Below are 121,655 nucleotides of genomic sequence, written 5' to 3' on the forward strand. Positions count from 1 at the left end.
AAAATAAAAAGGGAGCTATAACTCATAGAACTCATATCATTAAGAACCAGGTTTAAAACAGTAATGGTTTTTACTGAGTTGAGCGCCACCTGTTGCCAACACATGGAATTATCATATTTTACTTGCAAAGAAAAACACAATTTATTTGTAATCTAAAAGTAAACACGAAGGATGACAAAGATTGATTCTTTCATTATTAACTGAATACAAATGACTCGACAGCAAACATGTAAAAGATCAAACATAGGCCATTCCTACCTGTTCCTCTGATCATGACACTGCATAAAATGATCAATTGTGCAAACTCAATGTAGACAATTCAAAGTTTGCAAAAACATGTAGCTCAGTCTGCAAAGACAGTTGAGTTAGCGTTTGATTTGTCATTGCTGAGTTAGCATTTGATTTGTCAGGTGTCTCATCCCAGTGATTTAGGAGTGAACAGGATAGAGCTGTGTTGACTAAATACAAGTGGCATTTTGACACAAAGATCCTGATCAAATGTGGCCTGAATCATTTCTCAGTAATTGGGGGTCTCACTCAGTAAGCGTGGGAAGCAACCAAGCAAATGTGTCAGTTTTGGAGATGTAAAATACACTACATGGCCAAAAGTATGTGGAAACCCCTTTCAAATGAGTGGATTCGGCTATTTTAGCCACACCCGTTGCTGACAGGTGTTTAAAATCGAGCACACAGACATGCAATCTCCATAGACAATCATTGGCAGTAGAATGGCCCTTACTGAAGAGCTCAGTGACTTTCAACGTGGCACCATCATAGGATGTCCTGATAGAGCTTCCCCGGTCAACTGTAAGTGATTTTATTGCGAAGTGGAAATGTCTAGAAGCAACAACGGCTCAGACGCGAAGTGGTAGGCCGCACAAGCTCATAGAACTGGACCGCCGAGTGCTGAAGAGCATACAAATCGTCTGTCCTCGGTTGCAACACTCACTAAAAAATCTAATCAAATGTTAATTGATCACATACACGTTTAGTAGATGTTATTGCGGGTGTAGCGAAATGCTTGTGTTCCTAGCTCCAACAGTGCAGTAGTATCTATCTAACAATTCAAAACGATACACAAATCTAAAACCGAGTTCCAAACTGCCTCTGGAAGCAACGTCAGCACAAGAACTGTTCATCAGGAGCTTCATGAAATGGGTTTCTATGACCAAGCAGCTGCACACAAGCCTAAGATCACCATGCACAATGCTAAGTATTGGCTGGAGTGGTGTAAAGCGCACCGCCATTGGACTCTGGAGCAGTGAAAACATGTTCTCTGAAGTAATGAATCATACTTCACCATCTGGCAGTCCGACGGACGAATCTGGGTATCATCATCACAGATGCCAGGAGAATGCTATCTGCCCAAATGCATAGTGACAACTGTAAAGTTTGGTGGAGGAATAATGGTCAGGGGCTGTTTTTCATGGTTCGGGCTAGGCCCCTTAGTTCCAGTGAAGGGAAATCTTAACGATACAGCATACAATGACATTCTAGAAGATTCTGTGCTTCCGACTTTGTGGCAAAAGTTTGGGGAAGGCCCTCTCCTGTTTCAGCATTACAATGCCCCTGTGCACAAAGTGAGGTCCATAAAGAAATGGTTGGTCGAGATCGGTGTGGAAGAACTTGACTGGTCTGCACAGAGCCCTGATCTCAACCCCATTGAACACCTTTGGGATGAATTGGAACGTCGACTGCGAGCCAGGCCTAATTGCCAAACATCAGTGCACAACCTCACTAATGCTCTTGTGGCTGAATGAAAACAAGTTCCCCCAGCAATGTTCTGACATCTAGTGGAAAGCCTTCGCAGAAGAGTGGAGGCTGTTATAGCAGCAAAGTGGTGGACCAACTCCATATTAATGCCCATGATTTTGGAATGAGATGTTCGACGAGCAGGTGTCCACATACAAAGCTTAATGTAGAAAGTGTGTTTGAGACAAACGCTTGCAGCCCACATTATAGATCACTCATGTGGCATTGTGGTAGGAGTGAAATATGGATTGCCTGAAGGAATTAATATGACCATGAACTGTGGGGAAGTTAGTCCAACAGCAGTTTCTGGCTATCTTCAGGACTGGCTTACTTATCCCCTGTTTATCACAGACAAAGCTGGGCTTATATAAGAGCTAAAACATACTCTCTCCTCTATATTGTCTGACTGTTACCCATGTGTGTAATGAAGACACAGTGCAGAAGAATAACGTATGAAGATAATGATGTGCTTGTTCAATGCTTCACTACTAGCCAATGATGAGCTATTCAAACTTACATGAAAAGCTCAAAATGATGGTGAACCTCTGTGATAACAATCACGTCCTCTCACCTCGCTCTTGTTCCATTTAAAAGTAAAATGTTTGTGATCTGTAAATACACATTTACAACACAGGAGTAGTCCACCTATTAATAAATGCAAACAATGTCCCACACATTTTTGAAACATCTTGCCAGGCCAAAAAGCTTTATATAATTCCTCCCATGAGAGAGGTCAAATTATGAATTAATTGACCCAACTGGAGCCAAACAAAGTTACTGAACAAAGCATATAGAAAATAATTGTTAGGGCTTTCCTTTTCAACGATGCTGAGGATTACAACATGTGACAAAATACCTTCAATAATGTAAGCCCTCAACTCTCAACATATGGCAGTTGGGTTGATGGAGAGTGGCTGTAGCAGAATGGAGACTCATCCACTACACAGCTAGTCATCTCAAACCATGGGGAATGAATCCTTTACGTAATGCAGTGTTCCTCTGCTGCATTGGGGTGGGAGTAGACGTAAGGGCAGGGGGTACATAAACTAACTCATATCTACATATCTGAATAGTCAGATCATAGCCCCGTTCAGGATGATGGCATCACATTTGGCATCTGGCATGATTCAGTCATCACGATCATCATTAGGTCATCACTGAAAAAGAGGATATACAGTGTACAAAACACTAAGAACACCTGCTCTTTTCGTGACAGACTAACCAAGTGGATCCAGGTGAAAATTATGATCCTTCTATGATGTCACTTGTTAAATCCACTTCCATCTGTGTATGAAGGGGAGGAGACACGTTAAAGAAGGATTTTTAAGCCTTGAGACATGGATTGTGTATGTGCCATTCACAGGGTGATGGGCAAGACAAAATATTTAAGTGCCTTTGAACAGTAGTAGGTACCATGGTAGTAGGTACCAGCTGCACCGTTTTGAGTGTGTCAAGAATCAAATCAAAGTTTATTTGTCACGTGCACCTGAATACAACAGGTGTAGACCTTACAGTGAAATGCTTACTTACAGGCTCTAACCAATGGGTGCGAAAAAAAAGGTTTGTGTAGGTAAGTAAAGAAATAAAACATTTGAAAAAAAGGGTAGCAAGGCTATATACAGACACCTGTTAGTCAGGCTTATTGAGGAAGTATGTACATGTATGTATCGTTAAAGTGACTATGCATATATGATGAACAGAGATTGGCATAAGCGTAAAAAGAGGGGTTGGCGGGTGGTGGGACCCAATGCAGATAGCCCGAACAGCCAATGTGCGGAGCACTGGTTGGTCAGGCCAATTTAGGTAGTATGAACATGAATGTATAGTTAAAGTGACTATGCATATAAGATAAACAGAGAGTAGCAGCAGCATGGTAAAATAGGGGTGGGACGTCGACTGCGAGCCAGGAGGCACACAATGCAAATAGTCCGGGTAACCATTTGGTTACCTGTTCAGGAGACCTATGGCTTGGGGGTAAAAACTGTCGAGAAGCCTTTTTGTCTTAGACTTGGCACTCCGGTACCGCTTGCCATGTGGTAGTAGAGAGAACAGTCTATGACTGGGGTGGCTGGGGTCTTTGACATTTTTAGGGCCTTCCTCTGACACCGCCAGGTGTAGAGGTCCTGGATGGCAGGCAGCTTAGCCCCAGTGATGTACTGGGCCGTACGCACTACCCTCTGAAGTGCCTTGCGGTCGGAGGCTGAGCAATTGCCGTACAAGGCAGTGATACAACCGGTCAGGATGCTCTCGATGTTGCAGCTATAGAACCTTTTGAGGATCTCAGGACCCATGCCAAATCTTTTTAGTTTCCTGAGGGGGAATAGGCTTTGTCGTGCCCTCTTCACGGCTGTCTTGGTGTGTTTGGACCAATCTAGTTTGTTGTTGATGTGGACACCAAGGAATTTGAAGCTCTCAACCTGCTCCACTACAGCCCCGTCGATGAGAATGGGGACGTGCTCGGTGCTCCTTTTCCTGTAGTCCACAATCATCTCCTTAGTCTTGGTTACGTTGAGGGATAGGTTGTTATTCTGGCACCACCCTATCAGGTCTCTGACCTCCTCCCTAGAGGCTGTCTCGTTGTTGTCGGTGATCAGGCTGTTGTGTAGTCAGCAAACTTAATGATGGTGTTGGAGTCGTGCCTGGCCATGCAGTCATGGGTGAACAGAGAGTACAGGAGGGCATTGAGCACGAACCCCTGGGGAGCTCCAGTGTTGAGGATCAGCATGGCAGATGTGTTGCTACCTACCCTCACCACCTGGGGGTGGCCTGTCAGGAAGTCCAGGATCCAGTTACAAAGGGAGGTGTTTTGTCCCAGGTTCCTTAGCTTGGTGATGAGCTTTGAGGGTACTATGATGTTGAACGCTGAGCTGTAGTCAATGAACAGCATTCTCATATAGGTGTTCCTTTTGTCCAGGTGGGAAAGGGCAGTGTGGAGTGCAATAGAGTTTTCATCATCTGATTTGTTTGGGCGGTATGCAAATTGGAGTGGGTCTAGGGTTTCTAGGATAATGGTGTTGATGTGAGCCATTACCAGCCTTTCAAAGCACTTCATGGCTACGGACGTGAGTGCTACGGGTCTGTAGTCATTTAGGCAGGTTGCCTTTGTGTTCTTGGGCACAGGGACTATGGTGGTCTGCTTGAAGCATGTTGGTATTACACTCAATCAGGGACATGTTGAAAATGTCAGTGAAGACACCTGCCAATTGGTCAGCACATGCCCGGAGCACACTTCCTGGTAATCCGCCTGGCCCCGCAGCCTTGTGTGTGTTGACCTGTTTTAAGGTCTTACTCACGTCGGCTACAGAGAGCGTGATCACACAGTCGTCTGGAACAGCTGATGCGCTCATGCATGCCTCAGTGTTGCTTGCCTAGAAGCGAGCATAAGAGTGATTTAGCTCATCTAGTAGGCTCGTGTCACTGGACAGCTCGCGGCTGTGCTTCCTTTGTAGTCTGTAATAGTTTGCAAGCCCTGCCACATCCGACAAGCGTCGGAGCCGGTGTAGTATGATTCAATCTTAGCCCTGTATTGACGCTTTGCCTGTTTTACGGTTCGTCGCAGGGCATAGTGGGATTTCTTGTAAGCTTCCGGGTTAGAGTCCCGCACCTTGAAAGCGGCAGCTCTACCCTTTAGCTCAGTGCGAATGTTGCCTGTAATCCATGGCTTCTGGTTGGGGTATGTACGTACAGTCACTGTGGGGACGACGTCCTCAATGCACTTATTGATAAAGCCAGTGACTGATGTGGTGTATTCTTCAATGTCAACGGAAGAATCTCGGAACATATTCCAGTCTGTGATAGCAAAGTAGTCCTGTAGTTTAGCATCTGCTTCATCTGACCATTTTTTAATAGGCCGAGTCACTGGTGCTTCCTGCTTTAATTTTTGCTTGTAAGCAGGAATCAGGAGGATAGAGTTGTGATCGGATTTACCAAATGGAGGGCGAGGGAAAGCTTTGTACGCATCTCTGTGTGTAGATTATTTTCCCTCTGGTTGCACATTTAACATGTTGATAGAGATTTGGTAGAACTGATTTAAGTTTCCCTGCATTAAAGTCTCCGGCCACCAGGAGCGCCGCCTCTGGGTGAGTGGTTTCCTGTTTGCTTATTTCCTTATACAGCTGACTGAGTGCGGTCTTAGTGCCAGCAACTGTCTGTGGTGGTAAATAAACAGCCACGAAAAGTATAGCTGAGAACTCTCTAGGCAAGTAGTGTGACCTGCAATTTATCACAATATACTCTAGAGACCTCCTTAGATTTCGTGCACCAGCTGTTGTTTACAAATATGCACAGACCGCCCACCCCCACTGGAGTGTGCTGTTCTATCCTGCCGGTGCAGCGTGTATCCCGCTAGCTGAATATCCATGTCGTCATTCAGCCACGATTGAAGCATAGGATATTACAGTTTTTGATGTCCCGTTGGTAGGATATTCGTGATCGTACCTCGTCTAGTTTATTGTCCAATGATTGCACGTTGGCGAGTAATAGACGGTAACGGCAGCTTTCCTAGTTGCCTTCTGCGGGTCCGGATGAGGCATCCGGCTCTTCGTCCTCTGCGTGGCTTCCTTTTGCGAATAATTGGGATGTCTGCCCTTTGGGGTGTTTGGAGAATATCGTGTGAGTCCTGCTTGTTGTTGTTGAAGAAGAAATCTTCGTCTAATCCGAGGTGAGTGATCGCTGGCCTGATATCCAGAAGCTCTTTTCTTCCGTAAGATACGGTTGCAGAAACATTATGTATAAAATAATTTACAAATATCACGAAAAGAAAGACATAATAGCACAATTGGTTAGGAGACCGTAAAACGGCAGCCATCTCCTCCGGCGCCATCTCCTTGGCAATGCCAAGTGTGTATCCTGTGTGTATCAAGAACAGTCCACAACCCAAAGGACATCCAGTCAACTTGACAACTGTGGGAAGCATTGGAGTCACCATGGGCCAGCATCCCTGTGGAACTCTTGACACCTTGTAGAGTCCATGCCCTGACAATTTGAGGCTGTTGTGAGGGCAAAAGGGGGTACAACTCAATATTAGGATATGTTTCTAATGTTTGTTCTAATATGTTCCTAACATTTTGTACACTCAGGATATTTGGTAACAAAACATTGTTTTAGAAAATGTGATAACACAAGTTAACATGTTTGCTGTTTGTGAGGAGACAGACTTTCATATCAGGATGTGTCACGGTCGTCATAAGGAGGAGACTCCGGCTGTGCAGACTCACCGGAGAAACAGTACACAGAGCCGGCGCAGGATATCCTGGTCCAAAGAGGTCTACTGGAGACCAGGAGTGCTGAGCCGGCACCCTCCTTCCTGGCTTGATGCCCAGTATGCTCAGGTCTCCGATCTGACTCATGCAATCTTCTCGTGTGCCCCCAAAATTGTTTGTATTGGGGCTGCCTCTCGGGCTTCCGTGCTAGCCGTGTACCTTCATATCGTCTCTGTTCCTTTATTCTCCGTTCCTTTATTCTCCGGTATTTCTCCTCGCAGTATCACCGTTCCACTTTCGCTGCCTCTAACTCCTCCTTAGGACGGCGATACTCCCCCGGCTGTGTCCAGGGTCCTGCTCAATCTAATATCTCCTCCCAGGTCCATTTCCCCATTAAGAGCTGTTCCTCCATTTCACACTGCTTGGTCCTGGTTTGTAGGGTTATTCTGTCACGGTAGTCATAAGGAGACCAAGTCGCAGTGTGAAAGGCGTACATTCTAATTTATTAAACGAATGCAACACTGAACAAAACTATACAAAATAACAAAACGAACCGTGAAGCAATATGACTAGTGCGAACAGGCATCTAAACATAGAATAATAACCCACAAAACCAAAATGGCAACCTAAATAGGATCCCCAATCAGAGACAACAATAAACAGCTGTCTCTGATTGGGAACCAATTCAGGCCACCATAGACCTACATACCAAAACCCCATAGATATACAAAAAAAACTAGACAAGACAAAAACACACATACCACCCTCTGACCTAACCAAAATAATAAAGAAAACAAAGATAACTAAGGTCAGGGAGTGACGGGATGTTTGCCACCCACAGCCTAGCCCAGTGCAGTCATTCTGCTGGGCTGTCCTCGCAGTGTCACAATTATATTTTTGGGGGCTCTGCAGCCCTGCTGCCAACACACAGAGATGGCATGGGTTACACATCTACTCTGATCTTTTAACTTGATCTGGGTGTCAAGCCTAGTTCAGACAGAATTTTCCCCCAGACACAGCAAAGCAGGCAACTTTCCAACTGACATTCCTGAACAGCGAGTATCCAGCAGTGTTAATCCGATGGGGGAAAAATATTTAAATCAGATCAAATATTTCTTCAAATAAAACTAAGTACCCAAGGGCGTATTTGGTGTTTGGCTGTATTTTCATGTCTGACTTGCTTTTCTCAATGACGGGAACAGTCCATGTCAGGAGACACAGTGAGGAAAGATCTCAATTGCATACACCCTCGCATCCTCTCTCCTTCTCAAATCCCATTGGATGAGAAAGCCAGAGGTCCCTGTCCTCAAATGGGTTTTGTGTAGAGGACGCGAGGTGTATGCAATTGAGATCTTCCCGTATATACAGGATTTCTACTGGAGTATGTAAGGATAAAAATAACTTGTTTTAGTCTTAGCGTAAATGATTCATCCAGGTTCGAACTTTACACAGAATTACAAAAATAAGCCTCCAAAGACAACAGCAATCCTGGGGAAGGAGTGGAAGACTTGGATATCTTAACAGCAACATCCATTTCTCAATCAAAAAATATGAAAACATGTGTTATTTTCCAGTCTTTATTGCAATGATAGAAACAGAAACATATGCCGGATGTGAATATTACTGTCTTCAACTCTTCTACTCTGAATATTACTGTCTTCAACTCTTCTACTCTGAATATTACTGTCTTCAACTCTTCTACTCTGAATATTACTGTCTTCAACTCTTCTACTCCCTCCAAAGTGAGTCTGTGGGTCCTTGTGCGCATCTGGAAGTACGGCTGCTGCTTGCAGGTGATTTAATAATGTAACATGAAGACCATCTTTACCGAGTGGACGTATGTGGTGAAGAAATTCATTCTGAACAGGGCCATTGACATATTCTGTAGTCATGTGACATTTAGTCAATATTAAAATGCACTCATTTTTGGCCCTCCTGATTCACAATTCTTGCGACATCAATTTTGTATCAAGAGTTCCATGTAATTCAAAGCAACATTGCCGGATTCTCATGTCAGCATTTTGAACATTTACATTTGACATATCCGCAGACTTCCATTGATTCAGAAACAATAACTATTAAACTTGACTTCATCAAACTTCTAATTCCAATGTCACATCCCCCCAGATCACGGTACTCATTGATGTTTTCCTTATGGCTCTTTCAAACATGAAAATTAGTACAAAACCACATCCCGTACGATACAAATCTATTTCTCGATGTTACACGGCTGCAAGTCTGGCTTTTCAAATACTGACAACACCTAGGATCTTCATAGATGACTATCTGCATACACATTACTGATCATGCTGTCCACTATCTGTGTCACCCATCTGTAGTGTGGCCAAAGTGAACTGGCGATAGGGCCCGTCCTGCTATTCTAGCTTTCCCGAAACAAGGGGTTAAGGAGTTAACCCTGGGCATTCAGCGTGGCCGCCTTGGTTTGGCAGTTCGAGACATACCGGCACTCTGGGTGGAGATGTGTGGCAGGCCGGGGAGGCCACTCGCCGGCTTGGCCAGCACACCGTTGTTGAGTAGCTGGTGGATGGCAGTTGTCTTGGTCAGCCCTCCAGTGGAGACCACAGGCACTGTCCGGAGCAGAGTGCTGCTGCCAGTATCTATGGAGTTAAGAACCTGACCCTGGGGCTTCCCACCGAGGGCCTAGGGAGAGAGGAGAGGTAGAGCCAGTCAGTAACAATGAGTCAGCACACACAGACACAAGGATACTTTTAGCAGGTTTTTGAGGCTGGGTGTACCTGAATGCTGCCCATGCTAGCTGTTGTGCTGGACAGGCTAGGGGATTTGGTCACCATCTCCTGTAGACTGAAACTTAGGCCGTGGAGGAGGCTGCTGGCGGAAGGTGCTGCACACAAACACAGCGAGAATGATTCAGCACAGTTCACATTTAGACACAGTCAATACAGGAAGCTCAACAACACAATTAATGGTGACGACAGTTGAGAACCACCCCCTATTTGTCTATTCAAAATAACGACCTTGAAAAAACAACCAGAGACATTGCAGGGGTAACGCAAAAAGTAATCAATAACATTGTTTGCTCAGATCGGTTCTCGTGAAGTGCTCAAAGTCATGACATAAAACTCCATTTTAGTCCCATTCTTTTTACATTGATTCTCTGTTCCTCTGCATTGCAACTAACAAATCTGTGAAAATATACTGTACAACATATTTGGTTGTAGTTCACAGTGTTCTGTGAGATAGATCTGCTGCAGTGCCGAGTTAGGACAGTTGTGCAGGCAGGTAGGAGATACCTTGGGCAGTAGCAGGAGCTTGCGCCTGGACTTGTGAGGAGGACCCTGACACCATGCAACTCTGCAGATTGTGGAAAGAGCTGGAACCCGAGCTCTGGGAACTAGACACCCCTGTCAGACTACCAGACCTGCATTAACACACACAATCAATCTACTCACAGTTGCTCTGATAAACAGAGCTGCTGTGATAGCTACCCTCCCCATAGTTTATTTTCTATACAATAACTTCCAACCAGTCCAGAACTCAATCCGTTTGCAGCACACACCGCTGCCCAACGGGATAGAGTTTGGAAAGTTGGAGATCATGGTGTGTCAGGCCTACCGCTGGGCTGTGAGTAGTCTGGAGACTTCCTTGGCTCCAGATACAGTCTGTCCCACAGTCACATTCAGGGGCTTCCCAGAGGGTCCCACTGCATTGGAAAACAGACCATGAAGAGAAATCCCAAATCTGATTGGACAATGCCACAATATGACATTGACAATGGTTTCTAATGAGTTTGGTGGAAATGAATATGATCCATATAAGCCCTACAAATATTTAAATTAACTTGGAAACTATTTCTAATTTTTCTTTACTGAATCATTCATTTAGAGGAGCAGAAAACTGCCCACACTTAAATCTGAGCCAGTTACCTTCCTGTACTGCAGAGCTGACAGCACCCCCTGCTGACTCTCCATGCAGGATGGTCACCTTGATCTTGGCTCTCTTTGAGGCCTTGGTGGGAGTGGGGCTGGGCGTCTGCCTTCTCTTCAGATGGGCCATCAGCTCATCTCTCTCCAGGCTCTCAGTCTGCTCACTGGATACAGGCACTGAGACACAGACAAACATCACTGACTGGGATATACAAACCAGACCACTTCAACCCTGATAAAAATTCTCAAAATTGTTATATGACCCTGTAAAAAATGTACATAAATTATCTGGTAACCTAACGTAGAAGGCGTAAAATAAACATCTAAAACTAGTTCCCCTACATACTGGTCTTGATGAGAAAAAATCTAAGTAAAAATGGAAGGTTCTCTTCTGCATTGTTCAACAAGTCCAGTAAATGTGGAGGAGTTCAGATGTCGCCTTGTTAACGTCCAAAAGTAGAAGCTGCGTCATAACCGGAAAAAACCCCGGAACATCCGGTAGTTGGGAACTCGGCAGAAGCTAATGATCTGGCAGTAAGAGGGAGATGGCAGACAGAAGAGAAAAGAGGAGATACTTACCAAAGACACAGGAGGGAGCGCCAGGGGGCAGATTTTTCCTCACAAGCATGTTTTGTTTCATAAAAGCAGCAAACTGGGCTGGAATGAATTAAAAGGGATGAAAAAAAAGAAGGGATGAAAAGATATCAGTTACGTTCCATTGTGCCCTTCTGTTGTCGTGACTGCTCTAACAAGATTCATGTCTAAGAAAACTATTTTCACCATTCAATATTTCACTCACATTTTCCAAAGCCCACGTTGGCAATGGAGGGGACTGACTCATTAGAACAAACGCACACAAACAAATGTGTCAAATGTGAGAGCTGTGTGTGTGTGTGTTCATACACGCAAGTAAGCCCACAAACCTTGTGCCTGCTTGTGTGTGAGCACCGTCCCAGACCGCTGCATATGGGTCTTGAGGAGTTGTGTGGCGGTGATCAGGCTGGACTTCTGTGCCGGGGACAGTCCTGAGGTCTTTGGCTTGGGGCTGGAGGTGGGACTGCTGCAAACACTGGACATGTCCTGAGGACACAACCAGAAAACACGGTTAATCAAATGATCAGCAATGTACACTGAGTGTACAAAACATTAGGAACACCTGCTCTTTCAATGACAGTCTGATCAGATGAAAGATATTATACATTTTTGATGTCACTTGTTAACCCCCTAAGGTCAATGTCTGCACCCTGTGGAAATCTAATTAGCATAATAATATTTGGATGCCGTCTCAAGCCATCCAACACAATCTCACTCAATTCATGCAAATATGTATAAAAAGTATTTCAGCAAATTTTGTGCGTTTGTGTGTGAAAAGACCCCCAAAAATTAGCGACTTCATTCGTAGGAAAATAATTTTGTGGGCAAACTTTGGAAAAATCTTTTGAAAGTTAGAGCAATGCATGATGGGCAATGATGTTCTACACTGACTTTTCTTTGACCGACAGTTATTTATATAATAAAACAATTAAGTGATAACGACCCTTCGGTAAGTATTCAGACCCTTTGGCTTTTTTCATATTTTGTTTTGTTACAGCTTTGTTCTAAAATGTATTACATTGTTTTCCCGCCCCTCAATCTACACACAATACCCCATAATGACAAAGCAAAAACAGGTTAAGACATTTTTGCTAATTTATAAAGAATAAAACAGAAATATCACATTTACATAAGTATTCAGACCCTTTACTCAGTACTTTGTTAAAGCACAATCTTTGCACACCTGTATTTGGGGAGTTTATCCCATTCTCTGCAGATCCTCAAGCTCTATCAGGTTGGATGGGGAGGCATTCAGGCCAAAGAGTTCAATCTTGTTTTCATCAAACCAGAGAATCCTGCTTCTTTAGCTGTCTTTTGGCAAACTCCAAGCGGGCTGTCATGTCTTTTACTGAAGAGTGGCTTCTGTCTGGCCATTCTACCACAAAGACCTGATTGGTGGAGTGCTGCAGAGATGGTTGTACTTCTGGATCGTTCTCCCATCTCCACAGAGGAACTCTGGAGCTCTGTCAAAGTGACCATCCCTGACCAAGGCCCTTCTCCCCCGATTGCTCAGTTTGGCCAGGTGGCCAGCTCTAGGAAGAGTCTTTGTGGTTCCAAACTTATTCCATTGTGTTCTTGGAGACCTTCAATGCTACAGACATTTTTTGGTACCCTTCCCCAGATCTGTGGCTCGACACAATCCTGTCTCGGAGCTCTATGGAAAATTTCTTCTACCTCATGGCTTGGTTTTTCTCTGGCATGCACTGTCAACTGTGGGACCTTATATACACAGGTGTGTGCCTTTCCAAATCACGTCCAATCAAGTCTCATAGCAAAGGGTCTGAATACTAATGTAAATAAGGTATCTGTTGTTGTTTTTTAATACATTTGCAAAAAAATGTAAAACCTGTTTTTTCTTTGTCATTATTTATTGTGTGTAGATTTATGAGTTTTTATTTTAATTTTATACATTTTAGAATAAAGCTGTAACATAACAAAATATGGAAAAAGTCATGGTGTCTGAATACTTTCGAAAGGCACTGTATGTGCCATCCAGAGGATGAATGGGCAAGACAATATATTTAAGTGCCTTTGAACAGGGAATGGTAGTAGGTGCCAGGCACACCAGTTGGAGTGTGTCAAGAATGGCAATGGTGCAGAGTTTCACGCCCAACAGTTTCCCGTGTGTATCAAGAATGGCCCACCACCCAAAGGACATCCAGCTAACTTAACACAGCTGTGGGAAGCTTTGGAGTCAAGATGGGCTAGCATCCCTGTGGAACGCTTGACACCTTCTAGAGTCCATGCCCCGGCGGACTTAGGCTGTTCTGAGAGCAAAAGGTGTTCCTAATGTTTTGTACAGTCAGTGTATATAATTCCTAGCATTTCCTTGTTATTTTTCCTAAGCGTGACTGAGTGATGCAGGATGTACTTCGGAGCCTGAGGGGGAGATAGGTACTCTGAGGGCAGGGGAAGAGGGGCGGGCCCTCTCCAGGTCAAAGGGTAACTCCCGCCAGGGCTGCTTCTTCTTCTCTGTGTCCAGGTCCCTCAGCTCTCCGGAGCTGTGGCCGTGGCTCTCCGCCCGCTCCAGCACCCCCGACAGGAAGTCTGCTATCTCATCCTACACACGAGAGACAACAGGCATATATCTGCATCAAAAGCATTTCACTGACACTATATGTGAAGAGTTTGATGGCCATGGTTTTAATTCTCAAAATTCTTTGGAGTTTTCGTAGAAACTCCTGCACTTAGCCAACCATTGTCTGGATAAAACAAACATGGTTCCTTTCCAAGACAAGGACAAGAAAAATGGACCAACCTGAATGCAGCGATCCACCATGGTCTGTGTCAATCCTTCTGATTTGATCTTTGTGGAGTTGATTCTGAGGAAAGACACATTTAATCATGACTGAGAAATAAACTGAAATGTCCTCAAGTTCTTCAATTGAATAGCCATGCAGAAAATGACTGTGAGCAATCAACAAGTTTAAAATTGCTTTTTTAAAATCCAATCTTCATATATATTTCAATAGCGTGTGAAGACCACTAACCCTCCTCAGAGTAAACTCAGGGTAGGCTTAACCCACCTGAGGTTGTCTTCAGCTCCCCCCACCACCACCATGCTGTTGTCGACTCTAAGTTTCTCTCGGAACTCCTCCATGGCCTCTGTGCCACACTGCAGAGCGTTCTGACCAACCACAAACAGCACTGGGGTCTTCATGTCCAGTAAGGGGTCGTCCACATCCTGCCAGTCAACAATATAAATACAGTCAATACAAGTCTATGACTCACATCCCTGACCCGTGAAAGAATGTTGAAACTGTAAGACAAGTAGAAGCATCATATCCTAATGTCTCCACAAGGCAGAAAACTTTTGATCATATTTCCTTACCCCTCTTGCCCCATTGATTGTTAGCAGAGGAAAGCCAAGACACACCACAGCGGTCAGGTACTCCATGAGGGAGACCTGGGAGAGGACAACCAAGTCAATATGTGCGCCAATGTCACATCCACCCATCACACACGTCAAACCATGGATTGGTTTTCAATAACCAACAGATGTATATCTTTCTGAGCATCACAGAGAATTCTCTTAGAAAATGTGGACACCATATATACTGAACAAAAATATAAACTGAACATGTAAAGTGTTTGTCCCATGTCTATGCCCTCCCAGGCCCACCCATGGCTGCGACCCTGCACAAACATGTGAAATTCATAGATTAGGGTCTCATTTCTTATTGACTGATTTCCTGATATGAACTATAACTCCTTGAAATAGTTGCATGTTGCGTTTATATGTGTTCAGTATAGACAGAGACAGCATTCATAAAGCAGCCTTACGTGACAGGCGATGAGAGCTCCCACATTCCAGCCAACCAAGATAATGGGTTTGTGAGGGAAGTGACTGTGGACCTGGTGCATAAATGCATTGAAAAGCAAATGAATAGAAGCAAATGAAGATAGATCAGTCTGGTACATAGTATTCAAACAACAATCTCAATTAGCAGCAATGGTCAAATCCATTAGGAACATTAATCTGGATACACAACTTCAGATTCATAGAACAGCCTTACCTCCATGACTTTGGCCCTGACTGTGGCCAACATGTGCTCCAGACACTGAGCGATACCCACATTGGCTCCACTGTTTACATGGGTACTTACTGGGATGACCTGGGATAGACACATTATACAGTAAGTAATTCAATTACTTTCCCAAAAGCCTATTGGGTGTGAATAAAACACAGAGACGCAGTCACACTTGAGTATGAATAGAATAGATACAAACCTTTCCCAAGCAGGAGAGTTGTGACTGCCAAAATCTAAATCGGCGCGGGGTAGAAAGAGCAGGATTGGTGGGACCTGATGGTACAATTAAGATGAGCGGGGAGCCAGGAAGCTTGCTCTGCAATACAAACAAGCACAAAGATAGGCATCTGGTTATCATCACATCATTTGGGAAATGTAATCAAAGTAGTGCCAGTCAAAAGTGGTCAAAGTAAGACAGTTAGCTGTGTAAAACAGTATAAAGATGAAACTACTAAGAGCTTTCTCTTACTGCCACAACTATCACTTTCATCCCTATTATAATTTGGAATGTGTGTTTGTTTCCATTGTCCTATTCATTCTTTGACTGCAGTGAATTCTGATTGCTCCCAACACCACTGACAGGGATATCAGCATTAGCGACCTACCGGTTTGTTGTGAGACAGAATGCCCACGGCTGGATCCCAGGGCCTCTTCAGGAGCAGAGAGAGGGCTTCTGCACCAGCCGCTCCAGTCTTTACTGACGACGTCAGCAGCATTCTGTCAATCAGCAAGGGCAACTGCACAGACAGAGAAGAATGGTGAATCACCCTGATAGAATGTATCCCTCTATATAATAATGCATGTGTCATAACATCAAAGTGTAATCACATTTTGAGAGAGAGAGATAATGAGTACCTTGCTCTTGAGTGTCTGCAGTACGTCCAGGTAAGCAGCCAGCATGGCCAGACTGAGAGACTCTATCAGGGTGCTGTGTAGCCACTGGGTCAGTTTGGTGTCCCAGTTGACACTGGCCAGTGCATGGCGCACCTTCCGGGCACATTTGTCCACAGCAATCCTGCGCAATACTGGCTCATTGGAGGCCTACGAGTCAGAAGGGTGGTGAGATGGTGAGACAACAGGGACAGGAACTTTGATAGTCATTCAAACTGAAACATGTCAATGCAATATTTTCGTGTTGAATCACATTTGAAACAAAATACGCACCACATACAAAAGCATTTAGCTGGTGTTTATGAACTCACATTTTCATTGGCAAGCCGGGCCAGTCGTTCAGCTTGCAGAGCTTTCAGCAGCTTATTAAATAATTTGTTTTGAGTGACCGACCATCCAGCCCTGTAATACAAGCAGTGTGTACCAGTATTGAAGTCTGAAGATGATCACTATTTGAAATGGAGATTGAGAGACATTAATAATTTAGGAAAAAAGTGTATACAAGAGCTGAGCAAACAAGGTAACTGCACCACAGAAGTCCGAAATAATGTATATTTTGAAAAACTCTATAGGGTTATTCAAAGGGATGTTGGGTAGAGGCCACTCACTTGTTGATGCGTTCGTCCCAGTCATCAGGGGGTGGGGGACCATCGGCAACTGTGCGAGCAAATAAAACATGTCGCTCACACTCCTTCATAACACTGCGTGCTTTCTGGTTGTCATAGAGTCGGATAGGTGTAGGCGTGACAGATTCCACATCTATTGACAGATCTGACTCCCTGCAAAAGACACAAACATACTACAGTCAATGATGTTATCCAGTTTTAGCAGTCACTTAATTATTGCCCTTGATAAAGTTACAAAATTAAATTTGTTCTGAGGCAGAAAGACAGACATGTCTTCAGTGTTGTCATATGTGTGCATAAAATAATTTGGGCATTGAGTCATTAGTGAGGATTATGAGGGTTGACACTCACGGAGTGGCATCAGGTTGGCGACGTGGTGTGACGAACAGCATGCGCGTGGGCCGGGCACTGCTGGCGTCCGGGTGGGCATTCCATGGCTTGGCATAGCTGTGGTCCAATAACACCAAGTCCTGCTCACGCTCATGAACAGACAACTGGAACAGCAAGGATGTACCCATCCTCTGCGCTGAAGTCTGGAAGTCCGAACTACGGTACATCCTCTACTGAGACCCCAAGGCTCTACAGCTCTGAGAGTGTTCCTTTCAACCCAAGCCTGAAGGGGGAGGAACCATGATCAATATCATATACGTCTAAACATAATGGGACATCACGTCATGTGAGTTGGACCACTCATCTTTAACCCACAGCGGGTTCGTTACAAGCACCCTTCTTATGCATTGGCTTAATAACCAACTTTGTAACGCTAGCTAGCTGGCTAACGGCATTATTTTAGCTAGCTAGATTCTTTAGAGATGTTCTCATAATGTTGATAGCAAGCAACATGCGTTTGCTTCATGCATGGCGGAGAGCGATCTGTGCGTTGTTGACATTACTTTATTATGTAGCTTGCTAACTTGCTAACGTAAGCTAGCTACATGCCTAGACAGATGCGCTAACGCTAACTAGCTACCTAACACGAAATATGCATTACACTAACGTTAGCGCGTAGCTTACAGAAGGTGTGACTAACAATCATACCGGGCATTACAACGTGGCTAGGTCGCTAGCTAACTTGGCGTGCATAGTAGCATTAAAGCTAGCACGCGCTAGTCGTATTGGCTACTCACCTTTTCATACTACTACCATTGATCGCATTATGTGATTGCAATCTAAATCTAATTAAGTCCAAATTCAGTAAAATATAAACGTCAAAATCTAAATTCCGTGTAAATTGTCACATTTAAGAAGGACTACTCCGCCTCGGGTTTATATAAATCATTGATTATAGCCGACTTCGTTTTGTTTTGAGTGGGCGCGTGCCACTGTCAGTATACGGATGTAAAACACCGCCTGGGTAGCTATTTCCTACGGGCGGTGCATGTACTGGGGCCTTGGCCAGCCCCTGCTCTGAACCCTGAAAAGCAGTGGCTCTATGTAAGCCAGATGGTAAAGAATGTATTAAAAATCTACTCAGTACACAATTGTCAGCAAATAAAATAAAAACTGCATGGTGGATTTCCGTACGACGTTTACCAGTGCGTTCCGTAGTAAAGTGAGTTTAGAACACATTTTATGGAACTGCTACTATACACTGTAAACCATGTTATGTAATAATGAATCCATGTATTGATGTGAAAGCTGATTTGTATTTATATTAACTATTATGATTGTAAAATGTGAAAACAGTCAATAAATATGATTTTTAAACCAATAACCCCTTACCCTAATTCAAACCCTGGGGTTTTAGGTCCCCACAAGGATAGAAGAAGCCACCACCACACACACACATACACAACAAAAATAGTCTGAATGATCTGAATGATATTTTTTATTGATATTTTACTGGCAGTAAATGACAGACAACACCAATAATTTCCCCACGCCACCAAAGTACGGGCATGGCACAGCTCGATCATTCTTCTTAAATACATCATATTTACACCTCTTCATATCAAGATCCGTCGTGCAGTCATTTGGAACATTGCAGGGAAATACAGCCCTACACCAAACAAATCAAATTAGCAAATTATATTGTACAGTTCTTTATTTTCATTAGAGCCAAAAGTGAACTACTTTTATTCCAACAAACTGAAATGGTAAAGACAACGTGCCATGATTATGACCATTTATAACAACATGTTTGTATCATGTTTCTTATGCATGGCAGCACATCTCATCCACTGTTCCTCCACCTAGAGCATAGAGAATGCCATGTACCATCCAAATGGTCCTGGCAATGGATCATGCCTAAAAAGACACTATGTGATTCATCAGAGTAGGCTTCCTAACACAGCATCAGTTTCTGAAATGTAAAACATAGTTGACATTCTTTTCATTAATTTGTGCTCTACAGGCTAATGTAGGCCTATATGTTTTGTCTTGGTTGTTGAGGGGTTGTTGTCTTGTCCTTTGCCTGGTTTCATATTTTGAAAGATGACACGCAGCATGGGACAGTGGAGGCAGAGCAAACAGGATTACAGCTAGAGCTGTACCTATAGGAAATGAGAGAACAATCAATAAACCCCACAGATAGATTTTCAGTTACATTTTTGTTCCACATTGTGTTAGCAGTTTAGTTTCTCACTCACTATATGACTTTGCCTCAATGCCCTTTACTTCTCAGCTTATTATCTGACATACCTAAAATGTAACTTCTCTTTTTGAATTGCAATTGCTCCAAAATTGGAAGAAATCCCCAGAGATTTTGGGGAGCATTGGAATGATCAGTTTTGTGCAGGAGCTGTCAATGCCGGGAAAAATATTTGGATCTGAGCTCCGGAAAACTCGGGCAGCGAGTACTACAACTACAAGGGCTTTTAAGCAATGGTTCTGAAGGCAGGCTGCGATCCAAGGTACCGCTTCACCATGATCGACGTGGGCGCATATGGTCTGGAGGGAGATGTGGGAATCTTCTCATGACGCAAGTTTGGCTCCCAACTCATTGCAGGCCAGATGCCGCTATCAAGGCCGGAGTGCTTGCAGGGACCCCAAACACAGAGCCCATATGTCTTCGTGGGATACCAGGCATTCCCTCTGAGGGTAAAGCTGGTGTGACCATATCCAGATAAGATATGCTAACTAACCTCAGCAAAAAAAGAAACGTCCTCTCACTGTCAACTGCGTTTATTTTCAGCAAACTTAACATGTGTAAATATTTGTCTGAACATAACAAGATTCAACAACTGAGAGATAAACTGAACAAGTTCCACATACATGTGACTAACAGAAATTGAATAATGTGTCCCTGAACAAAGGGGGGATCAAAATCAAAAGTAACAGTCAGTATCTGGTGTGGCCACCAGCTGCATTAAGTACTGCAGTGCATCACCTCCTCATGGACTGCACCATATTTGCCAGTTCTTGCTGTGAGATGTTACCCCACTCTTCCACCAAGGCACCTGCAAGTTCCCGGACGTTTCTGGGGGGAATGGCCCTAGCCCTCACCCTCCGATCCAATGGGATTGAGATCCGGGCACTTCGCTGGCCATGGCAGAACACTGACATTCCTGTCTTGCATGAAATCCCGCACAGAATGAGCAGTATGGCTGGTAGCATTGTCATGCTGGATGGTCATGTCAGGATGTGCCTACAGGAAGGGTACCATATGAGGGAGGAGGATGTCTTCCCTGTAATGTACAGTGTTGAGATTGCCTGCAATGACAACAAGCTCAGTCCGATGATGCTGTGACACACCGTCCCAGACCATGTTGGACCCTCCACCTCCAAATGATCCCGCTCCAGAGTACAGGCCTCAGTGTAATGCTCATTCCTTCGACGATAAACGCAAATCCGACCATCACCCCTGGTGAAACAAAACCGTGACTTGTCAGTGAAGAGCACTTTTTGCCAGTCCTGTCTGGTCCAGCGACGGTGGGTTTGTGCCCATAGGCAACGTTGTTGCCGGTGATATCTGGTGAGGACCTGCCTTACAACAGGCCTACAAGCCCTCAGTCCAGCCTCTCTCAGCCTATTACGGACAGTCTGAGCATTGATGGAGGGATTGTGCGTTCCTGGTGTAACTCGGGCAGTTGTTGTTGCCATCCTGTACCTGTCCCGCATGTACCGATCCTGTGCAGGTGTTGTTACACATAATCTGCCACTGCAAGGGCGATCAGCTGTCCATCCTGTCTCCCTGTAACGCTGTCGTAGGCGTCTCACAGTACGGACATTGCAATTTATTGCCCTGGTCACATCTGCTGTCCTCATGCCTCCTTGCAGCATGCCCAAGGCACGTTCACGCAGATGAGCAGGGACCCTGGACATCTTTCTTTTGGTGTTTTTCATAGTCAGTAGAAAGGCGTCTTTAGAGTCCTAAGTTTTCATAACTGTGACCTTAATTGCCTACCGTCTGTATGCTGTTAGTGTCTTAACGACCGTTCCACAGGTGCATGATCATTAATTGTTTATGGTTCATTGAACAAGCATGGGAAACAGTGTTTAAACCCTTTACAATGAAGATCTGTGAAGTTATTTGGATTTTTACGAATTATCTTTGAAAGACAGGGTCCAGAAAAAAGGAAGTTTCTTTTTTTGCTGAGTTTACATGTGACTATATACATATGATGTAAAAATTATTGTAATGATATGCATAAAAGTGATCAGGCATCTTTGTAAGAGAATAGGGGCTTATGTCTAAAGCACATGCTACACAGTTGTTACACCACACATTTGATAGCCGTCATGTTCATTCCTCTTCAATACAAATGAAAACACTTATTTTATTCAATGATTCTTCTGGACTTGATAATGCGAAGAAGATCTGCAATTACCACCGCTCAAGTGCCAGAAGAATTTCAAAGAACTGCTTTGGGATCCTTGCAGCAAGATGGAGGATCCTGGGACGAGCCCTTGAGGTTGCCCCAGAGAAAGCTGAGACCATTGTGAAGGCCCATGATTACCTTTGCACCAAGACATTGACAACACAGTCATCAACACGGTACATCCACCCCACGTTTGTTGCCCACTCCAGAAACACTGGGGACCTACCTGCGTCCAGGAGAGTGGAGACAGCTTCCGTGACCCAAGTAACATGTAAATGTTGGAGTGTGGCTTGGAAAACATGCGCACATACAGCGAGGGAAAAAAGTATTTGATCCCCTGCTGATTTTGTACGTTTGCCCACTGACAAAGAAATTATCAGTCTATAATTTTAATGGTAGGTTTATTTGAACAATGAGAGACAGAATAACAACAAAAAATCCAGAACAACACATGTCAAAAATGTTATAAATTGATTTGCATTTTAATGAGGGAAATAAGTATTTGACCCCTCTGCAAAACATGACTTAGTACTTGGTGGCAGAACCCTTGTTGGCAATCACAGAGGTCAGACATTTTTTGCTGTTGGCCACCAGGTTTGCACACATCTCAGGAGGGATTTTGTCCCACTCCTCTTTGCAGCTCTTTTCCAAGTAATTAAGGTTTCAAGGCTGATGTTTGGCAACTGGAACCTTCAGCTCCCTCCACAGATTTTCTATGGGATTAAGGTCTGGAGACTGGCTAGGCCACTCCAGGACCTTAATGTGCTTCTTCTTGAGCCACTTCTTTGTTGCCTTGGCCGTGTGTTTAGGGTCATTGTCATGCTGGAATACCCATCCATGACCCATTTTCAATGTCCTGGCTGAGGGAAGGAGGTTCTCATCCAAGATTTGACGGTACATGGCCCCGTCCATCATCCCTTTGATGCAGTGAAGTTGTCCTGTCCCCTTAGCAGATAAACACCCCCAAAGCATAATGTTTCAACCTCCATGTTTGACGGTGGGGATGGTGTTCTTGCGGTCACAGGCAGCATTCCTCCTCCTCCAAACACGGCGAGTTGAGTTGATGCCAAAGAGCTCCATTTTGGTCTCATCTGACCACAACACTTTCACCCAGTTGTCCTCTGAATCATTCAGATGTTAATTGGCAAACTTCAGACGGGCATGTATATGTGCTTTCTTGAGCAGGGGGGACCTTGCGGGCGCTCCAGGATTTCAGTCCTTCACGGCGTTGTGTGTGACCAATTGTTTTCTTGGTGACTATGGTCCCAGCTGCCTTGAGATCATTGACAAGATCCTCCCGTGTAGTTCTGGGCTGATTCCTCACCGTTCTCATGATCATTGCAACTCCACGAGGTGAGATCTTGCATGGAGCCCCAGGCCGAGGGAGATTGACAGTTCTTATGTGTTTCTTCCATTTGCGAATAATCGCACCAACTGTTGTCACCTTCTCACCAAGCTGCTTGGCGATGGTCTTGTAGCCCATTCCAGCCTTTTGTAAGTCTACAATCTTGTCCCTGACATCCTTGGAGAGCTCTTTGGTCTTGGCCATGGTGGAGAGTTTAGAATCTGATTGATTGATTGATTTATTGCTTCTGTGGACAGGTGTCTTTTATACAGGTAACAAGCTTACATTAGGAGCACTCCCTTTAAGAGTGTGCTCCTAATCTAAACTCGTTGCCTGTATAAAAGACACCTGGGAGCCAGAAATCTTTCTGATTGAGAGGGGGTCAAATACTTATTCCCCTCATTAAAATGTAAATCAATTTATAACATTTTTGACATGCGTTTTTCTGGATTTTTGTTGTTGTTATTCTGTCGCTCAAATAAACCTACCATTGAAATTATAGACTTATCATATCTTTGTCAGTGGGCAAAGGTATAAAATCAGCAGGGGATCAAATACTTTTCCCCTCACTGTACGCACTCTTCTTCTGGTTGATGTCTGTTTATATGTCATGTTGTGAGCTACACATTTGGTTTTGCTGTTTGGATTTTTATGTATTTCTTATTCACATTTTACAAATCACAATAAAGACTACTATAACGAAAGTCACTTCATCAATGTTGTTTAAGTTTTTCATCTTTTTTGGAGGCTAGACCCTCAAGACATATACCTAACCTTGTGTAATTTGTGGTGGCCTTTCAATGAGGACTTTCCTGCTATGGTGAATGGCTGTCCAGCTGTAGACAATAAAGGCTAGACCATCGAGACATTAACCTGATCTACATAACACAGGGTTGTACATGGTCATGTGTAGTGAGTGGCCTTTCAATATAGACCTTCCTGCTATGGTACATGGGTGAGTATCCAGGTGTATAAGGGCAGACCCCTGAGACATTAACCTCATCTGCTTATCTCATGTACAAAGCAGTACAAATTTACTGAGTGACTAATTCAAAACAGTAATGTTTTCTGTCACAAGTACAAATAACCAGACAAATGCATTTGCAGACATTTTAGATATGTATTTACTTTCACAAGAGGAAAATAGTGATATGTAAAACAATGTAATACACAGGTAAAAAGTGTGATGAAAGTAACATGTGAATGAGGAAATACAGTAAGTTTAAATATATATACTAATATATATACTGTATATATACATTTGAAGTCGGACGTTTACATACACCTTAGCCAAATATATTTAAACTCAGTTTTTCACAATTCCTGACATTTAATCCTAGTAGAAATTCTACAATTGGGGTCTTGGCTGATTTCTTTAGATTTTCCCATGATGTCAAGCAAAGAGGCACTGAGTTTGAAGGTAGGCCTTGAAATACATCCACAGGTACACCTCCAATTGACTGAAATTATGTCAGAAGCTTCTAAAGCCTTGACATTATTTTCTGGAATTTTCCAAGATGTTTAAAAGCACAGTAATCTGTCTTTAAGCAATTGTTGGAAAAATGACTTGTGTCGTGCACAAAGTAGATGCCCTAACCATCTTGCCAAAACTATAGTTTGTTGTGGAGTGGTTGAAAAACTAGTTTTAATGACTCCACCTTGGCCAAATACATTTAAACTCAGTTTTTCACCATTCCGTTTAATCCTAGTAAATATTCCCTGTTTTAGGTCAGTATGGATCAGCACTTTATTTGACTTCAACTGTATGATAATGACTTGAACTGTAGACTTTAACTGTAGAGAATGACTTCAACTGTATATAAACTGTATATAAAAAAGGAGAAAACTGTATATAAAAAAGGAGGAAAAAGGAGAAAAAAAACACAGTAGATTACCCACCACCCTAACATGTGAATAAGAAAAACACGTTTTTGGGGTGAGACAGAAGGCTTTGTCTCACTCAGAGGGCTCTGTCTCACTCGAGAGCGGACGGAGCGGACACACAGTACTGATCGATGTTCCTGTGAAAGTACATTGTCATGTCCCTGAGAAACGAGAGAGATTGATCAGCAGGAGTCATCCATCTGCTGCATAATGTTAGTGTCCAAAGGACCACAGCTGTCTTCCTCTTCCGGCCATTGGAGCTGGGTCAGGGAGATGGGGCGGAGGTTAATGGAGTTGAAGGGCAGAGATCAAGGGTGCGCCTGGACGGTACTTTGGGTGTTGGTGAGAAGGGCCTGGGCGTTGGGAAAGGGACCGGGGAGGAGATGAACCAGGCTGGGGAGATGATTCATCAAGGGGCAATGAACCACCTGTAGATGGGCCCTCAGGGCTCTGCTCTGTCTCTGGGCTGTCCAAGACACCAACACCCTCCAACACCTACAAGCAGATGGCGAGTACATTAGAATACAATGCAAATAATCTTAAAACATCTCCATGGGCTCCTTTGAGTTAAAATGTTTAACCAAAAGAACTGACTTTATAAACATCTCAATCTAATTATGTTTGAACTAGCCCCTGCTAATCATTATGATTTGACAACACAGGCACTGAATATTTCCCAATTCCAATTTCTCCTATCCAGAAAAGAGCTGATTTCACATGTTCTAACTAGGTCTGCTAAACATAAGATCACAAACACATACACACACACTGTACAAAAGATCTCGGCTTCATGACGAGTACGTTAACAGTGATCTGGCCTACCACCGTTGTGACGTCAGCAAACTCAATGATGGTGTTGGAGTCGTGCTTGGCCACGCAATCGTGGGTGAACAGGGAGTACAGGAGGGGACTAAGCACACACTCCTGAGGGGTCCCCGTGTTGAGGAACAGCGTGTTTGTTGTTGCCTACCCTTACCACTTGGGGGTGGCCCATCAGGAAGTCCAGGATCCAGTTACAGAGGGAGGTGTTTAGTCCCAGGGTCCTTAGCTTAGTGATGAGCTTTGTGGGAACTATGGTGTTGAACGCTGAACTGTAGTCAATGAACAGCATTCTCACATAGGTGTTCCATATGTCCAGGTGTGAAAGGGCCGCGTGGAGTGAGATTGAGATTGCGTCATCTGTCGAGCTGTTGGGGTGGTATGCGAATTGGAATGGATCTAGGGTTTGATGGATTTGATGTGAGCCATGATCAGCCTTTCAAAGCACTTCATAGCTATTGTGGTAGTCATTTAGGCAGGTTACCTCCGCTTTTCTTGGGCACAGGGACTATGGTGGTCTGCTTGAAACATGTAGGTATTACAGACTCGGTCAGGGAGCGGTTCAAAATGTCAGTGAAGACACTTGCCAGTTGGTCCGTGCATGCTCTGAGTACACCTCCTGGTAATCCATCTGTGAATGTTGACCTGTTTAAAGGTCTTGTTCACATTGGCTATGGAGAGCGTGATCACACAGTCATCCAGAACAGCTGGTGCTCGCATGCATGCTTCAGTGTTGCTTCCCTCGAAGCGAGCATAAAAGGCATTTAGCCCGTCTGGTAGGCTCCCGTCACTGGGCAGCTCACGGCTGGGCTTCCCTTTGTAATCTTTAATAGTTTGCATGCCCTGCCACATCCGATGAGCATCGGAGCCGATGTAGTAGGAGTCAATCTTAGTCCTGTAATGGCGCTTTGCCTGTTTGATGGTTCATCTGATGGCATAGCAGGATTTCTTATAAGTGTCCTAGAAGTGGCAGCTCTAGCCTTTAGCTCGGTGCGGATGTTGCCTGTAATTCATGGCTTCTGGTTGGGATATGTACGTACGGTCACTGTTGGGGCGACATTGTCGATGCACTTATTGATGAAGTTGGTGACTGAGGTGGTATACTTCTCAATGCCATTGAATGAATCCCGGAACATATTCCAGTCTGTGTGAGCAAAACAGTTCTATAGCGTAGCATTCGCGTAATTGACCACTTCACTTCCGTATTAAGCGAGTCACTGGTACTTCCTGCTTTAGTTTTAGCTTTTAAGCAGGAATCAGGAGGATAGAATCAGATTTGCCAAATGGAGGGCGAGGGAGAGCTTTGTACGCATCTCTGTGTGTGGAGTAAAGGTGGTCTAGAGTTTTTATTTTCATCTTCATTAAAGAGCCCATGCCACTAGGAGCACCGCTCCTGGATAAGCATTTTCTTGTTCGCTTATGGCCTTATACAGCTCATTGAGTGCGTTCTTATTGCCAGCGTCGGTTTGTGGTGGTAAATAGGAAGCTACGAAATATATAGATAAAAACTATTTTGGTAGATAGCTCGGTCTACAGCTTATCATGAGGTACTCAGGCAAGCCATACCTCGAGACTCCCTTAATATTAGACATCGCGCACCAGCTGTTATTGAGAAATAGACACACACACCCCCACCCCTCGTCTAATCGGACGTAGCTTTTCTGTCCTGCCGATGCACGGAAAACCAGCCAATTGTATATTATCCGTGTCGTCCTTCAGCCACAACTCGATGAAACCTATGATATTACAGTTTTTAATGTCCCGTTGGTAGGATAGTCTCGAACGGAGCTCATCCAGTTTATTCTCCAGTGATTGCACATTGGCCAATAGAACGGATGGTAGAGGTGGGTTTCCCACTCGCTGACGAATTCTCAGAAGGCACCCTGATCTGCTCCCACTTTATCTCCTTCTTTTCTTGTTGCGAATGACGGGGATTTGGGCCTTGTCTGGGAGCAACATTAAAGACAAATCTTTGTCCAGTTAGAGGTGAGTAATCGCTGTTCTGATATCCAAAAGCTATTTTTGGTCATAACAGACGGTAGCATCAACATTATGTACAAAATAAGTTACAAACAATGCTGAAAACCCCCCACAAAATAGCACAAATAGTTAGGAGCCCGTAAAACAGCAGCTATCCTCTCCGGCGCCATTTTGAACATTCAAATTGTTTTTTTCTCCACTTGTTTTCCAAGGTGGTGTTATTCTTCCTCACACATGAAATGGCTCCTCCAAACTAGAATAATGTCTTTGTATGGGTGCAGAGGCTCCTGGTTGTGCCCAGTGTTACCAGCTGTCAGCACCACCAGCACACTTACAGCACCAAGCAGGACTGTTGACCAGGAGCCTCTGCACTTCCTTATTTCTGTATCTTCATCCAGTGTTCTTCAGCATTGAATAGAAGTTACCCGAAAGGGTGCAGTGGCTGCAGTGGAAGGCAGAGAATGCTCTGTTGCTATGAATCCAGTCTGTCTCAATTGAGTCAGGAGGCTCTCATTACTGGGTCGGAGACAAGCACAGGCTGCACACACATGCACTGAGCCTCACAGCAGCGCACTTCTCTTATCTTGTTCTTTTCTTTTGCTCTTGAAGTGTATTCCAGGCAGCTCCAGAGAAACATATGGAATTGTGTCTAACTTAAAGTGTCCATCCACAACTCTGACTTTATTTTCCTTTTTTCACATGGTTGAAGAGGTAATGAAGACGGAGGTGAAAGAAAGGCAAACCATTCCCTTCTACTGCCATCTATTGGTGACAATCAGTGTGACAAGGTTCTATAACAGGAGCTCATAAGATCAAGTCAAATCACATTTTATTTGTCACGTGCGCCGAATAAAACAGGTTTAGACTGTACCTGATATGCTTACTGTAAAGTCTACACTTGTTATATTCGGTGCATGTGAAAAATACAATTTTATTTTATTTGATATGATGAGCTCTTGGTATGGAACCTTGTCACACTGATTGTCACCACTAGATGGATAGTTTGTCTTTCTGAAAGTTTCAGTCAGTTTACCTGAGGAGAATACTATAAAGCAGCATAAAGGTGTTAGCCAGCTAACTTGCGTAAATATACTGAATTAATTTTTATTGTGTAGAAAGATAGGCTTGTAATGGTCTAACTGATTTAACAAACGAAAAGACATGTACCTTTAGCTTTTTTAATCAATTAAATCAATAGTCATTTCTGGTTGCTTATCCAAGTTAGCTGGCTAACTCATTGATTATGCTTTGTAGTAAACCCCTCTGGACTTCAAACCTGTTACGTTCAGTTTCTTCTAAATTGGGAATAGATTAACTAAACATTTCATAACCACAAAACAAATAAGTCAATGACCTGAAACAAACACTGTCAGTAAATGGTGTGTGTGGACTTAAGGGGGACATCTGAATTTAAGGTCCATTATGCAACACTGCAACCTGCAAATAGCCATTTTAAGTCGTTTATTTACTGGCTTAAACTAGACCTTACAAAAACACTCTCACATCTTTGTGTATTGATATTTTTCCGGCAGGAAATGACAGTTAACATCTATCATGACGTTCTTGAAGTAAATAAAGTATGGACACCCTAAGGTGAGGTGCTGAGTAACAGAGGAGGATCTTTACAAATGAAACAGAAAGATGCACACTAACACGTATCTTTATTTTTCATTTGTATCATGATGTTTTTACCATTTCATTTCAACCAATCCAATTCGTCAGACACCAGAACATTCACATTTGACACAAAGTAAGCTGACAACATATTTTATTCATTGTATACTGAGAACACAGCGAAGTAAACAATTCACTTCCCCACAGAGCCGAAGACAGGGCATGAAATGGAGGGATCACTCTTCTTAACCACCTTGAATTCACATGCCTTTTGGTCCCACTCCTTCATGCAATCATCAGGAAAATCTACGGGAGTCATATACCTGCAATCAAACAATCAACATCAGCAAATAAGTTTGTTGTGTAAATCAATAGAATTTCACTCGCCCAGTCTATTAATAATCCCCTGAGAAACCGTGTGTGGATATTTTGAGAAGATAACAATGGGTTGTATATTCCTTTAGTGTGATAGATACAGACTGGGAAGGCTGAGGGCTACATAGACCATGCATTTGGTGGGTGCTAGAATACGGCTGTGTTTACTGTACTTACCCCTGGCAGCATTCTAAACAATCACAGTCCATGCAATCACTGTTCCTCCAGCGGGAACCAGCAGGATGCCATGTCTTGTCCTTGTCGTCACGACAATGGGTTTTGCCTGAACAAGAAAACAATTGAACATATTGTGTAGGTTTGTTGTCTTTTTCAATGTACTAGCGTAATTAAAAAATGTTTGTGTTTATGAAGGTGGTTAGCTGGTTAGCTTAGTCTTTTACTTTACCCGGGTCAGAAGTCATAGCTTTCCTGTAGCAATAAGCATGGAACAGTGGAAGTAGTGCACACAGAATTAAAGCTAGGGCCAAGGACCTCTTCACAGGGAGAAGGGAGGGAAAACGTATGTTATTGAGGGGAATAAACAAGCAATTGGTCTACCGTTGAACCTTCAAAACATTGAAAATAAAGAACTAGAAAATGGAACTGACACATTTAAACATGTTAAAATAATAGTTAATTGACCCTACTCTAGAAAATAAATACCGGTAACTTTATTTTTCCGATGTCTTTTCTCTACTGTGTCGTTTAAATCCAACATCCATTCAGACTCAAACAAAGGTGATTTTGCAGTATTTATTTTTATGTCCACATTATCATATCAAAATGAAACCCCATTAGGCTACTTGCAGTGCATTCGGAAAGTATTCAGACCCTTTGACGTTTACACATTTGGTTACGTTACCAGCTTTTTCTAAAATTGATCAAATATTTTTTTTCCATCATCAATCTACACACAATACCCCATAATTCCTCTTTGGAGATGGGAGAACCTTCCAGAAAAACAACCATCTCTGCAGAACTCCACCAATCAGGCCTTTATGGTAGAGTGGCCAGATGGAAGCCACTCCTCAGTAAAAGGCACATGACAGCCCACTTGGAGTTTGTCAAAAGGCTGCTAAAGGACTCTCAGACCATGAGAAACAAGATTCTCTGGTCTGATGAAACCAAGATTGACCTATTTGTCCTGCATGTCAAGCGTCACGTCTGGAGGAAACCTGGCAACATCCCTAAGGTGAAGCATGGTGGAGGCAGCATCATGCTGCGGGGATGTTTTTCAGCGGCAGGAATTGGGAGATCGAACATATCTGAAGAGACCTGAAAATAGCTGTGCATCAACGCTCGCCATCCAACCTAAGAGAGCTTGAGAGGATCTGCAGAGAATGGGATGAACCCCAAATACAGTGCCAAGATTGTACCGTCTGAATACTTCCCGAATGCACTGTATGTTACTGGAGTTATAGTAAATTACAGTAAATTAGCAGGAACACAGCTTCTAGTGTTGTTACATATCATGGAAAATCAACCAAATATAAGGCCTTCAACTTCAATATCCTGAAAACGTAACATGCAAAATTACCTACCATGATTCACACCAATGATTCACACCAATGATTCACACCAATGTAGACTGGATTGTAATGTAATTCTACTGGAGTTATTGTAGGGAAGTACATGCTTTTAAATAATGGGTATTTTGGAAGTAGCCCACCTTTAGAATTCAATAAAGGGGTGGGGATGGGGAAAGAGTAAACAAAAGTGACAAACATGCTTACTTTGTTAGGTTCAGGGCTAGGGTTAGGAGTTAGGTTTAGGGTTAGGGGTTAAGATTAGGGTAAGGGTTAGGTTTAGGATTAATAGGAGTAGGAGTTTGAATGGAAATACATTTTAGGTCCCCATGAGGATAGAAGAACAAAACGTTTGTGTGTGTTTGTAACGTCTGGGTTGAGCCAGTAAACAAGGAACTTCATAGCTTCAAAATATGTCCAATAAATTATATCTTTTTATATATCTTTTTTCTCTGAATTAATTTTACAACTAAATATCATACACACTAAGGGCTACTTACACGTTGCTTTGTTGCGTAGAGGACCTTAAATTCTGATTTACCGAAAGTCACGTGCACCATTTACTGACAGTGTTTGACCCCAGCCCTTGTTGAATTCCAAAGGTAAGCTACTTCCAAAAGACCCACAAGCCTGTGAAGTTCTCTACCCTGAAAGATCCCTAGAATTACCTTAATATCCAGTCTACATTCTTGTGAAGCATGGTAAGTTTCTTAAAATTTGGCATGATATGTACAAGTTAGCAGGAATTTGGAGGAGCTGGAACCGTCCTTGAATTTGGTTGATGAAGCTGTGTTCTTGTTCTAACTCCTAATGACAAATAGGTGATGGGGTTTCAGTTGCACATTTTATAATTTTATCACAATGTGGACATAATAAATAATGCTGGCAAAATGAATCTTTTGAACACCCCCACATATGTGTTTTAAGTCGGAATGGATGGTGGATTTAAATTACATAGTAGAGGAGGGCATTGTACAAATATTACGTTATTTTATAACCTAGGGTAGGGTCAATGATAAACTCAAAATGTAGAAATGTGTCCGTTTGGTTTTGATAGTTGTTTATCTAGAATTGTTTTGAAGGTTCAACGCTAGGCCAATGGCTGTTTATTCCCCTCAATAACATATGTTTCCCTCTCTTCTCCCTGTGAAGAAGTCCTTGGCTCTAGCCTTAATCCTGTGTGTGCTGCTTCCACTGTTCCATGCTTTTTGCTACATGAAGCCTATGACCTTGAAGCCAGGTAAAGAAAAATACTATTACCCCCCCTCCCCCTCTCTCTCACTCACATACACATGCACACACACAATATATATATAGTCTGGTTACCAGTCTTTTTAGCTAACATTCCACTCCTGTTATTTGCCAAAGAGACTGGCCTTTCGGCAATCTCAACATTCAATATGCAGCTGGATTTCCGAAAGAGTTGCTATTTGGTTGTTGGAAATAACATTCATATATTCCATGACAACATGTGGAGCCTCAAAAATAGAATTAGAATTATAACAAATAAAATAAAATAAACATTTAGCGGTTAGCTAAGCAAGTTGTTGTATTTTGAGGCTTTTGTGGTTTTTAAAGCTAATTTCCTGCAACTCTACAAATTTTGCCATGGGGAATAAAGTACGTTTTCTGCAATTCTACACATTTTACCATGTGTGGGAGAAAAAAACGTAGCAATTTTATAACAATGCAATTATACTAATTTTGCAATTGGGCAGAGAGACATTTTTTTTCAGTTTTACAACACATTTTCTGGGGGTTGAGAGCATTTTTAGCAGTTTCAAAGATAATTTCCTGCTATTCTATACATTTTGTATCCATGTTAATATGATATCTGAGTGAAAATGACTAACAAAATCAATACGTCCCCAGTCGGGATTTGGCCATGATTACTACAAGTTAAGATGGCTGATTAGACTAACTACCAATCTAAAAATTGTTAGCTGACATGGCTAATTGAGTGACTGTCTGTGACTGAAATAACAAGACAAAAGGTGCTGATACACAACTAAATTTCGAAATTACACCTGGTGTATTCTACTATTCTTACTTTCAATAGTAAGTTTAGTAAGTTCCTAAAATATACAGTACAAGTCAAAGTTTGGACATACCTACTCATTCAAGGGTTTTTCTTAATTTTTTATTATTTTCTACATTGTAGAATAATACTGAAGCCATCAAAACTATGAAATAACACATATGGAATCATGTTGTAACCAAAAATGTGTATTCTTAAAAGTAGCCACCCTTTGCCTTGATGACAGCTTTGCACACTCTTGGCATTCTCTCAACCAGCTTCACCTGGAATGCTTTTCCAACAGTCTTGAAGGAGTTCCCACATATGCTGAGCACTTGTTGGCTGCTTTTCCTTCCCTTTGTGGTCCAACTCATCCCAAACCATCTCAATTGGGTTGAGGTTGTGTGATTGTGGAGGCCAGGTCATCTGATGCAGCATACGACCTGGTAGAGAAATGAACCTTCAATTATCTGGCAACAGCTCTGTAGGACATTACTGCAGTCAGAACTGCACCTTGTAGAGGGGCCTTTTATTGTCCCCAGCACAATATGCACCTGTGTAATGATCATGCTGTTTAATCAGCTTCTTGACATGCTACACCTGTCAGGTGATGGATTATTTTGGCAAATGAGAAATGCTCATTAACAGGGATGTAAACAGATTTGTGCACAAAATTGTAGAGAAATGAGATTTTGTGCTTATAGAAAATTCCTGGGATCTTTTACTTCAGCTCAGGAAACATGGGACCAACACTTCACATGTTGCGTTTATATTTGTGTTCAGTATATTCCGTTTGAGAATTTAGACTTGAGCTAGCAATTTTTGATAGACTGATTTTTGTCTGGACAACAAAAATGGTTGCTTAGCAACCATACACCAACACTGGAACATCCATCTGTGGAGAAAAATAGAGATATAGTTCCAATTTGCATAACTTTATGATTGATGATAGCTATGGGGGTTACCAAATCAGAATCAAATCCCCTGATCTCCTCGAGCTCATTAATGACAGAATGGTGATATTTGAAGATTAAAGAAAGGCCAGTCTCTTTGCAAATAACAGGATTGCTAAGGAGTGGAATGTTGGCTAAAAAGAATGATGCGCAGGCTACATCAAATACACATGTACATTGAAAAAGGCAATAAACATATACAGTATGCTATACTATTTTCTTGTTTAGGCATCACCCATTGTCGTGATGACAAAGATGAGACATGGCATCCTATTGGTTCCAGCTGGAGGAACAGTGATTGCATGGACTGTACTTGTAATTCATGCTGCTCGGGGTACAACTTTATACTATCACCTACCAAATGCATGGTCTATGTAGCCCTCAGCCATCCCAGTCTGTATCTATCACACTAAAAGAATATACAACCCATTGTTATCTTCTCAAAATATCCACACACGGTTTCTCAGGGGATTATTAATAGACTGGATGAGTGAAATTCTATTGATTTACACAACAAACTTATTTGTTGATTGTTTGATTGCAGGTATGCAACTCCTGTAGATTTTCCTGATGATTGCATGAAGGAGTGGGACCAAAAGGCATGTGAATTCAAGGTGGTTAAGAAGAGGGATCCCTCCATTTCATGCCCTATCTTCGGCTCTGTGGGGAAGTGAATTGTTTACTTCGCTGTGTTCTCAGTATACAATGAATAAAATATGTTGTCAGCTTACTTTGTGTCAAATGTGAATGTTCTGGTGTCTGACGAATTGGATTGGTTGAAATGAAATGGTAAAAACATCATGATACAAATGAAAAATAAAGATACGTGTTAGTGTGCATCTTTCTGTTTCATTTGTAAAGATCCTCCTCTGTTACTCAGCACCTCACCTTAGGGTGTCCGTACTTTATTTACTTCAAGAACGTCATGATAGATGTTAACTGTCATTTACTGCCGGAAAAATATCAATACACAAAGATGTGAGAGTGTTTTTGTAAGGTCTAGTTTAAGCCAGTAAATAAACAACTTAAAATGGCTATTTGCAGGTTGCAGTGTTGCATAATGGACCTTTCATTCAAATTTCCCCAAAAGTTTATACAACCTTTACTGACAGTGTTTGTTTCAGGTCATGGACATATTTGTTTTGTGGTTATGATATTTTTAGTTAATCTATTCCCAATGCAGAAGAAACGGAATGTAACAGGTTTGAAGTTTAGAGGGGTTTACTACATAGCAACCAGAAATAACAATTGATTTTATGATTTATTAAATGTCTTTTCGTTTGCTAAATCAATTAGACCATGCCCATTTCAAGGTTATCTTTCTACACATTAAAAAGTTAAAATCAGTATATTTATGCTGGTTTATAGTATACTCACTCCTCAGGTAAACAGACTGAAACTCTCAGAAAGACAAACACCCCATCTAGTGGTGACAGTCAGTATGACACGGTTCCATACCAGGAGAATATCAAATAAAACTGTATTTGTCACATGCACCGAATACAACAGTTGTAGACTTAACACTAAACATTTAATGGTAAAGTCTACACCTGTTGTATTTAGTGCATGTGTCAAATACAATTAGATTTGATTTGATCTTATGAGCTCCTGGTAGTGATTGACACCACTAGGTGGCAGTAGAAGGCGATAGTTTGTCTTTCTCTCACCTCTGTCTTCATTATTGCCTCAACCATGAGAAAAAAGGAAAAGAAAGTCAGGGAGTCGTGGAAGGAGGCTTTAAGTTAGACACAATTACATAGGTTTCTCTGGAGCTGCCTGGAATACACTTCCACTGTCCTACTTCCCAACAGTAAGAAAAGAGCAAAAGAAAAAGGCGAGATAAGAGGAGTATGCTGCTGTGAGGCTCAGTGCATGTGTGTGTAGCCTGTGCTTGTCCCCGAGCCAGTGATGAGAGCCTCCTGACTCAATTGAGACAGACTGGATTCATAGCATCAGTGCATTCTCTGCCTTCCACTTCACCCTTTTGGATTAGTTATGTTCAATGCTGAAGAATATTGGATGAAGATACAGAAATAAGCAATCCTTTTTTCTCCGCTTGTTAATCTTCCTCTCACGTGAAATAGCTCCTCCAAACTGGAATAATGTCTTTATATGGGTGCAGAGGCTCCTGGTTACCAGTGCTGCTTGGTGCTGTAAGTGCGCTGGTGGTGCTGACAGCTGGTAACGCTTGGCACAACCAGGACAGAGGTCAGGGTGAACCATCCTGCTTCGGGGGCTTTGACCTCTACTTCGTTCTGGACAAGTGAGTTTGTCATTCAACCTTCTATTTCCAACTCACCTTTGCTGCTTGTCATGTCTATTGGGGGCAGAGTTCAGTTGGGGAACTGTTGGTTGTTGAGTGCACCTTGTAAAATCTGTGAACTTCGACTTTAAGGGTAGGTACATAGTGACCATCTTATTTCATATTTTACCAAAGCACAATTAATGTTTAATTTGCAGAAACATCTCGTTGTCACATCTGTAGTTGCCAGTCTCAGTGTTTTCAAATTCTGTCATGATGTCATACTTAGACACGTTCAGGAATGTTATTGTTATTATCAATCCCCCTGGGGCCATATGCAGCCATTTACATTTTATTTAGCCATATGCTGGTAATAATGCCCATGAAAATATCACAATCGTTTTCTCAATGGTTATTACACTGATATTACATAATTGCTATATTTATGTATACTTTATACAATGTTGAATGCAGTCTGACTAGAAATGTAATATAACCTAATGGGGAAAACATATATTTTTGGTTCCTGTTGTCACGACTTCTGCTGAAGTCAGCCCCTCTCCTTGTTCGGGTGACGTTCGGCGATCGACATCACCGGCTTTCTAGCCATCGCCGCTCCATTTTTCGTATATCCATTTGTCTTGTCTTGTTTCCATACACACCTGGTTTACATTTCCCCAATCAATCTACTTGTATTTAACCCTCTGTGTCCCATCATGTTTTGTGTGTAATTGTTTTCATTTTAGGAGGTGTTAATTTACGTGCACTACTTTTATGGTCCGTTTGTTTCATGTAGTGCTCTTGTTTTTGGAACTATAATAAAAGTGTGCCTGTTCATAATATTTGCTCTCCTGCACTTGACTTCACCTCCAATACACTATCCTGACACCTGTATCTTTGACAACCAGTATCTTATACAAGGTGAGTATGATGGTGGGACAATGATCGAGCATTTGGTCCAACTATCTGTATTTGTTTCTTGTGAATTCTTGGTAAGCATGGGTAAAAGGCCAGTGGAATTCCCCTTTGGGCCGGGATGAATGACGTGAGCAGATGCTTTCCTGTAAAGTTCTCAGGCCACCCTTTATGGTCCATGATAGATCTGGATAGCTGGTGAACAGTGGCACATTTGATACTCCCATCAGTCACATACAGTAAACATGTATAAGTTGTGCAGGCTGAGCTCTAGTTGAATTACAACAGTCAAATCAACAACAAAAAATTCTCCATGCTTTACTACAGTTGGGCAAAGAGGCTGAATTTAGCTAATCCAACTACAATCATTGGATTGTATCAATCATTTATGCTACTCTGAGGTTCTCAAATTCAGTGGAGTTTCCCTGTCACTTCTACAGTAGTGTTAGTTCAACCAAATTACATATTGGTTTCCTTAACCCCCACTAAAAAGGCCTGATTATTGTGAGCAAAGACGAGACTGACCTAATGATTGGGTAAACAAATGGAGCGTCATCTGGTTCTAATAGATGTTGCTACCTTCTGGACTTCAATACTTTAAAACTATAACTTATTGTTTGGATGATTATCTGTCTAATGTGGAAGAGCAGGCTTCAGCTTCTTCCTCTTTCATTTGGGCCTGCCTTTCCCTCTTCAATTGTTTAAAAAGTCTCTTACTCTTGGATGATTGATTTTCAATTTTCCCCTTAAATCAGAATGCCAACTCTAGGCAGACATTTCTGTGGTGGCACAACATTTAGCTAGTCATTCCTCTGCTGCGCTCTTCTACCTGCTCTTCCTTTGTTTGAATTGATATCCCTCCCCTTTTTTCCAACTGTCCTTCATTCTCTGTCTGTTCATCACTCCTCTGTGTCTGCAGAACCCTTTTTCCATTAGGTCCAGATGTTTCAATGTTTCAGCCTTTTGGCTGCGCTGTCTGTGCTGAGACTTGTATCCTGTTAACAATGGAAAAAGAGATAATAGGGCAGTGAAATAAGAAGAGAGGAGTAAAGACAGGAATTAAAACAATGACAAACACACAGACAGAATGAAAGAGTATCTAACCTACCGTCTGGCAATTTGATGGTGAGAAATGTTTCGTGAGTTTTCTTCTCTATGATCATTTGCAGTCAAAAATGTGATTTTCATGTTTTTATATACATTTACACACTATGAGTTTGGAATAATACTACTGTGAAATTATGATAATTCCTTTTAAGTGTAAGCGGCTTGAAAAGACTGCCTGAAATTTTAGCCTGTTTTGGTGGGATGGAGTTTTGGCCTGCCTGGTGACATTATCAGGCGGTAAATTACACTAAGAGACCAAAAAGAAAGAGTTCCAAACCTGTCTGCCAATAACAGCTAGTTTTCAGTTTTCCCCTCCCACCCCAGACAGTCCTAGCAAAATTCTTGCTTGAGAAATGTATCTTTGCTAAGAACCCAGCTAGCACATTTAGTTCCTTGGACGTTGTGTGAACACACGTTTTTGGTTTTGGGAACGGAAGTGAAAATATAGCCTTTTCTGAGAACTTTTTTTTTTAGGTTGTAGGGAGGTTCTGAGAACGTTATACTCTGGTTCCTTGACCGTTTTCCTGGGAGGTTTTATGAACAATCTGAGAACAGAAATGCTAGATTATTTGGACGTTTTTTTTTAAATAACTTCCTTAAAAATTTTCTGTGAATGTTTCAATAAGACTTTTAATAAAACTGCTAGCTTATTTTGGGTTAACCCTTTTAAATTCCAAGCACAGATAAAACACACGCATACACATTTTTTTTATTTATTGTGATACGGCATCAGTGAGATTCAAACCGATAATCTCTTTTCTCTATCCATGGACTTAGTACACTGTGCCAACAGGATGGAAACAAGCACTAATTAAGATCAGGTGTGGCCAATTAATGTGGGAGGCCAACACACCTGAACACACTTAACAAAATAGAGGATAGAGAGTTTTGTTGATGCCGAGAATGGAATGTATACGTTTTTAAATATTATTTTTAAATAACATACTTAGAATGTTACTAAAGTGGTCTTAATATCCTCTGAACAATTTGAGAACATGACTTTAAATACAGTCATGTGAAAAAGCAAGGACACTCCCTGGAAAGTGGTATTTTTTTGTACATATTTGGACAGGTGGCTATGTAATCTTCACTTCAACACTATTGACAGATAAAGGAAAACTAATGACACTGAAAGATTATACCTTGCAATCATTCATTCATCAAATCTACAGAAATGCAATTCCATAGTGCGGAAAAAACAAGTGCACCCTTAGCTTCAATAGCTTGTAGCCCCCTTTGGTTGAAATAACTCAATGTAGCCGTTTCTTGGAACTGTATCAGTCTCTTACATCGACTCAGAGAAATTTTGCCTATTCTTTACAGTACTGCTTCAACTGTCATATTTAAGGGCTTTCTTGCATGCAAGTCTCCCCATAGAATTTTGACAGGATTGAGATCTGAGCTTTGACTCGGCCATTCCATAACCCTCCATTTATTATTTTTGAACAATTCTGTTGAAGCTTTGCTTTTGTGTTTTGGATCATTGTCCTGTTGCAATATCCATGTTCGGTTCAGCTTCATCTATTTGACAGATGGCCTCACCTTTTCCTCAAGAATTCTCTGGTACAATGTTGACATCATGGTTGACTCAATGATGGCAAGTTGGCCAGGCCCTGAGGCAGCAAAGCAGCCCCAAACCATAATGCCACCGCCTCCATTCTTTACGGTTGGTATGAGGTTCTTCTGTTCGAAGGCAGTATTTTGTTTTCGCCAAACATGGCATCTGGCATTGTGGCTAAACAACTACCCTTTTGACTCATCTGTGCCGAGCACATTGCTCCAGTAGTTTCAGTCTTTACCCAGGTGTTGTCTGGCAAACGTCAGTCGTATCTTGGTATTATTTTTTGAGAGCAGAGGCTTCTTCCTTCCTGACCTCCCATGTAGGCCAAGTCCCTTTCTGACAGTTGACTCATGCACGTGATTGTGGTAAGGGAGGCATGTTGATCCCTTCATGTTACCCTGTGTTTTTAAAGACTTCTATGACATCTTTTGGTCAGCTCTTGGGCTGAATTTGGTGGGATGTCCTGTCCTAGGTAGATTGCCAGTGGCCTGAAATTTTCTCCATTTGTAGATGACCGTTGGACAGTGGAATGATGCACTTCGAATTGCTTGGAAATGGATTTGTAACCCCCTCCCAGACTCCTGATTATCAATTATCTTTATTTTGAGGGCCTTAGGTATTTTGTTCTTGGAATGATGTGTAACCACATCCATATGGTTAAGACTAAACCAGACCAAGTTTCTAATCTTAATGGAAGGCTGGACCCTCCCAAACCTGTAGGAAACTTTATGCTGAGGTACTGAAATTCCAACAGAAGAACATTGTTAAGAAACATTCTTGGAACAATTTGAGGACAGTATTTGAAAAAGAACCATGAGGAAACCTGGAGGAAACATTATGCTGAAGTATTGAAATTCCCACAGACCGTTGTTTCCCAATGTCAGACAAGTTGGAGAATGTTCCAAGAACATTATCAAAATTGAAATGAAATGCAAACATATTTGCATTTATGAAACTTTCTTTTAAAGTAATAATACCACCCCCAAAAATGTTTTAAGTTCCTTAAAAGTGCTCAAAATGTTCCAAAGTGCTCAATTATCCTGCACCATTCCCAGAAAGTTGTGGGAAGGTTGAGTCATGGAAATACTTACACAGGGACTCTGGAAGTTGATCTAAAATGAATCATGTTTATTGTCAGCGTGCTGGAGAGGTTCCAACCAACTCAATGCACCATTGCTTTTCCCAGTCTACGAGACAAGGTCAGTAAATCTTTATTCGCAAATTATGGGGAATTGACGCTCAGGCTACATTCATAAATATATTATTGTTTTTGTGTAGTTTAGGTGTTGATTTTAAAAATTCCCATAGGGCATTCTTACCTGGTGACCTATTTTTAGAATTTTGTGTAGAGAACCCTGAAATACTGTACATGTATTGGTTTGAATTATTCTTGTACACCATTTGTTTCTACATAGTATTTGAGGTATCAGTGTGTATAATTTAGTCATTAAGGGTGGATTGTTGATGGAATTTCTGTTTAAATGAATGATTAGAATATTCCACCCTGAAATCATATGGTATGAAATTGATTAGAATCATACAATTATTATTAATGATGGGTGTAGTTTTAGTCAGTGAAATTATAATAAATGTGTAGTTTTAATCAGAATTAGGGTAAAGCAGTAGATCTGTACAATATGTCTTTATAGTAACTTAAACACATGCTGTCTAAGCAGAATTCGGTGCCGACCTGGCTAGGAGCCTCTGAGAGATAGGGAGACTGTGGGAAGTACTTCCTGTCATTTCCCCAATCTTGTGGGAGGACGGGGAGGGATTCTCATGGCCACCCCTAATCTTTGTCGGCTGGGTAGTGGAACAGTGTGCGTAGGATACCTTCTGTTTGTGTGCGTAAGGAGTCTGTGTGTAAGGAGCTAGTATAAAATTAATGGTTTTGTACAACGAACCAGCGCTCTCGTGAATAAACATTTTGACTATCGTAGCTGGGCCTCCGTCTGTTTCATTTCAACCAGTATCTTACAAATTCTGGGTTGCACACTGCATAGTTTAATTGAATTGGGTTGTGAACATTGAGAATTCCCGTAACAAGTACACATGTCAACCAGAGTTGGCAGCTCATTAGTTTCACAATCCTCTGGAATAGCAGAAAACATGATAGCTGCTGAAAACTTACCAGTCAGGGAGGCACAGGTTACAGCATTTTAAGAACAATTCACAGGGAAGAGAGCGAGAACACATGTTATAATTGTTTTATACCAACTTTACTAAGAAAGACCCTCACTTTCCTCGTCACTTGTGGTAATGACAGATTGGTATTTTAATGCATTCTTAGTCTAAATTAGTATACGTTTCGCAGTCTGCAGACTTCCACAATCAACCTGATATCCCAAATAAACAATTTTGAATAAGCCTAAATCAATTAGGTATTTTATTAGGATCCCCATTAGCTATTGCAAAAGCAGCCGCTACTCTTCCTGGGGTCCACACAAAACATGAAACATGATAATACTGAACATCAATAGACAAGAACAGCTCATAGACAGAACTACAATTACGGGCACGGTTGACCAACCCCCTCCGTCCCCGGCACTCATCCTTCCTTTCCTGGCATTTTTTCATGTTCTTCAGATAGTGTTTCAGTTTGTCCTTTTAATGGCACATGTTCAAAGTGGATGACCCTTGATAATGGACCTTGCAGTATATGTCTTTGTCCATTTTCCTACCAGTACACCAGCAGCATGTGAGACGTTTGAACTGGACCTCTTTCCATGCTCACTCCACATAGACCCATGTTGCATTCCTGAGAGAAAAAACATGAGAGAAAAGGCAGTTGATAGCTTCTGGATGCTGGGTACAGGTTGCTGGCTCGGACTCTCACGGTAAAAAAAAAAATCACAAAAATGGCATACAGTATGGTCTTTCACCACGAAAGATGCCTGTATGCCATTTTTGTGATTTTTCAGACAATTAGAGGGGGTATTGAGGTTCACACTGTTCTCGGCCAAATTATTTTCCATGCATCTAGATACCATCTGTGGTCACCTTCGCCATAACCTCGAGAGGACAGACCAGAACGAACAACAGTTTAGTTTAGAATAACAACACACAGTTGAAACCCCCCCCCCCCCCCCCCCCGCCGAATGGGCTTATACTCCCCTATCATTTTGGCAATATCACTGCAGAGTTACAGGTCAGAGGGCTAATCCTTAGGGAGAAATCCCGACCATCCAGCAGACCCAATCTGGTGAGATTTGTTATTACACTTCCTCCAGGCTGCAGGAGTGCTCCAGGAAGAAATAAAATAAACATGCACTTAGTTTTCACTATGCTACATTTTTTATTTTTTATTTTACCCCTTTTTCTCCCCAATTTCATGGTATCCAATTGTTGTAGTAGCTACTATATTGTCTCATCGCTACTGTATCATGATCACCTTCACAGTCTGCATATTCTATCATTACAGAATCACTAGTTGGTGAAGTCTATGGTGATCAAATCATGTACAAGTTGGATTATTTGAGATGTGGAATAAAAGCCACTGTTGGCTGGCTGCTGTCTGGTTGATCGCTGCTAGTTATCATCTTCATCTCAACTAATTTGCGTCTTAACGCGCTGCTGCAGGCTACCTCCTTTTTCTCCACTACCACTACCAGTGAATGTTTTCATTCATTCACTGCTTTTCTCGCATTGATAAACTGAGATCGCCTATTTTTGTTCACATACTGTAGGTATATTCTTTGAGATTTTCTAATTTTGTCTCGCTTTACGTTGATTCTTCGCTGGAGATATTTTCAAACAAGGAAGTGCTACGAGGTATTTTAACCAATCAGGTTTCCAGAAAGGGCCTGTAAATTACTAATCTTTCAGCACGAAGCACTACGTCTACAAAGAATATAGACTTGTATGGACTAGCTAACAATATGCTCCGGGAAAACAAGCTTTTGAAAGATGTACAGATGAAGTCGGAAGTTTACATACACCTTAGCCAAATACATTTAAACTCAGTTTTTCACAATTCCTGACATTTAATCCTAGTAAAAATTCCCGCTCTTGGGTCAGTTAGGATCACCACTTTATTTCATGAATGTGAAATGTCAGAATAATAGTAGAGAGAATTATTTATTTAATCACATTCCTTGTGGGTCAGAAGTTTACATACACTCAATTAGTATTTGGTAGCATTGCCTTTAAATTGTTGAACTTGGGTCAAATGTTTCAGGTAGCCTTCCACAAGCTTCCCACAATAACTTGGGTGAATTTTGGCCCATTCCTCCTGACAGAGCTGGTGTAACTGAGTCAGGTTTGTAAGCCTCCTTGCTCGCACAGGCCTTTTCAGTTCTGCCCACAAATTTGCTATAGGGTTGAGGTCAAGTCTTTGTGATGGCCACTCCAATACCTTGAACTTGTTGTCCTTTTTGCCACAACTTTGGAAGTATGCTTGGGGTCATTGTCAATTTGGAAGACTCATTTGCGACCAAGCTTTACCTTCCTGACTGATGTCTTGAGACATTGCTTCAATATATCCACGTAATTTTCCATCCACATAATTTTCCAGCCTCATGATGCCATCTATTTTGTGAAGTGCACTAGTCCCTCCTACAGCAAAGCACCCCCACAACATGATGCTGCCACCCCTGTGCTTCACGGTTGGGATGGTATTCTTCAGCTTGCAAGCCTCCCCCTTTTTCCTCCAAACATAATGATGATCATTATGGCCAAACAGTTCTATTTTTGTTTCATCAGACCAGAGAATATTTCTCCAAAATGTACGATCTTTGTCCCCATGTGCAGTTGCAAACCGTAGGTTGGCTTTCTTATGGTAGTTTTGGAGCAGTGGCTTCTTCCTTGCTGAGCGGCCTTTCAGGTTATGTCGATATAGGACTAGTTTTTCCTGTGGATACTTTGGTACCTGTTTCCTCCACCATCTTCATAAGGTCCTTTGTACTTTTCGCACCAAAGTATGTTCATCTCTAGGAGTCAGAACGCGTGAGGCTTCTTCTCTCTAAGCTAAGACCTTGAAACTGAGATCTTTTGTTCTCGTTCTCAAAACAAGGTCTGGGCGTACTGCCAAATTGCAGCGACTGATAGTGGGGATTCGTTCAGTCAGCCACTAGCATGAACACAGAAATTGGTTTATATAACAGCACATAAATAGAACACATAAATTAGTTACAAGAAAAACACAAACATTAAAATTCCATTACAGTTGTTTGCAAAATAACGACAGGACAACCACGTTCTCACCAAGTTCTAAGAAACATATGGTTCTCAGAACATTATGTGCTAGCTGGGAAGCTATTTTCATTTATTTTTGACCATTTGAATTTAAACTTCTTGCTCCTACTTGAGACGCAGATGTCTCAAGTAAGCACCTGGAAATGCAAATGCACTACGCTAAATGCTAAATGTACTCGTTAAAACTCAAACGTTCATCAAAATACACATGCAGGGTATTGAATTAAAGCTACACTCGTTGTGAATCTAGACAACAAGTCAGATTTTTAAAATGCTTTTCGGCGAAAGCATGAGAAGCTATTATCTGATAGCATGCAACACCCCAAAATGCGTGAATGCGACGTAAACAAAGATTTAGCGTAGCCGGCGCTACACAAAACGCAGAAATAAAATATAAAACATTCATTACCTTTGACGAGCTTCTTTCTTGGCACTCCTATATGCCCCATAAACATCACTATTGGGTCTTTTTTTCAATTAAATCGGTCCATATATACCCAAAATAGCTTACTATGGAAGCTGTGTAATTCAGAAAAAAACATTGTTTTAAAACGCAGCGTCATTTTTTAAAATTAAAAAAGTCGACGATAAACTTTCACAAAACACTTCGAAATACTTTTGTAATCCAACTTTAGGTATTAGTAAACGTTTATAATCTATCAAAATGATTACAGGGCGATGTGTATTCAATAGCTCCTCGTCTTCAAATCAATGGCTGAAAATGTGCACTTCACAACATCCTGGCGGAGACCGGAAGAAATTGAATCCAGTTAGTTGGATTTACCAACAAAAAACTCCCCGGAAAATGACGACAATGGCGACATCGTGGAATCTGTAGGAATTGCATGCAGGTCCATAATTAATTTTGTGCCCTTTTAACAACCCATGAAAGTGACGCATGGAAATTATTTTTAGCTTTCAGAGAGCAGTTTTTCTTGCGCTTTTCGATGAAACACACGATCTGTTATAGTCACAGCCGTGATTTAACCAGTTTTAGAAACTTCAGAGTGTTTTCTATCCACACATACTAATCATATGCATATACTATATTCCTGGCATGAGTAGCAGGACGCTGAAAAGTTACACGATTTTTAACAGAATGTTCGAAAAAGGAGGGGGTCGGATGAAGAGGTTAAAACAATCACACTAAGGTACCCTGACATGATTTGATCTTGAGATAAAAACGGCTGCATTGGACCTTTAAGTTAATAACTGTGTGTAACTGTAATGAATCGAGAAAAATCCATGCACTGTAATGACGTGAAAAGAAACAGTATGCGTCTCATTTTGTCAGCCATGCATACATAGTGACGTAGAGCAACCGTACATTGCTACAGCCCCGTCAGACTGGCCTAATTTAAAATACACAGTCACTCGGGCATGTAGGCATAATGACTTGACATCATTTACCTGAGCGTTGGTTTACGATCCATGTTTATTAATAATACGAAACACGAATCTCCAATACAATACTACAAAACAAAACGTAACTAAACAGCCTATCTGGTGAAAAAACACATAGACACCCACAAACACACAGTGAAACCCCAGAGACAATGACGAACACCTGCCTCTGACTGAGAACCATATCAGGCTGAACATAGAAATAGACAAACAAGACATGACTGACCGATCATTTACCTGACTCCAAAAACACTGACGATCATTACTGGGACTGTATTATAAACACACTTAGTACATGGCTGGCTGGCGGTTTCAGCAGATCCTGGTCGGCTGGCGGTTTCAGCAGATCCTGGTCGACTAGCAGATCTGGGAGAATCTGGTCGACTGGCGGATCTGGGAGAATCTGGTCGACTGGCGGATCTGGGAGAATCTGGTCGACTGGCGGATCTGGGAGAATCTGGTCGACTGGCGGATCTGGGAGAATCTGGTCGACTGGCGGATCTGTAGGCATGCTCCATGCTGACTGGCGGCCCTGGCTGCTCCATGCTACTGGCGGCCCTGGCTGCTCCATGACTTTGGCGGCATCCTGCAGACAGGCAGCTCTGGCGGCTCCTTGCAGACTGGCAGCTCCATGCAGACTGGCAGCTCTATGCAGACTGGCAGCTCCATGATGCAGACTGGCAGCTCCTTGCATTTATGCGTGGTGCTGGCACTGGTGGTGGTGGTACTGGGCCTGACTCCAATAAGTTCATTACCCGCACTGGACTATGCAGGCGAACTGGAGACACCGAGCGCAAGGCTGGTGCCATGTATGGCTGCGTAGAGCCGGCTTCATGGCATTAGGCTCGACGCTGCTGCGCACCACTATTACAAAGACATTGACATGTCCTCTCCCGTCGACCTGTAACGAGTTTCGTCTTCATACGAAGGAGAGTCGGAGAAACACGAATCTCCAATACAATACTACAAAACAAAACGTAACGAAAACCTAAACAGCCTATCTGGTGAAAAAACACATAGACAGGAACAAACCCACAAACACACAGTTTTATTTCTACTATTTTCGACATTGTAGAATAATAGTGACAACATCAAAACTATGAAATAACACATGGAATCATGTCGTAATCAAAAAAGTGTTAAGCAAATAAAAATATATTTTATATTTGAGATTCTTCAAAGTAGCCACCCTTTGCCTTGATGACAGCTTAGCACACTCTTGCAATTCTCTCATCCAACTTCACATGGAATGCTTTTCCAACAGTCTTGAAGGAGATCCCACATATGCTGAGCACTTGTTGGCTGCTTTTCCTTCACTCTGTGGTCCAACTCATCTCAATTGGGTTAGGTCGGGTGATTGTGGAGGTCAGGTCATCTGATGCAGCACTCCATCACCCTCCTTCTTGGTCAAATAGCCCTTACACAGCCTGGAGGTCTGTTGGGTCATTGTTTTGTTGAAAACAGATGATAGTACCACTAAGTACAAACCAGATGGGACGGCGTATCGCCGCAGAATGCTGTGGTAGCAATGCTGGCAAGTGTGCCTTGAATATTAAATAAATCACAGACGGTGTCACCAGCAAAGCACCCCACACCATCACACCTCCTCCTCCATGCTTCATGGTAGGAACTACACATGGGGCGATAATCCGTTCACCTACTCTGCATTTCACAAAGACACGGCGGTTGGAACCAAAAATCTCAAATTTGGACTCTGACCAAAGGACAGATTTCCACCGGTCTAATGTCCATTGCTTGTGTTTCTTGGCCCAAGCCAGTCTCTTCTTCTTATTGGTGTCCTTTAGTGGTGGTTTCTTTGCAGCAATTTGACCATGAATCAAATCAGAGAGAGAGAGAGAGAGAGAGAGAGAGAGAGAGAGAGAGAGAGAGAGAGAGACCAGATTTAACAGACTGACCCTAGCCCCCCGACACATAAACTACTACAGCATAAATACTGGAGGCTGTGTCTGTTACTTGAACTCTGTGAAACATTTATTTGGGCTGCAATTTCTGAGGCTGGTAACTCTAATGAACTTATCCTCTGCAGCAAAGGTAACTCTGGGTCTTCTTTCAAGTGACGGTCCTCATGAGAGTCAGTTTCATCATAGCGCTTGATGGTTTTTGTGACTGCAATTGAAGAAACTTTCAAAGTTCTTGAAATGTTCCAGATTGACTGACCTTCATGTCTTAAAGTAATGATGGACTGTCATTTCTCTTTGCTTATTTGAGCTGTTCATACCATAATATGGACTTGGTATTTCACCAAATAGGGCTATCTTCTGTATACCACCCTACCTTGTCACAACACAACTGATTGGCTCAAACGCATTAAGAAGGAAAGAAATTCCACAAATTAACTTTTAACAAGGCACACCTGTTAATTCACATGCATTCCAGGTGACAACCTCATGAAGCTGGTTGAGAGAATGCCAAGAGTGTGGAAAGCTGTCATCAGGGCAACTTTGAAGAATCTCAAATATAAGATTCTTCAGATTCTTCCAAAACACTTTATTTGGTGACTACATGATTCTATATGTGTTATTTCATAGTTTTGATGTCTTCTTTATTATTCTACAATGTAAAAAATAAAGAAACTGTTGACCGGTACTGCAGGTATTATGACTGATCATTTTCCTGACTCAAATAACACTAAGATCATTACTGGGGCTGCATTATAAAAACATTGAAAGTAATCTGAGAAGAATGATGTCACTGCTCTGCATCAGTATGATATCATTGGTTGCAGTCCAAAGATGGCAACTATCTAATAAATCAATCAGAGTTATACACTACTGTACACTGTTGCTCTTCAACCAAGGTTACGTGTTCAAATGGAATGTGTGCTTCCGAAGCTATTTTCTGGTAGGAAGAGCATACAGGCCGCTGTGTTGCTACAGTAGTGAAGCCAGACAGCTTGAGGAACTGTATAACAATTACACACAGGCAGGGAAAGACTGCATGCAGCCAAGATAAACATCATCCCAAACTGTAATGGTTGGATAGGATGAAGTGTGTACACTAGGTGGGGATACAGCATGATGTGCAGAAGAAGTAGCACAAAGTTAAGTAGAAATATGCTTTCTGTTAGTTGATTACAGAAAATATCGTATGAAGTGCAAAAGCTTGGTGTGCATATTTGATGCACATTCAAGCCATTGCGTCAAACACTCTGACTGTAGAGAAGGTTCCACATAATAGTGAAAATGTTTAACGGCAGATGCTGCCTTTCTACAGATAAAGTACAGTGCCTTGCGAAAGTATTCGGCCCCCTTGAACTTTGCGACCTTTTGCCACATTTCAGGCTTCAAACATAAAGATATAAAACTGTATTTTTTTGTGAAGAATCAACAACAAGTGGGACACAATCATGAAGTGGAACGACATTTATTGGATATTTCAAACTTTTTTAACAAATCAAAAACTGAAAAATTGGGCGTGCAAAATTATTCAGCCCCCTTAAGTTAATACTTTGTAGTGCCACCTTTTGCTGCGATTACAGCTGTAAGTCGCTTGGGGTATGTCTCTATCAGTTTTGCACATCGAGAGACTGCATTTTTTTCCCATTCCTCCTTGCCAAACAGCTCGAGCTCAGTGAGGTTGGATGGAGAGCATTTGTGAACAGCAGTTTTCAGTTCTTTCCACAAATTCTCGATTGGATTCAGGTCTGGACTTTGACTTGGCCATTCTAACACCTGGATATGTTTATTTTTGAACCATTCCATTGTAGATTTTGCTTTATGTTTTGGATCATTGTCTTATTGGAAGACAAATCTCCGTCCCAGTCTCAGGTCTTTTGCAGACTCCATCAGGTTTTCTTCCAGAATGGTCCTGTATTTGGCTCCATCCATCTTCCCATCAATTTTAACCATCTTCCCTGTCCCTGCTGAAGAAAAGCAGGCCCAAACCATGATGCTGCCACCACCATGTTTGACAGTGGGGATGGTGTGTTCAGCTGTGTTGCTTTTACGCCAAACATAACGTTTTGCATTGTTGCCAAAAAGTTCAATTTTGGTTTCATCTGACCAGAGCACCTTCTTCCACATGTTTGGTGTGTCTCCCAGGTGGCTTGTGGCAAACTTTAAACGACACTTTTTATGGATATCTTTAAGAAATGGCTTTCTTCTTGCCACTCTTCCATAAAGGCCAGATTTGTGCAATATACGACTGATTGTTGTCCTATGGACAGAGTCTCCCACCTCAGCTGTAGATCTCTGCAGTTCATCCAGAGTGATCATGGGCCTCTTGGCTGCATCTCTGATCAGTCTTCTCCTTGTATGAGCTGAAAGTTTAGAGGGACGGCCAGGTCTTGGTAGATTTGCAGTGGTCTGATACTCCTTCCATTTCAATATTATCGCTTGCACAGTGCTCCTTGGGATGTTTAAAGCTTGGGAAATCTTTTTGTATCCAAATCCGGCTTTAAACTTCTTCACAACAGTATCTCGGACCTGCCTGGTGTGTTCCTTGTTCTTCATGATTCTCTCTGCGCTTTTAACGGACCTCTGAGACTATCACAGTGCAGGTGCATTTATACGGGGACTTGATTACACACAGGTGGATTGTATTTATCATCATTAGTCATTTAGGTCAACATTGGATCATTCAGAGATCCTCACTGAACTTCTGGAGAGAGTTTGCTGCACTGAAAGTAAATGGGCTGAATAATTTTGCACACCCAATTTTTCAGTTTTTGATTTGTTAAAAAAGTTTGAAATATCCAATAAATGTCGTTCCACTTCATGATTGTGTCCCACTTGTTGTTGATTCTTCACAAAAGAATACAGTTTTATATCTTTATGTTTGAAGCCTGAGATGTGGCAAAAGGTCGCAAAGTTCAAGGGGGCCGAATACTTTCGCAAGGCACTGTACAATTCGACCCCCATGACTCCCTTTCACAATCCGGTACCTTAACCTCTCAATTTCCTCCAGACTCTGTTATGCAAACTCCTCATCAACATGTCATCTCACTTCGCAGATCTGGGAGTGTGCAGCACCACTGGGTTGAAATCTATCACTTTGTGGAACATCTGGCTCACAAGTTCATAAGGTGAGAATACTTATCCCACATTGTTGAAATACCCTGTAATGGATATAAACTTTAGATAAATTCAATATAAACACAAATATTAACCATTAACCACACATGGTGTGGGTATGATGTATTTCATTGCTTGTTGTGATTGTTAGTGAAATGACAACAGAGAGAACATTAATATAAATGGTCTGGGTATTGTTCATTTCTCTCCAGTCCACAGCTGCGCATGTCCTTCATTGTGTTCTCTACTGAGGGACGGATTTTGATGCGGCTTACAGAGGACAGGTAAGGGAACAATCTTTTTTTTCTTAGGATTTGGGTATTACGTCTGCACAAGATGTCAGCTATTTTCTGATTCTGAACTGAGTTGATTATCAAGAACACAGACAACCAGATAAACATGCAGGATTTGTTAAATTGAATTAGAGAAAAAATCACAATACCCTCACATTGAGCTCAACTGACAATGCTGTCAATCCTTTGGCAAACTGTATGCTTCAGCATGTGGCTTATAATATATCATGTGTTGCATATGTGTCTAATCTTTCTTCAGGCAGTTTCCACACAGGCACTGAAACTTTTTCAATGTTTATGGTCTTCCTGCTATCTCATTTTACACAAGACTCATTTCCTTACTCTCTGCTGGACAGTGTCCTGTGGCTATAGATCCCTAAATCTAAGCTTGATCTCTTAAAACCTGAAGCACACACATTACTACTCTCTGAAATGGAATGCCACTTCAATAAATAGATTGTTTCTGTGCTTATTAAAAACAATTGCCTTTGTCATTTCATATCTGTCTGTGTCTGCTTTTAGTTTACAAAGAAGACTGAATTTCACAAGAAAACAGTACAAAATAAAATCTGTTAAATATTAATTCACAGTTCTATTTTTTGGGCTTAAAGCGACTCACTTGTTATTCAAAATTATGTGCATGCATGCACACAGTTTAATGCTGTACCCAATGTTTTAGTTTGACAGTATGATTTAATAGTAGCATATCAACCACATGTATCACTATGATGACTCTATTTACATCAATACCTATAGCTACTTCTTCTTTAAGGTCTTGCAATTTACGATTTTCATAGCTTTATAGCTGCAGTTATATCAATGAGATAGGGACTTCTGCAGGGTGAGGGATGATACATGATGAGTGTGAACTGCCCTCTCATCTGTCTTTTGGTCTGCTTGCTCAGGGAGCAGATTCGAAAAGGTCTGGAGGAGCTCCAGAGGGTACTTCCAGGTGGAGACACCTTTATGCACGAAGGCATACAGAGGGTGAGCTGTCTGCTTTTAGCTGAGCTCTGAGCTGGAATCTATCTCCACACTGGCTCAAGAACAAAGACCATGGCTCAGAGAAAAAATGGCTCCTGTATCAGTATGAATAGTTGCTTTATTCACAGGACAGATTTAGCCAGTGTCCGTTTTCAATCCAATTCCTCTTCTTTTACAGGCCAGTGAGCAGATATACTATGGAAACTCTGAAGGTGTGTAGTTCAATAAAAATATTTAAATGTATTCCTGTTGTACGTCTTGCATCATATATTAATTTCTCAAGTATATCTGTTTGTCTATCATTATTATTATTATTTGAATAGCTCTGTGGAAGCATTTAGATCTGAATCAAAGGTTTTGTGTCTGTTTATAGGATACCGTACCGCAAGTGTCATTATCGCTCTCACAGATGGGGAGCTGCATGAGGACCTCTTCTACTATGCTGAGAGGGAGGTAAGCACAACCTGTCTATTCCATTTGCTTTGGCAATGGAAACATATGTTTCCCCTGCCAATAAAGCTCTTTGAATTTAATTGTATTTAGTTGTGTGAAGAGAAAGAGAGCGAAAGAGAGAGGTCTGAAGGCATCTGCCTTTGGCCTAAAGAGCAGGAACCCAGACTTCATCAAATAAATTGAAAATACAGACATTGTAATCCTACAGGAAACATGGTATATACGAGACTGACCCACGGGTTGCCCTCTAGGTTACAGAGAGTTGGTAGTCAAATCCACCAAACTACCGGGTGTGAAACGGAAGAGACTCAAGGGGTATGCTAATTTGGTGTAGAGCAAACCTAACCCACTCTATTAAATTAGTCAAAACAGGAACATTTTACATCGGGCTAGAAAGTTCATATGGAAATGACACAGAGAAAAATGGCCTCATGAGTGCTACCCACACTACCGTTCAAAAGTTTGGGGTCACTTAGAAATGTCCTTGTTTTCCATGACAACATACATGAAATTAGTTTTTTAGTATATAAATTTCCGACTTCAGCTGTATATATTTAATCCATTAAAAACCAACCGTTTCCAGCTACAATAGTCATTTACAACATTAACAATGTCTACACTGTATTTCTGATCAATTTGATGTTATTTTAATGGACAAAAAGTGGGCTTCTCTTTCAAAAACAAGGACATTTCTAAGTGACCCCAAACTTTTGAACGGAAGTGTATATCCCCCCAATAGAATCCCATACTTTAACATATTCTCCAACCTAGAGGGGGAGATCAACCATTTCCAGGCCCAGGGACATGTACGGGTCTGTGACGACCTAAATGCCAGAACTGGACAAGAACCTGACACTCTCAGCACACAGGGGGACAAACACCTACAGTTGAAGTCAGAAGTTTACATACACCTTAGCCAAATACATTTAAACTCAGTTTTTCACAATTCCTGACATTTACTCCTTGTAAAAATTCCCTGTTTTAGATCAGTTAGAACCACCACTTTATTTTAAGAATGTAAAATGTCAGAATAATAGTAGAGAGAATGATTTATTTCAGCTTTTATTTCTTTCATCACATTCCCAGTGGGTCAGAAGTTTACATACACTAAATTATTATTTGGTAGCATTGCCTCTAAATTGTTTAACTTGGGTCAAACGTGTTGGGTAGCCTTCCACAAGCTTCCCACAATAAGTTGGGTGAATTTTAGCCCATTCCTCCTGACAGATCTGGTGTAACTGAGTCCGGTTTGTAGGCCTCCTTGCTCGCACATGCTTTTTTAGTTCTGCCAACAAATTTTCGATAGGATTGAGGTCAGGGCTTTGTGATGGCCACTCCAATACCTTGACTGTTATCATTAAGCCATTTTGCCACAACTTTGGAAGTATGCTTGGTGTCATTGTCCATTTGGAAGACCCATTTGCGACCAAGCTTTAACTTCCTGACTGATGTCTTGAGATGTTGCTTCAATATATCCACACAATTGGCCATCCTCATGATGCCATCTATTTTGTGAAGTGCACCAGTCCCTCCTAGAGCAAAGCACCCCCACAACAAGATGCTGCCACCCCATGCTTCACGGTTGGGATGGAGTTCTTTGACTTGCAAGCCTCCCCCTTTTTCCTCCAAACATAACGATGGTCATTATGGCCAAACAGTTATTTCATCAGACCAGAGGACAGTTCTCCAAAAAGTACTATCTTTGTCCCCATGTGCGGTTGCAAACCGTAGTCTGTCTATGTTATGGCAGTTTTGGAGCAGTGGCTTCTTCCTTGCTGAGCGGCCTTTCAAGTTATGTTGATATAGGACTTGTTTTACTGTGGATAAAGATACTTTGTACCTGTTTCCTCCAGCATCTTCACAAGGTCCTTTGTTCTGGGATTGATTTGCACCTTTCGCACCGAAGTACGTTCATCTCTAGGAGACAGAATGCATCTTCTTCCTGAGCGGCATGACGGCTGCGAGGTCCCATGGTGTTTATATTGCGTACTATTGTTTGTACAGATGAATGTGGTATCTTCAGGTGTATGGAAATTGCTCCCAAGGATGAACGAGACTTGTGGAGGTCTACAATTTTTTTTCTGAGGTCTTGGCTGATTTCTTTTGATTTGCCCATGATGTCAAGCAAAGAGGCACTGAGTTTGAAGGTAGGCCTTGAAATACATCTACAGGTACACCTCCAATTGACTCAAATTATGTCAATTAGCCTATCAGAAGCTTCTAAATCTATGGCATCATTCTCTGGAATTTTCCAAGCGGTTTAAAGGCACAGTCAACTTAGTGTATGTAATCTTCTGACCCACTGGAATTGTGATACAATGAATTATAAGTGAAATAATCTGTCTGTAAACAATTGTTGGAAAAATTCCTTGTGTCATGCACAAACCGACTTGCCAAAACTATAGTTTGTTATTAACAAGAAAATTATGGAGTGGTTGAAAAACAAGTTTTAATAACTCTAACCTAAGTGTATGTAAACTTCCGACTTCAACTGTACATGGAGGTGACAGCATTCCCGCCGAAATATGCCCCCTAGACACAATTATGACAAGACAACCAACACAACTCCTGAAGCTCTTTCACACATTGGGTCTGTACATAGTCAATGGTAGGCTTTGTGTGGACTCTTACAGTAGGTACACCTACAGCTCATCCATTGGCAGTAGTACTGTAGATTACATCGTCACTGACCTCAACCCAGATTCTCTCAGAGCGATCACAGTTAGCCCACTGACACACCCATCAGATCATAGCAAAATCACAGTTTACTTGAACAGAGCAACACTCAATCATGAGGCATCAAAGCCATCTGCATAATATTAAGAAATGCTATGGATGGAAGGAAATTGTTATATAAACCTACTAAAAAACAATTAGGCAACAGCAAATTCAATCCCTTTTAGACACATTCCTGGAAAAAACGTTTCACTGTAATAGTGAAGGTGTAAACTTGGCATTAGAATGCCTAAAGAGTATACAGTATTTGACCTCTCAGCTTCCCTATCAAATTTAAAAATGTCAAGCAGACAACCTAAGAACATTAACAGCAATGACAAATGATTTGATGAAAAATGTAAAAAGCTAAGAAATAAATTGAGAAACCTATCCAACCGAAAACATAGAGACCCAGAAAACCTAAGCCTACACCTTCACTATGGTTAATCACTAAAACAATACAGAAATACACTACGGAAAAATAAGGTACAGCATATCAGAAATCAGCTCAATGTAATTGAAGAATCACTAGAATTGTCACGGATTCCCCCGGTACTGCTGCTCATTCCATGTCACCGGCCTCAAGGCATCACTGCACTGTTTCATTACGCACACCTGGTTCCCATTCCCCCTGAATACTAATTGTATATATGTGCCCTCTGTTCACCATTGTTTTGTCGGTTAGTGTTCCCATGTCTGTTGGTCTGTGAGTACCTATTCTTGTTATTTCGTGTTTTGTACACTTGTTATTACGGTTCTCATCCTGTGTATTGTTGTACATTTGCTATCGCGGGTCTCGCCCCGTGTAGTGTATTGCGGGTCTCATCACGTGTGTTTTTAACTCTTTTGTTCAGGTTACATCCCTGTGTTTTTGTATGTGTTTGTTTTGGGCTTTGTCCCCATGCCTTTTCATGGCATGTTGTATATTTTGGGTGGAGAATTAAACCTCCTTATCACAAATTCCTGTGCCTGTCTCCAATCATTTATACAACGTGACAAGAATCTAACCACTTCTGGGGAAATTGGAACACTCTAAACAAACAACACAAAGAGTTATCCATCCAAAACAGAGATGTATGGATAAACCACTTCTCCAATCTTTTTGGAAAAACATATAAATATAAATGATACATGATCAAATGCAAATCTTAGAATCAACAATTAAAGACTTCCAGAACCCACTGGATTCTTCAATTACATTGAATGAACTACAGGACAAAATATATACCCTCCAACCCCAAAATGCCTGTGGTGTTGATGGTATCCTAATGAAATGATAAAATATACAGACCACAAATTTCAATTGGTTATACTTAATAAATTGGTTATACTTAAACGTCATCCTCATCTCTGGCATCTTCCCCAACATTTGGAAGGACTGGTCACCCCAATACACAAAAGTGGAGACAAATTTGACCCCAATAAATACTGTTGGATATGCATCAACAGCAAGCTTGGGAAAATCCTCTGCGTTATCATTATCATACATTCCCTCAGTGAAAACAATGTACTGAGCAAATGTCAAATGGGCTTTTTACCTAATTATGGTACAACAGACCACGTATTCACCTTGCACACCCTAATTGACAAACAAAGAGACCAAAACAAAGGCAAAGTCCTCTCATGCTTTATTGATTTCAAAAAAGCTTTTGACTCAATTTGGAATGAGGGTTTGCTATGCAAATTGATGGAAAGCAGTGTTGGGGGAAAAACATACAAAATTACATAATTTATGTGCACAAACAAGTGTGTGGTTAAAATGGGAAAAAAACACATTTCTTTCCACAGGGCCGTGGGGTGAGACAGGGATGCAGCTTGAGCCCCAACAAATTGGCGAGAGCACTAGAACAGTCTGCAGCACCTGGCCTCACCCTACTAGTATCTGAAGTAAAATGTCTACTGTTTGCTGATGATCTGGTGTCACGCCCTGGCCGTAGAGATATTTTTATTCCCTATGTTTGGTTGGTTAGGGTGTGACTCGGGTGGGAAACTCTATGTTCTGTGTTTCTATGTGTTGGCCGGGTATGGTTCTCAATCAGGGACAGCTGTCTATCGTTGTCTCTGATTGGGAATCATACTTAGGCAGCCTTTTTACTTTTGTATTTTGTGGGTGGTTGCCTTTGTTAGTGGCCTGTACAGCCCTAGTAAGCTTCACGTTCGTTTTTTGTTGTTTCTTGTTTTATTGGCGACATTTATAATAAAGAAAAATGTACGCTCACCACGCTGCACCTTGGTGCTTCTGTCCCCAACCAAGGAAGGATATTCTGCACAGATTCTGTCAGACCTGGGCCCTGACAGTGAATCTCAGTAAGACAAAAATAATGCTGTTCCAAAAAATTCCATCTAGACTCCGTTGCCCTAGAGCACACAAAAAACTGTACATGCCACAGCCTAAGCATCTGCGCCACAGGTTCCACAAAGCTGTGAAAGATCTGATAGACAAGGCAAGAAGGGCCTTCTACACCATCGAAAATAACAAAAAATTCTACATACGAATTAGGATCTGGCTAAAAATACTTTAATCAATTATAGAACCCATTGCCCTTTATGGTTGTGAGGTCTGGGGTTTGCTCACCAACCAATAATTCACAAAATGGGACTCTGCATGCATAATTCTGGAAAAACATACTCAGTGTACAACGTAAAACATAAAATAATGTATGCAGAGCAGAATTAAGCCGATACCTGCTTATTATCAAAATCCAGAAAAGAGCCGTTAAATTCTACAACCACCTAAAAGGAAGTGATTCCCAAACCTTCATAACAAAGTCATCACCTACAGAGAGATGAACCTGGAGAAGAGTTCCCTAAGCAAGCTGGTACCTAGGGCTCTGTTCATAAACACAAACAGAGCCGCAGGACAGCAACACAATTAGACCAAATCAAATCATGAGAAAACAAAAAGATAATCACTTGACACATTGGAAAGAATTAACAAAAAAAATGGAGAAAACCAGAATGCTATTTGGCACTAAACAGAGAGTACACAGTGACTGACACAAAATTAAGGAAATTGTTGTCTATGTACAGACTCAGTGAGCATAGCCTTGCTATTGAGATAGGCTGCCATAGGCAGACCTGGCTCTCAAGAGAAGACAGTCTATGTCACGTTCTGACCTCTATTTCCTTTGTTTTTGTATTTATTTAGTATGGTCAGGGCGTGAGTTGGGTGGGCAGTCTATGTTTGTTTTTCTATGTTTTGGGGCAGTTCTATGTTTTCGGCCTAGTATGGTTCTCAATCAGAGGCAGGTGTCATTAGTTGTCTCTGATTGAGAATCATACTTAGGTAGCCTGGGTTTCACTGTTTGTTTGTGGGTGATTGTTCCTGTTTTTGTGTTTGCACCAGACAGGGCTGTTTTGAGTTCTCACGTTTCTTGTTTTGTTTTCGTTAGTTTGTTCATGTATAGTGTCGTCAATAAATACAATGAACAACCACCACGCTGCGCTTTGGTCCGCCTTTACTTCACAAGAAGAGAACCGTTACAGAATCACCCACCACAACAGGACCAAGCGGTGTGGTAATGGGCAAAGGAGAGAGCAGCAGCAGGAGCAGCGCGAGGAGGTATGGACATGGGAGGACGAATTAGACGGTAAAGGACCTTGGGCTCAGCCAGGAGAATATCGCCGCCCCAAGGAAGAACGGGAGGCGGCGAAAGCGGAGAGGCGCTGGTATGAGGAGGCAGCGCGGCGTCGTGGATGGAAGCCCGGGAGTCAGCCCCAAAAATTTCTTGGGGGGGGGCTAACAGGGAGTATGGCTACGCCAGGTAGGAGACCTGAGCCAACTTCCTGTGGTTACCGGGGGGCTAGAGAGACCGGGCAGGCACCGTGTTATGCTGTGGAGCGCACGGTGTCCCCAGTGCGGGTGCACAGCCCGGTGCGGTACATTCCAGCTCCGCGTATCGGCCGGGCTAGAGTGGGCATCGAGCCAAGTGCCATGAAGCCGGCTCTACGCATCTGGTCTCCAGTGCGTCTCCTTGGGCCGGCTTACATGGCACCAGCCTTGCGCACGGTGTCCCCGGTTCGCCTGCATAGCCCAGTGCGGGCTATTCCACCTCGCCGCACTGGCAGGGCGACCGGGACCATTCAACCGGGTAAGGTTGGGCAGGCTCGGTGCTCAAGAGCTCCAGTGCGCCTGCACGGCCCGGTCTATCCGTCACCACCTCCACACCCCAGCCCTCCGGTGGCAGCTCCCCGTACCAGGCTGTCTCTCCGGCCCATCCGTCCAGAGCCTTCCTCCTCTCCAGCGCTGCCGGAGTCTCCCGCCTGTCCGGCGCCTCTGCCGGAGCCTCCCGCCTGTCCGGCGCCTCTGCCGGAGCCTCCCGCCTGTCCGGCGCCTCTGCCGGAGCCTCCCGCCTGTCCGGAGCCTCCCGCCTGTCCGGCGCCTCTGCCGGAGCCTCCCGCCTCTCCGGCGCTACCAGAGCCTTCCTCCTCTCCAGCGCTGCTGGAGTCTCCCGCCTGTTCGGCGCTAGGAGAGCTACTCAGCCCAGCGTTGCCGGAGCTTCCCGTCTGCCCAGCGCCATCTGAGCTTCCCGTCTGCCCAGCGCCAGCGCCGCCCGTCTGCCCAACGCCGCCAGCGCCGCCCGTCTGCCCAGCGCCGCCAGCGCCGCCCGTCTGCCCAGCGCCGCCAGCGCCGCCCGTCTGCCCAGCGCCGCCAGCGCCGCCCGTCTGCCCAGCGCCGCCAGTGCCGCCCGTCTGCCCAGCGCCGCCAGTGCCGCCCGTCTGCCCAGCGCCGCCAGTGCCGCCCGTCTGCCCAGCGCCGCCAGTGCCGCCCGTCTGCCAGGAGCCGCCAGTGCCGCCCGTCAGCCAGGGGCCGCCAGTGCCGCCCGTCAGCCAGGGGCCGCCAGTGCCGCCAGTCAGCCAGGGGCCGCCAGTGCCGCCAGTCAGCCAGGGGCCGCCAGTGCCGCCAGTCAGCCAGGGGCCGCCAGTGCCGCCAGTCAGCCAGGGGCCGCCAGTGCCGCCAGTCAGCCAGGGGCCGCCAGTCAACCAGGGGCCGCCAGTGCCGCCAGTCAGCCAGGGGCCGCCAGTCAGCCAGGGGCCGCCAGTGCCGCCAGTCAGCCAGGGGCCGCTAGAGCCCCTCCGCCCGGAGCAGCTGCCCCTCTGTCCCGAGCAGCTGCCCCTCTGTCCCGAGCTGCTGCCGCCCCTCTGTCCCGAGCTGCTGCCGCCCCTCTGTCCCGAGCTGCTGCCGCCCCTCGGTCCTGAGCGGCTGCCGCCCCTCTGTCCCGAGCAGCTGCTTTACCTCTGTCCCGAGCTGCCCCTCTGTCCCAAGCAGCCCCTCTGTCCAGTGGGGTCATTGAGAGGGGTGGGCATGGTGAGTAAGCCACGGAGGCGGACAATAAGGCGGACTGAGACAATGGCGAAGTGGGGTCCGCGTCCCGCGCCAGAGCCGCCACCGCGGACAGACGCCCACCCAGACCCTCCCCTATAGGTCAAGGTTTTGCGGCCGGAGTCCGCACCTTTGGGGGGGGGGTACTGTCACGTTCTGACCTCTATTTCCTTTGTTTTTGTATTTATTTAGTATGGTCAGGGCGTGAGTTGGGTGGGCAGTCTATGTTTGTTTTTCTATGTTTTGGGGCAGTTCTATGTTTTCGGCCTAGTATGGTTCTCAATCAGAGGCAGGTGTCATTAGTTGTCTCTGATTGAGAATCATACTTAGGTAGCCTGGGTTTCACTGTTTGTTTGTGGGTGATTGTTCCTGTTTTTGTGTTTGCACCAGACAGGGCTGTTTTGAGTTCTCACGTTTCTTGTTTTGCTTTCGTTAGTTTGTTCATGTATAGTGTCGTCAATAAATACAATGAACAACCACCACGCTGCGCTTTGGTCCGCCTCTACTTCACAAGAAGAGAACCGTTACAGTCTATGTGAACACTGCCCACAAAAGGAGTTGGAAACTGAGCTGCTCTTCCTAACCTCCTGCCAAATGTATGACCATATTAGAGACACATATTTCCCTCAGATTACAGACCCACAAAGAACTCGAAAAACAAATCCAATTTTGATAAACTCCCATATCTATTGGGTGAAATACCACAGTGTGCCATCACAGCAGCAAGATTTTTGACTTGTTGCCACGAGAAAAGGGCAACCAGTGAAGAACAAACACCATTGTAAATAAAACCCATATTTATGTTTATTTATTTTCCCTTTTGTACTTGAACTATTTGTTCATCGTTACAACACTGTATATAGCCATAATATGATATATGTCTCTATTCCTTTGGAACTTTGTAAGTGTAATGTTAACTGTTTATTTCACCTTTGTTTATTATCTATCTCACTTGCTTTGGCAATGTAAACATGTTTCTCATGCCAATAAATCCCTTTGAATTTAATTTAATTGAGAGAGAGAGAGCGAGCGAGAGGGAGACAAGACCACAAATTGTAAACAGAACTTGCACTACTGTGGGCACAGATCAAACACCAGCACCATATACTGTACATCACCTCGGTAACACTTCGATCCCCTCTTTCCAGAGAAGGGAAAGGAGGTCAAAGCGTCTGTCAGATTTATATCTCCCATCTGCCCGGTGAATTAAAAAGGCCCAGTCATTCGTCACACATCTGCAAAAGGAACCAATGAACTAACCCCCCGACTGGGCTGGGATTGGAAGTGCAGGTGCAGCAGGGGGGCAAAGCTGGGGCTTTTTAATCACTTACCCCTGGACACATGCAGACAGCAAGGCCAGCCACTCAGACATTGATGAAGTGAGGCTGATATCTCTCTCAGTAGCTTTCAAAATGTGTGGGGAAAGTGTCACTTAACAGGGAGCCTTGCAACAATAGTTTGAAACTTCCTGTCACTCATATTGTCAGCGTAGCTCCTTCTTTCAGATGTTCATGAAATGTAACATTTGGCTCATGGGCTCTGTTGGCTCTAGTCTACCGGCTTTTGCCAAAAAATGGTTTCCTTCAACGTCTAATTATTTTTATTGAATATCAGTCAGCCAGAGGTCAATGCTCTTAGCTATTTGTCAAATCTACACATCGGTGTCCAGAGTACACTCTTAGAAAAAAGGGTTCCAAAAGGGTTCTTCGACTGGAACAAAAAAATAGTTCTTCAAAGGGTTATCCTATAGGGACAGACAAATAACCCTTTTAGGTTCTTGATAGCACTTTTTTTTTCGAAGACTGTAGCTATCTGGAGTGTTGTCAGTGTATGTGTTTTGATTGATGTAGTGCGATTCCAGGTGTCGACAGTCTTTCCTGTTTTTGCTCCTCTGTGAATACCTGACAGGCCAACCGATCGCGGAGTCTGGGTGCCTCAGTATACTGCGTGGGGGTGAAGGACTTCAATGAGACACAGGTGTGTTGACGCATCTTGCTTCATTGTGCTCTGATTTGACTTGGTCTCAAACTGTATCCCAAACGTCATTTGGAAAAGAGGCTGGTGGCTGTGTAGAACTGTATGACACTTTTTTTTCTTCCTCAGCTGGCAATGATTGCTGATAGCAAGGATCATGTCTTCCCAGTGAATGATGGCTTTGAAGCACTGCAGGGGGTCATTGATTCGGTAAGAGGTTCAGACTTGACGACTAACACAAGGATCCCACTGGGCAAACACTCAATGTTGTTTCCACGTCATTTCAACAACAAAAAATTATACGTGATAAGGTTGAATCAATGTAAAAACTGATTGGATTTGCAAAAAGTCATTAAGGTAAGGGAATTTCATATTTTTTTCATCCAACTTTTAACATAAATCAAATGTTATTGTGACATTTTTGGAAGATAACTTAACGAAAAATAGACGTTGAACTGACGTCTGTGCCCAGTGGGAAGGCTAGAATAACAGCATCTTTAAGGTACACTGCACCATCCATCCAGAGATTGTGTTCAATAATTCTCACTGCAGTACATATCTAAATCCATTAACACATTAATCAAATAGGAAACAAGGGAGAATAGGATTAAAGAAAACAATAAACAGAAATATTCCATCCATCAAAACTCACCAGAAACAGAATTTCAGGAAAACCTGCTGTGACTCTGACCTCCCAGCTTTTGATCCAAGCTAGTGGAGTCTACCCAAACAGGATCAAAGTGTATGCATTCATTCATTATAGCTTCCACCTCAAAGGTATTGACTTATATTTTTGTATCCGCTCAAACTATTTCAATAGCGGAGGAAGGAAAGAAAAGGAGAGTCGTGGAGAGGCCATTGTCGCCCGGGCACTGAGTTCCTCTAACAGAGCTAGAGGTCAGTCAGACAAGTTGACTGGCATCTGGAGCCCATTAACAGCATGCTGAAAGCTGCTGGCTCAGACTCAATAAAGAAGGACAGCATGCAGTAAATCAAACTGATCTTCAGGCTTACAACACATACTTTCTCTGAACAGTGGGGGTATAGAGAGAGATGTACACCCAGAACACAAGAACAGAGAGGAGCACAGAGAGGAGAACAGGAGACATTAAGCAGACCCTATAAATGAGGTGCACAGGTACACACTGATACTGTAATTGCCAGTAAAAGGAGTATAGGGATTATATTATTAAACCAATGCCCTCAATAAAGCAACACACAATGCTCTGTAACAAGCCAGACCTTGGCCCAAAGCCCACATGTCTCTCTTACTCCCACAGATCTTAAAGAAGTCCTGTATTGAGATCCTGGCAGTGGAACCCTCCAGTATCTGTGCAGGAGGTAAGTGTACAGACCTCTGGCCTGTATTTATCCTCTCTGGCCTCAGATCATTAAATCATACATTTAAAGGCCCCCTCATATTGGAGCGCACAACAGGACGAGACTTGGCAGGGCCAGCAGACTGGTGTGCAGTAAATATCTCCTACACACAGTAGCAGCAACTTCTTTTGTCATGAAGGATTCAACCTGGACCTAGTCCCAACAAAACTACTGTACTAAGGACACAAATAATTGCTTTCTCTCTTTTATCTGATGTGCAATGCTGCCGTCATTGTCCATTCTACAGTTTTACAACACACCACTTTCCTCACTGTAAAAATAAGTATTTACGCTTCAGGTTTTCTGCGTTATGTGATATTGGCTCCAGAGAGCCACTAAATCTCCAAATGTCTGGACAACTGCAGTTGAAGTCTCATTGACAGCAAAATCTAAATTCTTAAGGCATTCAGAAAAAATATTTTATCTTCAACAACCACTATGGTCAGGGCATGGTGGTTTAGAGTTTGTTGGCTGAATGTGACCAGAGTGTGAGATGCTGAGATGATAGACTCAGATGTTAGCTTGAACACATGGTGTGACAAATTCAGTTCAGTTTTACACTCTAACTGGCTGTATGCCTCCTCAGTCATTGTGTTTCTCTATTCCCTCTCTAGAAACGTTCCAGGTGGTGGTGAGAGGAAATGGCTTCCTTCATGCTCGGAATGTCCATAAGGTCCTTTGCAGTTTCCGAATCAACGACACACTCACCAAGAGTAAGTGGAGCACCAACTCAAAATGAATAAACAGTGGTCCTGTAGTCTGTTTGTTTTAAAGACATGTTAATAATGCGTAAAGAATTTGCTAATCGTGCAATAGGACACACAAAGTTGTATTTACTGCAGTTGTAAGAGTAAAACTGCTCAGGAAATGGATGACAGACGTGGTGTTATGAGTTAGACACAGTAAAAGTAAATGTTTTCTTATTGATGTCTCTTAATACTTCCCAAAAGTTACGTTCAGGAGATCAGTAGGGGTTCTCTATGCCCAAACAAGTGCCTATGCCATTTGTTTCTGGTATTACTGGTTTTTGATTTTAAAGGGTACATTTGTACTTTAACGGCCTGGGACTGCACCAGAGCTAGAAGATCAAGGGAAACAGTGTCACACACAAGGCAGTCTGGGGAAAAGCCCTGGGGGCACATCCAAGTTCCCCCTGTGGTCTTGAAGTGGCTTAATGGATGTGTGAGACCAGCCCCCTCCGATGCATGCCAACATATAGCTGTGGGAGGGCATGCTCTAATTACAAACAAAGAGAAAATATAGTCTGGGCCTGAGAGGAAGAGGATGAGGGGATGTTTAGGTCATGAAGAATTGAATCTATGGAATTTGATAGCAGATCAAAGTACAGTCTTCAGCTGCATTCAATATTACGGTTTTATACCTTTTACAGTATGGTGCTACTTAGCAGGAATGACCTGAGGACTGCTAACAAATGTCTTCTACTCTGAATTAGTGTTGAAGAGAACGGTTTACGGTGACCCAGAATGTAAATTGTTTGTATGTAATTAAACATCCGAACTCCCCAAGCGGAAGACATGGAAAAAAATTAGGGAAAAAAGGATACACCACCTCTTTGTTTACTTCCCTCCTCCATCCCTTCTTTCAGATGTAAACCCAAGGATATGTGTACCAACTGTCCAGTGGAACATTTACCCCTAAACAGCTCAGTCATTTCAGAAACAGCAGGCGCCATGTCTAATTGGCCACTGTTGGCTCATTGTTTCTTGTGGTTGAGTGTCAATGGCCTCATATGATTGATTCCAATCGTCCTACAGTGCGCTCTTCTGTAATCTGCAGAACTCCCAATGCGCCCCTTGACCATCACCACAGACACCACCACTCCTCTACCGCCTCTCCACATTCTCCAAAGGCTCCAGCCCTCGAAGGAAAGGAGCAATGTGTAGCTACATGTGTTCAGCAACTGAATGTCTGAGTCCATGTTTCCAGGAAAAGCAGTAGCAGCAAATACAGGCCTTCTGAACTTTGGCAGTGAAGAGACGCCGGGAGCATTCCTTCCTCCCTGTGACAGATGCTGCCCTGATGGCTCCAGTGAGCATCATCATGGAGATACAGTGCCTTCGGAGAGTATTCAGACCCCTTGACCTCCACATTTTGTTGCGTTAGAGCCTTATTCTAAAATTGATGAAATTGTTTATTTTCCTTATCAATCTACACACAATACCCCATAATGACAAATAAAAACAGGTTTTTAGAAAATGTTGCTAATTTCTAATAAGTATTCAGACCCTTTACTCAGTACTTTGTTGAAGCACCTTTTGCAGCGATTACAGCATCAAGTCTTCTTGGGTATGATGCTACATGCTTGGCACACCTATATTTGGGGAGTTTCTTGCATTCTTCTCTGCAGATCCTCTCAAGCTCTGTCAGGTTGGATGGGGAGATTCACAGCTATTTTCAGGTCTCTCCAGAGATGTTTGATCGGGTTCAAGTCCGGGCTCTGGCTGGGCCACTCAAGGACATTCAGAGACTTGTCCCGAAGCCACTCCTGCATTGTCTTGGCTGTGTGGTTAGGGTCATAGTCCTCTAGGAAGGTGAACCATCTCCTCAGTCTGAGGTCTGAGCGCTCTGGAGCAGGTTTTCATCAAGGATCTCTCTGTACTTTGCTCCATTCATCTTTCCCTCGATAGTCTCCCAGTACATGCCACTGAAAAACATCCCCACAGCATGATGCTGCCACCACCATGTTTCACCGTAAGGATGGTACCAGGTTTCTTCCAGACGTAACGCTTGGCATTCAGGCCAAAGAGTTTAATCTTGGTTTTGTCAGACCAGAGAATCTTGTTTCTCATGGTCTGAGAGTTTTCAAGTGCCTTTTGGCAAACTTCAAGCGGGCTGTCATGTGCCTTTTACTGAGGAGTGGGTTCAGTCTGGCCACTCTACCGTAAAGGACCATCGGGTTCTTGGTCACCTACCTGACAAAGGCCCTTCTCCCCCGTCTTGGTGGTTCCAAATATCTTCCATTTAAGAATGATGGAGGCCACTGTGTTCTTGGGGGCCTTCAATGTTGCAGAAATGTTTTGGTACCCTTACCCAGATCTGTGCCTCAACACAATCCTGTCTCGGAGCTCTACGGACAATTCCTTCGATCTCATGGCTTGATTTTTGCTCTGACATGCACTGTCAAATGTGGGACCTTATATAGACAGGTGTGTGTCTTTCCAAATCATGTCCAATCAATTGAATTTACCACAGGTGGACTCCAAACAAGTTGTAGAAACATCTCAAGGATGATCAATGGAAACAGGATGCACCTGAGCTCAATTTCAAGTCTCATAGCGAAGGGTCTGAATACTTACAGTTGAAGTCTGAGGTTTACATACACTTAGGTTGGAGTCATTAAAAATCGTTTGTCAACCACTCCACAAACTTCTTGTTAACAAACTATAGTTTTGGCAATTCGGTTAGGACATCTACCAACAATTGTTTACAGATAGATTATTTCACTTATAATTCACTGTGTCACAATTCCAGTGGGTCAGAAGTTTACATACACTAAGTTGACTGTGCCTTTAAACAGCTTGGAAAATTACGGAAAATTACAGAAAATTATGTCATGGCTTGAGGATGAGGATGGACAATTATGTGGCTATATTGATGCAACATCTCAAGACATCAGTCAGAAAGTTAAAGCTTGGTCGCAAATGGGTCTTCCAAATTGACAATGACCCCAAGCATACTTCCAAAGTTGTGGCAAAATGGCTTAAGGACAACAAAATCAAGGTATTTGAGTGGCCTATAGAAAATTTGTGGGCAGAACTGAAAAGGTGTGTGCGAGCAAGGAGGCCTACACACCTGACTCAGTTACACCAGCTCTGTCAGGAGGAATGGGCTAAAATTCACCCAACTTATTGTGGGAAGCTTGTGGAAGGCTACCCAACACGTTTGACCCAAGTTAAACAATTTAAAGGCAATGCTATCTAATACTAATTGAGTATATGTACTTCTGACCCACTGGGAATGTGATGAAAGAAATAAAAGCTGAAATAAATCATTCTCTCTACTATTATTCTGACATTTCACAAAATAAAGTGGTGATCCTAACTGATCTAAAACAGGGAAGTTTTACTAGGATTAAATGTCTGGATTTGTGAAAAACTGAGTTTAAATGTATTTGGCTAAGGTGCATGTAAACTTCCGACTTCAACTTTATGTAAGTAAGGTATTTCTGTTTTTATTTTTAATACATATGCAAACATTTCTAAAAACCTGTTTCCACTTTGTCATTATGCCATATAGTATTGGAGTATTTGTTTTTATTCAATCAATTTTAGAATAAGGCAGTAACATAACAAAATGTGGAAAAAGTCAAGGGGCCTGAATACTTTCCGAAGGAACTGTGTTAAAGATGAGAATCCACCACTTGTGAAGTGATAAGACTTTATTCTTTAGAAATGCCCAGGAACCGGAGTAATCATAATTTTATTGGGATTGTATAGTTCTCCACAAATCTTACTTGACAGACAGCAGTGCAGCCATGTTATTGTATTCTCAGAAGCAATGTCATGTTAAATTGTCTCAGTATTGGTTAAATAGGCTGGTCTGCACTGTTGGAGCTAGGAACACAAGATTTTTGCTACACCTGCAATAACATCTACTAAATATGTGTATGTGACCAATAACATTTGGCTGTGATTTATTGAGTAAGCTTTAACAGTGGGCACATGTCTGCACTCAGTAGTAAAACCTTACATGACCTTTTATCATGCGCACAGCGTAAACTGTGTAACAAAGTGTTGTGACATGAAGCAAAGCTGTTGGCGGCAGCATCTAGATCCCTATGGTATTAAATGGTAGAACCCTTCACCTGAGAGAGGGACCAGAGAGCCCTTTATAGTCAGCCAGTCAACCAGTCTGCCTGTCTTCAAAGAGGCCCTCAGCTCTCTCAGTCCCCTTTGATAGCTTAGTATAAGGTGGGTGACCGCTGAGTTGAACTCTGAATGGGATATCTGGCTGAGTTTGTGTTGGCTCTGAGCTCAGCTTGGCAGGCTGCAGTATTGATCTGCCCCTGGTCCCAATTCCTCCCCTCAGTCCTGCAGGGTGTTACTGGAGAGGAGAGGAGCGGTCATCCGTTTGCTGTGGAGCGCTCATGTTGATTTCCTCAGTGCAGGGGTATGTTGACCCTGAGCCAGGATAAACAGGCAGTCTTGGGCGATGACCATGCTCACTGGATCTGATTCCAACATTTCACAAGTTGAACACAGAAAGACTAGAGGTTCTCTTTAAAAATGAAGGCTATGCTTTTAATCATTGTCTTTGTCTCTGCTCTTGGTGTCAGGACTAGAGTATTTAAGTATGGTCCTTAAGCATCTCTGTATTATATTAGATTGGTATGTTAAATGAGTTACCATCAAGAGAAATTACAACTGCTCTCTGTTGTGAACACTAATTATGTCACAGTACAATACAAAAAATCCAATAAGATGATGTCATTTCATGATCATTAGTCAATGAACTCCAGACATCAGTTGAAGAGAGATGATATACAGTGCCTTCAGAAAGTATTCATACCCCTTGACTTATTCGACATTTTGCTCCACTATCATGACTTCCGCCGAAGTCGGACCCTCTCCTTGTTCGGGCGGCGTTCGGCGGTTGACGTCACCGGCCTTCTAGCCATCACCGATCCACTTTTCATTTTCCATTTGTTTTGTCTTTGTTTACTACACACCTGGTATAATTTCCCCTCGTTACATGTTCATTATTTAACACTCTGGTTTCCCCCATGTTTGTGTGCGTGTTTGTTTTATTGTTAGGCTGTATCTTACGGCTGGTATTATTGTTGCCGGGTTATGTTGTTACGCCCGTTTATTTGTGGTACCGGTATTTTTTCCTGCACCATAGTATTGTGTTTTGTACTGTTTTTTTCTTGTATTAAATACCTTGTCCATGCATCTCGGCTCTCCTGCGCCTGACTCCTTTCACCAGTGATCCACAGCCTTGACAGAAACACGCACCTCATAAATGGAGTCAGCAGGAGCAGACAACCCCCCTTTGGCGGTCGAGGAGCGCTTCCAACAGCATGCGACCATGTTGCAACGTCTCGGCACCGCTATGGATTGCGTGCTGCAGATGATGGAACGATGGGAGAGAGGAGAAGTACTTCCAGCGCCTCCACCAGCACCACTACAACAGGCACCACGGTTCACCCCTCCTTCACCCGATCCCAGTGGGATTCGACTCCTGAGGGAATATGATGGGACGGCTGCTGGATGCCAGGGGTTCCTACTCAAGCTGGAACTCTACCTGGCGACCATCCACCCGGCTCCTTCAGGACGTGAGAGCATGTCTGCCCTCCTCTCCGGTCTCTCAGGGAAAGCCCTGGAGTGGGCCAACGCCGTATGGGGGGAAGGAGAAGCAGTGTTGGACCTTTACGCAGAGCTCACCAGCCGCTTTCGGGCAGTTTTCGACCACCCGCCTGAGGGTAGAGCAGCGGGTGAAAGTCTGTTCCACTTGAGGCAGGGGACGAGGAGCGCACAGGAGTTCGCCTTGGACTTCCGGACCCTGGCCGCAAGCGCGTGATGGAGCGGCAGGGCCCTGATCGATCACTACCGGTGCAGTCTGCGCAAGGACGTCCATCGGGAGTTGGCCAGCAGGGACACCACTCTCAAGTTTAATCAGCTGGATAACCTGATGTCGGGATCGGGGCCTGTCAGTTCCATCCCCCAGCACCACCGCTCCGACGCCCATGCTGCTCCTAGGGCGACCGGAGGAGGGACAGTTCCCTGCAGCATCTGTGGCCGCAGAGGACACACTGCTGGTCGGTGCTGGAGAGGTTCCTCTGGGAGTCGAAGCAGCAGGCAGGGCACTCTCGTGTCACCCCAGGTGAGTCGGCACCAGGCTCACCCAGATCCCCCTGTTGCTCACATGTTTTTGGTTATACATTTTCCTGAGTTTTCCCTGCATTCCCTGCAAAAGGCACTCGTAGATTCAGGTGCAGCTGGGAATTGTATTGACTGATCATTTGCCCATATTTTAGGGATCCCCATTGTTTCTGTGGATATGCCTTTCACTGTGCACGTCCTAGATAGTCAACCATTAGGGTCGGGGCTAATTAGAGAGGCCTCCACTCCACTGGGCATGGTTACGCAGGAGGGTCACAAAGAGAGAAAGTTTCTTTCTTATTGATTCTCCTGCGTTTTCCGTGGTGCTGGGCCTACCCTGGTTGGTATGTCATAACCTCACTATTTCATGGCAACGGAGGGCTCTCACAGGGTGGTCAGGAGAGTGCTCGGGGAGATGTTTATGGGTTTCCGTCGGTGCTATTACTGTGGAAAGTCCAGATCAGGTCTCCACCATGCGCATCCCCTCTGAATATGCCGATTTGGCTCTCATCTTCTGTAAAAAAAAGGCGACTCAATTACCACCCCATCGACGGGGGGATTGTGCGATAGATCTCCTGGTAGACACAGCACTTCCCAGGAGTCACGTGTATCCCCTGTCGCAAGAGACGACAGAGGCTATGGAAACAAATGTCTCCGAATCTCTGGGGTAGGGGTACATTCGGCCCCTCCACTTCACCTGCCTCCTCGAGTTTATTTTTTGTGAAGAAAAGGGATGGAGGTCTGTGCACATGTATTGACTATGGAGGCATCAACCAAATGTCTGTGAGGTACAATTACCCGCTGCCTCTCATCGCCATTGCGATCGAGTCAATGCACTGGTCACGCTTCTACACAAAATTGGATCTCAGGAGCAATTACAACCGGGTGCGTATCCGGGAGGGGGACGAGTGGAAGATGGCATTTCGTACGACCTCAGGGTACTATGAGTACCTCGTCATACCGTACGGGTTGATGAATGCTCCATCAGTCTTCCAGGCCTTTGTAGACAAGATTTTCCTGGGCCTGCACGGGCAGGGTGTAGTGGTGTATATCGACGACATTCTGATATACTCCGCTACACGCGCCGAGCATGTGTACCTGGTGCACAAGGTGCTTGGTCGACTGTTGGAGCATGACCTGTACGTCAAGGCTGAGAAATGCCTGTTTTCCAACAGTCTGTCTCCTTCCTAGGGTACCGCATTTCCACTTCAGGGGTGGAGATGGAGAGTGACCGCATTTCAGCGGTGCGTAATTGGCCGACTCCCACCGTGGTTATGGAAGTGCAGTGGTTTTTAGGGTTTGACAACTACTGCCGGAGGTTTATCAGGGGTTTTGGTCAGGTAGCGGCTCCCATCATCTCACTGCTGAAGGGGGGACCGGTGCGTTTGCAGTGGTCGGCTGAGGCGGATAGGGCTTTAGGTCGCCTGAAGGCTCTGTTTACCTCGGCTCCGGTGCTGGCTCATCCGGATCCTTCTTTGGCATTCATAGTGGAGGTGGATGCGTCCGAGGCTGGGATAGGAGCCGTGCTCTCTCAGCGCTCGGGTACGCCACCAAAGCTCCACCCCTGTGCCTTCTTTTCGAAGAAGCTCAGCCCGGCAGAAAGAAACTATGACGTGGGGGACCGGGAGCTGTTGGCTGTTGTCAAGGCCTTGAAGGCATGGAGACATTAGCTTGAGGGGGCTAAACACCCTATTCTCATCTGGACTGACCACCGCAATCTGGAGTACATCCGGGCTGCGAGGAGACTGAACCCTCGCCAGGCAAGGTGGGCCCTGTTCTTTACCCGTTTTGTCTTCACCCTGTCCTACAGACCAGGTTCCCAGACCACTAAGGCAGACGCACTGTCCCGGCTGTTTTACACAGTGGAGCGGCCCATGGATCCCACTCCCATACTTCCGGCCTCTTGTCTGGTGGCACCGGTGGTGTGGGAGCGTTCCATTTGCTGTTAGCGACCTGGTCCACACGTCACCCTCCTCTGGTCATTCGGGCATCGGTCGGACAGTGCGCTGTCTTAGTGGGAAGTACTGGTGGACCACCTTGGCTAAGGACATGAGGGTTTATGTTTCCTCCTGCTCGGTGTGCGCCCAGTGCAAGGCCCCTAGGCACCTGCCCAGAGGGAAGTTACAACCCTTGCCCATTCCACAACAGCCGTGGTCGCACCTGTTTGTGGATTTCCTGACGGATCTGCCTCCCTCACAGGGTAACACCACAATCCTGGTCATTGTGGATCAGTTTTCTAAGTCCTGCCTTCTCCTCCCTTTGCCCGGTCTCCCTACGGCCCTACAGACTGCGGAGGCCCTGTTCACACACGTCTTCCGGCACTACGGGGTGCCTGAGGACATTGTATCTGATCGAGGTCCCCAGTTCATGTCAAGGGTCTGGAGGGCGTTCATGGAATGTCTGGGGGTCTCGGTCAGCCTTTCCTCAGGTTTTCACCCCGAGAGTAACGGGCAGGTGGAGAGAGTAAACCAGGATGTCGGTTTGTTTCTGCGGTCTTATTGCCAGGACCGTCTGGGGGAGTGGGCGGGGTTCATACCCTGGGCAGAGATGGCCCAGAACTCGCTCCGCCACTCCTTTACCAACCTTTCCCCTTTCCAGTGAGTACTGGGGACCCAGCCGGTTTTGGCGTCGTGGCATCAGAGCCAGATCGAGGCTCCTGCGATGGATGACTGGTTTAGGCACGCTGAGGAGACCTGGGACGCCACTCATGTGCACCTTCAGTGGGCAGTGAGGTGTCAGAAAACCAGAACAGACCGTCACCGCAGTGAGGTCTGGCTCTCAACCCGAAACCTGCCCCTCCGCCTGCCCTGCCGGAAGCTGGGTCCGCAGTTTGTGGGGCCATTCAAAGTCCTGAGGAGAGTGAATGAGGTTTGTTACAGTTTACAGCTTCCCCCAGATTACCGTATTAACTCCTCGTTCGATGTGCCTCTCCTCATGCCGGTGGTAGCTGGTCCACTCCAGGAGTCTGAGGTGCAGGAGGTTCCTCCGCCCCCTCTGGATTTCGAGGTGGCCCCGGCGTATGCAGTCCGATCCATACTGGACTTGAAGCGTCGGGCGAGGGGCCTTCAGCACCTCATGGAGTGGGAGGGCTACGGTCTGCAGGAGAGATGCTGGGTGCCGGTGGAGGACATATTGGACCCTTCGATGCTGCAGGATTTCCACCGTCTCCATCTGGATCGCCCTGCGCCTCGTTCTCCGGGGCAACCCAGAGGCCGGGTTCGGCACGCTGCTGGAGCCGCACGTCAAGGGGGGGTACTATCACGACTTACTATCACTATCACGCCAAAGTCGGTCCCTCTCCTTGTTCGGGCGGCGTTCGGCGGTCGACGTCACCGGCCTTCTAGCCATCACGATCCACTTTTCATTTTCCATTTGTTTTGTCTTTGTTTTCTACACTCCTGGTTTCAATTCCCCTCAATTCCCCTCATTACATGTTCATTATTTAACCCTCTGGTTTCCCCCATGTTTGTGTGCGTGTTTGTTTTATTGTTAGGCTGTATCTTACGGCTGTTATTATTGTTGCCGGGTTTTGTTGTTTTGTACTGGTGTTTTCTTGTATTAAATACCTTGTCCATGCATCTCAGCTCTCCTGCGCCTGACTCCTTTCACCAGTTACCCACAGCCTTGAAATCCACATTTACTGCCTGAATTCAAAATTGGTTAACTATATTTTTTCCTTACCCATCTACACACAATACCACATACGACTAAGTGAAAACATGTTTTTTTAATTGGCTAATTTATTGAAAATAAAATACAGAAATATATAATTTACATAAGTATTCACACCCCTGAGTCAATAGTTTGTAGAAGCACCTTTGGCGCCGGTGATTATAGCTGTGAGTCTTTTTAGGTAAGTCTCTAAGAGCTTTGCACACCTGGATTGTACAATATTTGCCCGTTATTCTATTAAAATTCTTCAAGCTCTGTCAAGTTGATTGTTGATCATTGCTAGACAGCCATTTTGCTAAAACTGAATCATTCAATGTCGTCTTGGTAAGCAACTCCAGTGTAGATTTAGCCTTGTGTTTTAGGTTATTGTCCTGCTGAAAGGTGAATTTGTTTCCCACCATGGCCTCTTGGTGAAATCCCTGAGCATTGTCCTTCCTCTCCGACAACTGAGTTAGGAAGGACGCCTGTATCTTTATAGTGACTGGGTGTATTGATACACCACCCAAAGCCTAGTTAATAAATCACCAAAGGGATATTCAGCGTCTGCCTTTATCTCTTTTTACACATATACCAATCGGTGCTCTTTTGTGCGAGTCAGTAAAAAAACTCCATTGTCTTTGGGGTTTAATCTGTGTTTGAAATTCCCTACTCGATTGAGGGACTATGGATATTTGTATGTGTACGGTACAGAGATGGGGTAGTCATTCATAAATCATGTTAACCACTATTGTTGAACACGGAATGAGTCCATGCAATTTATTATGCGATTTGTTAAGCACATTTTTACTCCAGAATGTATTTAGGCTTGCCATAACAAAGGGGTTGAATGCTTATTGACCCAAGACATTTCACCGTTACATTTTGCATTCATTTCTAAAATTCCCTACAAACAAAATTCCACTTTGACAATATTTGATATTTTGTGTAGATCAGTGACACAAAATCTCAATTGAATCCATTTTAAATTCGGCCTGTAACACAATTTGTTTTTGAAAAAGTAAATAGATGTAAATACTTTTTGAAGCCACTGTACATCTAAGCTCCTGATACATGTCTGCATCTGCGCCACTTCACGAAAGATCAATGGATTCGGATGATTGAGATGGAAGTTTGATCTGTGCAGTCTGAATTACACTCTGACTACAGCAGAACCATTATGGTTTGTGTATGGGTGACCCTTCGTTCTCCTCTACTCCTCTAGGTGTGAAGCCATTAATAGTGGAAGATACATATCTCCTCTGTCCTGCCCCTATTCTACAGGAAGAGGGAATGTAAGTACTACCATAACTGAATGAATATCAGGTTCTATCTTTATCTGCCGATATTTCTGTCACCCATCCTCACCACACTCTATCTCTTTACACTCCATCTGTGTTCCAGGGTAGCAAACCTCTATGTCAGCATGAATGAAGGTCTTAGTTTCATCTCCAGTTCAGTCACCATTACAACTGTGAGCTGTGTAAGAACAAAATGCACCACACCACTGTGCAACACAACTATGTGCTATGCAGTACCCCATCAAAGATTCACGGGAACCAATAACTGTCTCAAACTATGCCTTATTATGTTATTCCCCTGTAGTTACACAATAACAGGCACTTGAACTTTCTGATGGTTCTCAGCCTTTGCACTGTTGTGCAGCTCAGTAGAGACTGAGTTTGACCGGTGTCCCTCACTCTCTGTCTGTCCCAGTCTGATGGAACCATCCTGGCCATCGCCCTGCTCATCCTCATGATGCTCTTAGTCTTCATGCTGCTCTGGTGGTTCTGGCCTCTCTGCTGCACTGTGGTGAGTCACATACACTATCTGTCACATTCACACTCATGGACAGTGTCTTACAAGCTGTAACCTTTTTAAATTAAACACAAATTGCCCTATACGGTAGGTAAACTTATGTGTAGCTTACAAGATTTCCACTAAGTATTTTCTGAGACAACTTTTTATACTGTTTATACACTGTGATCATGGATTTATTTTCCAGAGTTATTTTGTATGACCTTGGCACACTCCGAGCACCTTACATACCTGAACAACATTCCCATGGTGAGATGGTTATGAGTTAGTGAAGGATGAGACTCCTTGGCCTTTTTGGCCTCCAATTTATTTTGTTAGTCCATTATGCCCAGAGGTCACCAGAGGTCAAAGCCCAGTGGTAAATGTGTGCTGAAGTAATTAGTCCCTCTGAAGTCATTTGTTCAACTGGAGGTCACAGAACCGCTGCCCCCTCAGCTCATGGAGGTCAAGGGCAATGTAGCTTCTCAGTATTGTTCTAGTATTTAGACAAAAACATTGAGAGGAGAGAGGAAACTTACGCCATCATCAAGATATGGGAAGTAGGTTACACAATCACACAGTGTTCATGTTTGCCAAAGCTCCTAAAACAAATTCCATGAGGTCACATCTTTTTCCCAGAATACATAGGTTAGTCATTCTCAGAATAACTCCATGCCAACTCCAATCTACTGCCTCTCCCTCCCAACCATGTCTAACAAAATGCAACACTGGTCTATGGTGTGTATTGCCCTTTCAATATCTGTTTTACCAGCCTGGAAACAGAAAAGTTGGAAAGACACAGAAAAATATGCCAGTTTTTACTATGTTACTCTCTCTCTCCTTACCTTTATAGTTCTTGTCAGTTATTTTCGGTGGAAATCCTTGCCCAGCACTGTTTGGGAAAGTGATGCTAGGTTACCATGGGAAATCAGCTAGTATTCCAGGCTTTGGGAAGCACAGAGGAAAATAAGTATCATTTCAAGTCATGTATATTAATTGTCTTGGCCAGGTTATTTTCTAAGTGCTTACAGTTATAGTTGCTCAACATTTTGTTGGCCATAGACACACCACAAACATGTATCTTGCTATAGATTGAGAAGAGAATCTGAGGAAAATACAGTTTTATCTATATTTACTAAACATTGAAATGATTCTAATATTCTACTACATCATCACAGGGCTCTGCCTAAATCCAACAGGAGGAGCTGATAGTCAAAAGCTGTCTGTAAAATGTTTTAAGATGTCCTTTTCCTGCAATACGCTTTACACAGGTTTCCTTGAATTTCACCACAGTTGAAATCAGAAAAACAAGTGCGCATGGAGCATACACTCGCATGCCCTTTACTCTCCCCCACCCCTCTTCCGCTCCCCACCCAACCAACATCCCACGTTTAGGAATCTGGATGGCAGATTTCTAGGTCAGTCGCTTGTAAATAGTTGAACAAGGGAGAGAAAAAAAACGATTCCTGAGCCATGTGATTTCATGTAACCCTGTTTTTAAATGTGTATTTTGAAGTACATGTTTGTTTTCTTTCATGCTCATGTAAACTCTGTCTCTTCACCCCCCCCCCCCCCCCCCCCCCCCCCCCCAACAACAGATGATCCATGAGCCACCACCAGTACTGGAAGACAGTTCGGTAAGAAAAAACACATGAAAAAAAGAAACCCTTTACTTAATTACTGTTGGAGTGTGGGTTAGATTTTCCACAGTATGTCTGACGTTATAGTTAGGGTTTGTCTCTGGGAGGGTAGAGAAGTCTCTGTTCACTCACCGTAGCACAATGATATGGCTCTAAATGTAATGGTCATTAAGCAGAAGAGAAATACACTTTCAGCCATTTGTTTTATAGGTAAAGTAATAATACTTTTGGTGGATAGTTTTAGTGAAATAGAGAGATACACTACTGTAGGCTACCAGGTTATAGTTGACTGACTGACATGTAGCAAAACCATTTAGAATGTTAATAGGTGTTGGAAACCATTGCTTTTGGTCCATTTTCTTCAATTATCACAAACCTCACTGACCATTTGGAATATTCCCCTATGATTTTATCGACTGACATATGACCAAGATATTTATCCCGCCCAATTGCTGTGGTTTTGTCTTTGAAGTAGTGTCATGATAGATATGTAGTACTGTATCCATCAACCAGAGCATGGTCAGGACAACACCCTCCCACTATGAAGACCTGTCTTTTTCCACACCTCATGTAGTCCTGAACCACCCGTTACTCCCAGCAAATACATTCTGATAAAAAAGGCAGAAGATCTTCTTTGAACAGCCCCTTTCTCTGGTCACTGTACAAATTGATAATCAATTTCTATACCCCCCATGTACAGTATGATAAAAAAGAAAGTTGAGAATAATTATCCCTTTACTTCACTGTATGGGATTTTCTTCAAGTTTAAGGTTTCAACTAAGGCCTTATTTAAGAGCCATCTGTTTGGAATCCTTTCCTTGAAATCCCTCCAGACCTCTGGAAATTCACTGACTAATCAGATGAAACTATCAATACTTCACAACAATAAATACTTTCACAGTGAACAACAAACAGCACCGCAAATGACTCTACTTACAAACGTTTTCAACTGTCAACAGAATTCTATTAAATGTGACTCAGTTAAACGTCATAAAGCTTTTTTACAGCACACATCTTTTCATAAATGTTGCAATTAATTCATTTTTATTATAGACCCATTTTGTGTGTGTGTGTGTGTGTGTGTGGGGGGGGGGGGGGGGTACGTGTCTATGGTTGTCATCAGGAAAGAATAGAGAGGCAGGTGTATACCGTAGTGACACAATCCAAGTACTTGTTTTCTCAACTGATATCATTATGATTAGATGTTGATTTTGTAAGATATCAATTGTCGTAAAATCACCTCATTAACCCGGCCCATGGAATGTCCACACAAAATTGGTGAAGTTAGCATCTCCCCTACTCCAATTCAATTAGATCATATAGGAGGTATCTATCCTCTGTGAAGCTCTTTGCCCATTGTCTGTGTCTCTCTGAGGGTCAGTGAGGGTGATGGCGTCAGCCTATTGTTATTGCCACCTCCTCCCTGGCCGGCCCTGATCATAGTCCTGATGGATTCAATTAGTCTGAATCTGGGCCTGTGAAAGAGCTGAAACATGAAGAGGTGGGCTGTGGACTCTGTCATTTCCTCTGATCTGACGCACGCCACTGACGGGACTGGAGGTAATGTGGCGAGGGGGAGAGTGAGTAGATGGAGACTGACTTAGAAAATAAAGGAAATCATACCCAGGACCTGAAATATTAGACAGAGCAGTGTATATGAAAGATGGAGAAACAGGGGGCTTGGTGTTTAAACTGTATCTCAGAACCAACAGTGTGTGTGAAATTATCAATCATCTCAGACCTACATTTTTATTAACCCTGTCTTAGATACTGTGAACCAAATGTGAGATATTAACACCTGTCTTTAACACTCTCTCTATTTCCCCCCACTTCAGGATGAGGAAGAAGATGGGATGCCCAAGAAGAAGTGGCCCACGGTTGATGCTTCCTACTATGGGGGCAGAGGTGTGGGTGGAATCAAAAGGATGGAGGTGAGCTTCCCTGGAGCCCTGCTGTGTTTAAGTTCTGACAACCAGCTTTCATTCCCACTGCTGTACTTCATACTACTGTAATGTACCTGCCCTCCCTCACAATCTACAGCTGTCCTCTCCATGCTATTTGACATAGGAAGACTCTGTTTGAAAGAACAGCAATGGCAAACAACCAAGCACACACTAAGTGGTTGATCCGACTGCTTGAATGTGGTTGAAATGAAGCTAGACCGGTCTGAAAACCTCTTGTTATTTGTCAGGTGCGTTGGGGTGAGAAAGGCTCTACTGAGGAGGGAGCCAAGCTGGAGAAGGCCAAGAACGCCAGGGTGAAGATGCCCGAGCAGGAGTTTATACAGACCCCGACTCGCATCCTCAACAATGGCACGCGCAAGCCTCCTGGCCCTCATAAGTGGTACTCACCAATTAAGGTATTGACCTGGACAATACATTGCACACACAGTTGTCAAGTTCAATCACATACTCAACACAGGTTCCTTTATATATGGCCATGTATTTGACTGATAGGATGGGTTGAAGCTGGAGTTTATTATGTAGGCATTTCATATTTTAGTGTTGGGGTCCCAGTCCTTACGTGACCACTGGTATGGAGCCTCTACACACAGGGCCAGGCACGAGTTAAAGGCATGGTTCTATATGTCCTGACAGTCAGCAGGGGATGGCTAATTGAAACCAGATACACACTGGACTAACCTCGAGGGGACAAGGGCTGCAGAACCAGTAGTTTTGTGTAGAAAAACTGATTATTTTTGTTCTGCCCCCTTCCCCAACCTCTTAGCAATGGCTGGGTCTATGCAGAATTCACAATGAGCAAATATCATTTGTTCAGGTTCTGGCTTTGATAATAATTTGGGTCAGCTGTTTTATAATTAAATTGAATTTCAATCTACAAAGTGAACACACTAATTGGTAACAGATAGACATGCATTGAGAAAATGATGAAGTTATGGGTTGAGTTCAAAGATAATCCCTGGAAATTCATGTGAAGTATTAGTATAGTGTGTATGTCGCATAGCAACTTATAGTCACACCAACACAAAACCATGCACAAAACACATCTTATTGGTATTGTGTACTGCTTTGTGATTGCAGGGCAAGCTGGATGCTCTGTGGGTTTTGGTGAGGAAAGGCTATGACCGTGTGTCTGTGATGCGACCACACCCAGGAGATAAGGTAAGACCCAACAAGCTGGATTACATGTAGACAGAGCAAGGTTCATGTGAGGCCCCCTTCTCCAATCCAACTCTGCCTGCGTCATATGGAACCGAGGGCTCTATGAAACACGTCATGGTTTCCACTGGAGGAAAATTGAATTATTTTAGCAATTTTCCTGATCAAGCAACCTGTAACTAACCGGCGTATAGTTACACAAGTGTTCTGTACAGAAGTCTCTAAAACATACTGTAGCTATACTATTATATTGCCACATGATGTTCATTGGCCAATCTATCAGATGTTGTGACTTTCAACTATTAAACAATAAGATTTTTAAATAAGTTATACTTCAATAGGGAACTATGAAATCCAAGCAAAAAAAATATTGTGTTAACATTTTTTCTTGTAATTTGCTAAGGGGTACAGTCCATTATTCCATTAGAAACTCCATCACTCCCTCCTCCTCCTCCTCCATAAAGCCAGTCTGTGTTTTTATTTGGTGACGCATGAATCAGGCTTTGCATGATGAGTACATTTTGAAGCAAAAGAAAATGTAGCAACATAAATGAGCACAGCTGCCAGTAATAAAACACACATACTGTAGAAAGAGAGGACTGCTGGGAAAACTACAGTAGTAGTGAGCTGGCACCCATTACTTTAGAAACCCCCCCGAGAGTTACAGGCTGTGTTGAGAGTTACAGGCTGTGTTGAGAGTTACAGGCTGTGTTGAGAGTTACAGGCTGTGTTGAGAGTTACAGGCTGCGTTGAGAGTTACAGGCTGCGTTGAGAGTTACAGGCTGCGTTGAGAGTTACAGGCTGTGTTGAGAGTTACAGGTTGCGTTGAGAGTTACAGGCTGCGTTGAGAGTTACAGGCTGCGTTGAGAGTTACAGGCTGCGTTGAGGGTTACAGGCTGCGTTGAGAGTTACAGGCTGCGTTGAGAGTTACAGGCTGTGTTGAGAGTTACAGGCTGCGTTGAGAGTTAATGGCTGCGTTGAGAGTTAATGGCTGCGTTGAGAGTTAATAGCTGCGTTGAGAGTTAATGGCTGCGTTGAGAGTTAAGAGTTAATGGCTGCGTTGAGAGTTAATGGCTGCGTTGAGAGTTACAGGCTGCGTTGAGTGTTACAGGCTGCGTTGAGTGTTACAGGCTGCGTTGAGAGTTACAGGCTGCGTTGAGAGTTACAGGCTGCGTTGAGAGTTACAGGCTGCGTTGAGAGATACAGGCTGCGTTGAGAGTTACAGGCTGCGTTGAGAGTTAATGGCTGCGTTGAGAGTTAATGGCTGCGTTGAGAGTTACAGGCTGCGTTGAGAGTTACAGGCTGCGTTGAGAGTTAATGGCTGCGTTGAGAGTTAAGAGTTAATGGCTGCGTTGAGAGTTACAGGCTGCGTTGAGAGTTACAGGCTGCGTTGAGAGCTGTGCATACGTAGGTTGTTGGTGGCACCTTAATTGGGTAGGACGGCCTCGTGGTAATGGCTGGAGCGGAGTTATTGGAATGGTATCAAATACATCAAATACATGTTTTCCATGTGTCTGATTCCATTCCATTTGCTCAGTTCCAGACATTATTATGAGCCGTCCTCCCCTCAGAAGCCTCCACTGGAGCTGTGGTCAGGTTCGACTGGGCTGTGCTGAGGAGAATGTGAACAGAGAGGAAGATTGATTCAGTCGACTCTACTTCCTCCTTCACAGGAAGTTCAACCTGAATTAATGTGTAGCTATTCAGGGTGGATGGAGCTAAAGTGCATTGTCAGCAAAGTTCTTCAGTCATGTCATCTGAGGGATGGGCTCAAACAAATAATTATCCAAAGATTTTAGCATTTTCCAATGTGGCTGATTTATTAGTTTTTCCTTGTACATAAAGCTATGTGGTTAATTGTGTAACTTGTTGATGCGAATGTGAAGATATTACAGTAAAGTACACAGCAGGGCGAGGGGAAGCATGGTGCCCTTGCGGGGAGCACATGAAAGGCCTGTTGCACTGACTGAACACAAAATGTCCAATGAGGCTTTTTATTCTTAGGTACAACAGCTTACTGCAGCTCCATTGGTCTGCACACCCCACTGTAAGATGATGAATAGAGACAGTGGAAATTATAGAGACATCAGAACTTGGAATGCTGTCATGAATTTACCTTTGCCAGCACATGAGGGGAAATAAGACTTAAAAAGCAAAAATAAAAACTAGCATACTCTATTCTAATGCCTATCACACTGTAAATGACTGCTGACATTAATAACAACTAAGCCGTACATAATTAAGAGTAGGAGTGAAACCTCGTCTCCATAAAGCTGTTAGTTCATTAGTACGCAGAGAGCTCTCTAGTGTTCTTGTTGACTCTCAGTAAACAAGCCTGCTCTGGTTGCAATTAAGATCTCAAATTAAGGCATTGTTTTTATAGTTTCCTCCAAACCAATGCAGCTGTGGGAGGGAAAGAATCTGGCCAGGATTCCAGCAATACTCCCACTAAACATCACATACTTAGTCCGATTCCCTTTATCCAATGTTCCAGTGCACTGACAGGGCTAGTGGGGAGAGAGCTGAGCCCCTGCTTCCTCTCCTCTGCCCCTGTGTTGGTGCCAGGAGAGAACAACTGCCCCCTCTCACTGAAGCCACGGAAGTTCAAGGCCAAGTGCAGAACTGCAGAAAACAGGATCCCCAGTTCATGGAAAAATGTAAATCTCCGTGTAAACAACAACATTTTTAGAAGACAATCATGGTACCAATAATTGCTTCTAATATACCAGATGTATGTCCTTGGACCAATTTTAAAATCACACACAGAATAAGTTATAAGGACAATTTAGTTGCCAATGGCAGACTGAGGACCCTGGTTGGCCTTCAACTAGAGTTATTCAATAAGAGGGGGGAGCACTGAGCTAGCCTGCAACATCACTTCCTGGATTAGCTCAAACTGAGCATGTTATGTATCCTTGAGATGCCATCTTAACCAACTTCATTTGGCTTCAATGTGCTATTGAGTCTTCACATAGGAATGAATGGTGTCACATGATCAATGGCTTTGTCCATTCACATTGGTTGGGGCTCTAATGAGGAGCTGTACTGTTTTCAATTTAAGACACAAAGAAAACATAATGGTGTGGTGGCACACAGCGGTAGATATTTCATCCACATTTGGTATTCATTGTTTGATGTCTTAGTTTGTGCTTTGAAGTCAGAGAGCTGAACTCAAGAAGTAAAACCTATTTGTATTCATTTCAGGTAGTCTTTCATAAATGTACAATTTGTCAAGTAGTAAAATAAAAATCTGCTCTGCTACGTGAGTCATGGGAACAGGAGTGTTGATTTGAATTAGTGGTTCAACCACAGCAGTCAGTAAAGGTCTCACCAGCCTGCCTCAATGTTCCTACAGGATGAGGCTCCTCATGCTCTCTCACTTCAGTCCTCTCTCAGGCTGCTCCACAGGGACTAAAATAGACCCAGACAACTGGTAACCCATCCACTGTAGTTGGATTGCAAGGAGAGAGGTGGGTAGACAGCTTAACCGATTTAAGCACAAAAAAGGGCATACACGCAATATTGTCACTGACAATAATCCTGACCAGAGCAAAGCTCGCACAGAATGCAAAGCTTGTACGTAGGGTTATTGTTTAATATTCCAAAACATAAGCCAGTGTTCCAAAACACTGGCTATTGTTTGGAATATAAATGCATAAATACATCCAAACTAAACTGCCTCCTCCTCCTAGTATCCTGATGGCTAATGTCCAATTGCTGGAAAATAAACTTTGTGAACTCACAGCATGGCTTCAATTGCAGAGGGACATCAGGGAATGCTGGGACTTTGTTTTTACTGAGCCATGGCTTACGGACAATACAATCGGCTCTGCTATTCAACCAGATGGCTTCTCCATATTTTGAATGGATCGAATGGCGGCTTCTGGTAAGAGTCAGAGAGAGAGGGGTATGTTTTCTCATAAACAATTCCAGGTGGACCTAAGTTGAAAACATTGCAAGCTCCTGTTAACCCGACCTGGAGTCCTACAATTGAAGTCGGAAGTTTACATACACCTTAGCCAAATACATTTAAACTCAGTTTGACAATTCCTGTCATTTAATCCTAGTTAAAATTCCCTGTTTTAGGTCAGTTAGAACCACCACTTTATTTTAAGAATGTGAAATGTCAGAATAATAGTAGAGAGAATGATTTATTTCAGCTTTTATTATTAGTAGTATAGTATTGTCACATTCTCAGTGGGTCAGAAGTTTACATTCACTCAATTAGTATTTGGTAGCATTGTCTTTAAATTGTTTAACTTGGGTCAAATGTTTTGGGCAGTCTTCCACAAGCTTCCCACAATAAGTTGGGTGAATTGAGTCAGGTTTGTAGGCCTCCTTGCTCTCACACGCTTTTTCAGTTCTGCCCACAAATTCCCTATAGGAATGAGATCAGGGCTTTGTGATGGCCACTCCAATACCTTGACTTTGTTGTCCTTAAGCCATTTTGACAGAACTTTGGAAGTATGCTTAGGGTCATTGTCCATTTGGAAGACCCATTTGCGACCAATACTTAACTTCCTGACTGATGTCTTGAGATGTTGCTTCAATATATCCACACAATTGGCCATCCTCATGATGCCATCTATTTTGTGAAGTGCACCAGTCCCTCCTGCAGCAAAGCACCCCCCACAACATGATGCTGCCACCCCTGTGCTTCACGGTTGGGATGGTGTTCTTCGGCTTGCAAGCTTCCCCCTTTTTCCTCCAAACATAACGATGGTCAATATGGCCAAACAGTTCTATTTTTGTTTCATCAGACCAGAGGACATTTCTCCAAAAACTACGATATTTGTCCCCATGTGCAAACAGTAGTCTGGCTTTTTTATGGCGGTTTTGGAGCAGTGGCTTCTTCCTTGCTAAGCGGCCTTTCAGGTTATGTTGATATAGGACTTGTTTTACTGTGGTAACTTTTGTACCTGTTTCCACCAGCATCTTCACAAGGTCCTTTGCTGATGTTCTGGGATTGATTTGCACTTTTCGCACCAAGTACGTTCATCTCTAGGAGACAGAACGCATTTCCTTTCTGAGCAGTATGACGGCTGCGTGGTTCCATGGTGTATATTTGCGTACAATTGTTTATGCAGATGAATGTGGTACCTTCAGGTGTTTGGAAATTGCTCCCAAGGATGAACCAGACTTTGAGGTCTACAATCTTGGCTGATTTCTTTTGATTTTCCCATGATAGCAAGCAAAGAGGCACTGAGTTTGAAGGTAGGCCTTGAAATACATCCACAGGTACACCTCCAATCGACTCAAATAATGTAAATTAGCCTATCAGAAGCTTCTAAAGCCATGACATAATTTTCTGGAATTTTCCAAGCTGTTTAAAGGCACAGTCAACTTAGTGTATGTAAACTTCTGACCCACTGGAATTGTGATACAGGGAATTATCAGTGAAATAATCTGTCTGTAAACAATTGTTGGAAAAATGACTTGTGTCATGCACAAAGTAGATTGCCAAAACTATAGTTTGTTAACAAGACATTTGTGGAGTGGTTGAAAAACTAGTTATTGCGTGTAGGGGGCAGTATTTTGATGTTTGGATGAAAAACGTACCCAAATTAAACTGCCTATTTATCAGGCTTAGAATCTAGAATATGCATATAATTGTGCTTTTCACAGTTGAATCTCGGTTTCATCTGTACCAGGCAGATGGCAGACGTATGGCGTCGTGTGGGAGAGTGGTCTGATATCAACATTGTGAACAGAGTGCTTCATGGTGGCAGAGGGGTTATAGTACGGGCAGACATAAGCTATTTTAAACTCATAAGCTAATTTTATCGATGGCAATTTGAATGCACAGAGTTACCTTGATGATTTACCTTGATGAGATCCTGAGGCCCATTGTTGTGCCATTCATCCACCACCATCCCCTCATGTTTCAGCATGATAATGTTGTTGATAATGTTGCAAGGATCTGTACACATTTCCTGGATGCTGAAAATGTCCCAGTTCTTCCGGCTGGCTTGCATACTCACCAGACATGTCACCCATTGAGCATTTGGGGTGCTCTGGATCGACTTGTACGACAGTGTGTTCCAGCATAATTTTTGCACAGCCATTGAAGAGGAGTGGGACAACATTCCACAGGCCACAATCAATGGCCTGATCAACTCTATGCAAAGGAGATGTGTCGCCCTGCATGAGGCAAATGGTGGTCACACCAGATACTGACTGGTTTTCTAATCCCTACCTTTTTTAAAGGTATTTGTGACCAACAGATGCGTATCGGTATTTCCAGTCATGTGAAATCCATAGATTAGGGCCTAATGAATTTATTTCAATTGACTGATTTCCTTATATGAACTGTAACTCAGTAAAGTCTTTGAAATTGTTGCATGTTGCGTATACATTTTTTGCTTCAATTCATGCTTCACACACATCACAGCTGTTGCTACAAGACTTTTATTACACTGCTCAATTTATACACTTGCCCCCCCCACCCCTACATTTGGAACTCTGAATTGTGCCTTCATACGTTATACTTATGCTAAAATCTATTATTCTATTCTATTGCAATTTACTTTATGTTCGTATTCTTATCTTTTCTTATTTCTTATTGTTGTTGCATTGTTCTGAAGGAACCTGCAAGTAAGCATGTTGTTGGAAGCTGTCTACCATGTGTATCCCGTACATACGAGTAATAAACTTGAAACTACATGAATCTTAAAGCATAGGCCTATGTACTCTCTGTTCTTTGCATTGATATTGTTTGGGATGGCATCTCAAACATCTTCTTTTGAGTAAAAGTTTTGCAGCAAGGATTTTTCTTTGGATTTGGCACTGACACTATGCAGACATGAATCATGATGGGAAATCACAGCATGTGTGTTGGTCTCCCTAACCCAGTCATTTTGAAATAGAAATGTCGATGGTGGACAGTGCGCACACACTCTCTTAAAAAGGTTGCCATGCTGTAGGAACATGTGTTGTAGCAATCAATCCATTCAGTTTGTAACAGTTCGAAGCAAGATACATTTTTATGCCTCCAGCTAATTCAACTGACCAGCACAACTGACAAAGCAATACAATAGCATAAAATAAAATATCCTCACTGGTGTATGTGAAACATCAATGTGACTGACTTTCCTAATGTTTATCATGAGATCTGTGTCTCTTAGATGTGAATAGAGACTGGAGAATGTATACATGTATTGCTTTTTACTTTGAACCACACCACCTCTACAACTGACCAGTGGATTCAGAAATAATACATTGTGTTATTCTAACCTTGTCTCTCTCTTACATTTCAGGGCCGATGCATGAACTTCACCCGGGTCAAGTCCAATCCTCCTCGCTACCCCCACTACAACCATCACTCAGCCCCCATCTACACCCCTCCAAGAGGCTGCAACCCACCACCTCCCCAAGGAAAACTCCCCCTTCCCACCGGCAGCCCCCCAGCCTCCCCCTCTCCATCCTCCACCTCCACACTGCCTCCACTGCCCTCAAAACCCCCTCCTTTTTCTACCACTCCTCTTCCTCCCATTACTCCACCTCCTACCATCACACCCCCACCTTACACTCCTCCTCCAACTCCAGCCCTCCCTCCAACCACTCTGCATATACCCCCTCCTCCTATGTGCCCCCCTTCCCCTCCACACCCTGCATCCCCAACCAGCTCCCTGCCCCCACCCGCTCAGGCCCCTCCTCCAGGACAAGGCCCCCTACCCCCACCCCCTGCCCGCCCACCACCACGCCCCTCTTTGTAAATCCTCAGCAGTGATTGGGAGGGCAGGGGTTGACTAGTACTAGTACAAGGAAGATCAACAGGAATCACAACTGTCCCCTCATTCTACTGCCACCCAGGATATCTGTGTGGCTCACACACTTGTCAGCTATTTGTTTACAGTGACCCATGTACACATGTAGGTCAAGAGTACAAAGAGAAGTTGTACTTGAGGTTCCACGGATATCACCTGATGGACAGCTTTCCTTATAGACAGATCTATGTTGTCCATAGCTGGTCAGGTCTGCACAAAACACAGTTACCTTGTCATGGCAATAAGGGCTAAGCCCATCTGTCCATTCTACAACCAACAGAGAATGGATCGATATCATCGTAACAAAGTAAAGCCAAGTGTTGGATGGTTGCCTGTTTTAAAAAATGAACTGAGGCTCTTGAGAGATGGCTGAGGTATTAAGAGATGTCTCCAAATGACATTCCAATAATGTATCAGTCTGAATTTTCCACATGCAATATTTGTTTTTCACTGACAAACAAGTTATTATGAGCAGCGGAAGGATTCTTAGAATCACAAATATGTTCTGGTGTCAATGCCCTGCTGCATTGCACAATTACTGTCAAGTCGAGGACAACGTTTCTTAATGACAGCATAAAGGATGATTTTACGCCTTAAATGTGCCTTTAATTAAAAACAGAATGTTATTGGAGAGCAATTACATTCCAGTGGTTTAAGTAATTTGTTCATCCATGTGACAGTTTGATTCATATGATGGGTCTTGGTTAGTTTATAGCATTCCTAAAATGTTTTATACATATAGCGTGTATAAATATGTCTTACTTTTTGTCTTTTTATTGTCCATTCAGTGTTGGATAACTATTTTGCAGAGTATGATTGCTGTGGTGAACGAAATAATCATTACGAATAAATTACAATAAATGTGTACATACGAGTCCTCACAATTATGCCAAATTCCTCAGAATCAGCACTATCAATGGTTAATGTTATATAGTTGGGTTTACAATGTTGTATTTCATCTCAAAATGTTATGACGTATATATCCTTGGCCTTCCCGAAAAAATGTTTAAAAATGTTTTCGTCATTGCTGCTCCTGTGGTTCAATGTGGTTTATTGAAGTCACATTTAAAAAAAAAAAAAATTACATTTTGTGTAACTGACCAAAGAATATCATAGGGTAACGATAGTTAGCCTCTGAACCGGGCCATGACGACTTCAACTATTGATGCCAAGTCTATAGGCAGTCTATGGGTCAAAGTATTCCAAGCACAAGTTGAATTATGTAATGCTTTGAGTTGCCCATAAAACAGGATGAGTTTTATGTAAACACACTCTATATGTCTTATCACACCCAGACACACATGTTGGCAGGCATCTGCATGTGTGGTTCTGTGCCAGTGACTGGGATCTTGTCCACACAATGGATCAGAATCTCCCCTGCAACATCAGACACTTTACTATACCTCCAGATGAGGTGTAATATAGACCAGGCCTTCTGTCTGTCCATAAGAGGAAGATTGGAGACAATCATGGAAAGTTGGCTTTGTATTGAGTCAAGTTCATGAAAGTACATATTGATGTACAGATGTCTGATTTTGTATAGTTAAAGGCGCATCCAAATATTTAGCAATCTGAATATGTGTAGCAAAGGAAGGTATTTTATGTTAGGTCTAAAAAACTTGAAGTGGAGTCACTCTGTGTTCCTTTGTGAAGGAATCACATTTTCATTACAGACTTATTGACTTTACATGCAACTGCCAGGCTCTCAGGTCAAAAGAAGTGTACTGGAGACTGGAAAGCAAGGCAGTATAAGCAAGTACAGATTTAGCTGTCATTTCTGTGTAACCAATTGTCATTTAGAATTTATGAAGTAAACGTTGAATCCTTTAAGTAATTTTTTCAAATTGTGTCTTTTTTATGATTTGTTGTTATGCACACATACACTGAGTATACAAAACATGCTCTTTCCATGACATAGACCTGACCAGGTGAATCCAAGTGAAAGCGATGATCCCTTACTTATGTCACTTGTTAAGTCCACTTCAATCACTGTACATGAAAGGGAAGAGACAGATTAAAGAAGTATTTCTAAACCTTGAGACAATTGAGACTTGTATTGTGTATGTGTGCCAATCAGAGGGTGAATGGGCAGGACAAAAGATTTAAGTGCCTTGGAACGGAGTATGGTAGTAGGTGCCAGGTACACTGGTTTGTGTCAAGAACTGCAATGCTGCTGGGCTTTTCACGCTCAACAGTTTCCTGCATGTATCAAGAATGGTCCACCATCCAAAGGACATCCAGCCAACTTGACAACTGTGGGAAGCATTGGAGTCAACATGGGCCAGCATCCCTGTGAAACGCTTTCAACACCTTGCTGCTCTGAGGGTAAAAGGGGGGGAGCAACTCAATATTAGGAAGGTGTTCCTAATGTTTGATTTGCTCAGTGTAGTACAATGCTTGTTTGTGACATTTGAAGCAGCGAGAGCAAAATCTTGGATTGAAAAACACTGATTTAAAGCAGATTGATACAATTCTTGACCTGTGAAATGTACTATTTCGATGTACTTCATGGTGCCCCTAATGACAAGGTGCCAGCAGGCAATGTCCCATAGTTTAAACACATCACCAGAGACTTCTAAAGAGATTAGTAGACTTACCTCACATTTCATAAAGCCACCCTCTTATTCCCGAATCCCACCCAGCTGGGTCATAGTCATGTTCCAAACTCATTCTGGAAGACATCCACATGCCATTATTAGTGGACCTATTTCAGTGCCTCTTTTAAAAATGTTCAAAACTAAAAGCATACAAAAGAGAAACATTACATTTACCAGCTGGTTAGACATCACTGAAGCAATATGTTTTTTGAATACCTTGCTCCTAATGTTGTTAAGGATGTTGGAGTCACTGGGTTCACCAACTATGCACCATTTATTAACAGTGCACAGACTGTACCTCCCTGCCTCAATCATAGAAAACAATTAATAAATGTGTTTCGCGGCTAACAGCATCCAGATGTTCATATGTTGAATTATGTCACATCTACAAATGGAGTGAGCTATCTAGGAAAATATTAGACATCATCTAATCTGCAGGAAATTTGGAAGGGCTGGAGGAAAGGCGTGCCAGTATTAATTATACATTACATAATTGTGTTTTGGGCATATAGTGGGAGGGATATAGGGGGACATTTGGACCAAATAAAACAATTGTTCACTTGAATCCTCAAACTGAGGAATAAATATATACCAAATATGACCATGTATTAACCAAATAACTCAGAACAAACAACCTATAGACACAAGGCTTTGGTTGATTTAAATGGTATATAGAATATGATCCTTTATGTCCCTAGATCACAGAGAAAGGAAATATAATGCTCAGCTGCTTTCATTGACCCCTTCCATAGCAGCCAAACACAATGCAAGAAATGTCTTGGCAGAAGTTGCACACTTTCCACTCCTTATTTCTTCCAAGCCATTATGACATAGTGTTCAAATTCACTGTGTCGTCCTAAGGAGGCCAGCCCTCATCCATCTATAAAGCACGGTTAACGCTGTATCTGGTGGCCCATCACACTGGATTCAACAGAAGGCAAATAATAACTCAAGAACATTACGACCCAGTAAATCCAGTAGAAAGCATCTGGTTATTCTTTCTGGGATCTAAATGACAGTCAAGTATTCTTCAATTGCGATAAAAGTCAACCGATTACTGCTATAAGACAAAATGCTCCGTTAAACTCCTTAGTTGAACACACCCAGTCAGTAAACTGATAGTAGGCGTCAACAGTAAACACACAACAAAAGCTGTCAATGGACTATACAATAGTCTTCATAATGAGCAGAAGAAATTAGTGCAGATGGATGAAATGAGGCAAGGAGAGGAAGCCACTTTAAACTGTTGAGATGCACCCTTGGCTAGGTGTGGCAGCTGCAGCAGCTGTTGATAGTTATTCAAGATCAGAGGTAATTGCACTGTTTGCCACTATATTAGAAGCCTTGCCCTTGTGAGTTTATAATGAGGACTGATAAACCCAGAGAATTGAACACTTCAGCAAAAAATGACGCTATGACACTGAAATGGTGCGTAACAACAAAGGACGTTTACAACGCCTGCTGTCGTCTTTTTGACAGTGAAAGAACTTAAAGGACTAAAACATATTTTCAACAATGTTCACTGTGCTTAGAGGATTTAGACTTTTTGGCTGTGTGTATAAGGCTATGGTTGCCTTTAGTGATTGCACAACTCCTGCACTTGAGGCCATTTTAGCACTAAGCCAATGCAATGAAACAATTCTGGAGGCTGCTCTTGTTTTTACCAACTGTTGTGCATGTTTTCTTTCAGCCATACTGAAGTTCAACACAGCCTTTAGGTTGATGCTGTCAGTTGTCATTTCTCATCAGGACATAAATGTGTGTTCAAGTGTCAATGAGCGCTGTTATACCTCCAAGGCTATTGGTTCCAAAACTGGCCAAACTGAGAAGGACTTCAAGACCACCCAATCAATTCTGCAGGCTTGTCTAACTCTTTGTCAGTGCTCCCTGTCAGTTTTCTCAGCCATATTGGCTTTCAACAGATGCATTGCACCAGGTGTCTCCGCCATGTTGGTTCTACGGGGGTACGTGAGACCAATGTTCTTCACCATCAGGACTCTCACTGGATACTTTGAAGAGGCACTTGCCTTCAGTTGGGACTTGATTCATTGCTTCAAGGAAGTGCTCTTCTCTCAGCAGTTCCTCCTAAAGAAAACACTCCTGTTTCTGTCCCAGTTGGCTCTTTGCATCTTTACCTGACCACTTTGTCTTGAATGAATATCGTTTTAATGACTTTTCCTCCAGTAAAGTAACTTGAGTAATGCTTTTCTTTTAACATCCTTAAGGAACTGTGCATCCTAGGACTATTGCTTCAACTTCCCTTCAAGTGTTTATTGTATTTTCAACTGGCATATTAACTATTAAAATGTTTCCTTAATTCTTAGTTGAATCATTGTCCAACTGCATATTTGGAAATCTTGGCAAGTTACAGTATTTGCCATAATGGCAATTTTATGGATGAGATAGGGACATTAATCCATAAGCATAATTGAGTACTTAATCCTACTGTACACTGTCAAAGCCCATTTTAAAAAGACAGTGAAAGTAAAGTACTAGACACTATTGTAACTGTCATAATAGTGCCCCACAAGTTTCCAACAGATGTTCAAGGGGCTGAGTGTTAGTGCAGTGGCCTTGTCCATACTTCGAGTCTGAGCCTGTCAAAGGCCTGCATTTTTTCTAGTTACTAAAGCACCTCCAGTGTAAAACATGGTCTTTGCTAGGATCTTTCAACGTAGGCAGATACAAAGGGCTAAATGTAATAATGCAAAGACGGGTAACTCTTTACTTGGGGAAACCCCCTTTTCAGGTAATTAAGGCCTGATTGCAAGATCTTAAGGTGAACTACAAATAAGCAAAGAACCTGTCTGGAGTTGTCAGTGACCCTTTTGCATTCAAACCAGCACACTGCTTTACTCCTTGGCTTTTAACGACACATTTGGGAGAGCCCACAGCTGACATGTTAAGTTCTAAAACAGCAGCTACATAGTCAAACAGGCTTACTGCATTGCTCTGTAGGTGTCTTGTAGGCAGAGCACTTACAAACCCCTATCAACAGCATCTCTAACACCACACCTTTGTTTACTCAAAGCTAAATGAACATAGCATGGTGTTTTGTTGACAGCATAACCCATAGTACAGAGACCTCTTGAACATAAGTTGCTGTATACAAAAACATTAAATTGAAAGGAAAACCATGGTCCCAATATTGCAATCAAATTGGTATGGTGGCAGGGCATGGGTCGACAAAACGTTGGTGCAGATTACGCTCATCAGCAACTCCATTTCTCTTGTAAAAGGAGTTGAGTTATTGTAAAACAGACCCAAAATGAGCCCGGGCAACAAAGCAACAACAACAAAAAAAAGGGCCAAAAGAACAGAAGAGTTGAATATTGCTAAACTGTCATCAAGTCACAATGCTAGTAACATATGCCTAGAGAGTAAATGTTGATCATTGGTCCACTAGTCTTCATTGTCCATCTTCAGGAAATTGATTGGGTAAATGATTAAATTGTCACTTAGAATTTTACTGACTCATGATTATGCCAGGACAGTCAATTATTCAGACGACCAACTTGGTTTAAGCAAGAGTTTAACCCTCCTATATGTCTGTCAAACCAATGATTCAAAACAAATAGGTGCACAGTAGTGAACACAAGCAAGTCTGTAGCAAGTTTCATATTGCCCTTAACACCTTCAAAACTTGTATAGGAGACAAATTCTATTGATTTGTCATCATGGTATTTTGAGTATAACAATGGAGTTCTCAATAGTCTCTGGAACAGGTTAGTAGACTAAAGCATGACTTACGACACCTTGGAAGCACTTCAGATGTAGTCAGGCCTATAGCTCAAACATTTAAAGCACCCATGCTTTAAATCAATCACTGATTTATTAGACAATGTACTTAATGAAAATCACATTTATCATTTACATCCTTGAGCCTCCATTGGCCCTTGAAATGCTAAGTCTGATCGTGTGGGCATGTATATATCTGATTGGCTGGTCTAGAGCCCACCCCTTACCCAGATAAACAGTAATTGCTCTATTATCAATCAGATCATGTGGGTAAAAGGTTCCAGCGCACTTGTACAAGCTGAAATTCGAGGCATTATTTCCCAAAAAGGGTGTTTTCATTTTCACAATGTGTCATTTCTACCTGTGTTAAAGAAGTGACTTAACTGCACTGCCCCTTTAATAATTTACTCAACACACAAGAGTAACAGATAAACATTTCAAAACGACAGATGTTTCTCTAGCTGCCAAAGAAAACGGATCTCAACAGACCAAATTATTGCACCAATGAAACGCCAAAAGAACCAGTAACTTCAGTAATATTTTCATGTGCAGACTCTTGACAACAGCTGAATTAAATGTAAAACCAGCAGCGAGTATCCAACATTTAAGTTATGAGCACTGTTGTGTATCATCCAAAATGGATACAGCTCAGTCTTTTCTTCAGTTGGATCATTAACTGCCTACAGTCCAGTAACCCATGGTAGCACCCAAATGCCAACGTTTACTGCCAACCCTTCCAACCACCACTGACCCCCCCCCCCCCCCCCCCCAAAAAAAAAAATCATATCTATGATATAACAATGTCTTCAGATGTGTGTTTTGAGAAAAGAGACAGATACAGTACATGTTTAGTGTACCAGTAACAATTGCATTAAAAAGAGCCATGACACACAAAACAGGAACGTTTCTGAAATGGGTTTTTGGATCTTCAAAAGGACGCGTTTCACTCTACAGTCACAGACTTGGCCAGGTTCCTTGGGCAATCCACCTGTATTCGGAGAGAAGAGGCAGACATTTCTACATTTACCAAGAAACAACAACCCTAAGAAATTAGCTCCCCATTATGAATGCCTACAGTAAGAACCCAACTCAGTGACAGTTCAGTACTCACGTCAAAGCCCCTGAGCACAGCCAGGTGGAAGGAGAGCAGCTGCAGGGGGATGACACTCAGGATGCCCTGCAGACAGTCCACACAGTGCGGCACTTTGATGGTGCGGCTCGAGCTCTTGGCAGTCTCGTAGTCATCTTTGTCACAGATCACGATGGGTCGGCCCTGTAAACCAAACAAAAGGCATTATGCTTCCAGCACAACATTGTCATAACCTTTAACCTGGAGTTGTGTTGAAATGTGAAACTTTGGTCCTTCCTTGAATAATAGCTTTGTTGACTCATGTCTCAAACCCAAAGCTTAGGTCCACATCTGTGGTAGATTAGTGAGAGTGGTGATGTCATGTAGAAAATAACTCCTCCCTTGCACTTTGTGGTGAATGTGAGGACCATTTGATATTACTGCATTGTGAAAACAAATCTAATGTGTAAAGTATGTGTGCATGAAGCACTTAATATCCATGTCTTGGAGTTGTTATATTTATTTTTTAACCTGGGAGGTAGGTGGTGGTCACTACAACAACTAGCAGACATATCACTACCAGAAAACAAAATGTTTATTGAAAGTGAGTTTAACAACCAGATAACGTCACTGGCAATGGTTTACTGTGGTTCCAACCTTTCAACAGTTAATGGGGTGGAAAGCTAAATGGTGTTGAGATATCGTGCGTCAGTTCTTACCGCGCGGGCCACCACCTGCTGCAGTGCATTCTGACACTTGGTGTAGGTGTGGTCTCTCATGATGATCATGATGACGGGCATGAGTTTGTCGACTAGGGCCAGAGGCCCGTGCTTCAGCTCCCCGGCCAGGATGCCCTCTGAGTGCATGTATGTGATCTCCTTGATTTTCTGGAGAGAGCGACACACCCAACACCTCATTCAGATAGGAAACCAAATTCCCATACACATTCAGGGACACACAACCACAATCAGAAAAACACCATGCCAACACGACATAAGTTGAGTATGTATATCTTATCTTCTTAAATTCTAAAGGGAACAGTAGACTGGCCAGGGAACACTAGATCAGATCCAGGAACACAGCACCCTGACCCAACACTGTGTGCCTCAGATACTGGAGGATTGGCAGTCAACAGAACTTGAAGAATCCCTAAATAGTGTGGAGTGTGGTTGCAATTATGCAGAGAGACATTTCTAAATCAGTCTAATTAGTTGCTGTGATTAAAAACACAATTCCAGCAGGCTAGATAGACTCCATTAGGTCTTGCGTGAGGCTGAGGCAGAACAATTATTGTGGGCTATTGGAAAGTGAAACGACTCTGGGCCAATCTTCTCCTGAAGTATCTTAACACACGGATCATAATCTCATTTAGGAGTGGAGATTCCTGTAGAATACAGTTCTGAAGAGACAACGTTAGTTTCAGGAGGCGGAGATCGAGGTGGGCATGCTGACCAGTGCTCCCTCCAGGCAGGTGGCATAGTGGTAGCCTCGGCCCATGATGAGAACACTCTTCTGCTGGTACAGCTCTGCTGCCAGCCTCTGGATCTCATCATCCAGACTAAGCACCTCCTTTATCAGATCTGACACAAGAAGGGGGAAGGAGGAGCAGCAGATAAACAGAGATAGTGAGACAGGTACAAAGAGGAAAACAATGAGTAATCTTAGTCCAAGGTTATGAAATGAGATACCCCTACAAAATATTCCTCTTCAATTGGTCGGTACATTTGGGAGAACAACATGTCAGAAAATCAATTTCAGGATGAAAGACAATACAGTAACACCCATCCTATTACAGTTCAGCAGACCAATGTTAACAGGTCCTGGAGACTGGGGTCAATGGGGGGGTTGGGTCAAGGAGAGGAGAGGAGGGAGAACATTTAACATAAGGCTTTGGGTCCAGAGGAGTGTGCCAGGGCAAACAGTCAGGACAGACCCAGCTGCCGAAGCCTCCTCCCTCCCCACTGTACACTCGTTCCCTCTCTAAGGATACCACCACAGCACAGTCATTGCATTAGCTCTCTGACAATGCATATTGTTCAAACAAAAACAGCCCAGTTGGAGCAATATGACAGTTCGAGGAGGCCCGCTACAGGCCTCCGCTTTCCCATCCCTCGCTCTGGCTGCGCTGACTGTGACCATTACTTACTGCGGTCTATACTACAGTAGGTCAGTGTGTCGAATAATCTACACATCCCTTTGAGCATCACATACAAAGGTTTATGGTCATTAACAGCACAGTGCAATGTCTTGGTAGATGTGTGTAGGGTCTGGTCTACCTGGCAGAACTCTCAGGCCCTGGATGATCTCACGTCGCCGTGGCTGCATGGAAATCCTGTCGTCGCACATCAACAGCGCAAACATGATCAGAGCCACAAATTGACTGGTGTAGGCCTGCAAAACAACAGACACAGCCAGACATAATGCATGCTTAATGCTCCAGCAAGAAGCAGACAGTACAGAACACAGAGGTCCCAGGTGTCTCCTAGATGCTCTTCTCTCTTCTGGTTCTAAACAAAAGGAATCATAGTCTTCCCTCTCTCCATCCTGGGCCAGAGACAGCAGAACCCTTCATTTAGCAAAGGGCCTGGGTTGTCTGATCCCAAGGTTACTTTGCAGTACAGTTATTGGAGAAGCAGAGTCTTGTCCGGCTGCTCTGGTTGCCAGCTCCACAGTAATAATGTGCAACAGATTAGAAGTGGAGCAGCTGGGCTGCAGGATGGGCTGGACACAGATCAGGCGTCTATTGCAGGACAGGAGAGGGGAGAGCTAGCACAGTCTTATGAGGACACGATCTGGCAACAATACAGATGAACACATCCCCTGACAATAAGACACTAGGGCAGGAGGTAGCCTAGCAGTTAGAGTTTGACAGTCACCGAAAGGTCGCTAGTTTGAGTCCCAGAGCCAACAATGTGAAACATCTGTCTATGCGCCCTTGAGCAAGGCACTTAACCCTAATTGCTCCAGGGCCACCGTTTATAAAATGGCAGACCTTGGCCGTAATCCCACGCCCGAGGGTGTCTAAGGGGGAGTTGGGATCTGCAAAACAAATACATTTCAATTGCACAAGTATAAGCCCCCACCAAATTATTATTACTAGCAAAACAGCACAGAAACTGTCGGCCCCAACTACAGTAGAAGTAGAACCATGATGCATGATGCATTTTTCATAACAATCGGTAATCTGCATTTTTGGACACTGATCATGGCCGATTACATTGCACTCCACGAGGAGACTGCATGGCAGGCTGACTACCTGTTATGCGAGTGCAGCAAGAATCCAAGGTAAGTTGCTAGCTAGCATTAAACGTATCTTATAAAAAAACAATCAATCTTAACATAAATCACTAGTTAACTACACATGGTTGATGATATTACTAGTTTATCTAGCTTGTCCTGCGTTGTATATAATCGATGCGGTGCCTGTTAATTTATCAATGAATCTTAGCCTACTTCGCCAAAGGGGTGATTTAACAAGCGCATTCGCGAAAAAAGCACTGTCGTTACACCAATGTGTACCTAACCATAAACATCAATGCCTTTCTTTAAAATCAATACACAAGTATATATTTTTAAACCTGCATATTTATTTAATATTGCCTGCTAACATGAATTTATTTAACTAGGAAAATTGTGTCACTTCTCTTGCGTTCATTGCACACAGAGTCAGGGTATAAGCAACAGTTTGGGCCGCCTGGCTCGTTGCGAACTAATTTGCCAGAATTTTACGTAATTATGACAGAACATTGAAAGTTGTGCAATGTAACAGGAATATTTAAGACATATGGATGCCACCGGTTAGATAAAATACGGAACCGTTCCGTATTTTACTGAAAGAATAAATGTTTCGTTTTCGAAATGATAGTTTCCAGATTTGACCATATTAATGACCTAAGGCTCGTATTTCTGTGTTTTATGTTATAATTAGGTCTATGACTTGATATTTGATAGAGCAGTCTGAAAGAGCGGTGGTAGGCAGCAGCAGGCTTCTAAGAATGAATTCAAACAGCACTTTCGTGTGTTTGCCAGCAGCTCTTCGCTGTGCTTCAAGTATTGAGCTGTTTATGACTTGAAGCCTATCAACTCCCGAGATTAGGCTGGTGTAACCGATGTGAAATGTCTAGCTAGTTAGCGGGGTGCGCGCTAACAGCGTTTCAATCGGGACGTCACTCGCTCTGAGACCTTGAAGTAGTTGTTCCCCTTTGCTCTGCAAGGGCCACAGCTCTTGTGGAGCGATGGGTAACGATGCTTCGAGGGTGGCTGTTGTTGATGTGTTCCTGGTTCGAGCCCAGGTAGGGGCAAGGAGAGGGACGAATGCTATACTGTTACACTGGCAATACTAAAGTGCATATAAGAACATCCAATAGTCAAAGGTATATGAAATACAAATGGTATAGGAGAGAAATAGTCCTATAATTCCTATAATAACTACAACCTAAAACGTCTTACCTGGGAATATTGAAGACTCATGTTAAAAGGAATCACCAGCTTTCATATGTTCTCATGTTCTGAGCAAGGAACTTAAACGTCAGCTTTCTTACATGGCACATATTGCACTTTTACTTTCTTGAAACCAAATTTAACATGTTTCATTAAATATTTGAGGTTCAATTGATGTATTATATTAAGTTAAAATAAGTGTTCATTCAGTATTGTTGTAATTGTTATTATTACAAATAAATAAAAATAAATAAAATCGGCATCGGCTTTTTCTGGTCCTCCAATAATCTGTATCGGCGTTGAAAAATCATAATCAGCCAACCTCTAGTTTCTGTACAGCACTTTGTGACATCAGCTGACGTAAGAAGGGCTGTATAAATAAATTTGATTGATCTAAAGCCAAAGGCATGGTTGTAAAACCGTCACACAGCTATTTTCCTTGACAGCACTGGAACCACAGTCCCTCACAACTGACAGTCCTAGCCATCCACTCAGATTTGTGGCAGTGCATTTAATCCGGTTAAAACCATCACTCCATCCAGAATGTCAAGAGGACAGAGGCGCACGCTAGCCTGTGAAAACACTGACGAAACCATGTCCCTGAGAGGCCTCAAATGTGCCACACATCCTCCTCAGGCAATACGGCATGATGAGCAGTTAATTTTTTTAATTTTTTATATAAGGGTACAAGCATGCACCAGGTTCAATTCAGACAAAGACCACAGATGGCTCTCATTTGCTTACATTCCCTCCCTCAATATCTATTGTTTGGCTAAGGGGGAGAAGCGTATTCAAGATGTGGTGCCGTCTCAACTCCAGCAATCCCCTTCATTCTCCCTGACCTTGTTTAGCAGGCATAGTTGTGGAGAGCCCCAATTCTGAAAACAAGACAGGCATCACCAGAGTCATCCAGTTTAATGTCCCCAGGAAGGTTAATCTGAATAATATTATGAAACGATACAAAACGGAGTCAGCAGGAGCGTGTATTGAGCAGAGGGTGAAATACATAATGTCCTCTGATGTGCTGTGCGTGGGCCAGACAAGCAGTAAAGGACAGCGTCTTTGAGGCGTGCTCACCAGGCTTTCTGCGCTGTGCCGGGGCCTTGGAGCTGCCGGAGGGTCCCCGAGCCAAGCCCGAGAGCTAGAGCAGGGAGGGACCGGACTCTACTACCACCCCCCCACTGCTGCTGAGTGGAACTCACTCCAGTCATCTGCAACCCCACTCTGGCAATCTGTAGGATCCGTGCTCATAGTAGAGGGAAACCGTGGATCCTTACTTTTTACAAGAATAAAGATGAGATTAGGCACTATGGGTTCTGTGTAGAGCAGTGGAATATAGCAATTTAAATAACCTCTCTTACAAAGGGATCCAGACACTAATTTCAGATGAAGTTCTCTAATTTCAAGGGAGAGAGGGGTTAACACATGTTCTATGTATTCAAATTAGCACCCAAGTGCTTCAGGGTTTGCCTTAACTATACAGATTCCACCAGCAAAGCATATTGGCGCGAACCTCATGTCCTTGTAATAATAAGTATACACGGGTGATTATATAGACCAAGCCAAAGTGAAACTGCCTCTGGAGTTTGTAACGCCGCTCCGCCTAATTAGGAAGGAGACCATTCCATTCATCTCCAACAACCCTACTGCAGCCTGACCAACTGAAACACTCTGGAGAGGGATAGGAGGAATTCCCCCGCCCTAATAGGCTATCCTGAAGGGAATTTTTCCCACCCACCACAGAAGTAAAAGAAGTTGAGAAAACAGAGTATGGTGAATGGAAGGTCTCCTGTTCCAACAGCTGAGTGTCTATAGGACAGTACACTACGCGAGTCAGTATGGGAAAATAATCAGTCAGGAGAAGTGCTACACAGAGCAGCAGCGAGCCGGTCCCCTCACCTTGGTGCTGGCCACTCCTATCTCTGGGCCAGCGTTGATGTGCACCCCACAGTCTGTCTCTCTGGAGATGGAGCTGCCCACTGTGTTGGTGACGCCCACCGTCAGGGCTCCTCTCTCCTTACAGTAGCGCAGGGCCATCAGGCTGTCTGCTGTCTCACCTGCACACAAAAGGTAGCAATGCAAATCAGCACTCAGGATAGATACTGGAACAGGTTGGACTATGTGTATATACTGAATACAATATCAGATTTTATAGGCCGCAATAACTGATATCATCAGGTCTTTACGTTCAGCATCAATACATGAAGAGCGAAAGCAATTGCTTTGTGTGCATTGTCATTGGGCTGAGCATGTACTTGTACGAGACATTGCTGAAGCTGTATTGTGTGGGGAAATGAGTACAGACAAAGAAGCAATGTTCAGGTCCTTGAGGAGATAGCGATCCTCCCACCTGATTGGCTGATGAAGAAGCAGACGTCGTCACGGAACACTGGTGTGTTTCTATCCAGGAAGTCGCTGGCCAGCTCCACCATAACAGGCAGCTCTGTCAACTCCTCCAGTACCTGGCGAGTCTGTGGGGAAAGATCCGCACTGGATCACACATGACATCCAGACTGAAAAACATGTTTCCATGTACAAACCAGAGTAAGAACTTACTCGTGTCCTTGTTTTTCCTATCTTGGAGCCTTAGGCTCCAGTTGACTCCATTTTATGCTGGTGATATCATTCCTGCCTTATAGAAAAGGCCATCAGTTACTCACCGCCACCCCAGCATGGTAGCTGGTTCCACAGGCGATGAGGATGAGCCGTCGACACCTCTGGATCTCTTTAATGTGATCCTTCAGTCCACCCAGGGTTACTAAGGATACAAACAATCACAATACAGTAATCATGTCCCTTTTCTTGGTATGTATTCAGATCAATATAGATCATGAGGACACCACCTTGATGGGTATAATGGCAGACATGAGAGGGGCATGGTGTGCATTGTGCAGTAAATTGGAGTGTTTTGTGACTTGACTATTACACAGGAAAGGTCATCTCACCTGTGTTGTCATTGAAGTTGACCCTTCCTCTCATGGTGTTGACCACAGACTCTGGCTGTTCAAAGATCTCCTTCTGCATAAAGGAGCTGTAGTTCCCTGAAAAATGTTCCAAAAAAACATTAGATCAGAGTCCTCAACAACATCACTTAAAGCCTGTTGACTTTGCATTTTTATAAAGTGTTAGGCATTTTGTAAAGGTTACTGTTGACGCATAATTACTACTAAAAGGAAGCCAGTCTGGAAAACATGTTGTTTCGTGCTCTAATTCAGTCTTTTATTGCTGTTGGGAGGTAAATAACACAGGAGATAAATGACAGGAATGATCTGGCTCTTTAATACAGACATTTATCTGGCATGTCTTGACTAAATAAAATAAGCAAGAGCCTACAGGGAGATTGTGGTTTCCTCATACGGCCCTTTGTGACAATGAAATACGAGAGGGTTTTGCAGCCCACCTCTGCGGAGACAGAAATTTAGGTCATATGAATTAAGTTTATTTCAGCAGAGCTCCTGGAATGAAGGCTGAGGAGAGAGCGATGGAGGCAGAGGCTTTAATGATAGGACCACAAAGGCTTGTCTCCTAAAACTGACTGGTAGTGTATTAGCACCCTCTGCTGGAGACATGGGGAGCAGCAAGCTCAATATAAAGTCCTGCTAATGACCCAGGTCAGACTCTACATTGGTGATTGATGTGATCACTATGCTGGGGCCAGGGTGTCTGAGCCCCTAAAGTACCTTTGATGTCAGCCAGGCAACCCCATAAACACCTGGCTGTGTACGTGTGTGTGTGTGTGTGTGTGTGTGTGCGCGCGCAGGGATTGATATTAAAAGGTGTGCCTGTGGCTGCCACTCAGCCAAGGCGGAGAAAATATGATTATGCTCCATTTTTCAAGCACTGCCGTCGTTATTGACCAATTACAGTAGAAAATGTAGCCTACATGGTGATACGGCAACAAGTGCGTCCAACAGCAGGACCAGCTAACATGCCCACTCCAGCTAGCTAACATTATCAGTTTACAGAGTCACGTTTAACAATAAAAAGTATTATTTAAGAATTAGTTTTTTTAAATGAATAATTCCTGTTGCATTATGCCGCCCCCAGTAAATATGACCCTTGTATAGTTATTCTGACTGTATTGACAATGATAATCAGCAATTCCAGCCATTCTTGGGTTCTCAAAGTCCTAGTAGCACCATCAACATCTTTACAGAGGGTTGACCCATGACAGTGCTGTACCCCCAGCCCTTACCCTCCCCCTCACCCTTCATGATCTGCTGCAGCTCCATCTGCAGGGTCTGGATGGCGCGGGCAGGGTGGTCTCCGGCTGTACGCTTGATGCGGTGGATGGTGAGCCGTCCGGCCGTCACTGCTGCCACGTCATCATCCTCCAGGAAGATCACACGGTTGGTGTGCTCAATCACCGCGCTGCCAGGACAACGGAGCAACAGTGAATCCAAGTTAATGATGTTGTTAAGTCCCACTTTCCTAGGAGAAAACATTCACCAAACAATTGTCTAGACTGATTCTAAAAGTACAGTTTATCTAACGTTGCATGAGTGGGATATGAGTAATATAGAGAACAACAAGGTGAGGAGTCTGACCTGGCATCAGAGGCAAAGTAGTACTCCACAGACTTCTTTTCCTCAGCAAAGAGCGTGTGGCAGGTGTCCTGCTCCATCCTGGGCAGGGTGGGACAGCCCTTCTTGTCCTTACCAGCTGGGGAGATACAGTAGTGTACTAGACATAAAACAGCTCCCGGCTGCTCATATTCCATTCTGACTCACTGATAGAGAGCAGTTAACTAATAACTTACATGATCGGTACAGGATAGGAATGTGATCTGTGGACAGCTTGTGGTCACTTTTCACCCCAATAAGCAAAGGACCTCCCCTCCTGTTTACATATAAACAAGTACAATGATTACATAAAATTAAAAGATGCATGTTTAATGGATATTATTCCTTTACAACTCAAGGAGTACGTAGAAATGCAGTAGCAGTGTACCGGGTGCCTACAGCCTCTCCTGGGTAATGGACACTCTTGAAGACCAGGACAAACGCTCCTTCCTAGGAGACCAGATAAAACCATGTTAATCACAAGACAGGTCAGAGGGCCTTGTTTCTGGACAGTTCTGCTCTGTAGATGAACAGGCTCCTACCAGCTGCTGGGTCACTCTCTCCACCAGAGTAGCAAAGCTGAGGTCTTCACTCTCACGGTTGTCATACATGTACTTTACCAGCTTGGCAATGGTCTCTGTGTCCGTCTCAGACTCAAACTCATAACCCTTGCTCTCCTGTGAAATGTGAGAGAGTCAGTCATGGAAGTCTGATAACTCTCGCTGATAGCCTTGGCTAATGAAAGAAACCGACTGCCTTGGGAAAAATGTTGAAATGTTGCTTTGCTCACCAGGAATTTCTGCAGGTCTTTGTAGTTTGTGATAATTCCATTATGAATGACAATGAACTCTTAAAAAAATAAAATACACATATACACTTTAATAAATGTTCCTCTCTATATAGTCAGTCAACGTGAGACCACTACATCTAGCAGAATGTGATGCCTATATAGGAAAGAGGCCCTAATAGTCCTACAAGTTTAAGAAATGTCTATGGTACTGACCGTTGCTCTTGTCAGACCTTTGTGGGTGGCTGTTGACAGGGCTGGGGGCACCATGGGTAGCCCAGCGAGTGTGGGCGATGCCAAGGTGGACATCAAACTCCACATCCATGTCCATGTCCTGCTGCTCTGTGGGACCAACACAAACACTGTTGAAAGGCAAGCCTCATAAAATCAACTGATATGTGCCCAACATAAAGTAGGTTTGAGTCATTGGTATTGTAGATATTATATTTATTTATGTACAATCCACTTATCTACTCAGTAAACATCCTTACTGCTGACAACGGGTGTAAGTCTTACTTGTGAGCTCATCGTCAAGAGCCTTCACTTTTCCGGACTGCTTGATCAGCTGAATAGACCGGGCATTGGCCTCCCATTCCTTGCTGTTCCCTCCATCAATTCCAACACCTGGTAAAAATAGTCTTATTGCTACAGAGTACACAAATATGCCTCTGTTGTGTGATTTTGTAGTGGTTATCTTACACATGCTACAGTTTGATAGCAGACAGAGCATCAATGTAAGCGTGATTAGATTGTATGCCCTTGTCTTGAGCAGGTCTGTCAGTGAGGCCAATGGACATTCATTGTTCTTAATGTTAGGAGAGAGAACAAAAACATGACTCCTGTAGATAAGCAGAATAACTGACGCCTGCCGACAGGCCTACAGTGAGAGGGAAAGGCAGCTAATTAACATGCAGACAGACCAATGTAGACAGTGTGTTGAGACAAGCTGTCTCATCTCACCGGCAGAGTCATAGCCACGGTACTCCAGACGAAGCAGGCCTTTGAGGAGGATCTCCAGGATCTCCCGGCGAGTCCGTGGCACATGGTAGTTCAGATAGGCAAAGATTCCTGACAGAAGGAAGGAACAGGGAGACAGATTTCAACTAGGAAGTCAAACAATGATTTGCAACAAAGGAATTTCACTACAACTCTTTTAAGGGATTAAGTGAACAAATCCTAATAGTGGGTATTACCGTTTGCTTTTGGTGGTCTGTGATTAGGTCAATAGAGACCAAATAAAGCATGCATGCTTTCTGTTCATATATGCCGGTTGTGTCAGAAACGCTGAAGGTTCCATTGGCTAGCTAGCCTAACTGATGTAATCTGCAGGCAGTTCAATTATTGGCTCACTACAATTCACAGCAACAGCTTCCCCAAGGATTTCTACACGTGAAAAGTTTCAAACGTTAACACAAGTAAAACATTTAAAAATACTCTGGTGCCATTTATCATCATATAGGAATTGGAAACAATGGTTCTGTGTGTAACTACAGAGTAGTTCACACACCCATCTGTTCCTGAGGGCACAGCCTGTCCTGGATGTTATCTGCAGTTTTTAAATGAAACATTGAAGTCACCTTGAGAAATGGACAGTGGGAGACACAGTGGAACAGGGTGTTCTAGTGTTGGGGCAATATGCTGACAAAAGGATCAGGTGCTCTAGGCTATGCTTTTGTGCAATTCAGAAGTCATCTGAGAAGAATGATACCAAATGAAAACAGTGCCATTTATTACAGACATGCCTGGCTGAACAGAGGTTGGCCTACATACCATCACCACCTGGTATGGCAACTGCTCGGCCTCCAACCGCAAGGCTCTAGAGGGTAGTGCGGACAGCCCAGTACATCACTGGGGCCAAGCTTCCTGCCATCCAGGATCTATATACCAGGCAGTGTCAGAGGAAGGCCCTAAAAACTGCCAAAGACTCCAGCCACTCTAGTCATAGACTGTTCTCTCTGCTACCACACGGCAAGCGGTACCGGAGCGCCAAGTCTAGGTCCAAAAGGCTTCTACCCCAAGCCATAAGACTCCTGAACAGCTAACCAAATGGATACCCAGACTGTTGCATTGACCCCCCTCCCCCCAGGTTTACTTTGCTGCTACTCTCGGTTTATTATCTATGCAGTCACTTTAACTCTACCTAAATGTACATATTACCTCAACTAACCTGTGCCCCTGCACATTGACTCTGTACCGGTACCCCCTGTATATAGCATCGCTACTGTTATTTTATTGTTGTTCTTTAACATTTTATTTAGCCATTTTTAAAATTTCAGCTTATTTAGTAAATACTTTCTTCACACTTATTTTTTCTTAACTGCATTGTTGGTTAAGGGCTTGTAAGTAAGAATTTCACTGTAAGGTCTACCAACACCTGTTGTATTCCGCACATGTGACCAATACAATTTGATAAGCCTATTCGTGCCCAATTTCCTGTGCCCTGCCCCATTTTCTTCATGACAACCATCAATCACCCACATAAGCTCACAAATAGAACAATGGCATAAAGTGGGCAAGCCAACATGGGGGCAAACAAGGCTCAGCTTTGTTCAGAACGAGGGTTAAACAGACTAGGAAAAATAAGGCTCTCGTAAAAATCTCAGTGCATGTCAGCATTACCACCATTATTTCCTCAGGAATTAGCCTGCAGCAGTTCAGTATAAGGAGCATCTATTTGGGGAATTTTTCTAACGGAGGCGACAGTGTCTGATAGTACTATGAACTCCATTAGTAGAAGAGACAAAGTTCCCACCACCCTTAAAAAAGCGAATCATCCACACTATTTATACTGGTTCTGGCTGGCTTTTCAAAACAGAGCTGGGCGCTTCAGGAACTTGTTGTAGAGTCAGCAGATGAGAGATGAGGGGAGAACTAATCCATCACTATTCTAATATTCAGACACTGACAGGTTAAAAAAAGTAAACACAGCTTCCCATCATTTTAAATCCCCCTACCTCATTCGAATCGATGTGGAATAATCACTGTCTATCATCATTACCAGTAGTGGTCTATATTCTAGCAAGGAATGAAACTTTGCGCAGTGCGTGCGTTCTGTCAGTCCTGTAGCAAGCTAGTATGTAACCTTGATGAAAAGAAGGGTAGTTTGCCAATGGTCGCTAATGAATCCAAGTATAGAGTATAACGTGACATACGGTAACATCAATGACAGGAATTATGGAGCGATAAACTGTCAATCAAGTAGCTAGCTGGCTAGTTAACGTTAGCTAGCTACGCTAAGTTAGCTAGGTACTTATTGGAAATGGGTGTGTAGCACACGGTTTATACACATCAAAACGCTTAGTCGCCCTCAAGATAATTTGTCTGATAACATTGTTAGCTATAAAACATCTGATCCAGTCAATTTACAAGTTCACTTAAAATATATGAACTCAATAATTTGATGTTAGTAATTTGTTTTGTCTGGCAAACAAACTAAGCTCTCTTTCTTTAGATGGAAGCTCAGCTGTCTGACTGAAAACATTGACATCTCCCCAAAACCAGTTCTGTGTTAATCTCACAAATTGCATGTGTAAACCGTTGCAAATGTACACCTATTTAATTTATTATATCTAGCTAACATTACTTACCACACATGTCAGCGCTTCTCTTGCAAACCAGCTATTTTACACCAGGCTCAGCTCAGTTCCTCATCTGATGAGTCAGATGGTCCCGCCCCTTTAAATCCATTGAATGGGATCCAAGTAGCCTCAGCAGGCTTCCCTTATTGGTGCAACGGCTGTCAATCCCGAATTTTACCCCCGACGCACTCACGTAGCAGCAGGATGGAGATAGGATATCCATGGGCGCGAGTGAGGAGATGGAAAGTATTTCTCCCCAAAATCTCACCAGAAGGAACAGATTGATGGTTTCAGCCATGCTATTCTCATTTTCCTTATATTGTTTACCTAACAAGCATCAGGTGACTATTTTTCGGAATACTCAATTTATTAGTTTGTTCTTGTATGAAGACCTATTTTGTTTACAAAAAAAAAAGACTGAAAGCTGTATTTACTTTTTATGTATACAGTAACTAAGATACTGTTTTAAAGGGCATACAAGTCTGCTCTGATTTTACATGGGTATTGTTCTATTTAGTTATTAATGCTTATTTCCAAGTGAAAAAGGTCTTAGGAACATGTATATGTAAAATGTTTTACATATACAGTGCCTTGCGAAAGTATTCGGCCCCCTTGAACTTTGCGACCTTTTGCCACATTTCAGGCTTCAAACATAAAGATATAAAACTGTATTATTTTGTGAAGAATCAACAACAAGTGGGACACAATCATGAAGTGGAACGACATTTATTGGATATTTCAAACTGAAAAATTGGGCGTGCAAAATTATTCAGCTCCCTTAAGTTAATACTTTGTAGCGCCACCTTTTGCTGCGATTACAGCTGTAAGTCGCTTGGGGTATGTCTCTATCAGTTTTGCACATCGAGAGACTGACATTTTTTCCCATTCCTCCTTGCAAAACAGCTCGAGCTCAGTGAGGTTGGATGGAGAGCATTTGTGAACAGCAGTTTTCAGTTCTTTCCACAGATTCTCGATTGGATTCAGGTCTGGACTTTGACTTGGCCATTCTAACACCTGGATATGTTTATTTTTGAACCATTCCATTGTAGATTTTGCTTTATGTTTTGGATCATTGTCTTGTTGGAAGACAAATCTCCGTCCCAGTCTAAGGTCTTTTGCAGACTCCATCAGGTTTTCTTCCAGAATGGTCCTCCATCCATCTTCCCATCAATTTTAACCATCTTCCCTGTCCCTGCTGAAGAAAAGCAGGCCCAAACCATGATGCTGCCACCACCATGTTTGACAGTGGGGATGGGATGTTCAGCTGTGTTGCTTTTACGCCAAACATAACGTCTTGCATTGTTGCCAAAAAGTTCAATTTTGGTTTCATCTGACCAGAGCACCTTCTTCCACATGTTTGGTGTGTCTCCCAGGTGGCTTGTGGCAAACTTTAAACAACACTTTTTATGGATATCTTTAAGAAATGGCTTTCTTCTTGCCACTCTTCCATAAAGGCCAGATTTGTGCAATATACGACTGATTGTTGTCCTATGGACAGAGTCTCCCAACTCAGCTGTAGATCTCTGCAGTTCATCCAGAGTGATCATGGGCCTCTTGGCTGCATCTCTGATCAGTCTTCTCCTTGTATGAGCTGAAAGTTTAGAGGGACGGCCAGGTCTTGGTAGATTTGCAGTGGTCTGATACTCCTTCCATTTCAATATTATCGCTTGCACAGTGCTCCTTGGGATGTTTAAAGCTTGGGAAATCTTTTTGTATCCAAATCCGGCTTTAAACTTCTTCACAACAGTATCTCGGACCTGCCTGGTGTGTTCCTTGTTCTTCATGATGCTCTCTGCGCTTTTAACGGACCTCTGAGACTATCACAGTGCAGGTGCATTTATATGGAGACTTGATTACACACAGGTGGATTGTATTTATCATCATTAGTCATTTAGGTCAACATTGGATCATTCAGAGATCCTCACTGAACTTCTGGAGAGAGTTTATTGCACTGAAAGTAAAGGGGCTGAATAATTTTGCACGCCCAATTTTTCAGTTTTTGATTTGTTAAAAAAGTTTGAAATATCCAATAAATGTCGTTCCACTTCATGATTGTGTCCCACTTGTTGTTGATTCTTCACAAACAAATACAGTTTTATATCTTTATGTTTGAAGCCTGAAATGTGGCAAAAGGTCGCAAAGTTCAAGGGGGCCGAATACTTTCGCAAGGCACTGTACATGTTCCTAAGACCTTTTTCACTATTCCATTTTTTTTATGATGAGTTTTCATATGCACTTAAAATAGTAGGTACCCTTTTATTTAAATTATTATTTTGTATTTTATTTCTCAGAATAGTTCCTGATTACACTAAAGAGGGGTGTTAGTCTCGGATAGCCTGATAACGTCTAGCTCAAAGTTTATGGAATAAGCTATTTTTACTTTAAATTGACTTAAATGGTGCAGATCTCGGTTCCTTATCGTTTATGTTTACTGCTCCTACGTCTTTGACTCATCCTACTACAGTTTATACTTTTATATAATCTTTGTTGTTTTGTCTTTGTCTATAGTTTCTCTTAATGCTTGGGGGTTACGAAACAATGTGAAGCGCAAGGCCTTATTTTTATTTGCTAAACAATTTCGAACAGATTTTTGCTTTTTTCAAGTCTCACTCAATTTTGGCTGATGCCAACTTCTGGAGGTCACAGTGGGGCAACGATATTTGGCTTTCCCATGGATCTGAACGCTCCGTTGGTGTCACTACAATGAAAAATACCTTTGGTGGTAATATTCTACACTCTGAATGTGACCCCTTTGGTCACTTTATTTGTCTTGTGATCAGTTACAATGACATTACGCTCATTACAGTCAACTTCTACGGGTACAACACCAAACATGAGAATGATGAGTTGCTTGAATCTATAGAGAAACATATTGAAACAACATTCATTGGTTATCTAAATTTCCATATTCATTATTATTGATAGGAGGGGACTTTAACATTACTATAGATAATTCAACTGATAGATGGCCCCCAGGTAGGCTAACCAATCAGAATTTGGGTTTATTACTTTTTATGGAAAAGTTTGATCTTACTGATATATGGAGAGAGAGGTTTCCGGCCGACAGATCATTCACTTGGAGTAACAAAACAGGTTCCAGACAATTCAGAATATATTTTTGTCTTATATCCAAATGTATTGGTAGTGAGTGTGTTACTACAAATATTTGTACTACTCCCCTCGCAGACCATAGGGCCATTTACATTGATATCAAAATATTTACCCCTGATACTAACCATGGTAGAGCATCCTACTGGAAGATAAATAGCTCATTATTAAATAATGATATAGTTACATTTGAGGTTAAAGATCTGCTCTCACACTTTTGGGAAAGGGCTTGTGAAGAAAAATATTATTGCTAAAACTGAGAGCTCTTTAAATTTGAGGTGCCCAAATATCTTAGAAAATATGGTAGTAATCTTGCTTAGACCAGAAGAGCTGAGGAGGAAAAGGTGATCATTAAGATAACTTCCCTTTCTCAGAGGTCCCCAGACAGCCTCTCGGGGGAGGAGAAGATGGAACTAATTGAGTTACAAAATAAACTGGATAATATATATAGATTAAAAGCAGATGGAGCCTTTATTAGATCTAGGAAAAAAATGGATTGAGGAGAGAGAACCGAATTCATCCTATTTCTTTAGACTTGAAAAATTTCACTCTAAAAATAACACTATCCATAAGTTAAACATTGATGGTGTTATTACAGATGACCAAAAATGTATTGCTAAATACTGTAGCAATTTTTACAGAAAATAGTAGCTCTACGTACAGTCAGTAATCCACAGATATGTTTTTTAACTAACTGAATAATGTTCACTCTATCAGTGATATAGAATCTAAACAGTGTGATGAACCCATCAAAGTTGAAGATATTATAGAGTCTATCAAACATCTAAAGAACAATAAATCACCAGGTGTTGATGGAATTACATCAGAATTTTACAAATTATTTTCTTCCTATTTGAAGTCTTTTTAGAGAGTATTAAAAACAATGTTCTCCCTCCTACAATTAGTCAGGGGTTAATAACACTGATACCTAAGCTTTAAAAATAAGTGCTGCTCATCGATAACTGGCGTCCAATTTGTCTTCTTAATAATGACTATAAAATAATTAAAGAAGTCCTGGATGCAATCATTGATGAAGCACAGTCTTCATGAGGAACAGACATATTTCTAACAATGTCAGACTAGTATTAGACATACTTGACTACTCAGACCTAATAACCGAGCATAGCTTCATATTTTTTATAAAGCATTTGACACAGTAGAGCATCAGTTCCTCTTCCACTCCCTTCAGAGACTTGGCTTTGGGGATTTTTTTCTGTAAGGCTATTAAGACTCTATGCAAATGATAACAGCTCTATCAAATTGAAATATGGCACCTCACCTAGATTTGAGTTAAAGAGAGGAATTAGGCAAGGTTGTCCTATCTCTCCGTACCTGTTTTTATTAATCACCCAACTTCTTGCAAATTCTTTAAATAATAGTCCTGTACAAGGTATTTCCATAGCTGGTAAAGAAATTATTATAAGCCAGCTGGCTGACAATACTACACTTTTTCTGAAATACGCTAACCAAATTCCCATATCAATCAATGTGATACAATCCTTTTCCAAAGCGTCTGGTCTATATCTTAACATTAATACATGTGAACTCATGGCTGTCAAATATTGTGTATATTGTCTTATATCCATACATATTATGGTATTCCAGTAAAAGAAGAACTTACATATTTAGGCATAACCATTAAAAGGCTCAGGAGTCTAGAAGCGTACTAAATTTTAACCCTCTTATTAAAAAACCCCAGAAGAAGCTATATCAATGGCTACAGAGGGACTTATCTTTAAAAGGTAGAGTCCTAATAACCAAGGCTGAAGGTATCTCTAGACTAACATATGGCACTCTATCTTTATATCTTGACAGTTAAATAAGCAAGGAGATAGACCAGATGCTTTTCAACTTTCTGTGGAGAAACCGTACCTATTACATTAGGTAAACTGTTGTAATGAACACTTATGAGAATGGTGGGCTAGACTTTACTACCTTAAATAATAATTTTAAGACCAATTGGATAAAACAATTCCTAAGAAGACCCACTTCTATCTGGAATTGTATTCCTCGTCATGTCTTCTCTACCTTTGGTGGCCTTAAGGTCCCTGTAACACCTAAAGATTTACAATTGTTTTAGATGCCATTCCCTCATGTGTTGCTCTATTATTCAGGAACGTGTCAAGACCTGACCCTCAGAGCCTACCTTCTATTGACCCTGTTGACTCATCAGTAGGAAAGATTTGTTTCTCTTTTGGTCCATTCAACAACAGAGCGATACGAACCTTGTTTCAGCAGGATGATGTATCTATCTATACCTTATGTCATGCCTTATTGGAATGGATTTATTGATAATATCTGTTGGAAAAAAGTGTGGATGTCGCCAGACACATACCTACTTGTTAACGAAATTAAGGAAGTTTCCGTTAAAATTATTCATAAATATTATCCTGCCAACCACTATATGAAGAAGTTTAAGGAAAACATCAACTCAAATTGCTCCTTTTGTAATGACCACCCAGAAACAGTGCTGCATCTTTTTTGGCATTGTATTCATGTAAGAAAAATGTGGCAAGACATCAGTAGATTTATAATTGAACACTTTTATGAAGGTCTTACACTATTGTGGAGAGATGTTCTGCTTGGATTCTTTACCTACGATAGAAATAAGCTGAAACATTTTTATGTAATTCATTTCATTATTCTTTTGGCCAAATTCCATATTCACAAATGTAAATTTACAAACAAAAAAACACTTTCTTACCCTACAAAAATAAACTGAACTGTATTTTAAGACAATTAAATACTCTACTAACAAAAAAGTGTATGCATGTCCCTTAAGGTCTTTGACCCCCTAGGTCAATTGTCCATTAATCTATATATACTTGTGTTCCCTCATGTACTCTCTGTATTGATTTGTTGTTAATAATAATAAAAAATAAATACAAAAAAAAGGAGATGGAAAGTCAATTTGTGAAGTGTCAACCAACCAACCAATATTTATTGGTGGCTATATTATCGTAAAAAAAATCATGAAAACTAACATTTGCTGTTTTGGTCTTAATATAAGGTTTAGGTTAGGCATAAGATTAGCAGTTTGTTAAGGTTAGTTTTAAATTACATAAAAAAAAACAACATTGAAATAGGTGGGGTTTATGTCTGTGGTTACTAGTACTAACTGTATTTATTCAAAATAACCATATTTATTCCCAGTTTAGTTTGATAAAATGTTTGTCACCATATTCGTTTGTTACTTTAGATCCACCTCATTTTAACAGACCGTGGACTGGACAGAGATGTGTTAGTGGATGACAAATTCCCAACAAAAATGAATAATTTATAGAGGTGTTTTTAATTGCTTATTATACATTCACATAATAATAACAGACTTAAAAACCAATGCAAACTCAAGCTTTCCTCCAGCCAGAGATGGTTGTCCTTCAGGAAGGTTTTTGCTCTGACATGCACCAACTGTGGGACCATCTATAGACAGGTGTGTACCTTTCCAAATCAATGGAAACAGGATGTACTTGGGCTCATAGCAAAGGGTCTGAATACTTACAGTACAAGTCAGAAGTTGACACTTTTTTCTTTATTATTACTATTTTCTACATTGTAGAATAATAGTGAAGATATCAAAACAATGAAATAACACATATGGAATCATGTAGTAACCAACATTTTATGAGATTCTTCAAAGGAGCCACCCTTTGCCTTGACAGATTTGCACTCTTGGCATTCTCTCAACCAGATTCACCTGGAATGCTTTTCACACAGTCTTGAAGGAGTCACATACAGTATGCCAAGCACTTGTTGGCTGCTTTTCCGTCACTCTGCGGTCCAACTCATTCCACACCATCTCAATTGGGTTGTTGTCGGGTGATTGTGGAGGCCAGGTCATCCGATGCAGCACGGCCTCCCCTTGTCAAATAGCCCTTACACAGCCTGGAGGTGTGTTGGGTCATTGTCCTGTTGAAAAACAAATGATAGTCCCACTAAGCCCAAAGCAGATGGGATGGCGTACTGCTGCAGAATGCTGTGGTTGCCATGCTCGTTAAGTGTGTCTTGAATTCTAAATAAATCACAATGTCACCAGCAAAGCACCTCCACACCATCACATCTCATCCATGCTTCACGGTGGGAACCACACATACATTTACCCACTCTGCGTCTCAAAGACACAAAACCAAAAATATCAAATTTGGACACATCAGACCAAAACACAGATTTCCACCCGTCTATTGTCCATTGCTCGTGTTTGTCCCAAGCAAGTCTCTTCTTCTTATTGGTGTCCTTTAGTAGTGATTTGTTTGCAGCAATTTGACCACAAAGGCCTAATTCACACAGTCTCCTATGAACAGTTGATGTTGAGATGTGTCTGTTACTTGAACTCTGTGAAGCATTTATTTGGGCTGCAATTTCTGAGCCTGGTAACTCTAATAAACTTATCCCCTGCAGCAGAGGTAACTCTGGGTCTTCCTTTCCGCTTGCAGTCTTCATGGGAACTTGTTTCGTCATAGCGCTTGATGGTTTTTGCGACTGATTACATCAGTGCCTCGATCGGGTCGCTTTTCCGCCGACGACCCTAAGCCTTTTCACAAAATCAGTGAAGGTTTTTACTGTCACCAAAAGGGTCAAATGATTGCGGACTGCCCGGTTTTGAAAAATACACCAAAACAGTACCTGTCACCGTCCCCTAAATTGAAAAGCGTGGGTTTAGTCCAGTCTTTGGCTCGTCCGTTGGACCGAGTTATTGATTCAGCATTTAGGAAACCGGATCCCATCTATGCTCCGTTTATCTCTGCCGATTGTGTTTCCTTAACTGGAGAACAAGCAGATCAAAAGCACATACAAATCTTACGAGACACCGGGCAGCGCAGTCAGTAATCGTTACTGATGCTTTACCCTGGTCTCCTGAAACGTATTATGGCTCGCATGTCATATTATAGGGTAAAGAGACAAAAACCGTACTTGTACCATTACACTGGGTCCACAGTGTCAGACTTGGTATCAGGACATTTCCATGTTGGTGTAGTGTCTACACTGCCAGTAAAAGGAGTCACATTGCTACTAGGAAACAATATCGCTGGTGGTAACCTCACTCCTGTGTTAGAGGTAGTAGACAACCCAGAAATCAAAACTACAGATGAGAAATTGGTTCAAGCATTTACCCATGTTTTTCCTGCTTGTGTTTTAACAAGGGCACAATCTCGCAAGCTAGGAGATGTGGTGGTTGTTCCTACACCATTCTGACAGCAGGTGCTGTCACTCGCCCATGACCAGGCGTGGTCCGAACATTTGGGGATCACAAAGACTTATAACCGAGTCCTTTGAAATATTTTCAGGCTGGGTTTCAAGTCTGACGTTGTCCACTTTTGTAAAACATGTCATGTATGTCAACTCACTGGGAAAGCAAATCAAACAGTTCCTCGTGCGCCGCTCTGCCCGATTCCTGTGCTGGGGGAACCGTTTGAACGAGTGATAATCGATTTTAGGCTATGACTCTCCGTACTATAACGGCTAAGCCTATGGTGAAGGCAATAGTGAAGTTCTTCTCTACATTTGGACTCCCTAAATTAATCAAAATTTATCAGGGAACCAACTTTGTCAAAACTGTTCTCAAATGTGTTAAAGACACTGTATTTCCCATCAGGTCTCCAGTCCGTATCATCTAGTCAACGGGCCCTCGAACGCTGGCATCAGACGCTAAATGTGATGCTACGCAAGTATTGCATGGATACCAGTACCGATTGGGATAAGGGGGTGCCCTTTGTCCTATTTGCTATCAGGGAAACAATACAGGAGTCCTTAGGGTTCAGCCCTGCTGACCTTGTGTTTGGACACACCCCACAGGGTCCGCTAAGAGTTTTGAAGGAGCATATACTATCTCCTACACCCAGTAGCACCCCTAAAAATGTGTTGGATTATGTCAGTAAGATGCGAGAGACTGCACGCCGCATGTGCGTTAGCCCAAAAGTCTCTCTCCTAGTCTCAAAAACGCATGAAGTTACATTATGACAAAGATGCTGTTGGCCATTCTTTTGCACCAGGGGATCAAGTTGTAGTTTTGTTGCCAATCCCTGGCTCATCTCTGTCGGCACGTTTTTCTGGGCCATATCTTGTGGAAAAGAAACTCAGTGACACCAATTATGTGATAAAGACCCCAGATCGTAGGCGTTCTTCCCGTGTGTGTCATGTTAACATGCTGAAAGCATATTATATACGTGACTCTCCAGACAGCTCCTCAGGTAAGCAGGTCCAGCCCTCCGTCTCCAGTGTGGCTGCGGTAGTGCTGAAGCCTGGCTGGGACCTAGAAGAGGATAAGGAGGACGGGTTGGAGTTTCGCCATACATTACAGCAGTGTAATGCTTATATAATTCGGCGATGCTGAAAAAGTTAACCTCTCAAATTCAACATTTGGATAACAATCAAACTAATGATCTTATCCTATTGATAAATAGTTCTCAATGTGTTTCAGGGCGTTCCAAGTCGCACGTCCATCTTGGAACATGACGTGGATGTGGGGAATGCTGCTCCTATATGTCAGCATCCGTACCGGATTAATGCTAAGAAAAGGAGGAGGTAATGAAAAGTGAGCTTATTTATTGCTTATTTATTACAGAATGACATGGCAAAACCAGTAACAGCTCCTGGAGTTCCCTGTGTATTCTCGTTCCTAAGGCTGACGGTATGTCCCACTTATGTATGGACTATCGTCACGTAAATGCCGCTACGAAGTCTGATTATTTTCCTCTACCACGCTTAGATGACTGCATTGATAGAATTGGCTCTGCTGCATAAGTTCGATTTGCTAAAAGGTTACTGGCAGGTGCCTCTTCTGACATCTCGGCTTTCGTTACACCTGATAACGTCGTACAATACAATGTGATGCCATTTGGAATGTGTAATGCACCTGCTACTTCTCAGTGCCCAGTTAACATTGTGTTCGCAGATGTTCCATATTGTACTGCTTACCTTGACGATGTGGTGATTCATTCGTCTGCTTGGTTTGATCATCACACCACCTTGAAAAGTGTGTTTCAGTGGTTGGAGAATGCTTTTTTAACCCTCAATTTGGCCAAGTGTGAGTTTGGGAAAGCTACTGTGAGACTTAGGGAAGCAGGTGGGACGTGGTCAAGTGCGCCCAGTAACTGGCAAAGTGGAAGCAATTGTTGCTTTTCCTGCTCCCACGACTCGCCGCCAGTTGCGCAGATTCCTGGGGATGGTAGGGTACTAGATACATTCTTTAAGAATTCTTTGACGGTAGTAGCTTTCCTTACATCCCTGCTTAGTCCCAAAGTACCATTTACAGTGCCTTGCAAAAGTATTCGGCCCCCTTGAACTTTGCGACCTTTTGCCACATTTCAGGCTTCAAACATAAAGATATAAAACTGTATTTTTTTGTGAAGAATCAACAACAAGTGGGACACAATCATGAAGTGGAACGACATTTATTGGATATTTCAAACTTTTTTAACAAATCAAAAACTGAAAAATTGGGCGTGCAAAATTATTCAGCCCCCTTAAGTTAATACTTTGTAGCGCCACCTTTTGCTGCGATTACAGCTGTAAGTCGCTTGGGGGTATGTCTCTATCAGTTTTGCACATCGAGAGACTGACATTTTTTCCCATTCCTCCTTGCAAAACAGCTCGAGCTCAGTGAGGTTGGATGGAGAGCATTTGTGAACAGCAGTTTTCAGTTCTTTCCACAGATTCTCGATTGGATTCAGGTCTGGACTTTGACTTGGCCATTCTAACACCTGGATATGTTTATTTTTGAACCATTCCATTGTAGATTTTGCTTTATGTTTTGGATCATTGTCTTGTTGGAAGACAAATCTCCGTCCCAGTCTCAGGTCTTTTGCAGACTCCATCAGGTTTTCTTCCAGAATGGTCCTGTATTTGGCTCCATCCATCTTCCCATCAATTTTAACCATCCTCCCTGTCCCTGCTGAAGAAAAGCAGGCCCAAACCATGATGCTGCCACTACCATGTTTGACAGTGGGGATGGTGTGTTCAGCTGAATTGCTTTTACGCCAAACATAACATTTTGCATTGTTGCCAAAAAGTTCAATTTTGGTTTCATCTGACCAGAGCACCTTCTTCCACATGTTTGGTGTGTCTCCCAGGTGGCTTGTGGCAAACTTTAAACGACACTTTTTATGGATATCTTT

General features: G+C 42.8%; 3 protein-coding genes and 1 long non-coding RNA gene across 11 annotated transcripts; 1 reads left to right on the forward strand and 3 right to left on the reverse strand.

Annotated features, from left to right (window-relative positions):
• Positions 1-8,514: 8,514 nt before the first annotated feature.
• On the reverse strand, positions 8,515-18,345 carry LOC139410897 (KAT8 regulatory NSL complex subunit 3-like). Of its 7 annotated transcripts, none has more exons than XM_071156545.1 (20): positions 18,128-18,345; positions 17,352-17,613; positions 16,983-17,153; positions 16,686-16,776; positions 16,339-16,524; positions 16,089-16,220; positions 15,683-15,799; positions 15,469-15,567; positions 15,236-15,307; positions 14,784-14,858; positions 14,479-14,636; positions 14,211-14,274; positions 13,824-14,012; positions 11,782-11,938; positions 11,438-11,515; positions 10,859-11,035; positions 10,548-10,635; positions 10,226-10,353; positions 9,710-9,816; positions 8,515-9,614 (listed from the first exon to the last, which is right to left on the reverse strand). In XM_071156545.1, exons 2-20 carry the CDS (start codon positions 17,555-17,557, stop codon positions 9,378-9,380), a joined length of 2,532 nt encoding a protein of 843 aa, XP_071012646.1. In that variant the 5' UTR covers positions 17,558-17,613; positions 18,128-18,345; the 3' UTR covers positions 8,515-9,377. The 7 variants fall into 7 exon arrangements, with proteins under 7 accessions (XP_071012646.1, XP_071012647.1, XP_071012651.1 ...); XM_071156546.1 differs by having other exon boundaries at positions 13,851-14,012; positions 18,128-18,340; XM_071156550.1 differs by lacking the exon at positions 10,226-10,353 and having other exon boundaries at positions 13,851-14,012; positions 18,128-18,324.
• Positions 18,346-29,430: 11,085 nt separating this feature from the next.
• On the reverse strand, positions 29,431-31,424 carry LOC139410899 (uncharacterized). Its single transcript, XR_011634546.1, has 4 exons — positions 31,319-31,424; positions 30,184-30,271; positions 29,955-30,060; positions 29,431-29,725 (listed from the first exon to the last, which is right to left on the reverse strand). It is a non-coding gene; the product is annotated as an uncharacterized lncRNA (long non-coding RNA).
• A 4,780-nt stretch (positions 31,425-36,204) lies between these two features.
• On the forward strand, positions 36,205-91,695 carry LOC139410898 (anthrax toxin receptor 1-like). Its single transcript, XM_071156552.1, has 18 exons — positions 36,205-36,536; positions 51,668-51,739; positions 51,941-52,012; positions 52,927-53,008; positions 53,184-53,217; positions 53,379-53,458; positions 63,405-63,473; positions 63,600-63,680; positions 64,751-64,811; positions 65,465-65,563; positions 76,566-76,635; positions 76,745-76,823; positions 77,057-77,152; positions 78,736-78,774; positions 80,613-80,708; positions 80,969-81,136; positions 81,819-81,899; positions 89,153-91,695. The coding sequence occupies exons 1-18, from the start codon at positions 36,376-36,378 to the stop codon at positions 89,609-89,611; spliced, it is 1,899 nt and encodes a 632-aa protein (XP_071012653.1). The 5' UTR covers positions 36,205-36,375; the 3' UTR covers positions 89,612-91,695.
• Positions 91,696-94,503: 2,808 nt separating this feature from the next.
• On the reverse strand, positions 94,504-110,516 carry LOC139410900 (glutamine--fructose-6-phosphate aminotransferase [isomerizing] 1-like). 2 transcript variants are annotated; one of them, XM_071156554.1, is made up of 19 exons: positions 110,443-110,516; positions 107,816-107,923; positions 107,372-107,479; positions 107,072-107,197; positions 106,859-106,917; positions 106,611-106,745; positions 106,457-106,518; positions 106,266-106,345; positions 106,054-106,168; positions 105,714-105,877; positions 104,452-104,547; positions 104,167-104,264; positions 103,857-103,977; positions 103,406-103,563; positions 99,343-99,457; positions 98,519-98,646; positions 97,786-97,953; positions 97,109-97,270; positions 94,504-96,985 (listed from the first exon to the last, which is right to left on the reverse strand). In XM_071156554.1, the coding sequence occupies exons 1-19, from the start codon at positions 110,447-110,449 to the stop codon at positions 96,941-96,943; spliced, it is 2,055 nt and encodes a 684-aa protein (XP_071012655.1). In that variant the 5' UTR covers positions 110,450-110,516; the 3' UTR covers positions 94,504-96,940. The 2 variants fall into 2 exon arrangements, with proteins under 2 accessions (XP_071012655.1, XP_071012654.1); XM_071156553.1 differs by having other exon boundaries at positions 105,714-105,937; positions 110,443-110,498.
• Positions 110,517-121,655: the final 11,139 nt, after the last annotated feature.

Source organism: Oncorhynchus clarkii, chromosome 6 (genome assembly GCF_045791955.1).
Source record: "Oncorhynchus clarkii lewisi isolate Uvic-CL-2024 chromosome 6, UVic_Ocla_1.0, whole genome shotgun sequence".
Taxonomy (NCBI): Eukaryota; Metazoa; Chordata; class Actinopteri; order Salmoniformes; family Salmonidae; genus Oncorhynchus; species Oncorhynchus clarkii.

Coding starts and splice junctions, on each gene's coding strand:
- LOC139410898 (XM_071156552.1), top strand. CDS start 36,376: ATGTCTTTATATGGGTGCAGAGGCTCCTGGTTACCAGTGCTGCTTGGT. Junction 80,709..80,968: donor GTGGAATCAAAAGGATGGAG/GTGAGCTTCCCT, acceptor GTTATTTGTCAG/GTGCGTTGGGGTGAGAAAGG. Junction 81,900..89,152: donor GACCACACCCAGGAGATAAG/GTAAGACCCAAC, acceptor CTTACATTTCAG/GGCCGATGCATGAACTTCAC.
- LOC139410900 (XM_071156553.1), bottom strand. Junction 103,978..104,166: donor GCTACCATGCTGGGGTGGCG/GTGAGTAACTGA, acceptor CTTTCCCCACAG/ACTCGCCAGGTACTGGAGGA. Junction 96,986..97,108: donor CTGTGCTCAGGGGCTTTGAC/GTGAGTACTGAA, acceptor CTCCGAATACAG/GTGGATTGCCCAAGGAACCT.
- LOC139410897 (XM_071156545.1), bottom strand. CDS start 17,557: ATGTACCGTAGTTCGGACTTCCAGACTTCAGCGCAGAGGATGGGTACA. Junction 14,859..15,235: donor GAGCTCTCATCGCCTGTCAC/GTAAGGCTGCTT, acceptor GTCCTCTCCCAG/GTCTCCCTCATGGAGTACCT. Junction 10,354..10,547: donor AGACTACTCACAGCCCAGCG/GTAGGCCTGACA, acceptor GTGTTAATGCAG/GTCTGGTAGTCTGACAGGGG.